Source organism: Xyrauchen texanus, chromosome 12, assembly GCF_025860055.1.
Source record: "Xyrauchen texanus isolate HMW12.3.18 chromosome 12, RBS_HiC_50CHRs, whole genome shotgun sequence".
In the NCBI taxonomy this organism is placed as follows: Eukaryota; Metazoa; Chordata; class Actinopteri; order Cypriniformes; family Catostomidae; genus Xyrauchen; species Xyrauchen texanus.
This window is the reverse complement of record NC_068287.1, coordinates 37,387,190-37,513,069: the sequence shown is the minus strand read 5'-3', so window position 1 is coordinate 37,513,069 and position 125,880 is coordinate 37,387,190. Positions and strand designations below refer to the sequence as shown.

At 38.7% G+C, this 125,880-nt stretch overlaps 1 protein-coding gene across 1 annotated transcript; it reads right to left on the bottom strand.

The window, feature by feature from the left end:
• Positions 1 to 18,643: 18,643 nt before the first annotated feature.
• On the bottom strand, positions 18,644 to 111,478 carry LOC127652249 (serine/threonine-protein kinase WNK4-like). The gene is made up of 20 exons (XM_052138383.1): positions 110,455 to 111,478; positions 72,973 to 73,145; positions 72,210 to 72,430; positions 69,057 to 69,214; positions 49,264 to 49,352; positions 45,813 to 46,032; positions 45,155 to 45,557; positions 40,778 to 40,980; positions 40,310 to 40,383; positions 39,036 to 39,171; positions 38,730 to 38,846; positions 34,923 to 35,096; positions 33,689 to 33,743; positions 33,056 to 33,184; positions 27,729 to 28,657; positions 26,828 to 26,930; positions 25,522 to 26,068; positions 24,443 to 24,648; positions 20,630 to 20,724; positions 18,644 to 20,477 (listed from the first exon to the last, which is right to left on the bottom strand). The coding sequence occupies exons 1-20, from the start codon at positions 111,076 to 111,078 to the stop codon at positions 20,475 to 20,477; spliced, it is 4,659 nt and encodes a 1,552-aa protein (XP_051994343.1). The 5' UTR covers positions 111,079 to 111,478; the 3' UTR covers positions 18,644 to 20,474.
• Positions 111,479 to 125,880: the final 14,402 nt, after the last annotated feature.

Sequence of the window (125,880 nt, the reverse complement as noted above, 5' to 3'; positions counted from 1 at the left end):
CAAGCCTCAGAGAGGGATAAAGGGCAGGCCGACTCGAGACTGCAGTGGGACAGAGAGAGAGATTTACTGGCAGCTGTCCGACACCTTTGTGTGTTTGTCTTTTTGTTTAGTTCTTCATTAAACTATTATTTATATCCTCAACCGGGTTCTTGCCTCCTCCTTTCCATTACTCCCTTTACACTTATGCTGAAATCCAGGAAGGTGGAGGATGCGCCGTAGCAGAGTCCTCACCACTACCATCCACCCCAACGGAGCAGCCGCGGCCATCCGCCGGAGGCCGCCTGGAAGCGGAGGAATGGCCGCTGACCGCGAGGGGAGGAGGGGCTCCGAATCAACAGCCTGGAGTTGTTACCACTGCCAGGGGCGGGGGAGACCCCTACCAAAAACGTGGCGGGGCATTCCGTCCTCCAGGGGCTGGATTTCTGCCTCCGATCCGTCCGGGGAGGTGTGGCTGTCATCCATTAGAGGGTGGAGAAGTGGCCGAGGACCAAGCTATGGCGTATCGGAGAACCGGCTTTATGATATAAATAATAGTTTTTTTTGTTTCCCTCCCCTTGTCCCCTCCCTCATTCTGGTAGACAGGGATGACTTGCCGGCAGATGGGTGGAGGGAAGGGGGGGGGTGTACGTCATGCCGGGGGCTCCGTGGCCTGAAAGAACGAGGGAGGAATGTGAAAGGGCGGAGGGCGGGCTGGGCCGTGATGCTAAACACCCGGCCCCTAATAAGGCTAATCAAGGGATAAAGGCTGGAGACTGCAGTGGGACAGAGAGAGAGATTTATGTGCAGCTGTCTGACACCTTTGTGTGTTTGTCTTTTTGTTTAGTTCTTCATTAAACTATTATTTATGTTGTCAAGGCGGTTCTCGCCTCGTCCTTTCCAATAATCCCTTTACAGTAACACTTACACTATATATATTATGCAAGGGGGGTCAATGAGTCAATGCATCTTACACAAAACTGACAAAACAACACACCACATCAATGCAATATGTGCTGTTTTGTTAGTTTTGTGTTGATGCATTGCATCATTGATCTTATATGACCTTCTGTTGCTCAACTGTACCCATGGGCATCAAAGCCTGCTACCAACCTCTGCATCATTACTAATGTTTTCCACTTTATATGTCACACTTATCAAGTCTTTTTTGTTAAGGATGAAAAGGGAATAAATGGATTGTAGACTAGCCTTTAATTTACAACACTTTAATTAACAAATTCTTAGGACTTAGCACCATAATTGGAAGTTCTTGGTCTTTGAAAAGCATTTTTAAGTTGCTCATTTTTAATAGTCTCTATCACCATGTGCTGAAGTTGAATTAAAAAACATGTTGTTGTCAGCATAAAAGTCTTTTAACACCTAAAACATGTTCATAATGACTGAATGTAGCAGGGTAATGCATAAAATGTGTCTCTGTTTTATTTGAATGTGTGTTCTGGAAATTATATTGATCAAAGGATGAAACAATACAAAAGGAACTCAGTAACTAACAATTCATTTGGATCATCTAAGCGCATCTTTGGAGTTTTTTTAATCAACAAAGATGCCCAAATATGTCCTTTTTGGTAAACAGAGAGCTTGACAAGACCTTACTATTAAAATGTTAATTGTATCCAATGCTAACACAGTTGCCATCTCTGAGGCCAAAAAAGCCACCAGATACAAATAGCCATTCTTTCTGAATGCAATATCCCTCAAAATAATACTCATTTTGGCCTCTGACTCGAAAAAGGGCAAACTGGTGTGTGCTGTGACCTGAGAGAAGAGAACCATACTTATTTATTTAGTTTAGAGTTTTTAATGGTACTGAATCTTCATTCATATTTCAGCAGAACATAACTACTGTGATGGTTGTCTGGTCTAAGCTGGTCTTCACAGGGTTCACTGTGTTTACATACTGTTTACACTCCTGTGTTCAAAATGAAAAGAAAGTACTGGCTGGCTTTGAAAAATACAAAGTTGAAACAAACTCTAGAACATCGAGACGAGGCTGATTTTCGGATGCACTGGACAAAGCATTAACAAAGAAACTGCCTAATGTGAAATAGATTTGATTTCCAGTTGCTTAGTGCCAACACGTAATTGAGTAAAAGTCTAACTGGCCTGATTGAGATGTCATCTGGATGGGATTGCTGGCAGGGCCTCTGAGATGTTACACTCACTGGAATGACCAGTAAATGGAAGCAAATTTAATGCAGCAAACAAAATGTTTCAGATCAGATTTCCCCATTTTGACTGACATAGGCTTTCACTCAAAAAATAGCTCTTTGGCTTTGAACTTAATTCAATCGTGGACAGTTGTTCCACTTGCTTAAAATGAGTTCTCTAAACTTAAATTACTATGTGACCTCAACACAAACACTTTGTGTAGAAAGAACATTGTTGAATTGGGTAAACCCAACAAAAGTAGATGTGTCAATGTAACTCAAATAAATATATTTTATTTCTTTATGTATTATCTAGTGAAAGTGAATGTTATCATGCTAAATACATGCTGGTTGGAAGCACTAAAGAGACTAATATAGTAACTATGCTAGGGTTAGCACAGCAATTGCTCAATGAAGTGAGCAATCAATTTCATATGCAACATTTACTGTATCCGTCCCCATCGGGCTCAAGGTCCACTCTTCACTATAATGGTAACCCTCAAAATTCCAACATAGAATCTTTCTAAATCTTAAAATAACAAAACATTAAACACTATCTAGTCTTCCACTTTACATTCGTCTTGCACAAAAACACATAAAATACCATTTAATTTTAACATTTACTATCCCTATCAAATACCATGCAAAGCATGCTGGGAAATGGACATTCCCTGGCCAGTTTCATCAATGCTACAATAACATTGCAAAAATTATTCATGTTGTCCCAACTTCCAATTAACACATTTAAATAGATAGAACGCATATGAAATCAAGTTATGACAAAATGTTTTACAATCGTGTTGCTTTCGTTCATTTTAATTAAGTAAATTGAACAAGTAGCAAAAATCCGTTTTGAGTGTTGAGCTCTTAAATGTGTATAAGTTTGTGTTATGTTCATGAACACACCTCACCTGAAAGGGTTAAAACACAGTGCTCTGGAGTCATGATAATTTTCAACAAGATGCTGTGCGATAAAGTAGCTTTTTTTCTGTTAAATTAAATGAATGATCATTTCAGAGTGGATTTTTGGTGCTTGGCCATAAACAAAATCTACCATACTATGGTGTTGTGGATGGTTGCCAGGGTGTGGCTCTGCATTGCTAAGGTGTTCTTTAGTGTTTTGCTATGCAATTCTGACTTGGGTCCCTGCTTTTAGTAAATCTATAGTATCTTTTTCATCTGTTTTATAATTCACCAGGTACAATTTATGATTGGTTAGAAAAGTCACAAGACATAGGGGTCTCATACATGTCAATAGCACGAATGGTATGGGGCACATTCTGCACCAAAATGTTATACTAAGGGCTAGGGGTTTATATAAATACCTAACTCAAAGTATGAGCAATACTAATAGTGATGCTTGGCTTAATTTACTCTTGATGGAACCATTAGTTACTTTTGAATTCAAAGTAATAGTCTAAAGCCAAGGCATCTCATCAAAAAATATACTTAAACTCCTTGATTTAGACATATGTCTTCTTAAATACTTGTTTGCTCATAATTTTATGATAGCAGTTTCAAATGTTTTATTGGGTTATACTTTAATAAGAAAATGTTTAAATGTTACTGTCTCTCTTTACGTATTGTGGTATATATGACTATTAAATCAAACAAAAATTCCAAGTCCAATGTAAACCTAATACAAAACTTAGAGCAATATGGACAATATGAGCAATATGGACAAAGACAACGTTTTCTTTTCTAAAATGATCTTTTGTCCCCTCAGTTATACATTTTATTGTTATATCATCCATAAAAAGGAAAGCCTTTCCCTAGAGCATAACGCAGTATTTACATTTAGATTATGATTTATGCAGAACACATCAGGGTTCGTAAGACTATTGAGTGTACTGTGAAAACAGGGAACCTGATATAACTACTACTGATATACAAGTACAGTATAACTAAATTGCCGGAAAAATCCTCCTGTTGCACATAAATATGTCTCCAGGCATTCAAGCACAAAGTGTGCCAAGAACAGTGCAATTATGATGTGCAGGTCCTCCTCACAGGCAAATGCTATAAATGCTGGTAAAGTGCTTTTATGGTGGAAGTGAAACCAGTCTCTACTTCACACTGTATTACCTCCATGATTAGACTGGCCAGAATTTGTAAATAAAACTCAATATTCCCAAGAGGCCCCATCCGCTCAGTCAGAACTATCTGCCAACATCCAGTAGACAGGTGTTCAATCAACATCTGCGGAAATACGTATTAAGTAACCAATGAACCTTTTCCCTTTTATAGAAATCAGGCATTGTGAGGTCACAAAGCTTTACTCTTTAAACAAAATGGCTCCAAACTGATGGATACAGAAACCTAATGATGGATGGATGGATGGATGGATGGATGGATGGATGGATGGATGGATGGATGGATGGATGGATGATTTGAATTGATGGATGGATGGATGGATGGATGGATGGATGGATGGATGGATGGATGGATGGATGGATGAAAGGTTGGATGGATGGATCAATTATTTGAATTGATGGATGGAAGGATGGATGGATGGATGTAAATGATTTGATAGATAGATAGATAGATAGATAGATAGATAGATAGATAGATAGATAGATAGATAGATAGATAGATAGATAGATAGATAGATAGATAGATAGATAGATAGATAGAATGTACTAAATGTGTAATTACATGTTTTTCTGAAAATTCTCACAAGATTCACATTTGCTGCTACTGAGGTAGAGGTTCAATAGGTTTAGAGGAAGGGTTTAGGGTTAGGTTTAGGATTAGCGTTAAGGTTAACTATGTAAATTTGATTAAATGCAGTCACTTTAAATGTAAGTCAACACATATATACATAATACGTACATTGTATCAAACGCTTAAGTACATAGTAGTTGAAGACACCTATATAAAGTGTGTCCTGAACTACCAATGAATGAACTACTGACTGAATGAATCAGCCACTGGTGCCCCCTCAAAAAAGAAAAATGGGTACATGACACCTCTATATGGACACAGCATTTGATGAATGAGACAGATTCTCATAAACCTCCTCAAAGAAATGCTTGTCAGAATGAGATCCCCCATGTTCAGGCTCCACAGAGCTGACTGGACCTGCAGTAATTTGCTTCGCCAATTAAACAAATAACAAGCAAACAAACACAGGGTGTGTCACCGCATTTGTTCTTTTGATCAGCATAGAGATTATAAATTGCAGTCGACCAAGACCCATTGGGCACAGATTATCAAACTTGTTAGGTCTGTGATTTTGGTGCCATTTTTTTGAAGCTCCTCAGTCCCATGGGTGGCGAAAGCAAAGCAGTGCAATAATCTAAATTGAATCTCCTTTACGCAAGGTTGCATGTTGCATGCTACCTCCTCCACCCCTAAATATAACCTCACTGGGTGTCTATCTATTAATCTGACCCTGAGTCTATTGTTCATTTAAAGAACTAACTGTTTTGAGAGGAAGTAAATGAGAACTGGATCCCCTTTTTGGCACCAAAACAGAAGTTAGTTGAGTCTTTCTTTGGTCTCATGGGATCAAGGCAGTCACACCAGAGAGAAGGAATTGTTTTCCAGAAGATGTTTATTTGGTAGGAGTTAAGAACATAAAACCAAGGTTACCTTAAAAGCAATCTAAAAATTAGACCTGTTTTTGGTACTAAGAGCAGTACCTACTCCCCTCCCTAAACTATGGAGGCCAGAGTTTCATTACACTCAAGAAGTGCTAACAACCTTGTCCCATGTGCTCCAAAAACTTGTTATTCATCTTTTTTCCCCTCCTAGTGGCAGCTGGCTTGAATACAAATTATCCACCATTTCCAACTGGAACACACCATTTTGTTCAAATCAAATTAACACTTGCCTTCCCATTCTTAAATACATTATAATTTAATAAATATATGAGACCATGTGATAAAGAGTTAAAGCACCAATATATAGAAAGGATAAAACATTTGCACAATAAAACCCCAATAAATATTGAAAGTTTGAACACCTTAAAATCCAGTGATGGAAACCGACTCACAGGCTCTCCATCACACACCAAAAAAGTTAAATACTTAAACTTTAAACATTTAAATATTGTCCTGTTTATCATCAGTAAGGCAACATTTTTAATTCTGATCACATAGAAATTAATAGTACACCCATCCTTAATACGCCACATGATTCAAGGTTAAAATTAATGTGAGTAGTACAAATGCTTTGGATTGAATTAGACTCTAAAATTTAGGGTTAGGGCTTTGTTTAAATCCCCAAACCAATTTATGAACAATAATAATAATAGTAATGCTTGCCTTAAAACATAGAATTTTGAAGGACTTTGGTTAAAGCTGAAGTGTGCAATATCCACGAAGCTCATTTCGAATGGAATTGCACAAAATAATCATTGTTTTCAAACAGCCTTCTGAATAAAACTGATAGTCCCGTCCCCAAATAACATCATTGGTTGATGTGTGGGTTGGATGAGTCTCTAAAAACAAACAGAGCCAATTTTATAGTGCTGCAGAGACAGTGTTTACAGTTTTTGAGAAAATAATTCTTCAACTGGCTTACCTACAGTTGTCTCTGCATATTAAGCTGGGATAGGGCAAAGTATTTTAACACTTATACACTTCAGTTATAACAGTTATACACTTCGGTTTTAAGATGACTATAGTCTTTGATATTTTCTTCTTTTCCTTGATACAGCATATTTGCTAATTCATCCCCATAATGTAAGACAACCTCAGCTAAAAACAGGTGCATTCTTTTCTTAGCCCGTCTGTTGTTAGTTTCTGCCTTGAATTACAGGATTCCTCTGGGTCTCCTGGTAATAAGTGAAGGTCAAGTGATGAGGGATGCCTGGGACACAAAAATGGGGGGAGAGGAGGATGAGGAAGGGGAAGCTGAGAAATGTCGGCTTCCTCTCTTTATGGGTGCCAGAGATAGGAAGCTTACCAGTTGCTCCAGGCAGCATTGCTCCCACCGGCCCTGCAGCAATGTGCAGTGATTGCACTGCGCCATTGACTCCTCCTTTAATCGCTTTTTCTGGATCTGCCACGATTGCTTACAGCAGTCAGCGAGACTCCCGTCAGTGAGACCCAGAGAGCAATAGAATGAGGGAGATGGATATTACTGAGCATTATTTCATCCTAGGGCAACTTGCAATTCTTTGTTTACTTTGTACAAGTTCGGAGAAGGATGTGTACTTATAAACATCTTTAAAAGACAGAGTTTTCACATATTTAGAGGACTTGACCATTTAATTTATTTGTAAAGAGGTGCTGATTAATTTAATTTAGTTTTATTGTTTTTGGAAGAAAAATTCCAAAATATATTGGACGAGAGAAAAAAATCATAAGACCACATTGCCAACAGGTCTGTCGACCAAGAACAGCCTGGCTGAGATTAGACACCTGGCTGAAACACACACCTCAGGATCACCATTGGTGGATCCGCACAATAATAAAACTGTTTCCAAAAAAAGGCAAAGAAGCGACCAGCTCGTGCACCAGTGTTCTGGAAGGGCTTTAGCATATTTAGGGGTTTCAATGAAAGTTCGCTAACTGTTTAGTTTAGCGACACTGTGTTATGCTATTAGCTTAGCTGTACTGTGTTTACAATATGGTGTCGGCAGGTTGTGCATTTGCAGTAAATTGCCCCGGAAGGGTTTCTTTAGGACTTCCCGTGAACGTTCGTTGCCATAGCAACCAACACCAGTGATTTGTGATCTTGGTCAACACCAATGAAAACAGTTTCATTGATGCAGATGAACATCAGCGCTTTCCACAATGCACAAATAAACAGTAATCAGTTAAAGTGCCCACATTCTCACACCAATATATGTAGCAAAATTGGTATGATAAATGTACAGTGCCCAGATTCTCACGCCAATATATGTAGCAAAATTGGTATGATAAATGTACACTGCACGGGTTAAAGTGTTGTGTACATTACCATTATTTGTAAGGGAAACAGTATGTGTGAGCTAGGAATTAAATTAAACTGTCCTATTTCTACATTACTATGCAAGGAAATGTATAATGGAATCAGCGTTTGACAACCATTGACAAATAAATGACAAATAACTAGATTATAAGAATAACATTCTCCACCATTACAATTTTAATACAACGTCTCGTTGTATCAGTTCACAATTTCTACAGTAGGAAATTAGCTTTAATGAGAGAATTATGATTAATTCTCTTATTGGAGTAATATTATTCTCATGGCTTATTGACAATAATATTACACATATAGGTGTAGCTTTGAAGCGAAATCTTTTAGAAACATGGATGAGATTATTTATCAAAATGTACCACAGTCAAAATATCTTTAAAAGGGAAATATGAATAATTAATCATAACTTGTTATAATTAATTATGAACATTTGGATCGGTTAATATAATTAACTTGATGTAGCTGAATTAATATTCCAATCAATTTATCTGTTCGTCCAGCGAACACTCAGTATTGATCGTCTATCAATTCTCAGAAATTTTTCGTGGCCACACAAAAATAACTCTTCCTTAGCATGGAGCTGAGATCGAATTGTTAAATTTGCATTGATTTACAAGCAGACCAGAATCAGGTTGCAAGAATGTACACAAAAGTTTATTTAACTAAAATGCGAACACATATTTAATCTAAACAAAAACATACACACAAAATCACTCATACATGGGAAAGGGAAAAATTTAAATCAAATTAAGCTGGAACAGAATAGGGGAAACGAAGTTATGAAAAGAGTCACTTAACCATCTGAGGGAACCATCCATTTATTAATTTAAAAGCACCTTTGTTACAAAGGGGTTTTCATCTCTTATACTAAACCTACGTACAGTTAGCTACTGGTACTTGCAATTGCCTTTTGGCTGTTGAGAGAGCACGGATGCAGTCGCAGGAGACATCTTGATGGTTCCTCGAGTCGATGGTGTTCAAGTTAAAGGTAGTTACACATGGCTTGATGTGTTGAGGCCTGCCGGCCTGCAACCTCGTGGTCAGACCGGATTGTCCTGTTCCCACACGAACAGAAGAGAGTCAGGGGAAAGAGAGTGAGTAAGAGGCGGGACGTGTCTTTTAATTTCTGATGAAGGTCCCTCTTCTCGAGTCTGGTTTGACCAATAAGAAAGGTGCAATTTCCAAGCTGGAAATGTTCCTTTGTTTGGAAGCTGACTCATTTGCATGATTGGAGGATAAGCTGTTAATGTGTGTTCCTTTATGCTCTGATTAATATAGCAAGCATACAATGCATGCTATCAGAATTATGTATATTCCACTTTGCAGTGTATCACACAAGGATTCATTTGATAGGAAACATGGCAGAACTAATTGTTCATTATCTGGTAGTTCTGTCATAACAGTATACAGTACAATAATACACTTTACAATACAGTAATAATCCTATGCACAATTTCCTGGGGATATACATGTGAATTTATAGATTGTCTATAAATGAATGAAGACTTCTTTTGGGCTTTATGTCCATTTCCTATGGGGAAATGAGTGAATCAATATTTCTGCAATCTTTGCTCTAGCATGCGGCTAACCTCCCCCCCACTTGGAATGTCACTGGGGGTCCACTATTTGCTGGTCGTGTCAGCAAAGACAGTGTAAAGGCCTGATAATGATCAGTGGGGGAGCAGACATAACGGAGTCTGCTTGGGCCTACTTTGACCTTTGCTTGAGACATCTGATGGCTTATTCATTAAATTATGAATAAGTGTGTGTCTGATTGGTCCAGATGCTACAGCGCCATGATTCAAAGCAAAGATATTCCACTGGAATTTGCATGTAGCAGAAGGTCTATCTCACCAGTTAACCGGCTTTCCAAAACAGCACAGAATAATACTGGGCCAATCTCTCTCTCTCTCGCTGTAGTTTTTTTTCTTTTCTTTTCTTCACTTATTTTCATTATTAATATTATAATTTATTATTATCTTTCTTATTTATTTCTATTAACTTTGTTTTCCTATTTTTTTCCCTTTTTTATCAGATCAATAAACCAAATAAGAACTCTGTATACAGGACACAATAAGATCTTACTTACAATAATTTATATTTTCACACATATTGAGAGGCTGTGGAATCTTTTTACACTGTTTTTTTTTTTTGCACTGATTATTTGTTATTCTTTAGCCTTCTGTAATGCCTGTCACAAAATAATGTTTTATATAATTCCTGTTATGTTATGTTGCAATAAATAAGCAAAAGAAAAAACTTTTCTCCCAAACTGGAATGCCCAATTCCTACTAATTAGTATCTCCTCTTGGTGGCACAGTTACTCACCTCAATACAGGTGGCAGAGGACAAGTCTCCATTGCCTCCGCTTCAGAGACAGTCAATCCACACATCTTATTATGTGGCTCGCTGTGCATGACACCGCGGAGACTCCGCATGTGGAGGCTCATACTACTCTCCGCGATCCACGCACAGCTTACCACAAGCCCCATTGAGAGCGAGAACCACTCATTTCGACCATGAAGAGGTTATCCCATGTAACTCTACCCTCCCTACCAACTGAGCCAATTGATTGCTTAGGAGACTTGGCTGGAGTCACCCAGCACACCCTGGATTTGAACTCGTGACTCTAGGGTTGTGGTCAGCGTCAATACTCTCTGAGCCATCCAGGCCCAGAAAAGTTCATTTCTGATACATACACTCACCTAAAGGATTATTAGGAACACCTGTTCAATTTCTCATTAATGCAATTATCTAATCAACCAATCACATGGCAGTTGCTTCAATGCATTTAGGGGTGTGGTCCTGGTCAAGTCAATCTCCTGAACTCCAAACTGAATGTCAGAATGGGAAAGAAAGGTGATTTAAGCAATTTTGAGCATGGCATGGTTGTTGGTGCCAGACGGGCCGGTCTGAGTATTTCACAATCTGCTCAGTTGCTGGGATTTTCACGCACAACCATTTCTAGGGTTTACAAAGAATGGTGTGAAAAGGGAAAAACATCCAGTATGCGGCAGTCATGTGGGCTAAAATGCCTTGTTGATGCTAGAGGTCAGAGGAGAATGGGCCGATTGATTCAAGCTGATAGAAGAGCAACTTTGACTGAAATAACCACTCGTTACAACCGAGGTATGCAGCAAAGCATTTGTGAAGCCACAACACGCACAACCTTGAGGCGGATAGGCTACAACAGCAGAAGACCCCACCGGGTACCACTCATCTCCACAACAAATAGGAAAAAGATGCTACAATTTGCAAGAGCTCACCAAAATTGGACAGTTGAAGACTGGAAAAATGTTGCCTGGTCTGATGAGTCTCGATTTCTGTTGAGACATTCAGATGGTAGAGTCAGAATTTGGCGTAAACAGAATGAGAACATGGATCCATCATGCCTTGTTACCACTGTGCAGGCTGGTGGTGGTGGTGTAATGGTGTGGGGGATGTTTTCTTGGCACACTTTAGGCCCCTTAGTGCCAATTGGGCATCGTTTAAAATGCCACGCCCTACATGAGCATTGTTTCTGACCATGTCCATCCCTTTATGGCCACCATGTACCCATCCTCTGATGGCTACATCCAGCAGGATAATGCACCATGTCACAAAGCTCGAATCATTTCAAATTGGTTTCCTGAACATGACAATGAGTTCACTGTACTAAAATGGCCCCCACAGTCACCAGATCTCAACCCAATAGAGCATCTTTGGGATGTGGTGGAACGGGAGCTTCGTGCCCTGGATGTGCATCCCACAAATCTCCATCAACTGCAAGATGCTATCCTATCAATATAGGCCAACATCTCTAAAGAATGCTTTCAGCACCTTGTTGAATCAATGCCACGTAGAATTAAGGCAGTTCTGAAGGCGAAAGGGGGTCAAACACAGTATTAGTATGGTGTTCCTAATAATCCTTTAGGTGAGTGTATACAATATATTCATATGAAGATTTACAACTATATATTCAGGATTTGCAACTATATAATTGGATTTACAACTATACATATATTCAGATGTATTACTATATATATATATTCAGATTTACAATTATGTATTAGATGTATAACTGTATATTCTGAGTTACTTATACACTAAAGGCCAAAAGTTTGGAATAATGCACAGATTTTGCTCTTTTGGAAAGAAATTGGTACTTTTATTCACCAAAGTGGCATTCAACTGATCACAATGTATAGTCAGGACATTAATAACGTCAAAAATTACTATTTCAATTTGTGAAAAAAAAATTCATCAAAATATCCTCCACATGCAGCAATGACAGCTTTGCAGATCCTTGGCATTCCAGCTGTCAGTTTGTCCAGATACTCAGGTGACATTTCTCCCCACACTTCCTGTAACACTTGCCATAGATGTGGCTGTCTTGTCGATCACACACCTTACAGTCTAGCTGATCCCACAAAAACTCAATGGGGTTAAGATCCATAACACTCTTTTCCAACTATCTGTTGTCCAATGTCTGTTTCTTTGCCCACTCTAACCTTTTTGTTTTTCTGTTTCAAAAGTTGTTTTTTCTTTGCAATTCTTCCCATAAGGACAGCACCCCTGAGTCTTCTCTTTACTGTTGAACATGAAACTGGTGTTGAGCGGGTAGAATTCAAAGAAGCTGTCAGCTGAGGACATGTGAGGAAACTAGAGATGTACTTATCCTCTTGTTTAGTTGTACATCTGGCCTTCAACATCTCTTTCTGTCCTTGTTAGAGCCAGTCGTCCTTTGTCTTTGAAGACTGTGTGTTCCTTTGTTTGGAAGCTGACATAGGGGAGACAAAATGCAAAAGACTGTAGTGTACACCTTTGTACGAAATCTTCCTGTCCTTGTTTTTTTTGACAATTTCAAACATTGTATAGCCTTCTGTGGCAGGGCGGAGGGTGGGCCGGGTCTTGATTACACACACCCAGCCCCTAATTAGGCTAATCAAGCCTAAAAGAATGATAAAGGCTAACTGGAGGCCACAGTGCGACAGAGAGAGATTTACAGAGTGAGACATTTACGGACAGCTGTCCGACACCTGTTTGTGTGTGTTTGTCTTTTAGGTTGAGTTTTATATTAAACTATTATATTATCAAGTCGATTCTCGCCTCCCTTCCCTGTAACCCCTTTACATCTTCATTCCTCAAAACAGTGATTGACTGACGAGTTTCTAGAGAAAGCAGTTTTTTTTGTGCCATTTATTACATAATATTGACCTTAAGACATGCCAGTCTATGGCATACTGTGGCAAATCAAAAACAAACACAAAGACAATGACAATGCTAAGCTTCATTTAACAAACCAAATAGCTTTCAACTGTAATTTTCTAGTACTAAATTAGTAATTTAGCATGATTACTCAAGAATAATGTGTTGGAGTGATGGCTGCTGGAAATGGGGCCTGTCTAGATTTTATAAATTCAATATTTATATTTACTGTATATATTCAGATTAATAAATTTGTAATCAGATATATAATTATATATTCAGAGTTAAAACTATATATTCAGGATAATTAACTACATAATCAGATTTACAGCTATACATATATTCAGATGTATTACATATCTTCAGTTCAAGTGGGAACCAGATGTTTTAGAAATTTAAGAATCTGTCTTTAAGAAGCTCATATTAATCAACCTGAATATTGTTTTGTCCCCTTCTAGGGTGAGGCAGAAACAATAATTCGGGACACAGAAAAGAAAGATCTTTTACCAATTTTATTTACTATTCATTTATTTACTATTTTTATTTAACTTCAGGGATGAGCCAAGGCCAAAACAACAAACAAGCAACAATCTATCTCCCAGTCCCAATAGAAACTAAATTGCCTTACAAAAGAAACAAAATTAAAATACAGTGAATAAACCTAACTCCCCTAACTAAAAAGAAACAAGAGAAAATGTATATATACAATAGAAATGGCGCCCACCCCCTACAGTTTCCATGTTGCTAGTTATGTACAGTATTATACAAAAAATACACACATTTTACACAAAAAAACACACAACATCTACAATGTCATCAACAGTAACATTGTCAAGCAAACAACAGCAAACAAACAAAAAAAGCACACAGAAAACATTCAAGGACACCAGTGATGTGTCTGAAACTGTGTACTGTCACAGTATGTAATGTATTGGATGAAGGACACAATTATTTTCCAGCAAAAAAGTACATTCTTTTAGGTATGCATGCAAGTAGTATGAATAGATTTCACATACTTCATCCGGGTGTGTGGGAAATTGTCTCCCAAATATATGACATAAAAGCAACAACAGCAAAAATATCCGCTCAGGTTTTGTCAAACAAGCACCATTTAAGCACAGGGAACAATTATCTTGGTATAATTAGCACTTACAGTTGAGAAGAGCCATCTGATTCATGACTCACCACCGTTCTTTTAAATCCAGCATTTTGAAAGTGACGTCACCTCAGCTCCCGAGAGATTATGGGATCTTTAAGTGAGAACATCATAATCTAGGAAATATGCAACACAGTGTTTAGGCAGTTCTGCTTTAGCCATCAATTCAGAAAAACCTTTGGACAATGAAACATCTGCCTGCTGAGCAGCAATGAGGTGTTCTCTTCCAAATTGCAACAGAGGATCATAGTTTGGCATACCTCATTAATCACAGTCTTAGTGGGGTGTATCTTCAATCTCCTTACCAGTATCACACAGAAAAGAATAAGACAGATCAACAACACCATTGAGCTTACAAGCTTTTGCATGTGTCACCACAAAGGCTGTGGAATTGTCTGGGAACTGTTGCACTAACTCTGTGTGTTGCTACCAACTCATGAGCACACAATACAGTGGCTTTCATGGTGTCATGGTCTGCACTCTTTTCTAGAGATAGAGCTGAACTTACAGTACTTTCTGTGCTTTACCAACAAGGTTGCATTGTAGTAGTAAGGACCACATGTTCTTTGGCCAATGTAAAGAGGTGGCAATTTTCTCCAACACTGGTAAGTATGTATCCACCTCACTTTCCCGAGACATCTGCACTAAATTAATATGCCGACTAACAACAAACTCCTCCTTCTGAGGATTATGGGGTGCAACCCGGGGAAAAGGTATAGGGGAAGAGCTACTTACATGCAAAAGTTAAGCAGGAGAGCTGGCCATCGACTTCCGGGGCATTGGAACAGGGACAGAGCTTGCCTACAGCTCCAGCTCTTTCAGCTTAGTCTCCCTTTCCATCTCAAGCTGATATGCTCGGAGCAGTAACTTTTGGTTCTCATACTCCTGCCTGCTTAGCTCTATCTCCAGCTCCTTGAGGCATACTGCCACCAAAGTGTCATGATGAGGAAGAGACAAACGACCGGGATCTATACCAGGAGGCACCTGATATTCAAGGTCATCGGGCAAAACCTCTGCTACCTCAGCTTCTGTGGCAACACCCGAAATCTCATCTCCCTCAGCCATAATACCCTGCCTCACCAAAGCATCAAAACCCCCTTAACCTCCCTTTTAGCTCCATTTCATGGGACTGCTATGTAAAAAATATCGGCAATACAAAGGAAATCATCTATTCTTCAAAATAGCAGGGAAGAAAAACAAACATAGCAGTATGTATCCTAAACTAATGCACAGAATATTCAGAATTACATCACATTACATAACAATATGAAGGGGGGACGAGTCCCCCTCAGTGTCTATGGTGGTTATGATGTCTATGGCCCTGATATACATATATCAAGGATGTAATAAAATGTGCAAGACTGGGCAGCCAAATGTGAAAATTAAATGTAAAAATGTAAACGTTTCTGCCATAGAAAAGCCGTATTGATTGACCAATTGATCTTAAATATTAAAAGGTTAGAAATGGATTTCAACAGGGAATTTATATAATTTTAAACATTTTTCCAGATGAGTACAAGAGGGAATTCTAAATGCACCAGTACAGGTCACCTGCTCATTGACATTTGTGACAATGACCCATCAACTGCTGGTCTTTCAACGTGTCTTTAACAAAACACCCTCCATGAATACCACATGAAGGGTGTGCATATCAGAGAGCATCTGCGGAGCTGATTAGGGAAGATCTCACATGATTCTCCTGATGCAACATGATGCAACAAGGCAGCTTAGCTACTGGTTGTAAGGACCGAATACGAGGGGAGCTCCCCTGAAGAGATTCTGTGCCAAAAAGAAGGAATTACCCCCATGGCAGAGCTATGAAATGCTACTGCTGGGTTACCATGGTTACCACATGGAGTCAATAAAGGATAGAATGAGGCCACATGTGTCTTTTAAGGGTGGCAGATTGTCAGATTCAAGATGTATTCTGTTGTAGAGCAGAATGCTATAAAAGAGACTGGAGTCTGGATTACACCACAACATTTAGTGCCGATATGACAAATGGTGCCATTTTGCCATAAACAGACTTAAAGTGTTAATTCACCCAAAATAAAAATGCCCTAATCATTTACTAACTCTCAAGCCATCTAAGCTATGGATAACTTTCTTTCTTCTGCAGAACACAAACAAAGATTTTTAGAAACATATCTCAGCTCTGTAGGTCCATACAATGAAGGTGAATTGTGATCAGGCCTTTAAAGGTCTAAAAAGCAGATAAAATCTGCATAAAATCCATCGGATTTCAGTGGTTTAATTGATGTCTTCTGAAGCAATCAAGTTGGTTTTGTGTGCGAATAGACCAAAATAAAATTCCTTTTTCACTGTACATATTGACAGCATTCTCCTTGGCGGTCATAATTTCAAGCTTGATTACAATTTCTAGCACCTTTTAGCGCCTAGGTACAACAACAGCAAGATGTTCATTGAAACAGGAGTTATATTTTGGTCTGTTTTTATCCAAAATCAATTGGATCGCTTCAGAAAACATGGATTAAAACACTGGAGTCATATGGATTACTTTTATGCTGACTGTATCTGCTTTTTGGAGCTTCACAGGGGAGATCACCATTCACTTGCATTGTAAGGACCTACAGAGCTGAGATATTCTTCTAAAAACCTTTGCTTGTGTTCAGCAGAAGAAAGAAAGTTATACGCATCTGGAATGGCATGAGGGTGAGTAAACAGTGAATTAATTAGAATTTTTTGGGTGAACTATTCCTATAATTAATTTGAATTTATAACAAATGAGGAAATATGAAAATAATGGATGAAAAAACCCTCTTAAAGTGATAGTTCATATTCAATCAATATTGCTACAAATATTACTTTTTTCATTGTTGAACACAAATAGAGATGTTAAGCATCTGCTTGGACTGAAAGCCTCACCGTTCACTTTATTTTTGCATATTCTTTCATACAATGAAATAACCATATGTAGCAGTAGCCAGCTGATGTGTGAAACCTCAATCTACTGACCTTAAAAGATGCACTAGAGACCAAGTCTAGAAACCATGGCATTCAAATCCCACTCGGGGTTGATCGAGGAGTACTGGTGACATATACATAACTTTTTTATGTATTACTAATAGAATAGTAATGTATATAAAATATGTTGATACACTCTCACTCTTGACCTGCCACCCTAAATGTATGGATGCCAATTATTGCCTTTTAAATTGTACCAAATTATCAAGAGCGTATAAAAAACTAGTTTGCAGAGAAGCTGTATAAAACAGCGTCTGTTTTGGTGTATAATTATTAACAAGTCAGCAAAGACATTGGCCCGAATCACATACTTGTACTATGCACTTAAAATATGTACTTTGCTGGTGAAAGTACAATGAGTAAGTATTATTTTAGTGTGCCAATATTGGGATGCCAATACAACCATGTCATAAAATTGTGTCTAGCAAATAATACATCTGCCCATTCGTGTAAGTGGAGCTGGTAAGAGAGTCTTTACTGACCTCTACTGTAGATTTATTGTTCTGTACACAACCCATTTTTCTGTGCTGACGCCACAATATACTAAAAGGAGCCTTTATTATCCTCAAGCACTCCTTTCTGCTTATTATATAGAAAATGCACACATTTTTCTTCTTTATGGTTGTTCCTTTGGCCAAAATGACTTTTTAACTGATGAAGTCATAATGAAGTTTAAAACCATAAACAGAGGAGCAAGAGTCCTTATTGCCAAACAATGACATATTCAAGACATTACATCATTTTATGGCCTGCATCCCCCCATGCTAATGTCAAAAAGCATGATTAAACATAGAAAGAACAGCAACAATCAACGAGTCCCTGATGTTCTGTCGTTTTTGTGTGGAGGTGCAGATCTTAAGCTTGTCTTGCAAATCTAAATATGTGTAAGCTATTGTATAATTGTATAATACAATACAATGTATTGATGACCCAAATCAACCTGATGCAGGAACAGTAAGTGCTAAAAATATCTCTGTATTCATCACACAAATGGAATGGGGTCAGTACAGATGATGTTTTTGGACATAGTTAAACCTGAGGCTGGGTCCAGGATCTATCTGGGGAATTCAAGAGACTATGAATAACAGCTGCTCAATGCAGAGTAGAACATTCCTGTTCTGTAAAACAAATAATAATAATAATAAACAGCTAGATGCAAATAAATGATATTGGCGAAAGACTGTACTGAATACTGAAAATATGTGGAATACCAACAACCTGGTTTGGATTGTCATTTAAACCTGAAAGTTTGTGTGTGTTAATAATTATTTATTTGTATATTTACAACAATTATATATCATCCAATAATCAAGAGTTAAATGTAAAAAAAAAATGTAAAAAAAAAAGAAGGAAGGAAAAAAGGCACTAACTGCACGGCAGTACAACATTATTTTTTTCTCTCGCATAATATAATACAGCTTTTCTCTTTATCTTAATATATACATGTATAAATCTTCTCTTGGGTATTCAGAAAAACACAACATGCTGTCCCATCAAATGCAAAAACTTTAAGGCAACTATTATTCAAACTTCACAGTTTCTCAGTTGTCACTTATGTTCATTTTTGTCTTAACACATTCACATATGTAACATTGCTGCATTAGCTGAAGTATATGAACTGAGATTTCACATGATGCAATTCATCACTGTTATTATATACAGACCATTTATAGCATCTATGGCAAGTGCCTTGCAAAAAATGCATTGTTGTGCTGTGTCAGTTTTTTTCTTCTTTTAATTAAGCAAACAATTACAAAAGCCAAATTAAAGAATTATTATATTAATTTCACATTTCACTAGGATACAAATAACAGTAGGTGCATTGTTAAGATACATTTAAAAAATGAGGCAGTCAGAAGGTGAAAGGCAATTACATAAAGTGAAATCCCACCTAGTGTTAGATTTTGACATTGGGAGGAAATAGTTAATTAAATTCTATAGTTAAAACTGCTTTAGAACTTCATTTACAATTTAGGGAAAAAAGGAAATATAAATGGCAGTATGGTTGGGTATTTAACAAAATGTAGGCAGGTATATTTCAGTGATTGTCACCTGAATTATTAGTTTTGATAACTCAATTTGTTTAAGATACTTTGAATATATTGTTACCTCTTAATAGGGTCTGATTGCTAAGCAATTTAAATATGCTTATTATTTAAATATGCTCATTATGACGTCATAGCGAAAAAAGTAAACCACTTAGTAACTACATTTAAAAATCAATGAAAGGCTTTGTTGCATCCAGCATTGTTGTTTTTATGATGTGTATACGCACACCGAGTAAATCATTTTAGAAAAAAATTAAGGTATCAGAAATAATAAATGGGGCTAAAATCTGTTACAATACAACAGCTAATGGGAGCCATTTTACAAAACACTTCTGTGCAATATTTGTGTGTGCAAGATATTTAAGATGATTGACATTTTTACAATTTGTCTAAATATACACATGATACTGTTTGAGACATAAAATAATATCCACATTTAAGGCTAAAAGTCAAAACTGATGGACCAATGGTCTATATTCATTGTTTTGCATTGCAATTTCACAACATAACTGCAACATTGTTTGAGTAAAAATGAATTTGTGTTAATGACTGCTTTGAACTTGGAATCATAACTATCAGAAAATTTTAAATGCATCTATTATTGAAGCAAACAGAGAAATTAAAGAGAAAAAAACAACCACATGAACAGCTAAACAGATGAAAACTCAGAAACTCAGATATATAACCACAGGAGGCGCTATATCTGCAAATGAGAGAGCAATTCTCCTTTAAATCTGTGATGAGATCAGCATCATGGTATTTCTAAACATAAAAGCTGGCACTTACAAGCACACTGTCTCTTCAGAAAGTGTACTAGGCAAGCAAGTCCATCTTAGAATACTGAGTAGAGGTATAAAGTTGGTTAATATTACAGAAATATTCACATGGTACACACTCTTCTTTGATAGTGCTAAGACACCTTCACACTCATTGGCTTTTGTGAGCCATTTCATCCATGAGGAAGTGTTGATGTCACTTGAATTCCATGTATTTCCATTAGGAAGGCAGGAAGGGGGCCACAGAGTTTCTTAGCTAAAGAAATCACTGTGGAAAAGATCAAACTAAAGGTCAGAGCATGTGCCATTCCCCTTTAAAGATGAAACAAGTGTAATATGAGATATATATTAGCAAGTGTGGAAAGACTCTGACGGTGCATAAATGAATCAATAAAACTAATAAAGAGAATGTAAACTCACAATTCTGGCATAATCAGAGGCAAATGTTACTCCTTTACTGGTCCTCTCCTGTGAGCCACTGCTGCTGCCACTCACTGAGTTCCTACGCATGATACCTGAGGAACGTTTGAGGAAATTACATTCACCTGAAAGCATTGTCATCATATATGAGTCTGAAACTGTATTTCAACTATTTGTATGTGCTACTTCTACTACTTAATTTGGGCTGTATTTTGTTACCCATTGAAAGCTGTGGACTTTTAACAACTTTTTTTTATCCTTTTATGCAGGGGTGTAGCAGTCATTTGAAAGTGTGTGGGGGGGCACAGTTGTCAGTAGGTTGCTCACACAGACCCAACACTTATAGTGCAGTATTAATATATTACAGTATATATTATTATATAAGTATGATATAAGTATTATGTTAATATATACACTGGTGGTCAAATGTTTGGAATAATGTACAGATTTTGCCGTTTCAGAAGGAAATTGGTATGTTAATTCACCAAATTGGCATTCAACTGATCACAAAGTATAGTCAGGACATTACTGATGTAAAAAACAGCACCATCCCTTTCCATCACCATCACTCCAACACCTTATCCTTGAGTAATCATGCTAAATTGCTAATTTGGTACTAGAAAATCACAGTTGAAAGCTAATTGGTTTGTTAAATGAAGCTTAACATTGTCTTTGTGTTTGTTTTGGAGTTGCCACAGTATTCAATAGACTGGCATGTCTTAAGGTCAATGTTAGGTCAATAGATGGCAAAAAAGAAACAGCTTTCTCTAGAAACTCATCAGTCAATCATTGTTTTGAGGAATGAAGGCTATACAATGCTTGAAATTGCCAAAAAACTGAAGATTTCATACAAAGGTGTACACTACAGTCTATAAAGACAAAGGACAACTGGATGAATCAATGACAGAAAGAGATGTGGAAGGTCAGATGTACAACTAAACAAGAGGATAAGTACATCAAAGTCTCTAGTTTGAGAAATAGTCTCCTCACATATCCTCAGCTGACAGCTTCATTGAATTCTACCCGCTCATCACCAGTTTCATGTACAACAGTAAAGAGAAGATTCAGGGGTTCAGGCCTTATGGGAAGAATTGCAAAGAAAAAGCCACTTTTGAAACAGAAAAACCAAAAGAAAAGGTTAGAGTGGGCAAAGAAACACAGACATTGGACAACAGATAATTGGAAAAGAGTGTTATGGATCTTAACCCCACTGAGTTTTTGTGGGATCAGCTACACTGTAAGGTGCGTGAGAAGTGCTCGACAAGCCACATCTATGGCAAGTGTTACAGGAAGTGTGAGGTTAAATGTCACTTGAGTATCTGAACAAACTGACAGCTAGAATACAAAGGATCTGCAAAGCTGCCATTGCCGCATATGGAGGATTTTTGATGAGAAATCTTTGAATTAGTTTAAGAAATTCTGAATATTTTATTCAAATTGTAATAATAATTTTTCATGTTATTAATGTCCTGACTATACATGTGATCAGTTGAATGCCACTTTGGTGAATAAAAGTACAGTTTTCTTTCCATAAGAGCAAAATATATACATTATTCTAAACCACCAGTGTACGTATTATTTACTTTTAATATTTGTAGTATTTTAAAGATTCAAGTATTGCAAAATAATTGCAAAATTTTGCAAAATTAGCTGGAAAAATGACATCTTGTGAAGCAATTGTGTCTGTTTCACACATGACAATAAAAGACTGAGCACAAGCTGGTCCTGAATACATTTTTATTCAATTACAATAATGACAATTGTGCATGTGCACAATTTTATTTTTACTCTGTGCTTGTGAATTTTGGGATTTAAATGTATCCAAGAGGCTCGAGTGTTTTGACTACATAACACATTCAAATACATTTAATGATTCAGTGTCCATTTCTGGTGATGCCAGAAGGTGGTGAAAAATGAGAGCCAAGTGTGAAATGAGTGAGTCACTGAATCAACGATCAAAATAACATTTAATCTCTTAAAATTTGTATGTCTACAGATCTACACAGAGACATTATTTTAAGCATTATAAGAACAAAGCAAATCTATAATTTCCCTACAGTTCTCTACTTTTTTATCAAAAGACAACAATAATAGTCTTATAATAATTATAGTGAGTTTCAATAATGTCCGTACATTTTCATGTATAAAAAGTGTCAACATATCTATTCACTTCAGTAAAATGTGTTCTAAGAACACAGCAGATCTATCTTTTTTCCTATAGTCTGTCGACTGCACACAACATTGAGGTAAAAAACAGGAGCTGATATTAAAAATGGCTTTACAAATTTTACACAGATCTAGTAATCTACTTAAATTGGCAAAAACAACCGATCAAACTATTACCTCACAAACATAATGTAAAAAGTATAACTTAACAAAGACTCATGCAAAACGCAACGAATACTGTACACAAAGCCACTATTTGGACTCGGTATGTGTTTAGATTTGAAAGGAGTGTGGTGGACATGTCCCCAATGTCTGCTAAACCCTTGCTTTTATGTAGTTATTGGACTGGAGAGAATCAGGACCTGTCTCTGTGACAGCCCAAGGCTTTATATCCAGTGTTAAAGCTGAAGTATGTAACTTTTTCAGTGTTCAGATATTTTCTTCTATACCAGCTTAATATGCAGAGACAACTATAAGCCATTCAAATTATAATTTTCTTGAAAATTGTAAATGCTGTGTCTCTGTGGTGCTATAAAAATTATTTTTTTGTTTGTTTTGAGCATCCAGCTTAGACCCGCCCCAACAATGTTACTCAACCAATGGCATGAGGGTCTATCTGTAGCAGATGAGGGATTTATTCAGAAAGCTGTTTTGCAAACATTGTTTATTTTTGTAATTCCATTTGGTGTTGTTAGTGTCGCAGAAATGTCATACTTCAGCATTAAGCGTTACAGATATGAAAGCGGCCCACAGTTTTGTAGGCGAAACGTCAATTAGAAATGCTTTCTGTCTGTTAATAATTTTTCGGGGAGGAAATGTGGTTGAAGTTAGCCAAATGCTAATAGCTAGTAAAATGGCTAAATTGTGTACAGAGCTATTAAGGTTACTGGTAAGTTATTTCTAAACCTCATCTGCTCAGATTGTATAAATACTGTAATATGTGACTACAGAGACAAAATATGGTTACAGATGTTTGCCGTCAAAGTTCCCTTACAGAAAATGTTTAACATGTGCAACAGTACACCTTGCCCTCACTAACTGTAAAACTTTATTGCAGATTTATAAAGAGCCGTTCAGATTTTTTCAGACACATTTTGAGTCTGTCAACATCTCACTTAAGAGTGTCATGTTTTTCCAATGCCATCTCAAGTTAAAACAAATTGTATAAGACCAAATGTTTGTAATAAAATGTTATTATTTGTTTTTGAATTTTTTGAGATGTAAAGGTCTACCCCCTGGAAAGACATTAGCTATTATGGTGATTTTCTGGAGATTAAAGTTGATTTGCTGGATTTTAAAATTCCTTTGCTGAAGATAAAATGTGATTTGAAGGAGCTTAAAGGAGTAAAAAGGGCATCAATAAATACTCTTGAAAATCATCTGACCTTGGATGTCTCAAGTTGGTACATGTAGCAGGCAGTAAATCCAGATTCTGCTGGCTACTTTGTTCAGATCGAATGCATTTTTGAGTCCATCAGCATCTCGTGCAGGAGTGTTACGTTTTTCTGATGCCATGTCAAGTTTAAATAAATGCAACTTTTACAAACGTGTCTCGAGACCCCTTGATTTCTGTCCATTTGTTGTGCTATGTTAAGCTTTTTTAACACAAGAATACAATCAGTCTGAATCGAATGTCTAATGTGATACCTGTAGAAGGCAGTATATCCAGTCTCTGCAGGCTGTTTCGCCGAGAAGTGGGGTAACCTCCACTCTTAGACAGACGCCGTTGACGACTGGACAACATGGCCGCTGGGGACACTATTCCGGGAGGAGGAACTTTACCTATCCGCTCATAGAGCTCCTCGATCTCTTGCTTCTGAGAGGCCTGTAGAGCCTGAACCTCTGACAAATGTCTGAGAAAGGAGGAGAAAGTTGGTGAGGAACAGGATATTAGGGAGGTTTTCCTTCCCACTGATGCCTTTGGCTTACTCACTTGGGGTTTGTAAAGTACTATTCATTGAAAAGCTCCTTTGGAATTACATGTATATGAAAAATCACTATAGAAATAGAATAAAATTGAACTGAACTGAATTAAATGTATATGAAGTCCACCTTCTTTTGAAAGATGTGGCGTTCTTGTAACTGGAGGAACTAGTGCTAACGACACTAAGGTCATGGGTTCATGTCCCAGTGAACACAAGAATTGATAAAATTAGGTTACATGAAATAAAAATCATTTGCCAAATTTCTAACCATTAATATTTAAGAAAACGTTTCCTTAGTGAAAAAATGCACATGAATGCAAAATGAAAAGTCATAGTCCAGAATCACTCTGAAACAATGCTGGTCATGAAATCGAATCCTTAGATGAGCTCATTCAGCAATCCATGAAAAGATGCATGTTAGGACATGTTAGACACAAAAACAGTTTAGGATTCAAATTAATAATGGAAAACTTTGAATAGAAGTCTGTAACTAGACTTAGTGGTTAACTGCATACCAAGGTTTATGGTCAGACAGACTGCTAGAATTTGACAAACCTCTCCATAAAATGTTCAATAATTTACAGTAATCACCTTAGACATTGAGGGGGATGCACCCCAAAATATTAAAATTAGTGGTCGACTGCATTAGTCCAGCTCTTAATCTGTTACACTTCTACCCCTTAAAACTGAATATGTGGTTTACCATCCTGAATTACATTATCTGTACAGTAATCTGTAAACTGAAATAGTGACATAGGCAGCACAGGTCCAAACAAGCCATTAACCATAATAAAGTCTCACCTCTCTCGGAGCTCCTGTAGTTCCTCATACATGTCCTCATCTTCGCTTTCTGTCTCGTCGCTGCTAGCGTATGACATGCTGCGAGTGTAGCTCATCCACGACTGATTTCGATTGAACTGAGGACTCCCTACTGTACCGTCCAGCAAACTCACACTTATCCTTCTCCGCCTCATTTCAGACTCCTCCTCCTCTTCACCTCCACGCCCCTCCTCTGGTTCTACAAACTTACTGTCTGTCACTTTATTTTCTCCAATCCACATGGGAGTGCTGTCTGAGTTAGGCAAAGTCTCGCTAGGTGGTTTGGTAAGTGGTTCAATCAGAGAGCTGGGGCTGCTTTCAGATTCCGCATGCACATCTGTGATGCTCTCTGATTGGCTGTTGTGTGCAGAGGGTGTGGCTGGGGGAAGCATTATTGGGCAGGTTTGGGTGGGCGTGGATGTCGGGGTAGGAGTGGGTGTGATGCTGGGGGTTGGGCTAGGAATGGAAATGGGAATGTCTTTGCTCGGACTGACTTGGAATCTTCCCACAGTGACAATAGACTTTTTCTCTGTATACAAGGAGACAGGAGAAAGGTTTAGAATATGAGGACAGTGGAAATGTTAAGGCATAAACTAAAATGGCATGACTTTTTGGCATGGTTATCCAATGGATAGAATCAATTCTTTTTCAAATTTTATTTCCAATTATATTCAATTCCCAATTGAATATAATCAACTCAAGTCCAACCCTACATTTTCTTTTCTCATTAAAAATCCTGTTTCACTTGTGAATATGTCACATACAGAATTAAAATGGGTTGTGAATGCCATTTGATGTTAAATTAAACAAAACGATTAATCTTGCCAGAAAAATGTGTTTGCAGTGAGCTCTTTCAGTCAGTAGATGGCAGCTGTGTATTTCTATTCAACTCTTGGCTTTTCAGAGTTTCTCTTTATATCTTTGAATTTCTGGCAACTGATTTGAAGGGACAGAAGAATACTGTTACAAATATTACACTTTTACAATCAGCATTCTATCATAAACAGATATACGATTCCCCAGTATATAATTTACCAGTGATGGTAGAATGATTATATATAGAGGTTGTAAATCATGTAAGACAGTAAAAAGATGATTAGGTTAGGAGTTCAGTGTACGGTGTGTGTACATTAGTGTCTGTTTACATGGAATAACTGGCGTGATTGTGTGTGAAAATACTCGTACTTGGGTGTGTTTCCGTGTATTTGTGTATAAGAGGACATGGGGTGTGAACATGTTAATGGCTGTGTGTATTTTAGAGATGGAGAGAGATAGGCCTATAGCTCACCTTCAGATATAGGTGAGAGTCTGGATTTGGCTGTACTGGCTGTCTCAGTCACTGCAAGAGACATTGTAAGACTGGGGTAGGATCTTGGATTGGGTGAGGACACCTTTAAAACAAGTTGAAAACGATAAAAGTGTCAACCCCAGACATACTTCTAGAGTTGCTTTGAGACATGTAGTGACAGAAAACACCCATGTTCCACTCAGTGATCCAGTGTCAATCAAATATTTAGAACATGCTCAGAAGAGGTTGGACTAAGATAGCCTACTTATTCCTTAGGTGAACGATATGTTCCTACTGATCTGCAGTAGTTAGTGATAGATGGCTTAGTCAGGATGATAAATTGGCAGACATTTGGCCAATTTGTTTTTATTGTATTGGCCATTGAGTCAGAAAATAAATCTGCCACCAAACTTGTGAATGGATAATGCATATTTGACTTTTTTCAAATATTTATAGATTTAAACCATCCTGTCCTTGTAATACCGGCAACAATATCGGCCATTGAAAAATACATATTGCTCGACCACTACTTTCAATATACTATAAGATTTATATTCACAGAATTACTTTGTGTTAAAACTGTAATCATCTTTAGATGAACAGGTTGAGCTTTAAAAGGCTTTCAAGGGTATGATTTTGTTTCTTACGTGTAACACAACAGGAGATTCTAGGCAGAATGTGAGCCTCAGTCACCATTCACTTACAATTAATCTTTTTTCTATGTAATAAAAGTGAAAATAAATTACAATAAACATTCTGCCTAACATCTAATTTTGTGTTCCACAGGATAAAGACATAAAAGTTTGAAACAACCCGAGGGTTAGTAAATGATGACAGAATTTTCTTTTTGGGTAAACTATTCCTTTCAGATAAAGAGTTGTGTATTGTTCTAAGCACTCACTGTGTTTTGCGGACTAGGGGATGTGGAGGAAGCTGGTGAGCTGGTGCTGGATGGCGTGTAGGAGCTCGACGCTGAGCTGTCTGCCCGCTCTCCAAGTTGCCCTGTGGGGCTACATCGTCGGTCCAACAGTGGGCTACTTTGGGAGCCCAGAGAAAAAGAGGTGTTTGTGGGAATGGGCTGTTTAGTCCCAGCGGCCATGTCTGAACTGAGAGAATTCATGCTTGTTTTCATCTCCCCTGGCGGGAGAACATGCCCGGTTGGACCTGTTGTTTGGCTGACCTCCTGGGGTCTGGGAATTGGTGTTAGAATCTGCGTAAGGGCATCAGAATACTGGTACATATCTATATATTGCCCTGCAAGCACCTCCTGTTGGTATGGAGCATCAGGATTGGCCATACCTGCTTGCTGGGGCACATACATAGACCCATAACCTGGTTGAGGGGCCATTTGGGGGTGGAAACCTTGAGGTATGTGGTTCGGCATGGATCCAGCTGGTATAAAGGACTGTGCAAAGTTCATAGCCAGAGAAATAGCATTGGCCAGAGAAATTAAGGGCTGCTGAGAAGGAGGTGGCCACATGCCTGCAGCTTGCTGGCCAGGTTGAACTTCAACTGGAAGGGGAAAAGTGTTGCTTTCTGTCTGAGAAGCCATTTCGACACACTGCTGAACTGGAGAAACAACAGAGGAGGAGGATGAAGAGGAGGAGAAGTTTGGGTTGCTGGGGACATGTGTGAGAGGACTTGGATTGAGGGAGTTCTTGAGGTTGGCTTGATCCATGGAGTAGGGATAGGGGTAGTGGCCACCATGAATGTAATGTGCGAACTGAGGGGGCATGGCAGACATCTGGTTTGGTAGGAGATGTGGTAGAACATCAGGGTGGGAGTATTGTGTGTATTTGGGGGCAGCCGACTGGTAGGTCTGTGAGGAACCTGAAGGAAAGGAGAAAGAAAGGGAGAGAAACACTGTGTTAAGCTAAATACATATGCATTGCAACCATTAAATCGCTGTAGTCAAGTAGATGTACTGTTGGTTGCTAATAGGCATTCCTACACAGCTGGTAGCTGTGTTTTGTAAAATGGTGACTGGTTTTTAGTTAGTCTAAGCTGGTCTAAGCTCATCTAAGTTGGTCTAAAGCTGGGCCAGCATTTCATTTGCTGGTTGAACAGTCAGCATGTTCCAATAACCAACTTGACACCCTAATCCTGGTTCAGTATGGCCTACCAGCTTGGAAAAGCTAATGAATAGCTTCCAACAGCTAGAAACCAGTTACCATGTTCAAACCCTGCTTAAAAACATCTTAAATCAGTCTAAGCTGGTTTGCTAGTTTTTTGATTGGTTTAAGAGTGGTTAGGGGTGCTTGTAAGTTGGTCAGGCTGGGAGACCAGCTTTATAGTTGGTCTAAGGTGGCCATTTGCTTGTCTAAGCTGGCCATTAGCTTGTTGACCAACAACCATGTTCCAAAAACAGCACCTGAAGCTGGTTTGTTGCTGTTCCAAGATGGTCCACTATTTTGGACAAGACAAAGGTCTTAGCTGGTCTCTCATCCTGGTCAAGGCTGATCTTTTGACTGGTCTTTTGGAGTGGTTTTGGCCACCTGTCAGCCAGCAAAGACAAGCAAATCATCTTTAGATGCCATTCAAAGGGAATTTTTTCGGGCCCCCATGAAAGTGGACCTTCTGCCTTCACATGCCCAACTGCACCACACTCGCACCTCAGGCCGGCAGGTGGTGATGAGTCTAGATGTCATCTCTGCAGAACCTCCTCCTCAGTTACCTACCCGCCCCGGGCCAAGTACGCAGAGCAAGGTAAGTGCTTCAAGCTTCTCCTCGGCACAACCACCTCGGGACGAAGCAACGCTCCCCGACGTGACATCACCTGCTCCATGCATCACGAGGCCTCACCTTCAGGTACGTCACACGTGATCGTCCCCTTAGTGCCCCTTGCCCGGAGCTTCGAGGCATGGCTTACGCTTTCCAACCCGTCGCAGTGGCTGGCTACATGAATCAGTTCGCCAGGCACATGCCCCGCTTCAGCGGAATCCGCTTCACCTTGGTGCAGGGTGAAAATGACTCTACCCTGCATGTGGAAATCGCAACCCTTCTGCGCAAGGGTGCGATAGAGCTTGTCCCAGCAGCCGAGATGGAAAAGGGGTTCTACAGCCTCAACTTCATCGTACCAAGAAAGGTGGTGGGTTGCTGCCAATCTTGGACCTGCGAGTTCTGAACCGGAACTTTTACACAGACTCCTGTTCAAGATGCTGATGCAGAAACGTATTCTGACATGCGTCCGGCATCAAGGTACACCTGAAGGATGCATACTTTCACGTCTCAATATTACCCTGTCACAGACCCATTCTACAGTTTGCTTTTGATGGCCAGGTGTATAGTACAAGGTCCTCCCCTTCGGTCTGTCCCTGTCCCCTCGTGTCTTCACGAAAGTCGCAGAGGCAGATCTTGCCTCGTTAAGGGAAGTGGGCATTCGCATACTCAACTACATCGACTGACTAATCCTAGCACACTCTCGACAGTTGACCTGTGCAAACAGGGACCAACTTCAGCTGTTATAAGCATGTGTCAAGACAAGGGTTGTAGCGGTTTACCGGTTTCACGGTATACCACGGTTTGAAAATTGACGGTTATCATACCAGTGTTTCTCAACTGGTCTATTCGGACTGGGTCGCGGACAGCAGGGAAAGAGCAATGCCATGGTTCTCCCATTGAAGATATTTCGGCGGCCGCCCAAGGTATAGACAATTTAGGACTGCCGATGTAGATTTAATGATAATCTCGCAAACAGCTAAAGCAGACATGGGCAACATACGGCCCGCAGGCTGGATTAGGCTCATTTATCGTAAAAGCGTTTTTATTTTTCATTGAATATTTCAGTTAACTTGCATTGGGACCTAACACGTCTCCACAAGCGTATAACATGCTCAAGGTTACCAGTTAAGAGACGAAACACCCCCAGTTTGAGATTTATACTTGCGCAAATTGGAAATATTCTGCCTAATGTTATACTTATTTTGTGCAATCTGGCAACCATGCACATCTCGCTTTCCCCTTTGAACAAACTTAGCGATCTGTAGTGCAATATTCTGCTGAAAGAAAAGTGTTATACGGCTACTCTGTGTCCATTCTTGAGGCTGCTTGTTGTTTGGTTCTACTAATTTTGCAGGTAAACCTTCTCAGTGATTAAATTAAATATAAAAGTAGATCTTGGCATCACTGACATGCGAGCAAAAGCAAGCCAGAGACAAATATGTAATATGTATTTTTTATTTGTGCAATTTACAAACGCTGAAGTCCCTTCACACCTGTATGTTAATCTAACTCTTGCAGTAATCATTTATCATATTCATGCAGTTGTGTGCTGAAAATTAATCCATCGAGGACACCCGCATCATGACTCTTAGCATGTAAACAGGTAAAGTTTCAAGATGTGTTTCAGCTAGTATTTATTTTTCATAAATACATTAATTTATTATTATTATTACTATTATTTAAGACTAGCACACTGACCTAACCATGGTAATGAGGAGCCTTTCCTTCTGTGTAATATGTGTATAAATATGTAATATTAGGTAACAAACGGGATAATAATGGGCTCATATAAGTAAATATGTTCTTCAATTTTTAAAAGGGGAGAGACAACTTCATGTAGATTTTGACATCAACAACAAAAATAATGTCACTTGATGCATGTCCTTGTACTGGAAAACCATGAACTAAGCAACATAAAAGGAAATGCAACCCAGGATACATTAAATACAGGTTATGTTTAATCTATGGCAGGTCTGGCAGTGCTGTCGTGCACCTGCAGTATATGTTAACTGTTAAGAATTATAGGACATTACTTCAAAAGCTCACACAGCTGATGTTATTTTTCATTTAGTAGTTAATTTAACATGCTATGCTAACATGTAAACTGACATGCTTTATTTATATAACATGTTATAGTTACATGATATTTTTTTATCATGTTTATAATTCTGTTTATTATAATTCTGTTAACTTTCTTATTTTTTCTATTTATTTATTTTCAAAAGGGAGACTTTTTTTTACACATATGTACCAAGAGTGGATGCCACATCATTCTTAAAAGTGTAACACATACTTCAATAAAATAAATGGTTTCAAGTTTAAATTATAATAAAATGTTTGCTCAAAAATAAATTAATAAAAAAAAATAACCCTTCTGTTTTCACTAATAATAGTAATTGTGTAATACCGTGAAACCGTGATATTTTCTGAGACGGTTATCATACCGTGAAAATCTCATACCGTTGCAACCCTGTCCCCTCTGTTCTATTTGTTACGCTGCATCTAATTTTTTTAGCACGTTCTGTCTTTACAACCCCTTAGGCTGGTTTCAGCTGGATTTTCCAGCAGGAATAGGAGGCAGATCGTGTGAGCTCTTCACTCCCATTGGTAGTCTCCTCACTGTACGTACACAAGTACGAAATATGGATGCTAAGTACTTCATTGACCAGTCAATGTCAGGCTTAACAAATCTGTGACATGAGAACATTTGAAAAGGCTCCATAAACACAACATTTTGAGCTCTTATCAAACTTCCTGTGCCACTCTTCTACTTCCTGTGCAGCCATGGTAGCAAAATTGATTTGTCACTGTGTGTGTTTTTTTTAAAGAAAAGAAATCAGTGTCTGTTTATCTTTAAATATAGCTTTTATATGGTGTACACAAGCTGTGCAATGCGTCTAGTAGTTTTCTCTCAGGTAATGAAATATACTTTTTATACCAATTTGAATCAGCGGGTGTCAAACGCAAATCCTAAACGCGTCAACAATGTCACTGGTGGCAAAGACTGGTCTCCATAGGGATGGGTGCTTAGAAAACCAATCGCGGTGCTTGTGGAAGTGTACAGTGAGATACGTAAACCAAGTTTGCTCCAGGATTCTTACTCCTAATGGAGAGCATACAAAGATAAATAGACAGGAGAAAAATGCTCTCGGGTCAATGACATCAGCAAATTAAACCGGATAAAAGAGAGAGAAAGAAAGAATGTTCATTATGATGCTACTTAAACACTGAACGTCCCATAAGGGTGCATACTGTGCTGATGTGACAGAACATAGCTTTCATTGCCTGAAGAGACCAAAGCTGATTTGCTTTGACACTGTTAGCGGATGTAACAGTACATTTACTTTATGCACTTTAAAAGTTGGTTTTCAGTCGAACTAAAACAATAATTCTGACTAGAAAAGACTTGTCCATGTGCTAAAATGGACAAATGACTAGATGGGCAGAAATACTGATCTGAAAGTGTTTTGTGATATCTGAGGTTGAAAGAGAAATGAATTACAGTACCTGTGGTGTGAAAGGATTGTGAGCGCAGGGGGCGAACCTGTGGAACAGCATCAGGGTCGACGTAAAAGTCTGCACTGAGTGTAGGAGAGGAACCCCCTGTCAGATGACCTATACTGGCAGCAGTGTAATCTATATGATAAACACACAAATACATTTATAGTCAAATTCAAGACTTTGTATGAAGTCACTAAAAAATACTTTTATTTTTTAGTAACCCAAACAATACATGTTTTTGAAGGTGAAGCTTACAAAAACACTTCCTGATCAAAAAAACAAAACCAAAACACTAAATAAAACAATTTCCATAAAGAAAATGAAGCCTATTTTTAGGACAGTTCAGAAGATTTGTTTAATTGTGACATTATTTTCATGACAATTAAGCACATTTTACCCTCTAATTCTCATTACGTTAATGCAAGAAATCCAAAGAAAATAAAATTAAAAAATTTAAATCCTAATGGTCTATAAAAATATATATATATATATATTTTTTAACCAATAAAATTTAATTCTGTACCATTTCAAACAGCACTTAACATTTGGACTTATCATCCATGGTGAAGAATTTACACAAGTATTATATGATTGGTGTTTATTTGCATGTGTGTTTATGTGCCTGAGTATGCTTGTTACCTGGCAACGAGGAGGAGGAGTGTGTGCGAGCGAGTCCCTGTGTGTGGAGATTGGGCTGTGGGGAAAAACAGAACACATACTGCCATTAACTTTACAATCTACCAGAGTCACAATGTTAAGAATAAATCTAAGACAAAGATAAAAGACAGGAATCAGTATCTACAGACAGTATCTACAATCTCATAGTAAACAATTGATTTTTAACCTGGTGGTTAGCTGACTTGAATTAGATATCATAAAAGATCTACTAATAAGGTAGGACTAAAACCAGCAATGTGAGTCACCAAAACCTCAATAAGATTCAGAGGACATATTTTAGAAACACCCTATATTATTCTTTTAGATCCTAACTTGAAACATGTCAGATCTTGACGTGAGATTATTAAGATCATTAAGCTCGGATGGTGGGTAAGTGAGAAAAAAAATGGTCAAAACATAAAAAAAATCATTTTTGACCACCACAAAACAGGTATCGTTTGAAAGCTTAGAAGTTCTACTTTCCAGTGCAGGCTTTATGACCAAAGCTGAACAAGTGCTTTGAAATTTGCAGACAAATCAGAAGTGTTCCGTTTTGATCATTTATAAAAGAAAAAGAAAGAAAAAAACACTGTAAATGTTATTGCAATCATTAAAAACAGAAAACTCATCAAATAGCCATATGTCATACTCTCAAAGAGCAGAATACAACCAGACTATTTGTTTTACTCAAAATATAGCGAGTAATATCTAAATACATTTCTTTAACATTTTTGTTTCATGTGAACAAGTATTGTTTATATTCCGTGTTTTCGCTTATAACGTGAAGAAAAATAAACAGAACATAAAATATCACATCACATACCTTAGAGAAGGTGATAATCTTTCAAACGGGCCCACACACAAGGTAATCGATCGCATAAATCATTAGATAATCCACACGAAGCACATTGTTACATATGGCCACCAGGAGATGGAGCCAAGAAAATGACAAAGACTTGATGCAGAGTCAAAAGGCACTCATTCTGTGAAATCTCATTACTAAAATCATGCCTGCATACTATGCAACCCTTTTGTCATTGTTGTGTTTGCATGTGTAATTAGTTTTTATGTACAAGTATTATTATGTACAATCATTATACATAAAACAAATGATGTTTTATTTGTTTGGAGATGCTTTTGGAAACAGAGATCAATTATATTTGTATTGCTATAACTTTGTTATTTGTTGTATTGTTTGAGAACAGTGAATATACACCTGTGAGGTGGACAGTGATCCGGTTCCACTCAGGTAGGGCAGTTGAGGGGTGTCTCCTGGACTGAGCGGCTCCAAAGGCTCTCTCCTCATTAGGGCCTCTGCCCGACGAATGATGTCCCTCATGCGGTGAATGAATCCCTCCCTCTCCCCAGGTAGGATAAACTCATTATGTACCTAAAAGGGCACAAAGTGAAAAATAAGCTAATTGGGTTGATTTAATTTTGAGTCCTTTACGTGCTGTAAGATGTGCATAGCAGAGTTCCTAATCAGTTAACCATCCAAGATCTCAATGCTTGACATTAAATTAAATTGATACAGGACAGTGAACAAACAAAAACACTTTATCCCATTGTGCCACAGGCAAACAGTGCTATCTATATTCAAGACTCTGAAATCAAGTCTGACCATTACCAATGACAGACCCATAAAAACAACATTTAGTCCCAGCTAACACAAGGAAGCCAGAGAAAGCAACAAACAAATGCTCTATTAAACAACACCCAAACTGGATTCAATTTTACATAACCACATTAGCTTCACCCTACTGTTTAATTACTATATCTCTTATTTTCATATTAGTAATGACACTATAACAGACCAAATATTATGAGATAAAAATATACCTAAAAAGCTGACAAGCCAGAAGACAGCCATATATACTATAATTGTAAACTCTGTTGATTCTCATAATAAGGGTAGGTGCAACAAAATGTGTTAGATGAACAGGTAAGACAAGCGATGCATTGAGTTTTCACTGAAGGTTGCAAAATTCATGCAAACATAGATGCTGAACCATCAACACATCTCACAAGTACCTGCAGTTCTCATAAGGAGGGCTTATGTTTCATCTTATCTATGTTTCTCTGTCCTATGGAGTTTGACCTCCATAACTTTTATTTTACAGGCCGGTGGGGACAATGGGGACACCTTCAGTGGAGACTCCATATCAGCAATCAACCAAATAGATTTTTTTAAGTGGGACTTTAAGGGCCCTATTTTAAGAGCGCTACGCTTTAAGAGCAGCGCTATGTGATATGCTATATGGGCAAAGTCAGTGGGCATGGCCGTGAAGTTCTGATATTTTAAGGCAAGCATTAGTTAAGTCTAGCTGCAAGGGGGTTCGGAGAAAATAAAACACTAATGGGCTTGGTCACAATATTCAATTTCATGAAATTAAAACAGCACATTCATAAAAATGTTTTTAGTGTATATGGCATATCAATGCGTCCCCTGCACTGTATTGTCGCCTGTGGTGCTCCTGATTGCGATGTATGTGTTGCCCCTCTGGGACTACTGGCTCTCATCCTGCTTGCCAGTGTTTTACCTGCTTGAAATATCCTTTTCTTCTCTCCCATTGTTCATTGGTTTTTCACCATTTTGTTACATGTTTCTCTGTTTAATTATTGTTTCATATCTGTACAGCGTTCTTGAGCTTTGGAAAGGTGCTATACAAAACAAATTGCAAATGCAGGAACTGATTTTAGCATTTGCGCCGAGATTCCATGTGCTTCTACAAGATCTTAGCGCAATGGCTTATTTTTCATGAAAATTGTAAATTGTGCTCAGTAACATAAAATACACCCACAGTTTGCACGCATGCACCAACAGATAGAGCAAAAAATCCCACCTATGCCCACAGCGTGCACTGAAACGTCCCTTTCGTCTGATTGGTCAACCTGACCCATCTTCTGTATGCTACTGCATTAATCCTATCAACCAGGATTAGAGTTGGGATCTATCTAAATGTTATCATAAACATTTGTCTAAATGTTAATCAGATATTGTCCTGCACCACCACTCACTGTAAACTGTGTGCCATATGTAGTAGAAACTTGTTGCTGGGCACATAACTGGTGTTGTCGCGTGGTGCCTCTAATGGACGACACGTTAGAGATCGCAAGCCACATCACTTGGCTATATGCTGATTGGGAGTTGGTCTATTACATATTATTATTTAATAACATTGTATGATTTTGCAGTACCTGTGTATTCATGTCCCATTGACAAATGTAATATAAAAAAGAGTTCCGTCGCTTTGGATAAAAGTGTATGCTAAATGAATGTTTTTGGCATCATGAACATGGTTTGGAGTGGACATAAAATTCTAATAGCTAAGATTATTCGGACACAAGGCGACAATTGTAAATCCGTCGGGACATGGGACACGGCATGTAAAATCAGACTGTCCCTGTTATTGGGATCTGGTCACGCAATCTCCATAAGTGCAACATTAGATTGCTGATAAAGTGTGCTGCCGACGTAATTCGCCTCAGCCTGGATGAACATTTAGTAAATGTATTCTTAAATGTCAAAAATAAAATATTGTGGGCAGATCATATAAACTCATGGGGCTTTTGTAGAATGGAATAATCAATGGAACATGGCACTACAGGCACTACTAAATCATACAATGTTATTTATTTATTTATTTTGATCTCCTTTTCTCCCCAATTTGGAATGCCCAATTCCCACTATTTAGTAGTTTCTCAAGGTGGCACGGTTACTCACCTCAATCCAGGTGGTGCAGGACAAGTCTCAGTTGCCTCTGCTTCTGAGACAGTCAATCCGTGCATCTTATCACATGGCTCATTGTGCATGACATCACGGAGACTCCCAGCATGTGGAGGCTCATGCTACCCTCTGTGATCCATGCTTAACTTACCATGTGCCCTATTGAGAGCGAGAACCACTAATAGTGACCACGAGGAGGTAACCCCATGTGACTCAATCCTCCCTCGCAACCAGGCCAATTTAGTTGTTTAGGAGACCCGGCTGGAGTCACTCAGCACACCCTGGATTTTAACTTGCGACTCCGGGGGTCGTAGTCAACGGCAATACTTGCTGAGCTACCCAGGCCCCCATTCATACAATGTTATTGAATATAAAAAATAATATACAGTATAATAGACCAACTCCCAGTCAGCATATAGCCAAGTGATGTGGCTTGCAATCTCTCACGCATTGTCCATTAGAGACACCTCGCAACAACACCAGTTATGTGCCCAGCAATTACTTAAAGTAAGTTATATTGAATGCACAGTTTACAGTGAGTGGTGGTTTGGGCCAGCGACATCCTCAGTCTACCCCTGAGGATTGATTAAGGCAGTACAGAAGACGGTCAGGTTGACCAATCTGATGAAAGGGGCTTTTCGATGCCACCCACAAGTGTGTATCAAATATTCCAGCCGGAAACTTAATTTTTAAAGAATGAACAAAAACAGAAAGATCGAGCCATTTCCACCTTTCTCTTCATTCCTTTTTAAACCGAAAATGAAATGGTCAACAGATTAATTTGTGTCTGCTAATTCTATTCATAAGTGTTAAAACAAATAAAGAAGAAACTCATTTTTTGGGTTAAAAAAGAAAAACTAATATATGCAAAAGTACATGGACCTTAGCACGTAGTGCTATATAAAGCCATTCGTTTAAAAATGTAACTTAAATTTTTTTTTTATGACATTCCAGTATAATTTTCTTGGAAAAGCACTCATTAAAAATTCCCTATATTTTATTATCTACACTTGGTGTTTACAGTTGCAGGAAAAAAAGTATGAAAAATATTGAACACTTGGATTTACCTGGACTTCTGCATAAACTGGTCATAAAATGTGATCTGACTTTCAACTAAGTCTGCTAACACAGTGTGCTTAAATATGATTAGGGAAAAAAATGCAAAACACTGCTCTGTTTTACACATTGTTTGTGAGTTATTTGTTTAAGAAGACTGAGTTTGTCATCTGTTGAAGAGCATATCAAATTTTAAGACCAATTTATGCAAAAATCCTGGTTCCTTTCGCAGCAGCTCACCATCACTGCAGCAATGTCTTCCGGGTTGTCTCCATCCAGATCGAATTTATACGTCACCATCTTGCTGTTGTGTGTCTGTAGCTGACACTCCACTACCCGGTCCACTTTATCAGACAGCTGCATGAAGAAACACACAGACAGGTTTGAGACATTATATATATTGAAAAGCGCCACACAATAACAACCATCATCTGATTTTTAAAACAGTTCCTCTGCAATCAATATACAGACTTTGTATCAATTGACATAGAGGTTTGGAACCATGGATGGACAGTTAATTAAGATGTTAATCAAATGATGAGTCACCCCAGTGATTCGTAGACGTGAGCGAGCCCTCTTCCTCAGCAGCTTGGTCCCTGTGCGTTTGCTCTGTCCTTTCCCACCCCTCTCTGATAGGCCCTCATTTCCATCACTCAAGCCGGAGGTGACATCAGAGGCGTAGCTGTTCAGAGAGGGAGGAACACATGATGATATGTATAAAGTACATGGGGAGGAATTCACTAAGAATGAATTGTGCCTACTGACAGTGCATGCAATATCTGCGTTGTTTTAGCACCTGAAAGAAATTAAAGATGAAAATAGGAAAAAGACGAAAAGTGGCAAAATTGTTTGGTGAACTGGTAAATTGCTATTTTTGCTATTCTGAACTTCACAGAACTTCCTTTTATTAATTTACCATTAGCAAATAAAGGTTAAGTAATTGAGGATAGATTCTCTAAATCAGGTTGAGCTAATTTAGTGTAATGCAATTGTGTCCTTGTGTACCTATTTGTCCATATGCTACCTTTGCTTTGCCTTCATCAGGCCTCCTAAAGAAATGGCCTTTGTGGTAAATTACTCCCCTGAGCTAAATCATTACCATTAATGCACTTACCACTGAGCTGTGTGTGTAAATGAGTCATACAAGATAGGGAACACTCCACTGGAGCACCGCGGCCACTGTGTGTATACGTGGCACTACGTTGGTCAGTTGGTGAGTAAGATTATAGCTTTCACAGCAGGGCCCATTTCTTGACGTCAAAGCAAAAGCCCATTTCTTACGGAGGACGGATGTAGACCAAGAATTGAAATATTATAAAAAAGTGAAGTGTATACATTTTTAACATTAAAATAACACCCTAGCTTTACTACCTGTAACACGTGGTAACTAAAATTGATTTCCCCTTTGGCTCTGTAGTGCTATCAAAACATTGCTCTTTTTGTTTGAGCATCCCGACCAGCCTGACACAGCAACACTGGCTCAACCTATAGTGTGCGTTTGAGACGGGACCATGCATTTGTTTAACCATTGGAAGACAGTGGGATTGTTCTTGTAAACCCTTTTGAAAACAGATAATTATTTTTACAATTTTGTTTGTTGCCACTAGAGGCACAGAAATTATTGACATTGACTATAAATAATAGTCATTGCACCAAATGTGCAATAATAACTTAACAGGTTAAGATAATAATTCTCCTTTAAAATGACAATTATTGTCAATGGCAAATGTTGCTTTTTACATAACAAAACAATGCCAAACCAAATATTGCAAATCATATGTAGTTATTGTATGTATTCCACAGATCAGTGCTATGATTACCTGTCGACAGGAGAGGAAAATCCACTGGCACTTCCTGACTGGGTCTTGTCTGTATTTTGTGACACAGCAATGCTCTGTAGGAGGACCAATGGCAAAGGGTAACATGCAGCAATAAAAATCATGATTCAAATGAGGTAGACCTCATCCAAATGAGCACAATTCATAATATACACACATATGGTAAATGGTTTGCACTTATATAGTGCTTTTTTTTAACCTTAGAGTTTACAAAAGTGCTTTACACTGTGTCCCAATCACCCATTCACACTCACACTCATACACCAATGGCAGCATTTATGGCTTTGGTGCATTTGCAAAATAGTTTTTCAGTAAAGTAATCTCTGCTGTATAATGGTCTGAAACCCACAAAATTTCCCTTTAACATTATTTTTGCTTTAGTAAATAAAATCAATAATTACTGCTCATCATTTTAGGCATTCCCTGTGCCCTGGCACACTTGGTACCTACCGAGGGGAAACGGAGAGCCGGGATTGGTGCAGCCAGTGAGGGAGGTGCTTCAGTGGGTGGGACTTCAATGGATGGGACTTCTACATGTGGAGTTACACTGGTTGGTTGTGGAGCTGTGGAGGGTTGGCATGCCGCAGGACCATGACCCTCTGAAGGCTCCTGAAGCCCAGAGGCGCTCAGGTAGCCATCTGTCTCACAATCAGCTGCCATGGTTACCACAATTGGACAAAACAAGAAGATTTTGTTAAAGTGCAGCTAACTGATAATAGAGACTTCTTACTTGAACTAACAAGGCTGGAGAGTAACCACCATATATGCTCACAACATAGTTTACACCTAACACATTTTTGTGCCCGTTTGTGCTGGTTTTCATTCATTTTTCTATGTTAACATGCTAGAGTACATCTTTGAATTCTACGATGAGTCATGCTGTTTATTCAACATCTTGCTCTAGAGAGCAGCATTTTTTGGATGCCATGTCAACTGAAAAGAACTTCAATTTGTAAAATGTTTATCAAGACACCTGCATTATGTTCTATTTGTTGCACTATCTTAGCATTTATGTTTACACAAACATTAATTCTGTGAAATGAATAAATTAATATGGTTAGGTTGGACAATACGACCCCTTATGTGCACTCGAGTGCTCAGTAGTGACAGCAATTATTCATCCTGAAAACACATTAATTGCAAGACTTGATCTAGTTCAACTTCAAAACACTGCATAATGATTGAATGCCAGACAGAATATTTACATTTACATTTATGCATTTGGCAGACGCTTTTATCCAAAGCGACTTACAGGGCAATTATTACTAGGACAATCCCCCTGGAACAACCTGGAGTTAAGTGCCTTGCTCAAGGACACAATGGTGGTGGCCGTGGGGTTAGAACCAGTGACCATCTGATTAACAGGTGATTAACAGCCCTGTGCTTTAGCCACTACGCCTTTATTACACTACTTCTTTATTATTTGTTATCAACATTGCATTTGTTAGGCCTATTTGTTACTGTGGCATTTTTGGTTGTACCTTGTGGTCTGATCGGTTAGAACAACTTGCATCAGTGCTATAGCGAAGACTTTAAGTCTGGTGCAGCATTGGCGCACATTCCCTTAAAGAACAGGGTGGGAATAGGTTTACACTTCATGCACAATTATTAAGCTAGTGAATATTCTGAGTGAGTATTATCATTATTTCCATGCAATTTTACCAACTCAGAACCATATAAATGTGAATGTTTATTGGATTTAATCATTTTCAGGTGATATGTACTTATGTAATGAGGGAGGGTGTGGCGAAAGTGAGTAACACCTTATATCAATGAGTGCATAATTATTAGGCAGCTTCATAACCTCAGGTAAAATGGGCCAAAAAAGAGATTCAACTGGAACTGAAAAGTAAAAAAAAATGGTAAAATGCCTTTCAGACGGATGCAAAACTCTTGAAATAGCAAAGCTATTGATTTTGTTGCAAATAGTCAACTGGGGTGCAAAAACTGCATGGAGAAGAAAAGGCACAAATTAACTGCAAATGACTTGAGAATAATTAAATGTGAAGCTACCAGGAACCAACTATCCTCCAGTGCCACCATATTCCAGAACTGCAACCTACCTGGAGTGTCCAGAAGTACAAGGTGTCAAGTGCTCAGAGAGGGTCAAGAAGGCTGAAACACGACCACCACTGAATAAGATTCACAAGTTGAAGCATCAAGATTGGGCAAAGAAATACATAAAGACAGATTTTTCAAAGGTTTTATGGACAGATTTAATGAGAGTGACACTTGATGGACCAGATAGATGGGCCCGTGGCTGGATCACTAATGGACACAGGGCACCACTTCGAGTCAAGGTGGAGGAGGGGTACTGGTGTGGGCTGCTATCATTAAGGATGAGGTAGTTGGACCTTTTCAAGATGAAGATGGACAGACACTCAACTCTCAAACCTACTGCCAGTTTCTAGAATATACTTTCTTCAAGAAGTGGTACAGGAAGAAGTCCTCAGCATTCAAGATGGCCATGATCTTTATGCAGGACAATGCTCCATCACATGCATCCAAGTACTCCACTGCTTAGCTAGCCAGTAAGGGCCTCTAAGATGCCCCAATCATGAATTGGCCCCTACCTCACCTGACTTAAATCCTATTGAGAACTTGTGGGCCCTTCTCAAATGTGAGATTTACAGTGAGAGAAGACAATACACCTCTTTGAACAGCATTTGGGAGGCTGTGGTTGCTGCTTCAGCAAAAGTTGATCGTGAACAGATCAAGAAACTGACAGACTCCATGGATGGAAGGCTCATAACAGTTATTGTTTAGAAGGGTGGATCACTGAATATTTTTGAAAGGCCAAAAATTGTATTTATTTGTCATTTTGTATTATTTATTTGTTGCGCTTACTCTAAAAATTGGGTTGGGATAAATTATTTTTGTAATTTAGTTGCCTAAAAATTGTGCACACTAATAGTTGCCTAATAATTGTGCACACTTACATACTCACCTGAGAAAGACAAAACTCACTTTTCCTTTGTTAAACATTCAGGTTTGAGGATCAATAACATTTGGAGTTAACTGCCAGCATTGTGTTTGTTCAACAATAAAATACAATTTGCCTAATAATTGTGCACGCAGTGTAGTAACCATATTTTAACCTTGATATTCACAGTAAAACCATAGTGACCACAATAATTGCCATGGTTAATCTATATTAAAACCATGGTTACTATATGAATATTATTTCCATGATTACCACAAAATTATGATTTTTATTACCATAATTTTTATTTTCCAGTATTATCCCTATAATTTTACTACGAATATCATGGTTAAAATTTGGTTTCTGTAGTAAAACCATGGTAAATTTATTGCTAGGGAGTGCAAAGCTACACGCAAAACTATTTCAGAAAAACAATTCCCGTATTGTCCTCTAAGGGGCTGCATTCGCAACACTGCATTCTTGCATTAAATACAGTTAGAAGATGCGCAATTGTATGGAGCAGAACACAGAATCCAACTTTTAAAAGTTAAACGTCGTCTTAAAAAAAGGCAACACGCATACTTTAAGGTGCTGAAAAAACAGTGAGCTGCAAAGTAAGTTTAATGTATGTCTACATAGACCCCATTTGATTTTTTTTTTTATTTACGGCGATACTATGCAGTAAATTAGTAGATAACAATACTATTCTCTGCAAATTATTGCCGGAAGTTTGTAGCTCTTCACCGGAAGTTTGAACATGCAGCAAACTTATGTCAACATTGGACAATTTACCACTGCTGGCAAGTACTTCTATTGCAGACATGTGGCAATAATGAAGTGTTTGGTGCAAAGCTAATTTGCATATAAAATAATGACAAATTGTGAATTTGTGACATGTTTGCCACAGGGGTTTGCCAGAACTCTGTTCTGTAATTGTATTTAGATTAATGTAAGAGCCACCACACAAAAATAGCACAAAGGGAACTCGTTTCAACACCCCACCCCAACCCACAGTACTCAAATACTTGGATGATTTACAGTACCATTGTAAAATTGGAGATACACTGACCTATACCAAAAGATGTTGCTTACTGACTTTACCCAACATACCCCCATGTTAGTAAACATACTGTATGTGCACATGGTACAGAAACAAAGGTATGAAGCCATCTTGTTAGCCCACTAATGAATAAATCATTTTGGTTAAAACGTTTTGTTGGTCATGGGAAATGTGACGAACTGGACAAACATGAAACAAACAGTCACTCTTGTGAGAACATGTTTCTGTGCATATAACAGCCACTGTCTTGGGTTTCATTCAGTCATGTTGGCTCTACAGTAATAGGTGTGGGACAAAGTCATGGAAAAAAGGCTTTTAAAATATATGGAGTCAACAGATCAACAGCAGAGAGGATTTCGGAAAATTACAACACAGACTGAAAGATTGATCCACTTAATAAATTAATATGGTTAGGTTGGACAATACACCTTTGAAAATACTTGGACAAAACTCTATGCATAAATATACCAGAGTTGGGGAGTAATAGCAATTATATTAGCTATTAGCGTAACTACATTTGCCTGACCTTTCAGTAAAAGCTACTCTTTATTAACAAGTAGCGGTGTTGTGCAACAAAATGCTACAATGCTAATTTTCATGACACATTGTTTGCATATTACAATCAGATGAGCCGAGGCAATAAACAAATGTACTTTACTATACTGTTTTCTTCCTCAAATTTTGAGATGGAAATTCAGATTAATTTGGTTGAATTGGTTTGTTTAGACAATTCATGCAAATTCAAGTCCCTGAATCTGAACAATTTATTTAATTTCTGCTGTTCATTATGATTTTCGACTATAGTCAAATAAATTAAGGTTATATCTTACACATACAAACTTACATGCTGCTGATGAGTAGCTGGCATGACGTATGTTGAAATGCTGCCGCTGGTCTGCATCTGGCTCTTCGGGTTCAGTGGTAAAGATGGCGTTGAATCCAGAGTCCACAGATTCGTTTACAGGCAGGGAAACAGGGCCAGACACAGTTACGGTTGGTGGAGCTTGAGTGGGTGTGGATATGGGCATCTCGACAGGAGGCTTGGTAGTAGCTGCGTTTGAAACTAAAGATTCGGCTTCAGGAGTGGGTTCTAGTTCCTCCTCAATAACCTCCTCCTGACACCTCTTCTGGGTCTCTTCAGCCTGCCGACGGAGCTTCTCTCGCTGGCGCTTGATGGTGGTGACGCGATCACGGATGGCTTTGGCCACAAGCTTGTAGTCGGCTTCACATACGAAGCCAAGAATTACCTGAAATACATGACATGTAATTTGAATAAGCTTTTAAGGGAACAGTTCACCCGAAAATGAACATTCCAGCCCAACTGGACCAGGCATAACACCATTAGCTCATCAAATGGCATGACTTTGGGCAAGACTACCTCTTTGAACAATAAAAGACCAATAGGGGAGTTTTCATAGTTATGATTATTGCGGTGCTGTTTGGTGCTGTTTTGTTTGGTAGTGCGTACATAAGCGAACATAAATCGAGATCTCAGATCTCACCATTTCCTGAGCCACCTCCTCTGGGACATCCTTGTAGAGTTCAAACAGGAACTCAATGGCATTGTTGTCCTTGTATTTGCCATGGAGCTTCTTGGTGTCATCCATTCGAAGCCACAGTTTAAGGCCAGACTTCACCATGTCATCTTCCTCGGCCAGCTCGACATGGACACCATTATTCTCCTGGAAGAAAGTGTGCTCTAAAAGGTCCTGGATAGTGTACCTAGGAAACCAAGGACAGATAAATTGCATACATCCTCTGTGTTTTAATTGTAAATACAGAATAAATTTAAGCTACTTTAGCAATTTAGATGTTTAGATAGCTATTAATTTTTAGTGAATTTATAGCTATATCTCCTTGTTGTTAAGGCTATATCTACAGCTGCTTAAAAAATCCTAGCACTAAAAATTTACTACACATATCTTAGTGGGATATGGGCTGTCAGGCAACCACTTTGAGATTTGAAATGTGATTCAGAGTCAGAAAATTATCATCTACTATTAGTAGAGTTAATTAAATCAACACTATTAATCATCAGAATAACCTGCCACTGGATGGGGTGAGTCATGATATTGACCAAAAGCCTTATATAATCACCGGATGACATTGAATGGAACCAGGCAGAAATGGATTGTACTGAATCATTACCCCATTGCAAGGATATTTCAGGTAGAATAAAAGAGAAAGGGGTTTTAAAATTATGTTGGAAACTTAAATTAGTAAAGCAAAGTGAAAATCCAAAATTCAGTTTAAGCCCAGCTCTTGCCAGCTATGCTCAGGTGGGCACCCACCCCTTCATGGCAATGGGATTCTCTGATGGCAGTGGCCTCTTTCAGCAGGACATTGCACCCTGCACACCCTGTACACATTTTTCGGGAATGGTTTGAGAAACATGATGAACAGTTCAAGGTGTTGCCCTGGCCTTCAGATTCCCCAGATCTCAATCCGATTGGATTGAGTGGATGTGCTAGGTCAACAAGTCCGATACACAGCGGCTCCACTTCACAAATTACAGGACTTTAAGGATCTGCTGCTAATGTCTTGGTGCCAAATACCACAGGACACTCTTGTAAAGTCCATACCTCGGCAGAACGGCACTGTTTTTGTGGCACGCGAAGGCTCATCAGTGTATATACAACTAAACACACAAAATAAGCCTACAGTATAATAGTTCTGTGAAAGGAAACTGTTGGCATAATTGAAGATGATAAGACCCATTATATCTATATTTTTTACTTATTCCCCATATAAAAATATAGATATATTGAATTAAACAGATGAGCATTATATGGCCATAAGACTAAAGTGGGCCCTGAAAACCTTATTCTTGGTAAACTACCATTACCAAGTGTGAAAGGGTGGAGGGCAGGGCCGGGTTGTGATTGCGAGAGACAGAGAGCATTTACGAGCAGCTGCCCCGTGTGTTTGTGTGTGTGTTTTTTTATTTAAGTTACTAAAAATATCATTTATATTGTCAAGCCGGTTCTCCCCACCTCCTTTCCATTAAGTCCTTTGCACTGGTGCCAAAACCCAGGAAGGAGGAGGGATACACCGTAGTGGATTTCTCGCCACTACCCGTCCACCCCAACTGAGCAGCCGCGGCCATCTGTAAGCGGAGGAACGGCCGCCAGCCGCGAAGGGAGAAGGGGCTCCTAGCCAACCGCCTGGAGTGGTCAGGGTTGCTGCCAGGGGCGGGGGAAACCCCTCCTGTTCCCTGAGAACATGGCGGTGCTTTCCGTCCACCAGGGGCTGGAGGACTGCCTCTGATCCGCCAGGGGAGGCACGGCTGTCATCTGTTAGAGGGTGGAGGAGTGGCCGAGTACCAAGCTACAGCGTATCGGAGATCCGGCGAATAAGTGTTTAATTTTGTCTCTCTCCTCTCTCTCTTCCACTGCCATTCCACGTTGGCCTTTTCCCTCCATTTTATTTTTTCCTATCCCTTACTCTTACAGGAAGTATCCCTTATTTGAATCATTATTGTTTCCTACCCCCTGTCCCCTCCCAGATTCAGGAAGCTGGGGATGACCTGCCGGCAGATGGGGCGTAAGGCCCCCCCGGGAAAGAGGTGGGGGAGTGTACGTTATGCCAGGGTCCCCGGCCTGAGAGAATGAGGGAGGAATGTGACAGGGTGGAGAGTGTGGCCTACACAGATGGTGGCGTGACAGAGAGAGAGCGTTTACGGGCAGCTGTCCGTCATATATGTTTTTGTGTCTTTTTGTTTAATTAAATATTATTAATATTGTCAAGCCGGTTCTCCCCGCCTCCTTTCCATAACTCCCTTTACACCAAACAATACATTACTGCAATACACTTTCAGAGTAATTAGAATTGCAGCCTTTAAGAAAATTACAAATATAAATCATGAATGTGGAGAGAAATGATATCAAAGATGAATATAAGGATGGAGTGGAAGGAAATATATTAGATGGGGAGATCAATAACATATTCGATTAAGAACCTAAAATTTGAACACAGATGGGAACTGCTTAAAGAAGCAATAATATTATTTTAAATGATGATGATTTTTTCCCTCTGCCTTTTCTGATTAATTGCTTTTAATGGAAAGGTATTTTGCAATTATACTGCCCTACATAGGCAAAATGCTAAATTGAGTTATGACTGAAATCTGGTCTCTTAGACTATGATCTGTCCAGTGATAGATGAGTTTCAATTCTATGCTAAAATTCAGAGAAAGCATAATCACCTTTGAAAAAATGCAAGGTTTTATTTAGCCATTCAACCATTGTCCAGTCTACTCTTTAAAAAACAGCAATTTTATCATAGTAAACACCAGCCATAATTAATTCTAAAAGGATTAAGTGTAAAATATGTTGAGGTTAGTGGACAGGAAATCAGTTCATGATGAGCTGTTTCCTCACAAGAGCAGTTTATTCAGCACACTGAAGCATCTCCTACATATAAATCCATTCAAAACAAACAACATTTGGCCTCCTCGCCAGTGTACCACCATAGAATGTCTATGGAACTGCCCCGTTATGCATTTTGTTGCTAACCTTGTAGGCTCCTTGGTATATGGGCTCCAGTGTTTATTTGAAGTCAGGCAGACTAGTGCCCAAGAGGGCAGCGGTGCGTATTCATGACCCGTAACACAGTAACATCTTAAAAGTGTTCGTGTTAGTGTCTTTGGCATTGTTGATTCTGTAACCATGTGTCACCTGATCAAAGCAGGGTGGAACAGAACTATAAACCAGTGCAGCCGGGAAACAAAAATAGTGGCGTGCAGGGCTCTATGTTTAAAGGCCTGCATGGTGTATTGTTTAAACGTCAAAAGCGCTGGAATCTGGGTATTGTTATTTTAATTTGAACACAGTAAAAACCTGTCTGGCAGGTGTTAAAAGATTATGACGGCTGCTGGCACACATACACACCCTCGCAGTTCTTTGGTTACAGATTTTCTTGTTTGTTGAAGGATTTTGTAGACATTAAAGTTACCTTTCGTCTTTGTTCATCCGGATACATCCTTCAATGATCTCTTTCAGTTCTGGGACTTTCACTTTGTAAAAACTGTCTGGCTTCATGCCCTGAAATAAAGAAATAAAAGAGAAATAGTTTTAAAAATCTCTTAAAACTCATTCCAAATGTTTCTAGTTTAACAGACAAAGATCAAACACAGGTGCTACATGGGGAGGACAGTTATCCCTCTGCTGCAGCAAAATTAATTTGTGCTGAACACCCTCAGAAACCAGTAGATGAGTGGCTGGGGGAGAAGAAAGGGTTAAAAGGAGGAAGATTAATTTTAGATACTGGAAATGTCACGTGTCAATCATGAGCGAAAATCAGCCCATTGGCGAGCCATCACTATAATGGTGAAAACAATTCTGGTAATGTTTGTACATGTTTGTAAAGTATGTGTGTGAAGAGCCCTTTGAATAAAAAATAAAAAAAATCCACCCATATTCACACAAAGTTGAAGTTGACATCAAATAATTGACAATGCTACTCCATCTACACAGTACATTTTAACCTAAAAAAAAGTCCATGAACATGTTATGTGTCTACAACCCAAATACAGAGACCATTGTTAGAAATCTGTGTATGTTCAACACAGATGTTACAATGGGCATGACTAACAGATTAGTGGATATAGACCAGAACAGGAAGGGGTCCTCGGTCACCAGAAATGAGGCAGAATCCTGTTAGAAGGGTCTCTCTAATTTAACAAGATTACTGTAGGTATAACAAGTATGAGCAAAATGTCATTTTTGCATTTTTTTAATGTACACAGTGTTCCACTTCCAAAGACTTGAATGAGGATCAATATGTATTGACAAATGAATAAAGTTCAATAATTTTGGCAATTCATTAAACCATTCAAAACAGAATTACAGTATATAAGTGTGTGAGAGCAAATGTTACAGAAAAGGCTATCCGGTTTGACCTTCAGCATTTCATTCATTGTTGTAGACACACCAGACTCTGACTGACTAAATATGGGCTGCATAGAACAAGCGTAATCTTTCAAATAACTTGGCAGGGATGTTGTTACTCATTTCACTTGTTAATCGTTTCACTTGTGAAGAGGTCAGCCAATCAAAACAGATATAATCTACACTATAGATGTCTTAAATATAGAGTAGCACTAACAGTCTGTTCAGATCTAAAAGAGAGGCAGACGAAAGCTACATAAAGCTACATTTCAACTGTTTTGGTGCAAGAAACCTTGACTAACAAAATGTATATATATAAAAAATATATAACGCAAGAAAAGTAAAATATTTAAGCCTTTTAACAGACCTAAACAATTAAAGAATGTTCTAGGATGAGTACAAGGTCTATCGACGGACTGATCTCACTGTGAATTTGGCGACAGTAGGTCAAAAGTTCTGCTGCTAAATTCAGTCTGTGCTTAATAAAAATCGTCCACTATCCCCAGTGGCTGAAGCTGGAAGTGTTGTTGATCGTATTGGCACTGGTGAGTTCCAGTTTCCGGGTGAAATGTCCAAAAAGGGGCGCCAAAAGTAAGTTGTAGAGTTGTATTTTTTGTTATAAATGACGTAATACAGTGAACATTTACATTTATTCATTTGGCAGATGCTTTTATCCAAAGCAACTTACAAAAGAGGAAAAGATAAGCGAATATTCTTGAGGAGACAGTGGTATGAAAAGTGCCCCATTACAAAGTTTCACTAGCATTAGAATAGTATTCAAAACAGATTCACTTTACATTTTCTTTTTTAGTGACTTGTTAAGTGCTCATTGAAAAGATGCGTTTTAAGTCGTTTTTTGAAGACGGGCGGAGTTGGGAAGTTTATTCCACCAACGTGGTATGATGAAACTGAAAGTCCGAGAAAGTGTCTTGGTGCCTCTTTGTGTTGGTACAACAAGGTGATGTTTCTTAGCCGACCGCAGGCTTCTGGTGGGAACGAAGCTCTGCAGAAATGATTTTAGGTATGCTGGAGCAGACCCAGTGACTATTCTGTATGCCAGCATCAAAGCCTTGAATTTGATACGTGCATAAACTGGCAGCCAGTTGAGAGAGACAAAGAGTGGTGTAACATGTGAGTAAAATTTGGTTCATTAAAGACCAGACGTGCTGCTGCATTCTGGATCATTTGCAGAGGTCTAGTTGCATATGCAGGAAGGCCTGCAATGAGAGAGTTAAAACAGTCCAGTCTAGTTATGACAAGTGACTGAACAAGAAGTTGTGTGGCATGTTCAGAGAGTTCGTTTTCGACAGCAGGGTTGGCTGGGAAGACAAGGAGTTCAGTCTTGGCTTGAACAGGAATGGATATTTTATCAACCATATACCCTTACCCTTACCCAAACCCTAAACCTAACTGTCAGTGGAGTAAAATACAACCTTCGAATAACTTCCTGGTTTCCATTCGGTACAAGAAACCACATCTCTGATGTAGCGCCACAAGAAAAGTAAACACACTTAAAATAATGCAAAAATATCTCAGTGGAGAAGGTGACTGTCAGTTATTTTGCAGAATGAGGTTGATGTCAGCAGCATGTCAACTTCCTGTGTGATCATGTTGCTTTAGACAGCATCAAATTATCCCTTGGTGTGTAAAAACAAACTAATTAATGTACTGTTCGTACAATGGAAGCATGGCATTTCACCAGAAAACACAATAAATATAAAAAATTATATAACAATCAATTTTGCCGACACATCATTGAAAAAACAAGCTGGAGGAAGAGAAAACACAGTTTTCAAGAAGCTTGGGAATACACAACTGTATGCTGTTTGTTACAAGGCACACGTTATATTTAGTCAACAGAACACATGATGCCAGAAGTGGATTCAGTCCTTTTGGGTTAAACAGATCATGTTATCTGTGTGATCTGCAGCTAATGATAGGGAGCAGTTGCCATATTATAGAACAACATCAATCACACAGGACATCCTTTGTGGAACACAGTTTGGTTGCCCTTACCAAACTCATATACATTTTATAGGGCTTGTGAGGACACTTTTGTGCAACTACACAAAACATGCATGAATAAACACACGGAAAAGTCTACAAATACAAATGTAAGTTTATAATGGTTAGACAGTCAGTTTAGAAAAAGGACAGCAAGACACAGTCTGCACAGTGCTAATGAATGTTTTCCTAGAGGGACCACTACCATTTCATTTAGATGATAAGAGATACAATTTTGAGATCCAAGAAAACATTGTTTTTACAGTTTTATTGTTTTTTTTAATCTCCCTTAAAGGGATAGTTCACCCCAAAATTAACATTCTCTCTTCATTTACTCACACTCATGCTAGACTTTCTTTATTCTGCAGAACACAAACAAAGATTTTAGAACAATATCATAGCTCTGTAGGTCCATAAAATGCAAGTGAATGGTGACCAAAATGTTGAAGCTCAGAAAAAGCACATAAAGACAGCATGAAAGGAATACATACACCTCCAGTGGTCTAATTCATGTCTTCTGAAGCGATCCAATCAGTTTGAGGCAAGAATAGACCAAAATGTAACTCCTTTTTCACTGTACATCTTGCTATTGCAGTATCTAGGCATGATCCTAGAGTATCTAGGATCATGATTTCAAGCTCTGTTACCCTTCCTAGTGTTTGACAAATGCGCAGAGAGCTGGATGGTGCAAGGAAGAGGAATCAAGCTTAAAATCATGAACCCCAAAGAGACTGAAGATGGCAAGATGTACAGACAAAAAAGAGTCACATTTTGGTCTGTTCTCACACAAACCCGATTGGATCACTTCAAAAGACTTTTTGTTTTGAAGATTAAACCACTGGAGTCTTTTATGCTGTCTTTATGTGCTTTTTGGAGCTTCAAAGTTTCGGTCATCATTCACTTGCATTGTATGGACGTACAGAGCTGAAATCGACACATCTGGGATGGCATGAGGGTGAGTAAATGATGAGAGAATTTTCATTTTTGGGTGAACTATCCCTTTAAGTGGAAAAGCAAAATAAGTCAACGTGAGGCAGTCTAAACTGCGCTGTAAAGCTAAAATGAGGAGGACACCCCAAAATGTAGCTCTAACTTGGAACCTGATGCCAGGGTCATTTTCACAGCATTACAACCACCCCAGAATCGACTAATTCAAAATAAATTTCCTCGCCATATTAATGTTGATATGTTAAACACTTACAATGACTAAAATGTAATCAATTGAAACTGTGTTCTTGGACTAAAATACTAATGGAGGAGAGTTATGATGCAACTTTTGTATTCTTCCAGCCATGACCGATGTACTGCGAAATATAAAATGGACTAGATCCCTGTTGCTTCTGGACAGAACATTTTGTGGCAACGTCAGCCACCTCAATGTTCTGAGCTGCCACAGAAAAATACTGAGAGGAACTTGTTGACGTAACTAGAAGGCTTTGGCATTACCCGTTCAGATAATAGGCCCATTGAAAGGTTGAGATGGAAAAGAAAACAGAAAATACAAAACAGAGGTGCAATTCATCGTAAAGGGGTTGCGGGTGCGCATGAAGTTCTCACCTCGTAAAACTGCTTCAGTTTGTGTCCCATACAAAAATTCAAGTCATATGGTTTTTAATAACATGAGGGTAAATAAATGATTAAAACTTTTTTGTAAACTGTCCCTTTAAGTCTCCTGGATCCAGGCAATCTATGAGAGATACCATATTCACAGATATGAGATTGCTTCTTCTCCAACGGTTGGAGAAAGATATGGTAGTCTTTTTGAGCGGCAACATAAAAATACATGTTGTTTGTGAACAAACGCAATGTACCATCCTGGAAGTTTCACAAACAAACTCATTAATGTCCTCAAGGAGAACATACTAACCAAATAAACGTGTCATCCATGGACACCAGGTATAACAGGTTAGAATAGCGCATGTAGCGTACTAGGTAGTATGGCTAGATCTTCGCTCATTTGACAGCCTAGATTAATTAGAAGGTTTACTCTCACTCTGAGTCAATAAATCGACCTGAAAGATTTTGATTGCAGTGGAAAGGGGGGTCAATTTTCTCCTGCGCCTCAGCTAATTGACCAAACTCATCTCGCTGTGACCAGGCCTTGCGCTTGATGAGAAGGCTTTCATCTCCACTGTGCATTTAACAGGTAAACAGCATTAGTGGGTTAATATACAAAAAGCAAAATATGTTACTTTTGTGCCATCTTCCCAAATTTGAAAGCAGCACAGTAAAAGGTGTTCAGTCTAAATGCGTTCCCAACACAAGCAGTGGAACAGAATGCAGGTGCTTCAACAAGTTTTATAAAAATTAGGCTTCTTAAAAATGGAAGCACTCCAGCATGAGGTGCTGAAACCACAACGAGACAAGGCGCTACGTTTAAAGACATCAGTGCAGCATGTTTGTATTGCAGGAAGAAACTGCACAGATGGATGCAAAAAAAACAAAAAAGTACAGTGTGAACGACTCCTAATAACAAAACAGGTGGTTCAATGTTTGTTGCTTTTCAGCATGAAATCTGTTTCACAGAATCATTCAGCAATATTTGAGTAACTAGAATGGCCTTTAACAGTTAAAACCTGATTTAAAGGGTTAATGTATTGTTAACCCATAATGAAATGATTGTTTGACCAATGGGCAGGTTTGATCTGTAAACAGTAGTAAAGATTACAGAATGCTTTAGGTTCATTCAAACCACTGATGATCTTTTTCTTAATAAGTCACCTTTAAATACAGTACATGTAGTTCAATGTCTTTCTATCATATAATGTAATACTATGGGAGGAAGTGCAGGGAAATATTTAAGGTTTAATGAACAGTCAGCTGGTCATTATTGCTAAATAACCCTGATCAGGACCACTCAGGGGTCTTGTATTTATTTTGTCATATTTACCGGCTGACTGTACATTATCCTACTTATTACATGGCTACTTAAAGAGATAGTTCACCCAAAAATGAAAATGTTCTCATCATTTACTCACCCACATGCCATCGAAGATATGTGTAACTTTCTTTCTTCTGCTGAACAGAAATTAAGATTTTTAGAAACATATATCAGCTCTGTTGGTCCATACAATGAAAGTGAATGGGTACCAACATTTTGAAGCTCCAAAAAGCACATAAAGGCAGCATAAAAACTCTAAAATAATTCTTTAGAAGCAATATAATAGGTGTGGGTGAGACACAGATCAATATTTAAGTCGTTTTTTAATATAAATTCTCCTCCTTGTCCAGCAGGTGGCAATATGCATGCAGAATGCAAATCACCAAAAATAAAAGAAGAATGTGAAAGCAGAAATTGATAGAGATCTGTTTCTCACCCACACTTATCATATTGCTTCTGAAAATATAAATGTATCCACTGGAGTATTATGGACTACTCTTATGCTGCCTTTATGTGATTTTGGAGCTTCAAGGTTTTGGTACCCATTTACTTGCATTGTATGGACCTACAGAGCTGTGAAACTCTAAAAATCTTTGTGTTCAGCAGAAAAAAAGAATGTCATACAAATATGGGGTTGTATGAGGGTGAGTAAATGATGAGAGAATTGTAATTTTTCATTTGAACTATCCCTTTAAAAAATAAGTAAATAAAATTGACCTGAAATAATGATTTCAGTTGAAATTATTATATTATGCGAGAAGAGACCAGAGTAAGACTAGAGACATTAAACAAGCACAGCTGTAGGAAAACAGGGGGACAAAATCATTACATATGCTAAAATATTTGATAAAGAATGACACGATAGACCAATCAGAATCAAGTATTCCAAAAACTGTGTAATACAATATCATCAATAACAATTGTATTTTCATGTCCAAAACATTTTTAAAATAAGTAATTAACACATTAACTATTTTTTTTTTTTTTTTTTTTTGCATGTCTTTTCTTGTATATTAAATATTGAGATGGTAGTTACAGTAGGAAAACTGGTCACTCCAATAGTGATTTGAGTCTGGTTGTTTTAGTAAATAAATACAACACAAATGCGCAGAGAGCTGGATTGCGCAAGGAAGTGGAAACAAGCTTAAAATCACAATCCCCAAAGAGACTTAAGATGTAAAGATTTACAGTCAAAAAAGATTCACATTTTGGTCTATTCTCACACAAACCCGATTGGATCACTTCAGATGCCATTGATTAAAACACTGAAGTCTTTTATGCTGTCTTTATGTGCTTTTTGGAGCTTCAAAGTTTCAGTCATCATTCATTTGCTTTGTATAGACATACAGAGCCGAAATCTACACATCTGGGATGGCATGAGGGTGAGTAAATGATGAAAGAATTTTCATTTTTGGGTGAACTATCCCTTTAAGTGGAAAAGCAAAATAAGTCAATGTGAGGCAGTCTAAACCACGTTGTAAAGCTAAAATGAGGAGGAAACCACAAAATGTAGCTCTAACAAGGAACCTGGTGCCAGGGTAATTTTCACAGCATTACAACCACCCCAGAATCGACTAATTAGAAGTAAATTTGAATGAAAAGAATAGCATGATAGTCCAATCAGAATCAAGTATTCCAAAGATCTGTGTAATAAAATCATATTAATCATCAATAACAATTATATTGTCCAAAACATTTTTAAATTAAGTAATTAACACAATAAATTTAGTAAATAAAATAACAGTGTGTAATGTAACATTTTTGACTTGATCATTTATGCATAATTAATATGCAGTCTCCTTGTAATTGTCTCTCTGTTCTACAGTATGTCACTCAATCCATTGCATGTAAACTGGAGGTCATGCACACAAAAGAAAGCCAAGTCTTACGTACTTTCACAATTAATAAGGTACTGATCACCACTGGTTCCTCTTCCGATTGTTTGAAAAAGCACAATACTCCATGAATGTTTAATATGCTGACATTTCATTAAAGTTATAACTATGCTTGTGCGTAGGCAGATAAGGAGACAGTTTTCATAGCAACCTGTCCATATTCTAATTATAGTCATTTCTGATATGCAGAGGTGTTACACAATTATTTGCCCACCCAATAAGATGTGCATAAGACAGTTGGGTTCTAATGCCTCTACAACCTCCAGAGAACAAATTTGTCCCCATGGCAATGAAGGACACATATTCATTTCTAAGAGAGACTTATTGTATTACAAGTAATTAGTTGGAGCCATGACAACGGCAGCATTGCATTACCAGAACAATCAGAATATACTCTAAATGAATGGAATCGCACTTATCTATTTTTAAAATGCACTTTAAATTTAGAGGAAAGTCAGTCGAGTTAATTGCAAATTGATTGTCCAATTTTCCATACTGATATCTAAAGTGTATATACTGTTTACAGTATAAATAAGACAAACACAAATATAAGCCTGACCAATATATAGGTCAATAGGATAATAATGAAAATTAATATATGAATTAAAAGAATTATTGCAACACCTGAATTGTTGAAAAACAGACTTTGTGAAACATTTTTGTCCTGTGACCAAATTACTTGAAAAATGTGTCACAGGTTGTTCAAACCTGTTTTATTTTTCTCGCTTAAGAAAGAATGACAGTTTAAGAACTAAATAAGAGACTGAGTTGCCATGGTAACCCCAGAATACTGAGAAAAACCTGTGGCATGACAACAAAAGAATGTTAAGTACAGGGCTGTAGTTCATAAAGTTGCGCTCGACGGCCCACCGGCACTTTCCTATCTGAAAAACAAACACAGCAAAATTACAGATTGTGTTTGTGTATGTGTTAATGCACTAAAGTCTATAAATATTAAAACTAAACGTAATGGGAGGCTTCAAACCTCCATAAAATTTGTCTGTTATGTTGTCTGTTATTTATAGGCTGACAAAGTTATTGCATTAAAAGATTTAATTTCAATATGTTTAACGGCAATACATTTCTCAGGGCAGTCGGTTACCACAATCTAGTGGCATGCTTTATGTTTAATTAAGGTGAGTTGTAAAGGTTTAACATTTTATACTATACCGTGTATACAATAGTAAAACTAAGGTCATATAAACCCTACAAAGTTTTTGTTGGAAAAGCATTGATTTCATTACGTTTATGCCTCACTGGAATGGCATTTTCCTTCAACGAAACACTCTCCATTAACGGAAACTTTTCCAAATGTGCCATAAGGAAAATGAAAACAAAACTGATTAGTGTGGATATGGTCTAAAATTATCTTGTGGTTGATAAACCGGTGACAGGGTTTTGGGCGCCCAAGGCTCATTGATGCGTAAGGGCAACTAAGGTTATCCCATCTGATCTGAACTGACAGAAGGTCTACTGTGGGACAAGTCACAGAAAATGTTAATGATTGTTACGGGAGGAATGTGGCACAACACAGTGCATCGCATCCTGCTGCGTATGTGGCTAAGTTGCCACAGACCGGACAGAGAGCCCATGATGACCCCTGTCCACCGCCGAATGCGCCTACAATAGGCACGCGAGCTTCAGAACTGGACCTTGGGGTAATGGAAGAAGGTCACCTGGTCTGATGAGTCCCGTTTTCTTTGGGAAGACAACAAGCCGGTGGAGGGAGTGTGATGCTCTGGGCAAAGTTCTGCTGGGAATTCCTGGGTCCGGCCATTCATATAGACGTCAATTTGATATAGTTGCAGACCAGGTACACCCCTTCATGGCAATGGTATTCCCTGATGGCAGTGGCCTCTATCAGCAGGATAATGCACCCTGCCATACTGCACATATTGCACAGGAATTGTTTGAGGCCTCCAAATTCCCCAGATCTCAATCCGATTAAGCATTGATGGGATGTGCTGGACCAACAAGTCCAATCCACAACAGCTCCACCTCGCAACTTACAGGACTTGAAGGATTGGCTGCTAATATCTTGGTGCCATATCTCACAGAACACCTTCAGGAGTCTTGTAGAGTCCATGCCTTAGCGGGTCAGCGCTGTTTGGTGTCACATGGTGGACCAACAGCATATTAGGTTGGTGGTCATAATGTTTTGACTCATCAGTGTATATATTTTTATTTTCATTTTAGCCTTTGTTAATGATAACAGCACTGTGTCTCTCTGCAAAGTCTTGGATGTGTTCCTTTCGCAAACAGGCACAATTTAACATTCCTTTTATTTTTCTTCTGCAAAAGCTTGTTAAATGCTTTTTCCAGATAATAAAATCCATTCACAGTCTAAACTGAAGACAAAACCATCTACAAACAACAGCGCTATTCTTGCTTACATGAATATGCCAGGGTCAAATGCCACCTCCACAGATCATGACTCATTGCATCCTAAACCCCATGCTCTCTGCCTCTAGTTAGTCTATTTTCATTAACCCAAGCAATAAGAAAGATCTAATACGAATGTGCCTTTCAGACATTCTCAATGCTCAGCTGATATTCAAACGTCTCGGTTACTGATGTAACTTCCGTTCCCTGATGGAGGGAACGAGACGTTGTGTCGATGAGTTGACACTAGGGGTTGCTCCTGCAGGCGGGCTTGTGCCACAGCTGGGCGCGTGGAAGCGGGAGGTCTGGTTCCAGGGCACGGTACCTGCCAAAGAGAACCGGTGGTGATAATGACGGCCAGGGAGACTGGAAATAGAGCCCAGGGGATTTTTAAATGTGGGTACCGCAGCCCGTTGGGTATGCGGCAAAAATAAAATTAATAAAGAAATAAGGATTCTCCACCCAACCCTCCGGCAGGGGAGGGAGTGGTCTGCTTACCAGCTTCCTGAGATCCGGGGTTGCCCGTCTCAGGGGCGCTTTGAAGCCTTATTGGGGTTCTTGGCGGCCGGCCGTGAGGCGGGTGGCGTCGCAGTCCTGCGGGTAGCTCTGCACCGGGGCCGGCCCCAATGGGTGGGCTGTGGCGGAGCTGGTGTCGGTTTTGAGAACCGCAGGGGGACGCCCTGGATGACGAGCAGACGGAGTGCGGGGTCTGTGGCTCCGCCTGGGCAGGATGTGCTGTATGGCCTCCGTCTGCTTCCTCACTGTTGAGAACAGCTGGGCGAAGTCTCCAACGGTGTCGCCAAACAGCCCAACCTGGGAGATGGGGTGTCAAGGAAACGCACCTTGTCAGCCTCTCGCGACTCGACCAGGGTGGACATCGCCTGCCCGAGATCTTCGTTTCCCGGAGGGTGAAGTCGGTCGCCGAGCACAACTCCTGACGCGGGTCAGGACTACCCTTGTGAAGTTCTCTGAGTGCCTTGGCTTGGTGCACCGCGGAGGTGGCGCTGTAGGCCTTAGCCGTCAGGGACGACGTCAACCTACAGGCCCTGGACAGGAGCCTTGGACGGTTCCGCCAGGTGGAGGCGCTTTGCGGGCATAAGTGCACCGCGACTGCTTGATCCACCTGGGGAGTCACCGAGTAGCACCTTGCCACCATCGAGGGTAGTGAGATTGGAGGAGCTCACAGATCGCGTGCGTGCAGTGAAAGGTACCTACCATGCACCTCCGGGAAGAAAGGAATGGGGGCAATACACACACACACATGCAAATAAAAATGTACATATACAATTTTTTTAAAGAAACGGAGGGGAAGTCAAAAAGTCACGCCAAAGTGAGTTGCAGTCCAGCGATTACCTCCGTGACTTAGCTATGTCACAATGTAACACATTTGCATAATGCCTGTCTAAGGACTAATTTAAGATGAAACTCGGTTATGGTAAGGGCTGTTACATTTCTGACACACACTCTAAGCGGTTGACCAATCACAACAGACTGGGCCAGCTGACCAATCAGAGCAGAGTGGGCTTTTTGGCAAGGGGGGCTTTAAAGGGACAGGAGCTAAATCAGAGCATTTCAGACAGAGGGTGAAAAGAGGTGCTGCATGCATGAGAACAAGAATGTCTTCTTTTTTTTTTTACATTAAAGCATCTAAACCCATTTCAGTAGACCCCCAAAATAAAATTATGAACCTGTAAATGTAAATATTGTATATATATGAACTAAGTACTGTTCATTTATTTTACACTGTTTATAATAAAGCAACATATTGAAACATACTGTGTTTAACATATATACTTACTTGTATGTTACTTTGTGCAAAAGTGTTTGGTGTGAACAGCCCCTTAGGCTTTGCATCTTGCTCTCTTCTCAGCGTTTCTCAGATTAAGCTATATGTATTAAAATGCTTTACATGCAACACTGCCTTAGATTTTGGCCAAAATCAGGTACCTTATTTTGGCTGACTTCTGTCTGTCTGACGCATGTCTATGATGCATAAAAATGTTGGCAGCTCACTAGGTTTTGGAAAAGAGCTTCTGCCTCTCTTTTTCCTTATCGCTCAATGCTCTGCAAAATGGAAATGTCCTCCCTGACCAACCATGTCATTTCTGCGTGCCCACATCAAAGGCCGAGCCACACATGCCACACTCTGCACTACCAGGAAGAGCAGCATGAAAGATGACGTCTGTTTGGCATGTCAGAGAGGCGTAGCAACACACAAATGACTGCAAACATCTAAATCACTCTTTCCTTCCTCTTTTCTTATCAGCTGAATCTGATATGGCCTGACCTTGACATAATGCTAATGTATTAGGGAAAACATGAACAAAACACAACCAAAGGATATGCTGATTGAAGAAAGGATAGCTTAAAATTCATAAACAACAGACTGTGATGCAGGACAAGACAATATAATGTCCTTGAATGAGTGAATTGAAGAGGAAATGATTACAGGCCAAAGTATGTGTGAAATTAATGTCTCTCACTTCAGTGTGAGACGCTGAAAAAAAACCATTGAAACAGGCATATGGTGTGAACAGTCCCATAGGTTTATATAATCTGTATTTTATGAAGTCATCTTTATTAACATTTTTGTTGCACTTTATTATTATTAACTTTAAAGTATATATTATTTTATATATAATAAATATATTATACATTTTATTCACAAACAAATATAATATACACATACTGATCAAAACACTTATTCTTTATTATATCCATCTTCAACCGCTTATCCGAAGTCGGGTCACGGGGGCAGCTGCTCCAGCAGGGGGCCCCAAACTTCCCTATCCCGAGCCACATTAACCAGCTCTGACTGGGCGAACCCGAGGCGTTCCCAGGCCAGTGTGGAGATGTAATCTCTCCACCTAGTCCTGGGTCTTCCCGAGGCCTCCTCCCAGCTGGACGTGCCTGAAACACCTCCCTAGGGAGGCGGCCAGGGGCATCCTTACCAGATGCCCAAACCACCTCAACTGACTCCTTTCAACGCAAAGGAGCAGCGGCTCTACTCCGAGCTCCTCACGGATTACTGAGCTCCTCACCCTATCTCTAAGGGAGAAGCCCGCCACCCTTCTGAGGAAGCCCATTTCGGCCGCTTGTACTCGCGACCTAGTTCTTTCGGTCATGACCCAACCTTCATGACCATAGGTGAGGGTAGGAACAAAAATTGACCGGTAGATCGAGAGCTTTGCCTTCGGCTCAGCTCTCTTTTCGTGACAACAGTGCGATAGAGCGAGTGCAATACCGCCCCTGCTGCCCCGATTCTCCGGCCAACCTCCCGCTCCATTGTCCCTCACTCGTGAACAAGACCCCGAGGTACTTGAACTCCTTCACTTGGGGCAAAACCTCATTCCCTACCTGGAGTACGCACTCCATCGGTTTCCTGCTGAGAACCATGGCCTCAGATTTAGAGGTGCTAATCCTCATCCCAGCTGCTTCACACTCGACTGCCAAGCGATCCAGTGAGAGCTGAAGGTCACGGACCGATGATGACATGAAGACAACATCATCTGCAAAAAGCAGCGATGAGATCCCCAGCCCACCGAACCGCACACCTTCCCCACCCCGACTACGCCTCGATATCCTGTCCATGAATATCACAAACAGGATTGGTGACAAAGCGCAGCCTTGGCGGAGACCAACCCCCACATGGAATGAACTCGACTTTGTGCCGAGGACCCGGACACAGCCCTCGCTTTGGACGTACAGGGATTGGATCGCCCTAAGAAGGGACCCCCCCACCCCGTACTCCCGCAGCACCTCCCACAGTCTCTCCCGGGGGACCCGGTCATACGCCTTCTCCAGATCCACAAAACACATGCCTCTCCGGGAACCAGCACCTTATCGTGGTGGAGAGGTTTGTGTGCCCTTATGATCCTGAGGGTTGTGTTGTCTGGAGCCATGTGCTCCTGGTAGGGTCTCCCAAGGCAAAGTGGTCTCAGGTGAGGGGCCAGACTAAGAATGGTTCGAAAATGACTCATGGAAAAAACGGCAAGAGGAGGAGTTACCCTGCCCGGAGGAAGCCCGGGGCCCCTGTCTGGAGCCAGGCCCAGATGGAGGGCTCGTCGGCGGCGCCTGGTGGCCGGGTTTGTCACGGAGCCCGGCCGGGCACAGCCCGAAGAAGCAACGTGGAACCCCCTCTACATCCCTTGGGCCCACCACCCATTGGAGGAACCGCAGGAGTCGGGTGCGCTGCCATATGGGCGGCAGTGAAGGCCGTGGGCCTCGACGGACCAGACCCGGGCAGCAAAGGCTTGCTCTGGGGACGTGGAATGTCACCTCACTGGGGGAAGGAGCCGGAACTAGTGAGGGAGGTGGAGCGTTACCAGTTGGATCTGGTGGGGCTTACATCGACGCTACAGTTTTGGCTCTGGATCCGTACTCCTGGATAGGGGATGGACTCTATTCTTCTCTGGAGTTTCCCAGGGTGTGAGGCTGACGGGCGGTGTGGGGATACTCACGAGTCCCCGGCTGAGCGCCACTACGTTGGAGTTTACCCGGTGGACCGAGAGGGTCGCCTCCCTACGCCTACGGGTTGTGGGGAAAACTCTGACTGTTGTCTGTGCATATGCACCGAACAGCAGTTCAGAGTATTCGGCCTTCTTGGAGACCCTGAATGGAGTCCTGAATAGGGCCCCAGTAGGGGACTCCATAGTGATGCTGGGTGACTTCAACGCACACGTGGGAAATGACAGGGACACCTGGAAAGGCGTGATTGGGAGGAACGGCCTCCCTGATCTGAACTCAAGTGGATGTTTGTTATTAGATTTCTGTGCTAGTCATGGATTATCTATAACAAACACCATGTTCGAACATAAGGATGCTCATAAGTGTACGTGGTACCAGAGCACCCTAGGCCGAAGGTCGATGATCGATTTTGTAATCGTGTCGTCGGATCTGAGGCCATATGTTTTGGACACTCGGGTAAAGAGAGGGGCAGAGCTGTCAACCGATCACCATCTGGTGGTGAGTTGGGTCAGGGGTGGGGAAAGACTCTGGACAGACCTGGGAAGCCCAAGCGAGTAGTGCGGGTGAACTGGGAACGTTTGGAGGAGGTCCCTGTCCGTGAGATCTTCAACTCACACCTCCGGCGGAGCTTTTCAGGCATCCCTGCGGAGGTTGGGGACATTGAACCAGAGTGGGCAATGTTCAAAGCTTCCATTGCCGAAGCCGCGGTGGAGAGCTGCGGCCTCAAGGTTTTAGGTGCCGCAAGGGGTGGTAACCCTCGAACACCGTGGTGGACACTGGTGGTCAGGAAGCCGTCCGACTGAAGAAAGAGGCCTTCCGGGATTTGTTGTCCCGGAGGTCTCCGGAGGCAGTTGCAAGGTACCGACAGGCCCGAAGGGCTGCGGCCTCAGCCGTGAGGGAGGCAAAGCAGTGGGTGTGGGAAAAGTTCGGAGAAGCCATGGAGAAGGACTTTCGGTCCGCACCAAAGTGCTTCTGGAAAACCGTCCGCCACCTTAGGAGGGGAAACGGGGAACCATTCAAGCTGTATACAGCAAAGATGGGACGCTGTTGACCTCAACCGAGGAGGTTATTGGGCGGTGGAAGGAACACTTTGAAGAACTCCTAAATCCCAACACGCCCTCTATGGTAGAGGCAGAGCCGGAGGATGATGGGGATCAGATTCTATTTCCCTGGGGAGGTCACTGAGGTAGTCAAACAACTCCGCAGTGGCAAAGCCCCGGGATTGATGAGATCCGACCAGAAATGCTGAAAGCTCTGGATGTGGAGGGGTGTCATGGATGACACGCCTCTTCAACATTGCGTGGAAATCTGGGACAGTACCTAAGGAGTGGCAGAACGGGGTGGTGGTTCCCCTCTTCAAAAAGGGGGATCAGAGAGTGTGTGCCAACTACAGGGGTATCACACTTCTCAGCCTCCCTGGTAAAGTTTACTCCAAGGTGCTGGAGAGGAGGGTTCGGCCGATTGTCGAACCTCAGATTGAAGAGGAACAATGCAGTTTTCGTCCTGGCTGTGGAACGACGGACCAGATCTTTACTCTCGCAAAGATCCTGGAGGGGGCCTGGGAGTATGCCCATCCGGTCTATTCTTTATTATAATTTATTTTAATTATTTTCACATTTTAGAATAATATTAAAGTCATCAAAACTCTGGAATATAAACTGAACTATGGGAATTATGTTTTGACTAAACAAAATAAATATAAATTATCAATATCTGGGTATTCACCCTTTGCCTAGACTATTCAGACATGTACTCTTGACATTTTCTCAACCAACTTCTTGAGGTATCACCCTGGGATGATTTTTAAACAGTGCCCATCTATGTTGGGCTCTTACTGGCTGCTTTTCTTTGAAGTCATACATTTCAAAAACGTATTTTTTCATTAAATTTTAGTTTTATAATGAAATAAATGAATATGGTAGCGCAATTATATTTTTGTATACAAAACTGATTTCAAGCATTTAAGCATATGCCTTCAGATCAAAATATTTTTAAGATAATGAGAAACATTTCAGTCAAGTGTTTCAAACTTTTGACCAGTAGTGTATGTTTTTTTTTTACACAATTTTATTATTTTAAAGACCCCATGAAATCAAATTTAGAATTGTGTGGCTTTAAAATTATTTTTGGTTTTATACAAGTTAAGATCAATTCACAGCATTCGTGACAATGTTGATTACCACAAAAAATTATTTTGACTCATCCATCCTTTCCTTAAAAACAAAAAATCAAAGTTGCAATGATGCACTTACATTGGAAGTGAACAGGGACCATTTTTGGAGGGTTTTAAGTAAATGTAAAGCTTACAATTTTATAAAAGCTTTTTTTCACAAACATTAATTCTTCTGTTAAAACTTGTGTATTATTTGAGCTGCAAAGTTGTTTAAATAGTCATTTTACAGTCATTTTAGGGTTTGTTGACATTACATTACATAGTCATGGCAACTAATTTGTATAATTAGCTATAACTTTACACAGAAAAAGTAAGTAAGTGATTTTATCACACTAATATAGTATTAACATGCATATTGTTTACATTATGTTTTGTGGATATACTTTTGAAACAGTGAGTATTGTAATGTTTACGGATTGGCCCCATTGACTTCCGCTGTAAGTACCCCACTGGAATCATACATTTTTGTGATAATCAGCAATATGCCACAAATGCTGTCGATTGAGTTTAACTTGTCTGTGTCTGTTAGCTTTAAAGTAATCTACAGTATATATTAGTGTACTCTTATACACTGACAAAATTCCCTAGGTATACACATTTAAAATTTCCAGTTCATACAATGAAAATGAATCAGTGCTAAAATATTGAAGCTCTACAAATCACATAAATCAGCATAAACCACTTTACTTACATTTAATGAACCTACAGAGCAGATATATTCTTCTAAAACCTTAATTTGTGTTCTGAAGAAAGAAAGTCATAGACAGATGGCATGAGGGTGAGTAAATGATGAGAGCATTTTTATTTTTTTGTGAATTATTTCTTTAAGTAGCACATGGGGCCCACATTGTCCACTTTTTGAGATTTTTGTCCACATTGTCCACTTTTTGAGAACATTCCACAGTGATTTATTTATTGTATCTTTTAAGCTCAGAAATAATTGTGTTCTCATTCTAATGCATGATAAACAATTTTATGAAGTTTGTGACTGGTGAAATGTTCTGCTGCAATATTGTTCTGCAAATATTTATACTTTTCTATATTTATAAAGGCTGAGCGTAATTATACATTGTTTTATCATCTCTACTTTCCTGGTAATTAATTATACCAATTAACACTCTACATCAGGGGCCAGTACTATTAAAAAACAAACAATATTTAAAAAAAATTAAAAAAATTAAAATGTCACTGTTTTATTCTATTACATTCATACTTCTATAGCTACTCAAGTTATTCATCCAAAATTAGTGAGTGGTTTTCTTGTTTCCTTGTTAATGTTATTTGATTAATAGCCTTTATATGACATAGCCTACAAGACAGTGCCCAATTTGGATACATGTACACATCAAGTCCAACATTTTGAAGCAAATACGCTTTTTGTCTTATATATAAATATATATAATATATAAACGTATATATAAAGTGTATTTGATCATTTAGGTGCATAACCGCATTAGCGCTCAAACATTAGCCATCTGTCAATCAAACAACACGCAGCTAAAGACATCAGGAAATAAATCTAGATCAACCAACCAGTGGTGCTCTTGCTATCGTAATTGATGTAACGAACGCCCCTGTTCTAGATGTAGAACATAGGCTAAATATAGAAAACTACTCAAAAGTTTGATCGAGGACATCTCTCTTTTTTCCAATAAATATCTAGATCATTTTATTGCCCAGCCCTATTGATAACATTGCAATAATCTTTCACAGCCTCAGCCCAATAATCTCAGTGATAGATTAAAATAGGTTAAATTACAGGCTACGTTATAGACACAGAATCTAGTAAGCAGAAACATGAAATTTACCTCAAAATGTTTCTTCAAATTAGAGGCAGGATTAATGCTGATATCTGGCTTGAGCAAGATAAACTCACATGACACGATCAAGCAATTGGCCTTCCAGGTGTGGCCGAGATGTTCAGCGGTAAACTGTGTTTGAAGCATCCATAACAGATGGCGCCAGATCTGCAGCAGCCTTTCAATTTTTTTACATGTGATTTGATTTGATGGGAGTCACGAGACTCTCTCTAGGCAATCATGTTGATAAATAGCACAGTAAAAGTACAGTTACAGCACATAAAATATACTCAAGTAAAAGTATACAATTTTTAAACTACTTAAAAAAGTAAAATTCTTGGGAAAAAGTAGTTAATTACAGTAACATGAGTATTTGTAATTCGGTACTTTACACCCCTGGTTGTAAAACTAAACAACTAAAAGTGGTAAAAAAATTACCGAGAGCACATTTAATGAAAATCACATTGCAAAACTGTTTTCTCAACATGTGCTGGCCATTAAATGCATCAATGAATGGAACTGAAAAATGTATTCCTTTAGTGTCTGAGGTTAAGAAGAAGAAGAAAAAATGGGAAAACCAGGCCATTTTCCCACTAGAATAATACATCTCCTGAAAGGGCTTCTTCATCCAACAATGGTTCTAGTGTTGTTTTACAAACTGTTTAACTTTGTGGTTTTTTCTTTGTATATTATATTCATCAACACATTGATTGGTTGGACTCTTAAGTAGCCTCCCTAGGGAAAGAGGCATAATGGAAGAGATTATAATCATGCCCAATTCGATGCTCACCCAAGATTGTGCTTAGCATGCATCACACATATAAGTACAATGGAATTAATAACCGATTTCAGCACTGTAATTAGAAATAAGGTTAATTCTGAGCGACTGAGGAGAATGCTGTTTAATGGAATTATAGCTCAAGAGAGACACTTTAATTGTCCCTTTGTCGTGAAATAATGTCACTGAGACATTTCATACAAGCCTCAAGCCTCAGTCATCCACATATACACATATACAGTATATAATAATGTCCATTTGATTTGAGTTAGCTCTAATTTGCAAGTGCAAACTTTTTGATAAATCATGACTTCTGCATGAAAACGTTCACACAGTGGGTTTTTTTTTCACACAAAAATGCATTCCCACGGTTAGTGAATGAGACCCAGGCTTTGTTTTGCCACTAAATAATTGGCATTGTAAGCCAAACCCGGGGCTGTGACATGCATATCACCCTTAGTAATACAAGATTGACTTACACTGGTGACTTTGCGGTAAATCTGCGCAGCATTTTGGCACTCTGAGTAAGGGTACTCTGACGTGGTCATCTCCAGGATGCACATGCCAAAGGCATACACATCCACAGCTTCATCATACTTCTCCTCATACATTTCAGGAGCCATGAACTCTGGGGTACCTGTGTGAGAGCAAAGAGAAATGCCAACAAAATCAGAAAAATCAAAAATGGGTCATTCTGTGTCATTATAACCTTAGAAAGGTGGCAATGTCATTATTAGATTTTTTACACAAGAATAATAAGAAAATCACCTTTGGTGTTTGGACCCCTAATAATACATTCCAGGGCTTTGCAGATGTACAGTACATTTCTCAAATTAAAAAACTACATATAGTAGGTATTGCACTAACTGAAGAGCCACAATATGTTACTTTGTTACACATTGTTCTTTATAATAGTATATTTATGAAGTCTTGAAAAATATTGACGTTATTGTTTTAATGTGAATAAAAGTGGTGCATTTCTAACATAATTTGTACTTCAGATCTTTGTGTTGTTTGGCATAAAAAACTGGCTTAATACCATGGACCAACATTTGGTTTTCGACCATTGAAAATTGGTAAAATTGTAGTATTTACGCATGGAGCCACATTGAGAGCCCCATATCTCTGAGATTTAAGTATCTAGGGCCTTAAAAATGAAAATACAGAAATGAACGTTTGTTCAGAACCAAAATCGAAAAGCATATTAAGATATCTTTAACACTTCTGGGGTTAAAGGCACTCCAATTTTGGAAAAACAGCATAAAATGTTTTTTGTTTTTTGTCAAATTGCCATGTAATGCAACAAGGGGTGCTAGCGTCAACTGTTTTTAGTAATAGACCTACCTATCTCTTTGTAAAAAAAAAAAAATAATGACGCTACGGTTAGTTTTTGAAATGTAGTTTTGCCCCTAATCATAGATGAAAATTGTTGTTTTTATGTTTCCTAACAAATGTTTTACTTCAGGACATGACAAACTAGCTTCATACCATGCAACTTACATTTAGTTTTCAATCAGTAAAAAAATTTTATTTTCACTGTTTACACATGAAGTCACACTAAGATTTAACTATATAGGGCCTTAAAAATTAAGATACAAAGCGGAATGTTCAGAACCAGAATCTAAAATGATATTAAGATATCTTTTAAATTCTGGAGTTATAGGCACTCCAACTTTGGAATAACAGCATAAACATTGAGGGTTTTGTTAAATTTTTGTATATACACCATTGGCAAATAATGCAACATTTATGTGTATCTTTTTAACAAAGTCAAAAACTCTATACTTATACTTTATATCTCTTTACTTTAAAGCTATCTGAATCGAATTATATTTATCCTTAAGCAATTCTAGGAGAAACATCTGAGACAAAGCTGATACTTAAATTAAAGTCATGCACTTGTAGTGGTATAAATACAGTTGACCAAGTAAACTAACAGGCACATAAGCTGATAATATAGGTGGTGCAGGGTTCTGTTTACAGTAACTCTTGTGAAGGTTAAAGAAAATACTTGCTGGTGCAAACATGTATGGGAAATGTTGGGACAATTCAAGTTCTGTAAGAATAGATTATATGCTAATCATTATCTTCTGTAAAGAGAAATCAAGTGTAACATTTGACTGATATTTGGCCATTTTGAGGTTAACCCTTTAAGCCCTGAGGGTGTTTTTAAAGATTTTGTGTTTCAGTGGCACACCCAAAATAAAGACAGCACATCGACAAAAAAACAAAAAGAGTTTGGTATCATTTTAAAGAAAACCATTTTTTTTAATGATATAGATTATGATAAATTCTGAGACTCATCATTCAGATTTCAGCATAATAGAAAAGAAAAAAAACTTGAGCCAAAAATGTACCTTTTTTCCTGCTTATTTTTCTGATTTTACATTATACAGTATATCTCATTTATATATATATCTATAAACAAGGTAGCTCCAAAAAAACTGAATTTGTTTTGTTCCCAGTCATGTCACCATTTAATGTAACTGAGTACAATTTTGTGTTGATACAACAAAGCAATCAAAAGTTAGAGAATTACAAAAATAAGTATCTAAAAGCCTCTTCAAACACATAAAACCTAATAATTGTACATAAGAACTACTTACACATGCAAATACATCAACGACTGATAGATATGCTCTCTCTCCAAAGCATGAATAATTAAGATCTCATTCAGTTCCATTCTGTGTCATTTGAGCCATCATTGAGTCTGTGCCATGTATTTGGCCCCATCTCCTGGTGGCCATAAGTAAATAGAGCGAACAATCCTCTCTGCCCATATTTGGATGACTTCCACCTCTGGTTGCAGCAATTTGAATCCTAATATGATTGGTTTAGAATTCCATGATGCTGGACAACATACTAGATTATTTCCAATAAAGTCATCTCATCCAGGAAAGCTAACGTTTTTAGCCAGATAGCACATTATGTGATGTGTGCACATTGTGCTTCATTTGTATAATCTATTGATCTATGCATCCGATTACGTTGAGTGTGGGCTCGTTTTAAAGATAATCACCTCCTCTAAGTAATGGTATGTGATATATTATATTTTCAGTACATTTTTCATGAAATTTTAAGTGAAAACCTGGCATATAAGCAACATCTGTTTACATGTAACGTGTATGTCAAAGACATTTACTTAGCTATTACTCACTATATTTTTGTCTGTGAGAAAAAAAATAGGCTGGTTGTATTCTTTTATTTAAGAGCTTTCCAATGACATATGGTGCACGGCTATTTGATCCGATTGATGTTTTTACCGGTTACAAAAATATGTGCAGTGCAAAATTATTAATAACATATAAAAACTGAACACTTCTGTTTTGTAAGCAAATTTCAAATCACTTTTTCAGTTTTGGTCATAATGCCTACATGCAATTTGACGTAAAGCTTCAAAGCTTTAAAATGATACCTATTTTGTGTTGGTCAAGGGTGTAGTTATTAATATTTTGACAGTTTTTTCTTGGCGGGCACAAGCTTAAAGGGTTAAAAAGTGTTATGTCATCCTGCTCTCCAGATTTCGGTAGAGGTCATTAAAAAAATTAAACACAATGATTGAGCACTAATTATAATATTAAATTCATACACAAGTAATAATTTGTGGAAATTTTAAGCTGGTTTTAACTCACCTATGACACTCTTAGCGAATGAGGCACTCTTGAGTGTGGCTAGGCCCAAATCACCAATCTTCACAGATCCAGTGGGGCCAGTTATGAAAATATTGTCACACTTGAGATCTCTGTGGATGATGGGAGGTGTACGTGTGTGCAGAAAGTGAAGGCCTTTCAGGATCTGATGACTCCAATGCTGGAGAACCTTCAGTTTCATCTCTTTAAACCTCTTCAGGTACCTATAGGGAAACAGGAAACAAGAAAACCCATGAGCTCAAAACATAGTTGCCCTGAGCCAAATGGCAAACTTAATGTGGACTTGTGGCTTTCGTTTGAGTGTGTCCATAAAAGCCCTTTGTCACCCTTTGGGGAAAACCATATTGGTTGACTTCACATTGGCCAACTAACTACCCAACAATCAACAATGTGAACAAAATCCCCAATCAATGGAGGATTTAGGTAGCATCGTTTGGGATAGGGCGACTGTCACACAAATCATTACATATGACTGGATTTAGTAGAAGATTCATTAGCAGGAATGCAAATTCAAACTATGGCAGATAAAGACCAAGCTTTGTAGGATTTGGATAAGTTGGTAAGAAGTTAGAATTTGAGAATCCAGTTATCAATTAGTTTACAAAGGCAAAGTTTCAGGGAAGGGAGTTAAAAAGGCTGGGTTCATATCTTTTCTGTTCCGATGTCTACTTACTGGCATCTGTAATTCTGTTATGCCCACACCATCTGCAACAATTTGATGGAACTATGCAAGGACTAAACTTACGTCTTCAGCGTCCCTGACGTCATGAGTTCTGTGACGAGGATGATGCACTTGTGCCCTTTATTGGTAGACTTCCAGGAGTCGTAGAAACGGACAATGTTTGGATGCTGGAGACACTTTAGCATCTCCACCTCTTCACTAAAACGCTGCCGCTCGACTTTTGTCAGCCTCCGGGTCTGATGAAGAGACACATAGTTCAAACTAATTGATGGGTTTGTCCATTCATGTCAGTACAGGATGGGACATATGGTAAGTTTTGTACACTTTGTGACTTGTGGGACAGGTCAGGTGTGTTAACATCAACTTTTAAAAATGCAACTGAAGACACCTGCATCTGCAACAACACGTTCAGTCTGAAAATCATCTTATAAACCTATAATGTCCTTCTCGTTTCAGAAGTAGGTTAAAGGGATAGTTCACCCATAAATGAAAATGCTCTCTTCGTTTACATGATCATCTCAACTCTGTCGGTCCTCACGATGCAAGTGATTGGGTACCAACATTTGTATGCCTATTTTTACAAGGCATCATAAAAGTAATCCATGAGACTCCAGTGGTTAAATATATATCTTCAGAAGCTATAAATTCTTCTCCCTGCACAGTAGGTGGCGATATGCACAAAGAATGCGAATAGCCAAAAACAAAAGAGGAAGAATGTGGAAGTGGATATTGTCAGTAAAAAAGGACATAAATATTTATCTGTTTCTCACTCACACTTATCATGTTGTTTCTGAAGATATTTATTTAAACACTGAAGTCAAATGGATTACTTTTATGCTGCCTTTATGTGCTTTTTGAACAATTTTTACCAATTAACTTGCATTGTATGGACCTATTAAGCTGAGATATTCTTCTAAAAATCTTAATTTGTGTTCAGCAGAAGAAAGTCACACACATCTGGATGGCATGAGGGTGAATAAATCATGAGAGAATTGTCATTTTTGGATGAACTATCCCTTTAAGATTAGAGCTAGAGTTAAGGGTAGAGTTAGGGTTAGGGCTTTGACTGTTTAAAAGGAAGGCTGTTCCTCTGCCAACAAAGAATTATGATCTAGGAACTTGTTTTACTTGGTAAATTATGTTGTGTTTACTAATGCTACAGGACAATGAAAAAGTTGTTGCTCCTGTCTGAATTTCTGAGTTTGTGTTAACATTGTATGTTGCCAGATTTTATTGTGCATTGAGGTGTTATTTAGATGTTTAGATAGAGCCTAGTGGTAAAATGGACAAAAAAGTATTTCATTTCTTTGGCTTTCAATGTTTCAATTATGCAAACTGAAAAAGTTACATACATTTATTTAATTTAAGGGGCAATCAGTTTTGTTCAAAAAAAATCTGAAAATCAGACAAGGGACAAACACGTTAGCAATTTAGGAAGTTGAAAGTACATGAAGTCTTCTGTATACTTTCGTTTACCCTAAAGTTCACAGGTCAGTATGGCAACAAAATGCTTGAAAAAAAACTTGATTTTCCCACCATGAAATATACAGACATTATTTTATATCAGTGATAAGACATGTGTGCTTCTCGGCTGAACAAACAAAGCATCCATGGGGCTGTAATGCCACATTCTTACAATCTTTCTAATACATACCAAGGGGCCATTCAGACCGAATGAAGTCGCAAAGCTGCACTGCAAGTACAAAAAACAAAAGCATTCTATGTCAAATCAAAACATGACTCACTAAATCATGTTAGCAGCTTTTCTGTGTCTTTAAAGCATTAGCAAACGAGCGAAGCCAAAATGTGCTAAATCCTTAAGCTGGCACCCTTTCTATAATAAAGAATCTGAGCTACACACATGGAAAAACTGACATTCCCTTCAGCTTTCATTACTCTGATTTGCTGCTTTATGGTTTTAAAGACTCTAAAAGGCTAAACTGCATAATTTTCTACAAAAGTGGTAGGTGTATGACAAAAATGGATGGTCAAAACACATATGGCACCACAGAGTTTGCTTGCATTTCCACAGCTGGCTCTCTAGACAGCCTGATGTGTTCCACACATAACATTATGTCAAACGCGAAGCCAGATGGTGCCAACAACATGGGGGCCTCTATCAGTCTTGGGCCCCTGAGACAGGTGACAGCTTGATTGGACCAATGACTGCCTTGTCCTCAAGGTTGTTAGACTATAATAGCTTTACATCAAAAACACACTCAAATCCTACTTTCCACTTTTTAATAATGTCCAGAATATGTTCAGGTGTGAGTTATGTGTGTTGATGCAAAAAACAAGCCAACAGGGACTACTGTTGGCGTTACAGTTCAAAATGATCAGTGACAAAGCAAATTTCGGGGTTAAGAACTTAATTTAAATTTGGTAGATTGGTAGAACCCTTCTGATAGAAATTAAAAGTTAAAGTTTACCCCAAAATACACATTTATTTCATAATTTACTAACCCTCATGTTTTTAAACAGGATTGGAACAATATGAGAGTGAGTAAATTAATACAGAATTTCGTTTTGGGTGAAATATCCCTTTAAACACACTGTGACACTGAGAATGTGGGGCAAAGACATTTGGTTATGCAACTAATGCAGCTGAGGACAATCCTGACAAGTTTGGATGAAGTTGGAAGAAGTGGAAGATGAAGTGTGCATGAGTGTGTTGAAAGTACTTTAATGTGGTAATAAAAAAGATCAAGTGTCCTGTATGTCAGAGAGAGCTGCTGAGGAATGCTATTGCGTCTCTGACCACACTATTTCAAAACAAACCCCACCAGAGCACTGGAAAAGCAGCTGTTTGAAACTCACCTTCTCCTGGTCTCTTCCATTTTCCTTGCCAAATTAATGTATTAGCATTAGCAATTAGCAAATTCATTATAATCATGACGTACAGCAGGAGTCCACAACCTTTTTGACATGAAGTGCAATTTCCATGCTAATCACTGTGCCATACCTCTTCCCAAAAGACAGACAGATGATGGATGGATGGATGGATGGATGGATGGATAGATAGATAGATGGATAGACTTAGTGCAGTAACCAATTCAAAATAACAGTTTTAATATAATCTTGCACATCAGAAATGTAGATAGTTACAATAAAGCTACTATTTACATGGGCAGGCTTCAAAGTAAATCGCTTTCATGGAATGATTCCCTCATTATAAAAATGTCACACAATAATAGTGTCTGACTGGATAAAGAAGCATATCAGACATTGTTTTCTAATCTGTCCTGACATCCTCTCTAGGATAGAGAATTCTGTTCAATCTTATGATAAATAGTCTCTGGCAAGAGCCAGATGTTGATGGTTGGTGGATCCGTTCTTAGACATAGCAGCCAATTCACCAGCGCAATTTAGCATTGAGCTAACCGCTAATGGAACCACAATCAGAACAACACTCTCCCCCAACATGAGTTTGACTTGCTTAAGTTTGGAAACTGAGCCTCATTGTCTTTTTAGGGCCCTTTAGCAGATACCATGCCCAAATCATTAATAAATTGCACAGACTGAGTTTCAAGGAATTTGTTTTTACTAGAGGGCTCAAGATCTCATAAAAACAGTTCCAGCACAAACAGTTCCAGATCTGCTAGAGGAGTGAGGAGTTTTCCTCAGGAAAAGAAAATGTTCTTACAAGCATTAATTTTAAAGGACCCTAAAAGTAGTGTAGTGCATAATTTGTGCAGAAACAAGCCTGGCCCAGCAACCCTGCAGAAATGACCAGCTTAGATCGGAAGAATTCCCATGCTGGTTTATGCTGGTTAGTGCTAGTTTGCTGCAGGTCAAGCTGGAGGACCATCAATGCTTCACTGGTTGAAAAAACTAATCTTTAATGAGAATTGGTATGCTGGTGTGCCTACTGGGTACATATATAACATACAACATATGGTGATGTCTTTAAGATAAGACCTCATTCACATTTGCAAGAAATTCCCTGATACCATGGTCATGGGTGGAACCACAAGACCCCACTCAACCAGACTGCTATGTGTGTAACTTGTGCTACTCTGTTTATCACTTGCATGATTGGTCGATCACTGGTCCACTAATGTAATTGTTCTAATTGAAAGGACTCAAACTGTTAGATCAATCCTCAAAGGAAACTATGAGCAAAACAAGTGGCTCATGACATTGATTCAATAGTTCTTTGTCCTTTAGCAGGGATTTTCCAAACAAGTTGTTTGTTAAGTTCCTTTTAAGAATCAGTCTTAAAGAGTTGTCCTTGCTAGCTAAATAATCTTATATACACATACAAGTCAAGTCAAGTAAATTTTTATTTAGAGGCTTTCACAACACACATCATTTTAAAGCAGCTTTACAGAAGATCATGCATTAACAGAAGATAAAACTGTAATATCTATAATGTCTTAGAGTCATCATTGTGTAGTTTGATCAAATATGATTGTGAATTGTGTTTAAAAATAAGTAAGTGGCATTTATCTGAATAATTCAAACACACTTTGAAGCAAAGTATGTCACTAAAATAAGTTTTCTTGACGTACAGTACATCACCCAGACATCTATTTGATGTTTGCGTTTATCTCTGGAAGACCATTTGTTTAGGCTGTTTGCTAATCTGCAACACGTCTAAGACGTTTCATCTCAGATGTCATTAGAACATTTAGCAGATGTCTTTGACATTTATTATTTTTTAAAGCCTTTAAATATGATCTTTTCAAGATGTTTAGCAGATTTTAATTAGATTGTGATGCTTTCCAGATGAAATACCCTTAAACAGACATACTGGAGATGTACATGTGCTATCTGGGTTGTTAGTTTCATATTATAAAACAACATTATATTGTAAAAAATTTGGACCATATAATGTATTTCTATGTAAAAAATGTATTTGGACTAGAGCGATTAGTGGATTAAAATATTCTTCTGCTGAAAAGAAGCAACGATTTTTAAAAGAATATTTCAGCTCTCTAGGTCCTCAAAATGCAAGTGAATGGGTACCAAAATTTTGAAGGTCAATAAAGCACATAAAGGCATCATAAAAGTAATCCATGAGACTCCAGTGGTTAAATCCATATATGAAGAAGTGATATGATAGGTGTGGGTGAGAAACAGATAAATATTTAAGTCCTTTTTCACTGTAAATCTTTCTCCATGCCCAGTAGGTGGCAATGTGCATGAAGAATAGGAATCTCCAAAACCAAAAGAAGAAGAATGTGAAAGTGAAAGTGGAGATTTATAGTAAAAATGAACTTAAATATTGATCTGTTTCTAACACACACTTATCATATCACTTCTGAAGAGATGGATTTAACAACTAGAGTCATATGGATTACTTTTATCCTGCCTTAATGTGATTTTTGGAGCTTCAAAATTTTGGTACGCATTCACTTGGAAAACAGCAAAATAGGCAAAAACAGATTTAGTATTTCTTAAACAGCATCAAAACACACTAGAAATATAAACACAGAAGTCACACCAGCGATAATTTAATAATAAACCACATTTTCACAAACATTATAGATTTATTTTGTGTAAAGATCCCACTAGTCTACGCAAAGTCCTCCACTAGTGTTTGTATTTCTATGAATGACACTCTAATTTGGACACTTTCTGGTTGTGCAATATAGTTAATGTGATGAACTACACCTGTGGTTACTCTACTAGGACACATGTTCACCTTCAGTGTTCACTTTCAGGGGAACTTGATACATAAACTGACCTTGTAACCAAATGGTTTAAACTTTAAAGTAATTGCAAAATGGCTAAGAAAAGTCAAGTTAATTCTGATCATCTCTGGGTCTATCATTTGTTTGCAGATTCCACTTGCTTTGCTATTTTGTTTCTAATTGAATTAATATATACTTACAGTAAGTGTGACTTAAGTGTGCAAATATTTTTGTGTCCGCTCTTAATATCATGTCTTCTAAAGCTATTGTGCAATAACATCCTATGAAGTGTGCCAAAAATGTGTGAACTGTGAAAGCAAAGAGGAAATGTGTTAAACTGAACTCTAAACACTTAATTGTAGTTTATGATGGCAGACAGCCGTGGGCTGTGATTGGGGCTTCTGAGAGTGGCCGTGACGTCAGGGTGGACATGTAATCTATTCCAGACATGGGAAACAGCAAAAACGCATGCAGTGTGCATTTACAGAGCAGATCATATACTGGCAAAAATGCAGGAACTGAGAGACAATGATGAAGATGTGTTGTAATAGTGTTTGAGTGTGTGGGTGGGATACACAGGCCTGCTGTTAATCAGGAACAAGCTGTGTCAGCTCTAAGGATACACTGAATTTGAAAAGAGGGGCAGCACAATATGGTGCCTTAATGGCTCCAGTGCTCTTTTTAAGCCCTGTTAACACTGAAGCAATTTTATTGCTGGCGGTCACCAGGTAACTGTATTATTGGTCGGTAGTGGTGCCCCTACTGTTGAATGTGCTAACATATTGGTGGGATGCGCAACTGACCATAGCTTTTGAAAACCTGATCACAAATGATTGCATTGCTGTAAAAATTACATTCGGGAGGGGAAAGCATTTGATTATAAATTGCAGCTGTGCATAATGCATCATATCATGAACAAGATGAACGCATTAAACAAACTCACTAAGAATCCTGACAGTTTCTGGCATGGTTTTCTTGCATTGTTATTTTAAATATCTCTGTATGTGGATAGATATGTAAGCATTTCATTGTCTTTGTTCTCACTGGTAGTCGCCGCAACACAACATTGCTCATTTGCAATTACACACGCAACATGCATCATCGTCGTTGTGCTCACATTAACTGGTGCTCTGTTCAAAAAGCGAGCAGGACAGACTGGCCTAGTGTAGCCTACTTACTATTCCTGAACACCAAAGGGGACCCATCTGAGCTATTTCTAATAAATGTTTTTATACAAACATGCACATTGTCAGTTCTCATGTATCTTGCACTGCTTTTAAAAGATGCGTTGTCAAGTTACAACTCTGAAAAGGAGACCACATTCTGTTTCATTTAAATGCACTGCATCTGTTTTGGCCACAAACGTGTCCTGAACATGTTCTTTCACTCATCTGTGCTATTTTTAATTGTTGGTGGTTGTAAACATTCACTAGATGGATGTCTTTAATGGCTCTGATGCATTTTCGGCGATGTGCACCTCAGTGCAGGATGGTACTGTATGTGTGTGCATCATGTGGATGTGTCTTCAGCATATTTCAACATGTATGTATGATTTTTAAGCTCATATCAGCGTGATATCATATTGCTTGTGAACTAGTCATAATATGATTCAAGCTTTGCAAAGAAACTGTTATTGAAGTATGGGGCAGTTAAAAATATATGGACCCAATCAAACAACAGTAAGTAAACAGTTTAATTCAGGAATATTTCAAATATTTCAAATGTGTGCTGTTGTGCTTAAGTGAACAGTTTAATATATTTGGATGCAATGTGTTGGATGTGTGTTATGTGTAAACCTTGAAATGTAGTTTAATAATGCTGTGGAGCTTGTTCATTCTCTTACGATTGAGTTTCAAATATTGCTGTAATCGAGGGGCTGCATGATGTTAGCAAATCAGAACAGTGGCCGTTAACTGAGCGTTCAGACAGAGGGCCAGAGACAGGGTGGAAAATGAACATATATTACTAAATTATGACTGTTTTGGTGCAAAAAACTTAACTTAACTTTTAAGTGTGAACAGGGCTAAACAGATATACTGTATCAAAAGCCTTACAAAAATTGAGAATTGACTGCAAATGTGCCGCAAAACTTGCCACAAATTCACCAACGATAATTTTCACATAAAAATGATCTTTGCGGGAAACTTGCGACAAATTGTTGCCAAAGGTTTGCCAGAGATTCACCACTACAGGTGAAGAGCTGCAAACTTCCGGCAAACACTTGCAGCGAATCACAAGCTCATTTGACGTAAAAATATCAAATGGCAATTTTTCTGCAAATTTGTGGCTAGGTTAGATTTTTTGTAAGACAAAGCATAATAGGCTTCTGATAAATGTGCTCCTGAAGAGAAATAACATCTAGTAAAACTAAAGAAATAAAAACCCTGCCACAAAAAATGCTCTTGGTAATAGAGTATTATTGTTTAGAAACTTGAATGAATGTAGAATTCCAAAAAGAGGAATATTTCAGATATTTGAGATCATGCCAGAAATCCCAGATAAGACTATGTGCAAGAATTTGAATTGAATCAACTGCAGTCACTGTTTAGACCAGCAGCATTCACCCACTGGTATTGTACTGGCTTCAAGGACAACACCATAGTGAAAAACAGGCACACAGATATTTACAAAAATATGCCTTGACTCAAGAAGTAATTAAAAAATGTTCCTCTAGCGTTTGGTTTGGAAAGAAATCATGAATGAGATCTCTTTAATACCTCAAAAGTTTCTTCAAGACAGGAATGTGGTTATATAGATAGCAAATGTTGACTTTGACTTCAGTCTTCCGTTTCTCATAGAAACAGACCCAAATAATCTCAGTTTCAGGAGAGATCTAAACAATGTTACTATTCTCAGATTTGCCAAAATACCAAAGTCTGCAATCCAAAGTGAAGGATTTCAACATTTAAATTCACACTTTTCTCATCAAAATCTTTTATCAAAAAGACTAAATTATCTGAGATATGCCATCCAAACTAGTTTTATAGCTCTTCACTATTGGGGCCGTTCAGCCCAAATGCATTCTTGCACAAAAAAAAGCTCGACAAAATGCAATGAATAGAACCACAATCTATTTAGCAGTGATGGGACACTTCTATTAAAATGAATGGGAGAAATTGGAATGGCCAACGGCCAACGTATGTAGAAAGGAAGTCCCGACTTATAGCCTTTTAGATCCAGACATCATCTGTCAATCAACTCGAGAAAGTACATGCCCATTAGCTATACAATCTGGGAAAATGTTGTTACTTAGCGTAATCTGAGTTAAAGAAACACAATTTTTGATTCCAGTGTTGTCAGGTTTTACTGCTGATTTAAAATATGTTCTTTGATCATAATCTTGATCAACTGTTTTTGAGATTTCAGTCTTTCCCCATTCAAGTAGATAGGAGCTACACTTGTATGCTGCTTGTGTACATAGATAAATAGCTGCCGAGAGCATTCTAAAGTTGGCACCCAGTGGAATAACTTTCTAAAATGACTTGATAGAACAGAAATAAAAAGTTATTTTTAACTAAATCTGTATTAAAAATGTCTTTAAAAAAAGTGCTCCTGCATGGGACATAGTGGAACAGTCAAAGAAGTCCGTCTAGCACATACTTAAAAAGAAAAACAATTGAAAAACAAGTTCGGTGTGAACGGCCCCTTACAGTACGTTAATAATTGAATCATAACTGAAAACCCAATTACATCTCTTGAGCTTCCAAAAAAAGAGCCATTTTTGTATAATACAATTTTCCTAACGGTTATTGCAGTGGCTATACCCAAGGTTAACACCTTGGCAAAGTTTGCAAGCCAGATTCAAACCTACAACGCTTTTGTGAACATAATAGCTCAAAGTTTTAAACCATGTACACTAACCACAAAGTCAAAGTCAGTAAAGGAGTGGTGGTGGTGGTGTAGTGGTCTAAGCACATAACTTGTAATCAGAAGGTTGCTGGTTCGATCCCCACAGCCACCACCATTGTGTCCTTGAGTAAGGCACTTAACTCCAGGTTGCTCCGGGGGTATTGTCCCTGTAATAATTGCACTGTAAGTCGCTTTGGATAAAAGCGTCTGCCAAATGCATAAATGTAAATGTAAATATGACTCCAATTTTAAAGGCGTTTGAATATCCTTCTCTGTTCTGCGATTTTTGGTTCTTGTTTATTTTTTGATGACTAAAGTCCAGGATATGACAATATCATCTGTTGTGATGACCTAAAAAATGGATAATGCCATGGGGTGCACATTAGATAAGAGGATACATTAAGATAAACTGCAATCTTATAGGCAATGTTTTTCCGCCTACGGTCCATAATGTAATTTAAAGAGATTGCACTATCTTTAGATAGTAAACCATTATTAATCTCAAATATGATTGGCCTTTGACCAAAAGCCAACAGTCTTGGTATAACAACCTACAGTAACATGATGCTGAAACACAGTAGCTGCTAATGTAGGTCAAGATCACAAGATCAACCAAGGTTATGATGAGCTACTGGAAAATTCTCTGGTTCCTCTCTGGCATCTGAGATGATGAGACTGATCTTTAAGTTGTAGCTTTCACTGCCAAGTACTTCTAAAGATATCCATGGTTATTCATATATTTTCTAGGCTCTCATCCACAAGACTGGAGTCAATGGGTTCAAGTACTGTATGTTAGTAACTTGACAAATGGAACATGGGAGATCTCATTGCAATCCAGAGGTCAAAAGAGAAAGTTTGCTTTGTCACAACAGACTCTGGCATTGGTGCATTAAACTGTATAATCTCTCTGACACTGATATTATTCAAGATAGTGTCCTGTAACACAACTGGTAGACCATGGTGCTAGCAATGCCAAAGTCATAGGTTTTATTACAAGGGAACACATATACTGATAAAATGAAAGAACTATGAGTTACAGGATAAAAGTGTCTGCCAAATGAATGTATATGTAGTGTCTAGACACCAGCACATAGGCCTACTGCAGGAACATCAAGGATTTTTTAAAGATATGCCATAGAGCACAAGTTACCCTTGATTGGGGGACCTTATGTGCCTGGATTTCAGGATTTGAGGACAAGAGAGCAATTACATTCAAAGCACAAATTTCCAATGTGCTCAATCCTATATCCCTCCAAAACCCAATCCTAATCGCGAAATCTACCAACTACCCACATCTTCACCAAAAACGTAAAAATGATAAAGCCTAACTTAACCTTCTGCAACGTACTTAACACAATGATCTTTAACAGGTTTCCCACCCTTTCCAGTCATTTGTGATTATTGGATACAGATTTATATAAATGTATTTTAATTCAGACCATTTTGCGAATTAATCCTTCAAACCAATTTGAGAAGAGTGTTTACCTATTTATTGACTTTAACTATTTGCTAATAAATTAGACATCACTATGACTTGTGAGCAAATTTCACTCTACAAAAGAGCAATATCTAGCTGATGATATATATTTACTATAAGTAAGATATTTGAAGATTGATGTCCCTGAAATTTGTAAACACTGTGGCACTTTCCACTTTGCCATTTGTTTGAAAAATTCTGTGGCAAAGCCTTCTGGTCCCGGAGCCTTGCCTATAGGCAAAGTTTCCACAAAGTTTCTAATATCTTCATCAGTAGACGAAGACGTGGAACTATAGAGATCAAGACCCTTATTAATATCAATGGCTGAGGTAAATATTTCACCACCAGCAGATTTCACTGAGGGAATGGTAGAAAAAGACTCTCTCTGTTTTATATATCTAGCCAAAGCTTCCCTGCTTTGTCCCCCGACTCAAAGTATGACTGTCATGCCCTGAATATCCAAAACTCCACCGTTCGTGAGAAAATAGTATTATATCTGTATTTTAATCGGGTCAATTCTCTGAGGCCATTAGATGACATTCTACGCTTCAGCTCTGCCTCGGGACTTTTAATATTCCCTTCCAATTCCACGAGTTTTTGTGCTTTGAATTCTTTGGTGAATGAGGCATACGTAGACTTTATTCCGCCGGCTACGGTTTTCCATGTCCTCCAACTTCTCCCAGACACACTCAAAATCCACCTTGTGGATTAGCAGATAATTCCCTCTCTGATGACTCCAGATAATCAATCCATTTCTCGACATCCCCCACTCTTGTGAACACATCAGTATATTTTGCCGCCATGGCAGTGATTGATCGAGATATTACAGCAAGATCCGACATGTTCAGCATCTCTCGCCGAATTTCCAGGAACTCTCCAAACAAATCGGCTCCCAGTCCCATGCCCTGCTGCTCAGGAGTGTCAGCCTGAGCACGTAAGTGTCTTTTAATGTCTCCAGGGCCAGAGGATTTTGAATTCTTTGACATATTGTCCAACTAGAAAAATTATGGAACAGAGTGTATCGAATCTCATCGGTTTATGTCATTAAAATGTATAAAAACCAGCAAAGTGCACAGAGATCGCCGTTCAACAGCATTCCCACAGCATTTCAATGCACAACTACCAGCATGTTCTTCTATCTGACTTTAAACCTTCTGACAGGCAGCAAAACAGTCTGCATGCTCAAGTGAGCCAGAGAAACGATGGATGATCCCTCCATTACGTAAGACATGGATCAATGAATTTAGAACTTGCATACCCACTAACTCAATGCAAGCTTCCTTATCTCTCTGCGTTACGAAAGCCCAAAATTTATGGATCACCAAAATGCCACAAACAGCTTCTCAGTGTCATAAAAAAGACTTCAGCAGCTAATTGACAAGGTGGCAAATATGATGTGGAAATATCTGCTTATTTAAACAATGCTGGTGTGTATGCTGAAGCTGGTCTGAGCAGTTATAAAACAGAACCAGACCCTGAGAAACCATGTCACTTCCTAACTTAGCAGAAAAGAATAAGACTTATGCATTGATTTGACATCATTCTTCGGCCATAATAACCAAATCATGTTTGAACATTGACAAAGATGTATTACTAGAGCAGGATTGAAGGTAGATGTAAGGTCACGTAAGGAAAAAAAAACAACCTTCAATCCACTCAAATTGACTTAATGTAAATGTATTTGCTGCCTTAAAGCAAAATCAAAGTGGTGGCAATGTTACAAGTTTCAGTAATAAGATTATTGGATTCTATTGAGCACTTTGAAAGTTCACGTACCACTTTGAATTGACTTACTGATGAAGAAAATCAAGTTTAAACACAATGAAATACTTTCTTATGATTTGTTACATTCATATGAGCAGGCAGATTTTGCTTTCACACTGATATGAGTGAAAAGACATGAATATGTCATCATTGAGGAACTTACACTTTAGAAGCTCAATAGAGAGAATCCATAAATGATCAGAAAAAGATGTCCTTGTGTAAACTCTTTGGGGTTCATTGAAGATTGGAGCAGCAGAAATAGTTTACCTTGTATGAATTGTCATGTGAACATTTAGCTTTATGCAAAACTACAATGCTATTTCTAGCCCTTTTACATGCACCCGTTATCAGGCACGATTGTTTCTATGTTTGATCACATTTGGTTTTTTTTCTAGGAAGACCATTGATACTAAGATGCACTGCAAAAATCCTATTCTTGATGAGAATGTTTGTATTGTTTTCCTGTAAAAATATCAAAAAATCTTTGAAATAAGATACATTTACTATATCTTGTTTTAGAAGCAACACTACATTAGATCCTTAGACTTTTTGCAGAGAATATATTTTTAATATGTGTATTTTGTATTACTGTACTGGCATTTGTTTCACTTGTTATTAACTTGTTTAGTCAAAAGAAGTTAATAAAATCTGTGCTGAAGAAGTAATCAAAAGTAGTTAGATTACATTACTGACCTTGAGAAATCTAACAGAATAGTAACAAATCACATTTTTCAGCTACTGTAATCTGTAGTGGAATACATTTTAAGTGAACCTCCCAACCCTTCTTACTGTTTATGTTGGATATATGTAAAAATGCTCATCAAATAACAAACATCCATCCATCCATCCATCTTCTATACCAGCGCTTATCCTATGTAGGATTGCAGGGGAACAAACATATTAAAGGTAAATGTATAATTTTATCAATGTTCAAATCCTTTCTAATATCCCAGTTTATTATGCGATAGTAACAACTATAGTAAATAAGCTGATTTCCCTGAAAACTGTAAACACTGTGGCACTATATTCTGTGTGTTCGAACATACCAACCAGCCCAACACAACACAGCAACATTGGGATAACTTAATTTAATTTTAAATTTATTACCAAGTAGCCCTGGATAACACCAATATGCAGAGCCAATAACAAAAAAGTGTCTTTAGATTAAACCAAATTAAAGAAGCAAGGCCTAAATCTACAAGCTGCGTGATGTTGTGATTTAGGAAGGATGACTTAAAAGCATTTGATCACATGTAACGTAGATTAAACCATTTTGTTCTGTTAACTGCGGGGCTGTTAAAAGTCCTGGCAGGACCAGAAGGGTTTATTGTTTTTCACCAGTAAAAGAGAGCCATTTTAAGAGCTTTCTTATTTCAGTATCTGTTTACTAAAGATGGCTGGTTTAAATGCATCATTCAACACTCAAACTCAACACATTTAATCCCCAATTCAAAACAGTATTGGTAAATACATGTTTTTTTTATTTTTATATTTAAACTTTTATACTAGCCTGAGAACAGAAAGCTTAAAGGTGGGGTATGTGATTTGCAAAACGGCCGGCAGATTTTGAAAATACACAACTCTAAGGTCCTACCTTCTCTCCTCCAACGCTGGCCCTGACTCCACCCATTCGAAAAACATGGACGCGCAATCATGCACGAGCGAAAACTCAGATGCGCAGTGTTCTAGCAGTGTTCTAGACTCACTAGTCAAACAGTGCATTCACCTTTCAGACAATTTTTCAGAGCAAATTGTTGACACAGCAGGAGGAGGGGGTCGCATACCACTCTTGAAAGGTGTAGAGCTGATTTTCTCATAACTGTAAAAAAAAGAACATCGCCAGCCCTGGCGTCTGTACAGCGGCCTTCTATTCAAAACAGGATTCATAGAAATGTGGAACAACCCCACTAGCACTATAAAAGCTCTATTCTCCATACATAAATACAATCGCTTCCTGTTACTGGGTCACGAGCTTTGAGTATGCGCATCGAACGGGACACGCACGCCAGGGTGGTGGGGGAGGGGGCATGGTACGACCGTTTGATTGACACATTTTCTGTCCAATGATTCTAGATGGTCTTGAAAATGATTGGCTGGAGTTTTTCGAGTCCTGCCCGTTCCACAGATGATTAAATTGCTTAATTTTCATTTCAGTGCTTCTAATTTACAGCCAGTAAGTGGGTTAGGAATAGGATTTCAAGTTATTTTGAAAAAATGGTCAAAAAAGAAAATCACATACCCCACCTTTAAGTTGAAAATCTGGATTTTGTTTGTTAGTTTTCAAACTATTATGAAACATGTACTTTAGAAACACCGATGTAGGCCATGTCCACATTAATCTTGATAGATTTGAAAACCGTGTTTTCGAAAAGCTCTCCATCCACAGTGCCGTTTTTAAGCATTCTACAAAAGTTGCTCTTCCACACGGAAACGTATGAAAACTCTTACAGAAAATCCCCTTATTGCACATGCAAAACAAATCGCCATTCCATGTACAGTCTGAAACGCAATTGTCCTCTTGTTCCATCACCAGACATCAATTCCTAGTAATTTTCCAGTTGCCTTTAAAGGAATGCAATGTGAAGGTTGTACAAAGTAACATTTATCTTTAACAACACTAGCAAAGTGAATAGCACAACACCACCACTACAACATAGGTGCCATATTGATAGTTTTAGGTTGAATGGATCACATGTCTGCTTACATGACAAATACGTCATAGTTTTTAGATATCTCTGCTTTCCCTGTGCACACAACAATGCGAAGACAACGTTTTCATATTTAGCAAATTGGGAGACCGTTCTCAAAAAGTTAAATTTTCACTGTTAAAATGCCATCTCAGTGTGGATGGAAGGCCAAAACTTAGAGAAAAAGATGCATCAAACAAAAATGTATTAGTGTGGATGTGGCAGCAGATTTTGAACTGATGAAATCAACATGCTTTATGTACCCTAAAATCAACCCCAATCAGTTACTGACAAGCAGTAACCCCTTTACACATTCATGCATGAATTTAAATTGAATCAGCTTTCCCTCTGGTGGTTATCAGTCCCATTATCAGTTACCAGTAGCACATTGCGTGAGCAACCTCCGAGATATGGGTTCTGGTCCTGAAACCTGAAAAATACCCCTTTTCCACCAGCATGGTTCCTGGGCTGGTGCCTCGGCCGCTGAAAATTCTCTAGTCCTAACCCTGTCCACAGCAAAGGCAGTTCCAGGGCACAATAATTGGTTTCACATCAGCCCCAAAACCTTGCTAGTCTTAAAGCAGACACCGATTACGTCAGGGAGCAGAAGGTGGAATAATATTTGTCACCAGGTAAAGTTTTCCAAACAACAGTTTGGCTAGCTACCTTATGCAGCAAGGAGTACTTCTCTATAATAACAACAACACAAAATGACATTTTTGTGAAAACCACAAAAATGTCAGACATCAAAACCATTTAGTAGTGGTCCACGGTGGAAACAAGCACTCTACTTGTGATATGGTCTTATATGGAGATCAAAGATAAATTAGAGAGCTTGCAAAGGAAAAAGAAGTCTACAATGAGATATGGCAAGAAATGCATTGAATTCAGCAAAAGTTATGCTTGAGATAAACAATGAATAGCCGTTGTCCTCTGACGCTGATCTCGGTAAGTATTTAAATTTGCCAACTTTGTTAGCTTTTTTACACTCTTCTAATCTTATTTGGAGCATTGTTTTTGTTTGTAAAGGGATTTCTGGCCAGCTACTCAATTAGTTAGGAAGATCACGGCTATCTGTTACGGAAACCCTGGCGGAGAACCAGCCGAGGCCAGACTCTGGTACTAGAACTAGTGCCATTTGGGTGGAAAATGGGTAAAAGTAATTGTGGTGATGTAAACAATAGCGAGCACATTTCAGATTAGAGCAATTAACATTTTCACTCTAAAATTGTATTTTTACTACATAGACGGTTAGGTTCAGGGTTGGTGTTTAGGTTAGGCCGTGTGGTGAATAAATTATGCCATTTACAACAAAAAATACAACTTGTTTTGGCGCCACTATGCGGGCGTCTCACCTGATAACTTGAGCTCACACGTGGCCCTTAAATTCAACAACACTTCCAGCACCCAGTGGCTGAATTTCAGAAAGATAGACAGACTTATTTCAGCAGCAGAACTTTGTGACAGCATTTACTCACTATTATGACATTCCAAAACTGTATGACTTTCTATTTTATACAGAAAGAAAAGGAGAGGCTTTGGGTCCGTTTTTAAGCTTTAAAGTGACTGGGGTATTCATTGAAACTTCTCCTTTTGTATTCTGCAAAAGAAAAGAAAGTGGTGGAACAATATAAAGATGGGTGCAGTATGACAGAATTTTTATTTCTGGGGGAACTACTCCTTTAACATTCTTTGCTTGCATTCAAAAATCAATTTTCATAGACCTGTGACTCACTCTCTCTCTCTCTCTCTCTCTCTCTCTCTCTCTCTCTCTCTCTCTCTTCCCAAAGCATCACTTAATAGAGTTTGAATGAGTATCACTACATGCATGGCCTACAGGGGGAATTCCTGGTAATGATATAAATCTGCTATGACAAATGACTCATTCATAAATAATTTTCCATAGTATTGCCCATCCAGACAGAAGGAACCATAACTCAATGTTTTAATATGGAGATATTAAGAGGTTCCATCTCTTGAAATGTTGCCATATGTTCTGTAAATGCAAGATAGCACTAAACCATTTATGACACTTTATCCCTCTTTATAGTTCTCTGTTATGAAGAGTTCACGTTGATGCCAATGATTGGGAAAGTGAACTGTGCAAGAACAAGGTCAGGAATTGTCTCTGTAGACACATTTCTTTTTTTTAAGGAGGAAATATCGTAAACTTGTAGCATTTTATTTATCCCCTTAGAGTCTGTTTAATCTGTTGTAATGTTACACAATTTGTCCCTCATTTATTGAAGAAGAAATAAAATGGTTAGAGTATTGCACAAATGGGGCCAGTCCATAAACATGAAAATACACACAGTTTTAAGATTACAGCCTGAAACCATAAATATTACACGTTAACATAAATGTAACGTAATAAAATCAGCGATTTACCAGCTTTACAGCCTTTACAGGGTTTTCTGGCCTTACTGTATGTCATCATGACAGCAAAATCTAATATTGCATTTAACTTATATAAGATTAGAAAGTGATATTATCACACTAAAATAATTTTAACGCATATACAATTTATGCCTGCTTTACTTCTGAAATGGTGTTTTTAATGTTTATTAAATGGCCTTATATACTTCCATTGTATGTGCATTTTTTGCTATAAAGGAATAAAACATTTTTTAAAAAGGGATTAAATATCGATGTTTCTCACTCATACCTATCATATCGCTTCAGAAGATATGGATTTAACCACTGAGTCGTAAGGATTACATTTATGCTGCCTTTATGTGCTTTTTGGAACTTAAAAATTCTGGCCACCATTCACTTGCATTGCCTACAGATCTAAAAGAAATCTTCTAAAATCTTAATTTGTGTTCAGCAGAAGAAAGTCATACAACTGGGATGGCATGAGGGCAAACAAATGATGAGAGAATTTTCATTTTTGGGTGAACTATCCCTTTAAGTCACTGTTATTCTCCTCTAAACTCTTTGATGCGTAACTTAAATAATCAAGATCAATGAACATAAGCTTGTGGACCATTGTCTTGTCGGAGATGAACAGCATGCATCTGTGTCCTATTACTGTCATTATAAAGCGTCAGAAGTTTCTGGAAGGTAAACATTGTTTCCATATAACTTCAGCTCATTGTGTTGCTATAGCCTACATCAGTGTTTCCCAACCACTGTGCCGCGGCACACTAGTGTGTCGTGAGAGGTTGTCAGGTGTGCCGTGGAAAATTACCAAATTCCACAAAATAAATAAACACACACATTTTTGCTTCACCAATAATGTCTAGAGAGTACTAACCAACAAGAAATATTTAAAAACTCTCCAAAATTGTGAAGTCATTGAATGTCTCATAATTTCTTTTAATTAAATATTACCGTATCATTTACGAATATCAGAGACCCCAGTTATTGAACAAATTTAAATTCACATTTGAAAATGCTTCGACCTAAAAATAAACCAGTCCTTTTAATACTTTCTGCAATCAAAGCCACTGCAAGCTTATTTTCTCTCTTCCAAATACATGTTTTCAGTGTTTATTGTGCACACCTCCCACTTTTGTACGAGACAAACTCGTAAAATCACCTCTCTGTGACGCTTTCTGCAACTCTTGTTATGTGGAGGGCAATGCGCCGCTTGACGCTGGGTTCAGCCTCCAGAGCCAAATTAAAACTGCCACGAGAAGTCTTCTGTCATAGCAGTCGATTTCATGATCTCTTCCTTCCACAATGACAAAAGGAAATGTTTTCCTGAAGCCCCGTGATATGGTTTAAACCAAGTACATGGTCACCGGTGACAGGAAGTAACATAATTAAATTAGGAAACAACATGATGTTATTAACATAAAAGGTCACTTTAAAGCTGAAAGACTTCAGATAATCTGAACTGTCTGAAATGTCACAAATGCAACCAGTATAAATCTATGAACTTTTAAAGGTAAAATGTGTCATTTCTGTGGCACTAGTGGGATTTCAAAAATAATGACACTCCCACTATCTTTCATTGGTTGGACAAACAAACAATTAGCCCCGCCCCAAACGTATGCTACTGGTTGAGCTGTGTCAGGCTTGATGCGATGCTGAATCAAACAGAGCAATGATTTCATAGTGCCAAAATCACAAATCAACCTACAAATAACTTAATTAGCATTGTTTCTGCACATTAAGCTGGGACAGGAGAAAGTACAGTATTTTAACATAGAACAATTTACACATTTTAACTGTATATGCAGTGCCAACACTAAGAGATAAGGATCCCTTTCATGAAGGGTCATAAACTTTGTCGCTTTACAGTTTATCTCTTGAACTGTTTGAAATGTCACAAATGCAAATCAGTATGAATCAAAGCAAATTTTAACTACAGTTGGTTTGATGCACTCAGTGGTCAAATTCACTTCATACTAATTAAGGCCATCAATCAAAATCAATTGGAAGAGCTTTTTAGCAATTAACATTTCACCTGGGATGAAACTAATAGCAGTAATGTTTTAATACCAGACTAATTGCATTGCAGACCGCTATCATAGACTCATATCTTTCTTTTTGATAAGGAAAGACTGAGTCAGATCAGTTCATGTAGTAAAATTATGAGATGATTATCTCACTGAATAGAGCTACCAAAGGAAAGTACATCAGTATGCTGCTCTTGATCATGTGTCATTTTATTTCAATAGGGGAGATGACACACAAAAATCTCTCAAAGCAATACTACAGGGCAGCCTCAATGAAATTGTGTGCAGTCTAATAGGCCTAAGTGGATCTTCAATACATTTCAAAACCCCTTGACATAAAGAGAGACTCCTTTAAAGAGAGCCTACTAGTATTTAAATAGTATGCGTAGTAGTGTGCATTATGCAGCAAGTGGTTTTACATTGCAATTTTAATCACATTTTGGTTAAGGGTTAGGCGCAAAAAGTCATATTACGATATTTTAAGGCTGTTGACAATATTCAAAACATTTCTTGATAATTGTTTATTTGTTCAGAAATTACATAAATGTAATTTTAAATCCTATTTTTAATTCATCCTAACAGCCATTGTAGCCAAGAAGATTCAAAATGTTTAATGAAATAAAAATCAAATGTTTCACTAAATGAACAAAAAGAAGAATGGTATTTAATTTATAATATAATAAATACAATTTGTCTGCACCAATGCAACAATACAATAATAAAAAGAAAATGGTTACCATTTTTTACATAATGTTTACATATACTTTTACAAAAACTAATTTCTAACTGAATTAGTATTATTATTTTAAGGGCTTGTTTTATAAAAGAGTAATATGTTGTATTGACTTCACCTTCACCTGGGGCTTTTATTTTGACAAAAAACTGCAGTGTCAGTATTTCACAGTTTACAATTCCTCACAACCTGGTGAAGCTGTCACCTCCTTCATTTCTGTGATAATGTGTCACGTTTTTAGATTTGTATACTAACTTAAGCGGCTTTACATTTTTGGAAATTGTGAGAATGGGTGAACCCGCAGCACTTTTCCTTACCAATGCACGTGGACCGCTCCTCAACCATTGAAAACAGCGTATCTGCGTGTGAACATCCTTAAGTTCATGGTAAACTTGCGGAAAATTGTCCATTGTTGCCAAAGTTTTGCCAGAAGTTGAGGGCTGAGAGCTGAAAACTTCTGGCAAACATTTGCGGCAAATCAAGAGATAATTTGCACGTGAAAACAAGGAGAGGCAAATTTGCGGCAAGTTTAGATTTTTGGTAAGGGAATCGCTTCACCCCTTGAGTGTTTTGCCATCACACAATCACGTGGTGGTAAACACCGCTACTGTGCAGAGTCAACTAAGTAAACCATTTGTAAGTTGATTTTACCAAAAAGTGTAACACTATAGCTCTGTGGCACTATCAAAACATTCCATTGTTTGTTTGAGCAATCCGTCAAGCCTGACACAGCAACATTGGCTTGACCAATGTTTGGGGCGGGTCTATCTTTCTGTACAACCAATGTAAGACGGGGGGAGTTTTCTGTAATATGTTTGAAAACAGTGATTATTTTTGGAATTCCGTTTGGTGACACTAGTGGCGCAGAAATGACACATTTCAGCTTTAAAAATTTTAAATAAGATTACTTCCGGTTCATTTGTCACACAAGTCAAGCATTTACATTTAGTCATTTAGCAGACGCTTTTATCCAATGCGACTTACAAATGAGGAACATAGCAAAGAATCTGTCATACAAAAGTCAACAACATCTGCAGTATCTCACTGCCAAGTTCTCAGAGTAGCTACTACTCTGTTACAACACCGTACTACTCAGAGTAGCTAACAACTACTGTTGTTGTATAGAAGCTAGCGCAGAAGAGACAGCCAAGGAACAGTTTTATTGTTGTTGTTGTTATTGTTGTAATTGTTAAATAGTAATTGCAATTATTAAATAGTAAAAGTACAATATACAATACTCTAGTTGTACACCGCACACTTTGCTAAATGTAGAATGCAGCTGTGCGGGGGAAGATTTTCAGTAAACAACCACTTAAATGTGTAGTTTACCCAAAAGTGAAAATTCTGTGATCATTTACATGATTTTTCTTCATTTTGTTACAAACCTGTTTGATTTTCAGTCTTCTTTGGAACACAAAAAAGATGTTATCCTCAGTCACCATTCACTTTCATTGTATGGAGTAAAGCTGCATTGAAAGTGAATGGTTACTAAGACTATTACACCTATCACCTTCTTTTGTGTTCCATGGAAAAAAAGAAAGTCATACGGGTTTGGAACAATATGAGGGTGAGTAAGTGCTCACATGCTCATTAAAAACCTTTAAGAAAATGCCCGAAATGACCCAAAAATTGTGTATGTGACAAAGATCTCTGATGATACAGGACTCTGGTGGGTATCAAGATTTGAAGCCTGTGATCACGTGTTTTAATTAAGTAATAGGACTATCACCCTCTATGGAAGACAGCTATTGTCTTATTATACAGAAAGAAAACAGCAGGCAGTCCTGGCAACACAACAGACTGCAGGTTGTGTACAATAGAACAATATTGCAGGGAGACTGCATGTCTAGTGTGTCTTTGTGTGTTTGCATTTGTGGGGTCATGTGTAAATTGTATGTATGTGTCTCAAGGCCAAATTATACAAGTATTGGTTGTCTGAGTTTCTGATCGAAACACACACAGTATGCGTAACCCACATTTCCTCACCAGAACTGTCCGTGTGCGGCACAGATTTTCTCATCACGCGGTGGATGGTCCTTGTCTGTGCGCATGCGTCAAAAGCGTTCGTATTCGCTTGTGGTCAAAAGAGTATAGAGCTGTTCAGCTTGTACTCCAAAAACTCCATGGGTTCCCTCTGGATTTTCCTATGGGTTTTTATAATGGGTTTTTTGAACTTAAGAGTTCAATAAGGTATGTGGTAAACATTACTTGACGGTACATGGACATTTTGTTCCACAACATAAATTACACACAGTCATACCTCAAATGTGAATTTTGAGGCCATATTTTACTTTATTTTTTAAAACACATGCTAGATTCAAAATTCGGATTGTCAAGTACTGTTTACCACAGACCTTTTTTTACACAAAAGTTTAAAATGGAAAATTAGACTTCTGGGTTCACCTACAAATTTACATCATGGTTGAACAGCTCTCTCAGAGTAAAAATATGTAAAAACATAATTCAGGTCATTTGACTCTTACACATCTGAATTTGAACACTTTTTATACTGAAATGCAGAAGTTACTGTAAATGAGGTCTACACCAAATCTGGATCATTTCAAAAGATATGTAGAGGTCATATGGTTATTAACTGCTACATAAAAGTACACAGAGTCACAGACTCAGTGTACAAAAGTTACATAACATATTTCTATCTCCCCTGTCCTGATATTATTTTTGTCTGTGGGGAGGAGGAAGGGAGTGTTAATATATTAATGGCTCTACAACAATGACTGTTTTCACAAGTACAATCACATGGTTTGCGTGGCCTATTTTGCTTTTGTTATCTCACTCATTCAGTATAACATACTGCAGGCCTAATACACTGGCGGCCCGTGGGCCCATTTTAAATTTTTAGTGGCCTGCATGAGGTTGTCAGTTGTCTAGGGTTTTGTGTCTGTTCACGCTGTTTTTCAGTTGTTTTCTTAGGTTAAATTGGGCTAAATAGATGTTGCGCCCTGTCTTGATGTTTTTACCATGTCTCATGCATGTGCACCATGTTTTTAGATGCTTTTAAAGGTTGCACTACAAATAATCATTATCCATAATTTTAACGGAAGGGGAAGATCATGGATGACTGACAAGTGTGAGTTCGGAGCAACAGAAAAGTTCTATTCATTCATTTGGTCAAGAAATTTGAAAAGTCAAAAGTTTTTAGCATCTGTCAGTCAGTTTTTTTTTGTCTCAAGTTACCTGTATTGTTCCCCCAGAATTTCATGTAAATATAAATTTGACAAGAAACATGGTTTTGTTGAGAAAGATGGACACATACCATTTTGTAAATTATTCCAGTTTCTGTCACTGTCACTTTCCCTAAAGCATGAGTGTGCAAGCATCACATAACACAATCTTCCGGAAGAGAGGACAGAACATGAGAGAGTCCTGTACTTCACACTGACCTCCAAGGTGCACTATGGACAAGTGTGAAAAAACACACCACAAGTGCTAGTACAGATCTGCATGTGAGAGTGTCATCAAAGTATGGGTTATTTTTATGACTCCGAAAACAAAGCGGTTTATGCAGAAATATACAGTTTTGCTCATGGAAATCTAGTTGCTACTAGGCAACTCAAATAAAACTCTGAAAGTCTTTCAAAGATGCCACTAATCCCGCCAGGGCAGCCTCGTGACGAAAAAGTCACTGTAACGACTTTTTCCAAGTAATTGTCATGACGTTCTTACCTCAGTTCAAACGATTCTGTTACAGGATTTAACCGCAATCTGTTTCATTATACTTGTAAAAGTGAGTAAAGTTGCAATATACTATCATATTGATATTTAAGAACTTCTTACATAACCCCATTCCTAAACCTAACCACTTATAAACAACATAAAACATGTAGCAAGCATGAAAATGGTCCTTAAAAAGTGCCCGATATAGTCTTCTGCTGTTGTAGCCCATTTGCCACAAGGTTTGACATGTTGTGCATTCTGAGAGGCTATTCTGCTCTCTACAATTGTACAGAGTGGATATCCAAGTTACAGTAGCCTTTCTGTCAGCTCGAACCAGTCTAGCCCTCCGTTGACCTATCTCATCAACAAGGTGTTTCCATCTGCAGAACTGCCACTTGCTAGATGTTTTTTTTTTTCCCCCATTCTGAGTAATCTCTAGTGACTGTTGTGCATGAAAATCTCAGGTGATCAGCAGTTACAGAAATACTCAAAACAGCCCATCAGAATCATGCCACAGTCCAAATCACTGAGATCACATTTTTCCCCATTCTGATGGTTGTTGTGAACATTAACTGAAGCTCCTGACTGTATTTGCAAGATTTTATTCATTGCGCTGCTGCTACACAATTGGCTGATTAGATAATCGCATGAATAAGTAGGTTTACAGGTTTTCCTAATAAAGTGCTCAGTGAGTGCAGATATTTTTGAACACCTACCCCTACCCCAATGCCTAAACCTAACCATGTCCACGATACTTTGCAAACAAATCAGTAAGAGTTTATTTGCAAGAAAGCTTTCATTTACAACCAGTTTTTCAAGCTCTTTAACCTGCAAGACTCATGACTGTTACTGTGTCTGTCTCAAGAATAAACACACCAAGGCTACAAGACCCACCTGTAATATATCAGCTGGTAATTTTAAAGCTCTTGCTTTTATAATTGGCCTTTAAAGTAGTGGTTAGTGATTAAATGTGGAGACCTTTATACAGAATTAATGTCTCAGGAACCATTTTTCCATGTTCCTGTACCTGGTGTCTATTGTACTCAATCTTGTTGTCATTGACTTACAAGGGCAGGGCAAAGCCATGGTTTGTTGAAAGTACAAACAGGTGGAAGGTCTCATGTAACCACTGGGAAAAAGATTTTAAAGCCTTATTTGTACATACAATAGATACAATCTGTAGATATTATGTGTACTCATAAAAGGCCAAGATACAGTCAACACCCTAAGAACTACATTATAAGTTGCAGTACCTTGCATCGTTCTCTATGCTGTGGCAGTCGTCAAGGTTGAGTCTAATTAATCGACCTGATTTCATGAACATTACGTAAACGTGGCAACATTTTTGCAAAACTAAATGACGTGCTTTATTACATGTTTTGCTGAAGTTTCCCAGTGAAATGTCAAGCAGGGGGTGCCAAAAGAGAGTGAAATGGTGTCATACTCAGACAAGGGTTTTGTGTTGAATATTAGATGGAGGTTTTAATAAGTAAAATTAGGTAAAAAAAATCTCCCTAATCTAAAACTTTAACCTAAACCCAACCAATAGTGTACAGAATGAGATGCAAACAAAACAGATATCCTTACCCTAAACCAACACCTAAACCTATCCGATAGTGTCTAAAAGTGCAAATGCGACATGAAAAGCACATTTTCTGAAGCAACCACGTCATTCCGCGTCACTTCTACGACACTTTTGTTTCACGTGTCAGCTTGCGTGCGCTCAAGCCTCAGTCTTCTGAGTCCAAAGTCAAATACTCTATCACGTGAGCTAACGTGCAAGTTAATAGGGAATAGATACCTGCTGATATTCTGAATATAGTGAATCTTGCTATTACCTATATAGTGCCAAATTTACTGTGAGAACGGACAACAATATCACATATGTGTTGACAACAGCAAAACTTAACGCTATTGGCCATAGATGGTTAGCTGCCTTGAATACTTGAATACGTACTTACTTCAATGCACAGTACAAACCTGGAAACAGAATTGCTATTGTTTATACTTAGGCTTAGAGATGGATGTGGCACTACTATACAGTATATCCAAATCAGGGAGCAATGAGCAAAATACAGTCACCCTTTTGCCTGAAAAAACCATATGCTGTGCGATAGGTGCAATGGTAGAACTTAAAGCTGCAGCCTTTGTTCATCATATCTTTTGAATGACAAATAAGGAAGAGTGTCATTCAAGAGCAGAATGTGTGTCAAAGCAGGACAAGATCTCAAACACAAATGATGTGTTGGGACAACAAACCTTCTTGTAACCATCTGTTGTTGCCCCTACGTCCTTTCACAAGTGTTTTTCATGCCTGACTTCTTTACATGTGAAATAAAAGGTGTGAAATGAGCAGGAATGTGCACGTAAAAGAGGTGTACTCAATTCATCAGAACATTAAGACATTTTGTGTTACAGTAGAATTAGCAATGGATCACTGCCATTTTTACCTGCATATTCATCAAAGAGCAAACACTGACATTTAAAAATAAAATCACCCGCTTTTCAAACGCTGGAGAAAATTAATGGCATTGTGTGTTGGTGAAAGCTATGGTGACTATTTGGGTGTAAAACAGCAATTCATGTGGGCTTTCAAGAGAAATTCATTCTCTTGAATTCTCGGTAAAACAGCAATTCAAGTTATTACATAATCAAGAGCCACAGGAGTTGGTATATTCTAGTGCTGCCTGTAGTTTAGAAAGATGATGAATAGTTGGGAGGGAATGGATTTTTCTTTTTTATAAACGGTTTTTATTGTACAGACAAAACAAAAGTGTACATTGAATCATTAAAGAGACAGGCATAAAAGAGAAAACATTGTCTGCACATTTATCTTTTATACATTCCCTAACAACATATAACTAAATAAAGAAAGGAAAAAGAAAAGGAACCACCACCCCGAACCCCTCCCCACCCAAGAAGATTAGAAATATCGGCAGTCTCTACATGCGATTATACTATACAATAAAAAAAATTTACAAAAAAAACAAAAATAATAAAATAAATAAATAAATAATAAAAACAAAAATCTTGTATACCCATGATATATTTAGTCAGAATCTAGTGAGGATACAGAGTCATAAAGATTTAAAATAGGGTTCCATAATTTATAAAACTTATCAGTTGAGCCCCGGGTCAAGTATTTCAACTTTTCAAGTGAAAGGAATGACATCAGATCCTTTAACCAAGATGTAGTTGGAGGGGGGGTTGGACACTTCCAGTGTAACAAAATACACCTTCTAGCAATAAGAGAAGCAAAAGCAATAACCTCTGCTTTCTGTCTCGTGATGGATGAAGAGTGAGACACGCCAAACATGGCGACTAGAGGGCATGGAGATAGAGAAACGTGGAGAGCTCTAGACATGAAGTCAAAAAAAGAAGCCCAATACGAGTCCAGTTTTGGGCAGCTAAAAAATGTGTGGGTGTGATCGGCAGGAGAAAAGGAGCATCTGTTACAGTAGTCCCCTGTTTCTGGAAACAATTTATGAAGTTTAGCCTTGGTAAGATGAATTCGATGAAAGACTTTTAGCTGAATAAGACTCAGCCGAGCACATATAGAAGTAGAATTAACTCTAGCAAGGGCCTCAGACCATAGATCTTCCGATAACTGGATTTGCAGCTCATTTTCCCAAGTCATCTTTAGGCAGGAGAGAGAGGACGTATTAGAAAAAAGTAACATGGAGTAGACAGAGGATATACGACTACCACCTGTAGAAGCTGACAATATGTTCTTAACCAGAGATTTTTCTGGTAATTGAGGGAAACTAGTGAAGTTCGTCTTAACAAACCGCGGAGTTGAAAATACCTAAATAAGCCTGTAGTATTCAGGTTAAATTTGGACAAAAGATTGATGAATGAAGCAAAATAATTATCAATAAAAAGACCGGAAAAACAGGCCATCCCCTTATCTTTCCATCTTTTAAAAGTGTGATCAATAGCTGGTGGAAAAAACAGGTGATTATTGCAAATAGGACTTAAAACAGATAGTGACTCCAACCGAAAATGTTGTCGAAATTGTTTCCAGATTTTTAAAGTTGATAACATAATAGGATTTCTAGTATAATTAGAGGGACGCAGAGACAAAGGAGCAAAGACAAGTGCAGGGAGAGAAGAAGAAAGACAAGTAGCAGCTTCTAGAGTACACCAGTCGACCCCCGGTGCATTACACCACAAGAAAATCTTAGAAATGTTGGCTGACCAGTAATAAAAAAGAAAATTTGGTAAAGCTAGACCTCCATCGCGTTTATGTCGTTGCAGGATAGTTTTATTCACTTTAGGAATTTTACCAGCCCAAATAAATGAGGAGATGGTTTTATCTAGACATTTAAAGAAAGATTTAGGTAGAAAAAGAGGGAGAGAAATAAAAGTCGCGGCAAAACATTCATTTTAATGGTCTCCACTCTCCCAACAAGAGAAAGGGGTAGGCTGTCCCATCGTTTTAAGTCTAGTTTAATTTGATCAACCAAATTTGTAAAGTTATTCTTAAAGATAGAACTGAAAGAATGTGAAATGTTTACACCTAAATATCGAAACCCTGAAGGAGAAAAATTAAAAGGTAGTGTACCTTTAGAAATCTTTTTAGCCACGTCATTTATGGGGAAACATTCACTTTTGGTGAAATTTAATTTGTAACCTGAAAAGGAGGGATTTTTCTGACTTAATCCTTCTTCAAACCTGCAAGCCTGCAGCTTCTTTTTTCTAATATAAGTGCAAATAAATATTATACACTCAGCCATGAATGAGATTTATTAGTGTTGGTGAAAATGCTTTTGAAAAATAAATGGTGGCCAGTAAGCTGTGGACTTTCTTTCCATTTAGATCAACCTAAATGTATCTTAAAAATACATTCACAATAATTACCTGGACAAGAAAAAGCAAAGCAAATCATATTGTATATTTTAGCTTCAAAGCAGCAAACCGTTTATTGGATATTTCAACCAAAAATGAAATTCTCTCATCATTTACTCACCCTCATGCCATCCCAGATGTGTATGACATACCTTTTCTGCTGAACGCAAACAAAGATTTTTAGAAAAATATCTCAGCTGCTCTATGCAAGTCAACAAGGTCCAAAAATTTGAAGCTCAAAAAAGTACATAAAGGCAGCATTAAGGTAACCGTGACTCCAGTGGTTTAATCCATGTCTTTAGAAGTAATATGATAGGTGTGGGTGACAAACAGGATCAATAGTTAAGTCATTTTTTTCTATAAACTATCCTCCATGCCCAGTAGGTGGCAATATGCACAAATAATATGAATAACCAAAAACAAAAGAAGAAGTACTCTTATGAGAGAAGAAACCTTAGGAGGACTGGTTGAAAGTGGAGATTTATACTAAAAAGTACTTAAATATTAATCTATTTCTCACCGACCCCTATCATACTGCTTCTGAAGACATGGATTTAACCACTAGAGTTGCATGGATTACTTTTATGCTGCATGTATGTGCTTTTTGGAGCTTTGACGTTTTGGATATTGTTGACTTGCATTGTATGGACCTACAGTGCTGTAATATTCTAAAAATCTTTGCTTGTGTTCAGAAAAGAAAGATAGTCATAGACATCTGGGTTGACATGAGGGTGAGTAAATGAGATGATTTTCCTTTTTGGTAAACTATCCCTTTCTGTATTTAAAGGGGTATTTCATCCTTTTTTTTTCTTTGGTGGAACATAAAAACAGAATTAAGCAGAATTTTATGCACTGACAGCCTCGGACACCTTTCACTTTCATTGCATCATTTTTCCATATAATTCGGCCTCAACTTCTCCTTTTGTGTTCCACGGAAGAAATAAAATCAGCGAGATATAAAACAAAACGAAAGTGAGTAAATGATGACATAAATGTAATGTTTGGGTAAACTTTCTCTTTAAGCATGAACCTTCATAGATCAAAAGGTTTTTAAGATGGGGCGGCTGTGGCTCGGGTGGTAGAGCGGGTCGGACACTAATTGAAGGGTTGGCAGTTCGATTCCCGGCCCACAGATCTCCACATGCCGAGGTGTCCTTGGGCAAGACACTGAACCCCAAGTTGCTCCCAATGGCAGGCTAGTGCCTTGCATGGCAGCTCTGCCATCATTGGTGTATGAGTGTGCATGTGAATGGGTGAATGAGACGCAGTGTAAAGCATTTTGAAAACCACTATGGTTAAAAAGGCTCTATATATGTGCAGACTATTTACCATCTTATGATTCCTGGCCCACACGACTCGACATGCCGAGGTGTCCTTAGGCAACACACTGAACCAAGTTGCTCCCAATGGAAGGCTAGCACCTTGCATAGCAGCTCTGCCATCATTGGTGTATGAGTGTGTGTGTGAATGGGTGAATGAGACGCAAGTGTAAAGTGCTTTGAATACTGCTAAGGTTAAAAAGGCTCTATATAACTGCAGACCATTTACCATCTTAAGAAACCATTTCAGTCAAGCGTGTCCAGACTCCAGGAAGCAACTCGAATCCATTATTTCATTATTTTTAGCTGTTTAGAAATTCATTTCACAGTAAGATTATAGCCAGCTTTTTGAATATGTTAAGTGAACACACCTAATGGTTTACACTAAGCTTGCTATAAACACACCATGGGCCATCTGTTCCACACTGTGACACACTTGTTACTACCCACCCCCCTTGTTTGGGGCGCAAATGGCCACCTCGCATTCAGCCTGTGTAGTAAATCTTGCCCAACCACCTGATAGACATGTGAGCCCTACCATTTTCACCCCTGTCACCCCCTTCCACAAGGTATACAATATCAGCCCCCACAGCTGGACCACGTGTACCCATGAATTAGACAACAACTGTCTGATATAGCCACAGCACGCTCAGTCTCTAATCAGTGAGCAGCAGAAATGAGGTGGAATGATAGGCATGAATGTAAACATAATCAGACTATGGAAATGTTATAAGTAAATAAGTATAAAAGAAAAGAAAAAAATCATGTTTACATAATCAAACCATGGCCAAGTAAACTACTTAAGTAAACATATTTTTTTCTCCCCTTTTCTCCCCAATTTGGAATGTCAAATTCTCAGTGTGCTTTTTTTTTTTTTTTCTTCACATTTTAGAATAATAGTAAAGTCATCAAAACTATGGAATAACATAAATTTAACTATGGGAATTATGTTGTGACTAAACTAAATCCAAAATAAATCAAAACTATGTTATATTTTAGCATCTTCAAAGTCGTCACCCTTTGCCTAGAATTTTCAGACATGTACTCTTGACATTTTCTCAACCAACTTCTTGAGGTATCACCCTAGGATGATTTGTAAACAGTATTGAAGTAGTTCCCATCTATGTTGGGCACTTATTGGCTGCTTTTCTTTATTATTTGGTCCAAGTCATCAATTTCAAAAACATTTTTTTATTTTTATAAAATGTAAAAATACAATTTTGTAATGAAATAAATGAATATGTTGGCACAATTATATTTTTGTCTACAAAACTTTTTTCAAACATTTAAGCATATACCTTCAGACCAAATGATTTTTAAGATAATGAGAAACATTTCAGTCAAGTGTTTCAAAAGATTTGACCGGTAGTGTATGCCCAAACTAAGAAACTGAGAAAGAAGCCAAAAGAGCATGATGTTCCATCGGTTTCCACTCTTCTTATGCCAATGGATTCTAGAAGGAGTGAATCAGATTTGATAAAGCAAAAATGGTACATTATTGCGATTAAAAAGGTCTCATAAGGCTCTTTCCCAACTACAGTCCTGGTACTTTTCCCTGAGAATCTTTTTAGATGAAAACTATTATATGGAACAAGGAGACTTTTCATCTTTTGCATTCGCATTCACAAAAGTAACCCCCGTAGTGACATCATCTAGTATCAAACTATTTCTTTTCATGCTGTTGGCACACGATATTCAATAGCAACACTGACGAAGGACACCAGGATCATAGCTACACTTTTGATAGGGCTGTTTTATATGACATTTTGGTGCATCCAAAAATGTAGGCAGCTGCCTAAACAGTTAATGGTTTAATTGACATGTTTTTGGATGAATGGCACTCTTAAGGAAATTGGTCTCTGAACAGTTTAAAAAGCACCTTGTTTTTATCCTACCTCTTTTTGCAGCCTCCAAATCAGCATTTTCTCATTTTTGGACGTAGCCTATGTCTTCAGGTTACAGATTTAGATTGGGTGCATGAGCCATGCGTGTGATGCTGCATCCCGAAGCCGTAGTAAAAGGAGAGTGGAGGCGGTTAGACTTCCACGCCGCTTATGCTGAACTCAGCGGACAACGTGTTGAAAATGCACTATAAACCTATATCAACACAATCTTTTACAATAAAGGCTTTAATATCTCAACATAAATGTCTGTACTCAAATACTCATTTACTCAAAAAAACGTTAGCCACGCAGTAACAGGCACGAAACACTTCCCTCATGTAAACTAGATTTCATGACTGTTTAGTTTATAATAGAGTTTAATTAACCACTCTTGATAAACATCTTATTATTTATGTTATCCCAGGACAAATTGTATGTAGTAATCCAGAAATTGCTTTATTTTCTGTTTAGTCACATACAAACAGTACAGATGTGATGAAAACTCAAAGCATGTCACCTGATGAAGACACACACACATATTTGTGAAACATGTGATCCTCTTTGGATACTTTGTTGGTTATATGTTATTTATGTTAAGGGAATTGTAAAATCAGTGCAATCCTCAAAGTAGCAGGCTATCAGCTAAAAGTTTGTTTACAAATGGCAGCTGCGTACTCCTCACATTTCTCAAACTATTTGTGCGTCATAGGATTTTGACCAATCACAGGCTGCAGCACCTCCCAAAGTCCCTCTATGCCCCGAAAGTACCTACCATGGAGTAGGAGCTAAAAATGTCCCTTAAAACGGCAATGAGGAACTATAGTTCCTCAGATGTGAAAGCAACGAAAAGTACTAGCTGTACCTACATTTTTGCTAAATTATTTTTACGTGGCAGTTCCTAGGGAAATCCTGATGAAAACTCTAAAGGTGCTACAAAACAATGACTTTCAACTGCTTTCACACAAATCACAATTAAATTGGCAAATTATCAGTTTATCATAACCTCGTAATTTTTGCCCAGTTCCTCACACAATGCTATATTACGACATATATTTCAATATAGTGCATGAATTGCATTTACATTTATGCATTTGGCAGACACTTTTATCCAAAGTGACTTACAGTGCACTTATTACAGGGACAATCCCCCCAGAGCAACCTGGAGTTAAGTGCCTTGCTCAAGGACACAATGGTGGTGGCTGTGGGGATCGAACCAGCAACCTTCTGATTACCAGTTATGTGCTTTAGCCCATACTATAACAATGGAGTAGCCAATTGTAAGACAATATATTTTAATATTTTCACAAGCTTGTTCGAATGCAATTAAATTACGCAGGTAGCTTAACTTAAAGAGCATTGCACTTGGATGCAAAGGACCAGGGTATGAATTCTGAAGAGTGTGTGAGACGACAAAATTATGTGCTTGCTACAGCAATTGTGCTTTTCATTTCATTTGCTTTTTATGACATTATAGGTTTGGTTTAGGTTTAAGGTTTAGGGTAGGGATGTAGGTTTTCTTTATTTAAAACTTAAAAGAGCATTAACCTTAAAAACCTTGCGTGTTTGGTAGGACATTTAACTCACTTTTAGCACCACACAGTGAACATTTCACCTCTGACCTGTCCCAATACATGTAAGAAGCCACGTGATATCATTTGGCAAAAGTGTTTCCACAGTCACGTAATTTTCATGAGATCAGGCATTAAAACCCCTAGAAAATGGCACCATTTTTCCCCCCTGCGTGTATCTATTTCCTACTGAATCAGGAATTTGGGGACATATCATACTTGTCACTTTTTAAGTAGCCAGTAAACTTTAATCTACATTACAATTATGAACTATAATATGCTACTTGCAACTGGTAGTCGGTGGCAGTCGTTCTCATTCTATAAAGCCTTTTATTGGACTAAAAATGTGTATACGTCCCCTGCGTACAAGATGAGTCATCAATATTTGTGGTCCCATTGCCAAAGAAAAAAAGACCATATTTAATTTTAAATGCGTATATCTGCAAAAATTGTATTTAGTCAACTTTTAGTCACACACTAGCATTTGACTTCAAAGCTAACAGACATGGACTAAAGGCAGCCATTGCCTTCATTTCATGGGGTCCTTAACACAGATAAGAGCTATTTCTAGAAATGTAGTGAATGGGCAGAAATGAAGCCAAGCTCTGTGGGTTAATTAGGTCTTATCCTTGATCAACCCTCACTTCAGCCATCGCTAAAGAGATATTGTTGCGCGAGGCACTATAGTCAATCCCATTAGCTGCACTGAGTCTCAAAGCAAAGCCATCAGTGGTCACGAGCCACAGTCACCATGGCAGCTCTCAACCACCAAATAACCATTTACCAAAAGAATTAAGCAAGGCATACTGGTAGAAACATTTTCAGATCTTTCAAGAGGATTAGCTCAATGAGTTCACAACAGGCGGCGAATGGCACATTCTAAGGAGAGACGAGCTAACGGAAAATGAACTGCAGGATAAAGGATCGCTGAGGAATGCTTTCTCAGATAAAACTGTGTGGGCTAAACATGTCCACAGTGAAAGGCTGGGGTCTGCAGTTCTGGAAAAGACACAAAACCTCTGCTCTGGCCATTCACAGGATTAACAAGCATTCGTTTTACAAAAAAGAAAGACAACATGTCCTGAAAGCACAAAGAGAGATTCCAAGTACTGTTGACAGCACTGTGAGATGTGCCTCCTCAAGCTACATTCACATTACAAGCCTTAATGCTCAGTTCCAATTCCATGCTCAGATTCAATATTTTGCCATATTTGCAAGTAAATCAAGTAAAAAGCAGAAAATTACTGGAAATTTACTCATCTCTAATTTGGACCCCTGCAAATTGTTTTTTCCATGTAAAGTGCTGCTGGCACTGAATGACGACAATAGTGATATGCACCCGCACAGTGATGAATGATAACATAGAAACACATGAAATACAGTCTATCTAGGATTATATATATAAAATTATGCCAAATCGGATTTGGCTCACCCCCAACCCCCCCACCATTATTTATGCCATGATCAGTGTAAACATGGGTTAATGCTTCACACAGCAACCCCCCTAATGTTCAGCCAAATCTACACCCTTGCATGTAGGAACATATGCCACTTCCAACTTGCAGTGTGAACATGGTATATAAGCAGCCATTCAGATCGAACGTATTATTGTATTATTGTAAAAATCTAAACACAGTGCAACTAATAGAATAAAAGGCATGTGTCTCGAGACACATTTTTATAACTTGAAGTTTTTTTTAACTCACACAGTTTCTATAAATTGCAGCGTTCCTGTGCCAGGTGCCGAAAAAGAAAACGTTTTGATACGGCACGATGTTCAAATACATCTGACTCTAGCACATATTTATTTTACTTTACTGAAAAAAGCACAGAATGATGCAAAAACATGTTTGGTATGGATGGCCCCTAACTTTAAGTATGCTGGCATCAATGTTGGGTGTATCTGATTACAAAGTAACATGTTACTGTAATCAAATTCATTTCAAGTGAAAAAAAACTAATGTAACGCATTACATTTTAAATTCTTGTAATCAGATTACAGTTACTGACTTGTGCTAAAGTTATATGTATAATACATAAATAATACATTAAAATATGAATTCACATTCATACGTCTGTTAGCATTTATGTGACAGCTGAAGTGTGTGTGACAATGAATGAGAAGGAAATATCTACATTTTGAATTTGAACGGAAACCACATTTTTTTTAAGAGATTTAGAAAGTAACTTTAAAGTAAATCATTTTTAGGTGACGTAATTAGTCATTTGTAGTGGATTACTTATTTTGAGTAATTTACCCAACATTGGCCGGCATAGAGTTTTTACTTGAAAATGACCCCAGAAATCAGCCTGGTAGCTCACTTTAGAAGCTATATAGTGTGTGATCTTGTTTCAAATGGTAGCCTGGGAGAACGTTTGAACCAGTTAGCATTACTCGGTTTACCGGGGCATTTAAATTCAAAGTTTTGGTGCGCAAAACAGCTATAAAGATAGAACGATGAGGACCCAGATGATCTGAGTGATCTGATCTCTAAGAAAGTTAATTTACTGTGACATTGTAGAGACCTTAAACACACATGTACTGGCAAAAAGTTCAGGCTTTTTTTTTTATTATTGCCTGAGGTGAAAAAAATAGAGTAACCTTCCTATATTTAATAATACATAGAAAAAGAACATAGCTATTACAGGTTTGTGCTTTGCTCCTAAATCACACTATTGACTTCAGATGTGATTGGATGAAATTGTGTGCAAGGTGGAGATTAATGCATTTGCAGTGTGTCATTCTGCAGCATTACATTTACGGCAGACGCTTTTATCCAAAGCGACTTACAGTGCAATTATTACAGGGACAATCCCCCGGAACAACCTGGAGTTAAGTGCCTTGCTCAAGGACACAATGGTGGTGGCTGTGGGGTTAGAACCTCTGACCTTCTGATTAACAGCCCTGTGCTTTAACCACTACACCACCACACCTTGATTCCTACAAATTTTGCTTTGTAAAATAATAAATTACATCAGTGTTACTATCATGAGAATGCATCTGATAACTAATAGTAAAATGATAACTACAATAGTACATTCATCTGTTTATCACTGTGCAATACAAGATCAGTTGGTTGCGTTCACTGCATCCAAGACATACTTATTGACATACATCTTATAGACGTATTGCAGATGAGCAAACAACATACAAAATACATCTTCCAGATGTAATCACACATAGACGTCTGGGTGAAGCACGTGCTATAAGAGGATAATACACTTTACACTGCTTGCAAGCACACTCAAACAATAGCTCTTTGGCTGAACTTGATTGACAGTGGTTCCACGTGTTTCAAATGAGTATTCTTAACTTAAAATTACTATGCTATCTAAGCACAACTCTTTGTGTAGAAAGATCCTTGTTGAATTGGGTAAACCCAACCAAATTATTTATTTGTGTACAAACTAGTGAAAGTTAATGTTAGCATGCTAAATACATGCTGTTTAGGGGATGAAATGGAAATCCCCACCCATTTGTATCAATGCTACAGTACATTAACACCACACAAAGTATGCATGTAGTCCCAACTCAAATTAATTAAGTAAACTTCCATTTTACACATATAAATGAACGCAAAGAAATCAAGTTGTGACTAAATGTTCTAGAATTGTGTTGCTTTCGTTTGTTTTAATTAAGTAAATTGAACAAGCTGCAAAACATCTATGTAACAGGTGTTTTCGCATACTTTTGGCATACCTGCAGTTCACACCAAGCAACCTCCACAGTGGTCTCCGTATCCAAGCCCTTGTAGACGGTCTTAAAGGACCCCCTTCCGATCTCAATGTTGAATTTCAGGAACCTTCCGTCAGGTGAGGTCGCCACAGCTTTCGTCTCAACCTCATCCTTTTCCTCCTGCTCGCGTTTACTCTCAAACAGTGCCCGTGATAAAACAAGCTTCTTCTGCGTGCTTTCATCGGAGGATTCAGAGCTGGCGTCGAGATCCTGAACGCTGGGCTCCTCAGTGGTCCAGGTCTCAGCTGCTTGCGGGTCCGCATTTTGGGTATCAGGTGGGGAACTGGAGACATGTGACACCGAGGGAGAAGAGTCTGTCTTTTTCTCCTCGTTGATACTTTCTGATAAAATGTTATCGGCTGACCACGAGAGAGTTTTTGTGAGAGGGGCGATGCTTTCCTGAGACACTATATCCATGGTGTGGAGTTTGTTCAACCTGTAGGCATGTCTCCTGGAGTTTGCCGAGTGTCTCCTACGTCTCGGAGGCAAGCGCGCTGGGAAGAAGTAGTCCGCGTCGAAACCTGCAGGTATCTTCGGGAAGCCAAGACCAGACATGTCCACGTCAGCCTGTGACATTGTAGTAGACATCTTTGCAGTTTAGATAGCTGGTTATTGCATTACAAATCAGCGTCCCTGTATTCAAGCAGTTCTCCAGAACAGATATCCATGAATATACGTTTTTTATGCTAACATAAAAATATGAAACATAATAACACTCCAGAACGAACTTCTACACGTATAATACGATTAAACAAAAATTCAGCGCGAATAAATGTGGAATAAATTCGATAGCAAGCTATAGTGAATGATTAATCGGTTAATAATAAATCGTCCGCGCGACTATAAAATGAGTTCGTTGTCAGCGTAGCGTAATGTTACGCAAGCGAGTAATCGAACGTTTGAGAATTCGATATTATGACTATCGTCGCTTGACGTTCGAGCGTCTCCACTGAGCGCACGCGGTGCTGCGTTCGCTTTCTCAGCGCAAGTGTCTAGAGCGCTGCTCTGCTTGCTCCTCCCTGTGGATAAACACCTTAGTAAATTACCCGGTCATTACGGTCTACAACCGTGAACTTTAGTGAACTCACAGGTTGTATCTTGGTTCACAACAATGCTATTAGTGCAACCTCTCACGTCTCAAACAAATGCCAGTTATGAGTCACTTTGTGTTTCTTCATAATTACTTTTTTACATGTTGCAAGATCATTACAATGTCACTATAGCACGAGGATCACGAAATCTTTCAAACCATGAAACAGTAGGGAAATTGTAGGCTGCTGCTTTTTGAAACTGAATAGGATCACTATATACAACAAACTGAACAGATTGCATTGTTTCTGAGGGGTGTCTCAAGGACTGATTAAGTCAGAACCCATAATGATATATTAATTATTCATTTACATCAATTTATGATCACACTTTATATTAGTGTTTATGTCACTGTGTAATTACATATCTATAGGCCTACTGATTAATACTGAACCACGTGCACTTATTGTGTAATTAATTTGTGGAGCTGCTAATTATTTACTCATTATTTAAAAATTACAAAAGTGCGAATGTGCAATTGTCACCTTTCAATCACCTAAACTTTCTACTTGATGTAACCTTTAAAAATAGCTTTTGTTGGTGTAACCTAATGTGTTCAGGTTAAATTAGTCATATTAAATATGTTAAATAAATAATAAATAAAACTAAATACAATACAATAATCTTTGACCAGATCATTTAGACGTAACCACATGAAGCACATTATTAGGTAATCTGACAAAAGCATTTTTACGATGCACTTTTATTATTAATACTATAATATATAATAATACTAACATCTAGTAGCCTACTATAGTAACATGTAATACAGACACTGTAAAATTGCTGACACTTTACAAGAAGGTCACCCAAAAATGAAAATTCTCTCATCATTTACTCACCCTCATGCCATCCGAGATGTGTATGACTTTCTTTCTTCTGCTGAACATGAACAAAGAATATCTTAGCTCCGTAGGTCCATACAATACAAGTGAATGGTGATCAGAACTACAAAAGCTCCAAAAAGGAGATAAAGTCAGCATAAAATGGTTTAATCAATTAAGTGGTTTAATCAATGTCTTCTGGAGCGATCCTGTTGGTTTTGTGTAAGAACAGACCACAATTCAACTCCTTTTTTCACTGTACATCTTGACAGCAGTCTACTTGCTGATCATGATTTCATGCTTGATTACTCTTCCTATAGTGCCATCTAGTGCTCTGCACATGCGTCTAGTGCTAGGAAGTGTAATCGAGTTTGAAATTGTGATCGTACCTAGAAATTGCAATGGCAAGGTGTTTACATTTTGGTCTGTTCTCACCCAAATCCAACTGGATCGCTTCAGAAGAGTGATCTTATGGAGTCTTGTGGTTTACAATTACTTTTTAGAGCTTTTGGAGTTCTGGTCAGGAGACTATTGGTATTAGGGTAAGTGTAAAGAACAACTTTTCCTTTTTGTTATTAGGCCTTGTTCATTTAGATTTGTAGTATCTCAGAAATAAAAGAAAGAAAATACCCCATAAAACAACTAAGTAAATTACATCAAATAAAACAAAAGCTTGAAAAACATTGACATACAATGTATATCACTGTAAATATACCCTAAAAGTATAAGAACAATGCATAATAATATTTTGTACAGTTTAAACAACCAAATTTAGTATTCAAAAGTATCGATCCGTGTCAGATGACACTCTCAATCAGAATCAATTCAAAGATAAATAACAAAAGATTTGAGTTCAGTATCAAATGATTCAATACAAGTTCAAAATGGATCAGAGTCAAATATAAAAAGAATTGAAGTTAAGTTTTTAAAGGGTTTAGATACTGATATCAGTTCTTTCCCACTCTGTTCAATTTCTGTATTCAAGATTTAGGCCCATATGAGAGGAACATAGTCTTTGTGACGGAATTCCTTTGACTTTTGCAAAGAAACAGAACACAAGATACTTTCCTTTACTGTGTTATTGAAGCCTCCTCTTTCTTCCCAGAATCCAATTTGGGTTGGCTCGCCATCAAATCAAGAACAAAATCGACTCGGTTACTAGCGTAACCTCGGTTCCCTGAGAGGAGGGAACGAGTACTGCGTAAGTAGCTTACGCTATGGGAAAATTCAGTTTCTCGAGAAATATTGAAGTCTTTATGTAAAACGCATTGCAGCTGCACAGCAGACAGCGATGGGCGAGGCAGCTCGGTCATTGGCTGTGCCGCGGCAACTGCTCGAACCAATGACGGGGCGACTCTGATTGGGCGCGCGACTCGCGTTCGCGCGCTCAGAGCCTGCCGAAATTAGCATAGGCAGGCTATATAATGGGCACCCCGTCATGCGAGTTCCTTTAGGTTCAATCGACTGAAGCGAACTGACCAAGCACAAGCATGGCAGCTTACGCAATACTCGTTCCCTCCTCTCAGGGAACCAAGGTTACGTTAGTAACCGAGTCGTTCCCTATTGAGAGGTCTCTCCTATTGCGTAAGTAGCTTATGCTATGAGAACACCATGTAAAACGCTGTGCGTGCTGACTTCGCTCTATAAAACCAGAGGCAGGTGCCTGAGCTTTAAAGCAAAGTGATTATTCCCCGAGCCGGCCAACGGCGAGCTATATACAGGGATATTACAGAGCGTCCTTGCCAAGGCGAGGCTCTTTGTACAAACACAAGCACACATCTTATGTACTGAGCTTTTTATGTACTGGTACGCATAATAAATCCTCTAAGTCGGTCAGAGACGGACCTTATAAGGGAGGAGGTGATGTCCAGCATACACACACTCTATTCCATTCTATAGTCAGGCTGATAGAATGTTGGAATGCAATGAGGGGACCTGTAGGTTATAAAACCTGATAAATGTCGAGGCGAGGCCCAGCCTGCCGCGCACAAATATCTTCAATGGGTATCCCACTCGACCACGCCCACGAGGAGGCCATGCTCCTCGTGGAGTGAGCTCTGATGCCTAAGGGGCATTGAAGGCCCTTGGCTTCATAAGCCAGCGCTATAGCATCCACTATCCAGCGCGATATTCTTTGCTTTGAGACAGCGAGACCCTTAGTTCGGCCGCCAAAGTATACGAATAATTGTTCCGTCTGTCTGAACAGGGCAGAACGTTCCAAATATACTCTGAGCGCCCTGACCGGGCAGAGTAAATTTGCATCGCTTTCGTCTGCTGGGGACGATAGCGCTGCCAGAGATATCACCTGTGCTCTGAAGGGTGTAGAGAGCACTTTAGGAATATACCCGTGCTTTGGCCTAAGGACAACTCTGCAGTCGTTAGGTCCAAATTCCAGGCAAGCAGCGCTTGATGACAGCGCGTGCAGGTCACCTACAGAAGCAGGGCTCTGAGAGTCAAGGCGACCGCTTTCATTTCCAGACAGTTTATGTGTAGGCGCTTTTCCGGGTTTGACCAAAACCCGGAGACAGGCCTGCCCTCGTAAAGGGCCCCCCATCCTATTTTGGAGGCATCTGTCATGATCATTTTTCTCCGCGTACTCACGCCCAGACTCACGCCGGTTTGATACCAGTTGATGGCTTTCCATTGCGTCAGGGCTTTTATACAGCCGCGATTCGCTCTGATCAAAAAGTGGCCCGAGCGCCACGCGTGAGTGGGGACAAGGCTCTTGAGCCAGCGCTGGAGAGGACGCATGTGCAACAATCCTAGCTGGAGTACAGCTGATGCCGAGGCCATGAGACCGAGCATTCTTTGAAATCGTTTGACGGGGGTGTGCGTGCCTGTTCTGAACGATGTTGCAAGGCGTCGAATAGAGAGTGCGCGCTCTGATGAGAGGCGCGCTGTCATCTGCACTGAGTCTAGCACTATTCCCAGAAAAGAGATATTCTGGCTGGGGGATGGCACGCTCTTTGCAAAATTGATTCTCAGACCCAGGCATTCTAGATGGCTGATAATCCAAGATCTGTGCGTCATTAACTGGTCCTCTGATTGTGCTATGATTAGCCAATCGTCGAGGTAATTCAGTATTCGCACTCCCCGCTGTCTCAGGGGGGAAAGTGCCGCGTCCATACATTTCTTGAATGTACGGGGGCCAATGATAGGCCGAATGGTAGTACTGTGTACTGGTATGACTGTCCCTCGAAAGCGAATCTCAGAAAGGGCCTGTGATGAGGCACTATCGGAATGTGAAAGTAAGCGTCTTTCAAATCCACTGATAGAAACCAGTGGATATGTTTGGTTGTTAACATTCTGAACGAGCGAATCATTAAAGCTTTGTTCAGATGTCTGAGATCCAGGATGGGGCGAAGGCCACCGTCCTTTTTCGGGACGAGAAAATAGCGGCTGTAAAAACCCACCTCGCTCAAAGAGGGAGGAACAGTTTCTATAGCGCCCTTCTCTATCAGTTTGAGTACCTCGGTGCGTAGAACATGTGACACATCTTTTCTCACTTTCGTCTCGACCACCGCTGAAAAGCGGGGTGGTCTGCGAGCGAACAGAATTGAGTATCCGTGTTTTATTATGTTCAAAACCCATTTCGGCATGTCAGGGATTTTTTCCCAGGCTTCTGCTCGCACAAATATGGGCTGAATGCTGGCTGGGGGCGTGTCGCAGTGACGTATGGGCCCCAACGGCAAATCGCTTTGTGCTAACACAGAGTCTACGGCTCTCAGAGGGGCAGGTGCGTGCTGAGCAGCCGTATTGAGTGCCGAGTGCAGGGGTGCGTGTGAGAGTACAGGCACGTGCGCTATCTCCGAGATGCTCACAGCATGAGTCGGAGAGATGCTTGCAACTGTATGAACAGTGTTTTGGGGTGGGGGTGCATACATCATAATAGGCACGCGCGCCACATTCATAAAGCTTTCCGCATTTAGCGGGAAGTTTCTTTGCTCGCGCATTGCATCTGTGATGCTTGCGGCATGAAATAGAGAGCTGTTTGAAACTGTATGGGTAGCTGTGTGTAGGGGTGCGTGCAGTACAGCAGACACGCGCGCTACACTTATAGTATTTCCCGTTTTTACTGGGGAAGTGTTTATAACTGTGGGAACAGTGCTTGTGTGTAGTGGTGCATACATGACAATCCAGCCTGAACTGGGGAGGTATTTGGCACTGTTTGGACAGTATTGATATGTTGGAATGCGCACTTTAGTGTGGACATGTGAACCCTTAGTGACACAGGCAGAAAATGACTCTTTTTGTGATTTCAGTGTGTCGCCGTAAAAACGGCATTTGATTGCAGGTGAGCGAGTTTTATGACTGGCCCATTGACTGCTGTATAGACATTTCCAGCCGCCTGTAAGGGGACTGGGTAATGTTTTAGATGTTTGAGAGAGAGCGGTCCGGCTTTTGCGAGACACATACTCTCTCTTTTTCTTCCTGTTGCTAGGAAGACTTGCGAGGCTCCGTGTTCAGAGTGATTCTGGGCCGAGGACCTCGTTGCTCGTGCGGCTTTCTTCGGCCAGCGGAACGCGAGTGGCGTCGAGCGTCCTTTTCAGGTCTGCTCTTCGGCTGGGAGACGGGCGGCTCTGCCCTGGCTCGCTGCTGCTGCTGGGGCGGTTTCTGAGAGCGAGCTGGAGCGCTTGGGCAGGAAGTGATGCATAGCTTGCGAATCCTTCCGAGCCTCAGTGAAGCGCTCAGTGAATTCTCTCACCGCCGGTCCGAACAGGCCGCTTGGAGTGACAGGCGCGTCAAGAAATGGTGCCTTATCCGCATCCTTCATCTCCGTTAGCGTTAGCCACAGATGGCGCTCAAGGACGGTCAAATTAGCCATGGCCCGGCCGATGGATTGGGCGGTGGCCTTTGTGGCTCGCAGGGCTACGTCCGTAGCGCTGCGCAGGTCCTTGAAAGCCTCAGGTTCGTGTCCAGACTCGTCCATGGTGCGGAGAAGTTTGGCCTGAAAAACTTGTAGGACCGCCATCGAATGCAGCGCTGACGCAGCTTGGTCGGCGGCGGCGTATGCGTGACCGGCGAGAGCTGAGGTGGTTCTGCAGGGCTTCAAGGGGTGAGAAGCTCTGGCCTTCCATCCAGCGGTGGAGGGTGGGCATAGATGGTTGGCCACGGTCTCCTCGATGGGCAGAGTTGGCTCGTAGCCTCTTTCTCTCGCGCCGTCCACTGAGGAGAGCGAGGAAGAAAAAGAAGGCTTTAGGCGAGCAGAGTGCGGGGCTTTCCACGACTTTGTGAGCTCGTCGTGGACCTCAGGGAAGAAAGGAGAGGGTCTCTGTCGGGGGGCCTGCTGGCGCCCCTGCAGGAACCACTCGTCCAGCCGGCTGCGGGCGGGTTCTTCCGGGGAAGACCAGTCGAGCCCGAGATCTTCCACGGCTTTTGACAGGATACGGACGATTTCCGAGTCCATGCTGGTGCCCGGGCTCGTGTCGAACAAGCCCGGCCAGTCGTCGGATGCAGCGTCAAGAGAGAGGCTGTCATCCTTTCCATCGTCGTCCCCTGATGTGCCGAACGAGACGAGACCCACCGCTTTGTTGGAGGGGTGCAGGTCCGCTCTCGTGAAGTGGACTGGCGGCGGGGAGATTTCTGGTAGCGGTGATGTACGCGGGGACTGAGCCGGCGTGACGTCACCGAAGTCGGCGTGCTCTGGCAGCCTCTGTGAGCGGCGCTTTTTCTTGCGCGGCTCGAACGGAGGTGGCAGCACGGTGGAAGCCGGCTCGTTTGCGGTGAAAACGGCAAAGCGAGCGCGCAGCTCGGCGAGGCCCAAGGAGTCGCATTCGGGGCATCCGCCCTGAATGAGTGCAGCTTCTGCGTGGTCCAGACCCAGGCAGCGAGTGCAGATGATGTGCCGATCTCCGTCGTGAAGAGGGCCTCTGCACGAGGCGCAGGCTGAAGGCATTTGAAACAACGCCTTGGAAAATCACTCTTTTACTTTTAAAAGCGTCGCGGGGGCAAGCGCTTGCAGTAAAGGATATGCGATGCGCGCCGGATGGCATAGCAGAAGGCTTCGAAGGCGGCCGGCGTCCTCTTAGCAGTCCCGCTGTAAGCTTGTCAACGGCGGCGAAAGACTCCAACAATCCGGAGGATCCAGCGAAGAGAAGGTCTTTGCTGAAGGAGATTAAATCTAAAGGAACTCGCATGACGGGTTGCCCATTATATAGCCTGCCTATGCTAATTTCGGCAGGCTCTGAGCGCGCGAACGCGAGGCGCGCGCCCATTGGTCGCGTGCTCAGAGTCGCCCTGTCATTGGTTCGAGCAGTTGCCGCGGCACAGCCAATGACCGAGCTGCCTCGCTCATCGCTGTCTGCTGTGCAGCTGCAATGTGTTTTACATAAAGACTTCAATATTTCTCGAGAAACGGAGTTTTCCCATAGCGTAAGCTACTTATGCAATAGGAGAGACCTCTCGATAGGGAACCAGTTGGACAAAAAACCTGACATTGATATCCACATGACTCAAACACGCTACATGAGAAAGACTGTGCTCGAAATAATGAATTTTTTATAGTATAAAACTTCAAAATAAAATGTGCAAATATACATATATTTGCATATATTTTTATACATAAGAAAACAAAATAAACGTATGTTTCTAAAAAAAAAAAAAAAAATGTTATATTCTCTCATTTCAATGTAATTGAGTATACACATGAAACAAACTCACCACGTCCGAATATCCACCATTTGGTTACACAAAGATGTGAAAAACCCAAGTTATAGTTTATCCTACCGAACGATCTGTTAGCTCAACGATTGGGCGAGACTAACCAACACGCATTCTGATTTGTCAGGACATTAACTCACTCAAGAATTGAGACAGAGATAACATTTTATATATATATATATTCTGTAATGTTGTATCATCAACTATTGAATTAAAAATGTAATTCCCCAGGGATTGCATGTGGGTGAGTACATGATGAGAGAATTTAGCTTTTTTGGTTACCTATCCCTTTAACATTAGTTAATGTATTACAGTAGGTATCAAGAAATAACAAAGAACAATATAATTTTACAACATAGTCTTTGTTAATGCTTGTTAATCCAAATAAAATTGTTCATTGTTGGTTCATAGTGCAATAACTAATGTTAACATATACAACTTTTATTAAAAAAATGTATTACTATGTGATGAAATTAACATTAAACAAGATTAATAAATGTTGTAAAATCATGCAAAATTTTCATCGTTAGTTTATGTTAACTGATGTTGTTAACTAATGTTAACAAATGGAACCATATTGTAAACTATTATTATTTTTATTCATTTAGTCAAGCTAAGATGTCATTCCCCAAATTCTTTCCACCTTGAGAATGATTCTGTATTTCTCCTACTTAATTCCATTAATGTGACACCTATGTTACAAAAAGAATGAATAATTCTAGCTATTAGTAGCTGATCAGCTGACAGTGGAATCAGATGAATAGTATTAGAGTTGCATAAACATAGACATGTTATGAAAACCTCTTCACGGCATGTTGCTGTAAGCTCAGAAGTGTGTTTGACCTGGCTACAAGACTCTTTGTAAAACAGAATCTTTCTAGTAAAACATAAATACATAGTCAAGGACTTTTTGCATAATTTGACGATCTGACATTTTCGGCAGGCTGACTATATTATATGGAACATAATAAGCTGTTTCTAATTGGTTCAGGTAATATATCACTTAACAATATTAATATTATGCCATTTGTTATTTGGCTTACTGAGGATCCTTGGAACTCTACAGCTGTACCATTTATTTGTGCAGGCTCACAGAGGTTATTTTGAGTGTTGTCTCTTTTTCAGTGTCTTTGTTTTTATGGTTTAGTTTCCTAGCAATGGGCTGATGCCCAATTAAAAGACATGGACTGATTGTGTTTTCTTACTAGAAACAGTGTGAGGGTCAGTTAGATCTTAACCACACAAGCACAGGTCATCTGTTTTTGGCCTTTTGTGTTTTTGATGAATTGAATCTTTACTGTCTAGTTTGAGTATTTTTGTAACTGCTGATCTCCTGGGATTTTCACACACAACAGTCTCTAGAATTTACTCCGAATGGTGGCAAAAACAAAAAACATCCATTAAGCGGCAGTTCTGTGGACAGAAATGACTTGTTGATGAGAGAGGTCAACAGTTAATGGCCAGACTAGCTCGAACTGGCAAAGTCTACGGTAACTCAGATAACCGCTCTGTACAACTGTGGTGAGAATAATATTATCTCAGAATACTATTCTGAGGTGCGGGTTGGCATTGTTTTGGCAGCACGAGGGGGATCTACACAACAGAATGACACAATTCAGCAACGAGAACCGTTCGGCCTGATGGAGGAATAGTGGCTTTTGAATGGCAATTAAAAAAATTTGCAGCAATAGATTTAGCCTGTCAGTTTCTTCTCGATGTAGGCCTACTGTACTACAGAGTGCAACCTGCCAAGTACTTTAGTCAGTGTGGATACCACATTTAATTTGATGCAAATGAAAGTGAGGTTTTGAGGGATAGAAGTACAGTCTGATGGTGCTTAGCTGACAGTTTCTGGACAAAAATAAGTCAAGAAAACAAGGCTTGTATGACAAGCCCTTTAGGCGTTTACTTGCATGCACATGAATTTTAGATATCTAAAATTCAGTTTTTAACAGTTAAAATGCTAATTCTTTATATCAGGAATGCAATTACAACTGGTGGAAATTATACAACTTTTTATATATAGGCCTTTACATTTGCATTGGTACAAATCTTAATTTTTTATATGAAAAATCACATCATTAATCACGGAAATACCCATTCTAAATATAAAAATATCTTGAATTTCAACTGGTAAAAAACAATGATATCTGTAACTGCATTTTCACTTGTAGAATTTCACAATTATCTGTCATTCACTACTAAAAGGCAAGTACAGATATCTATAATAAATTTCTTACAAGTTACAAATACACATATTACCTATGTACTTTTTACTAGTAAAAAACAATAATTTTTGCATGTCAATATTTGCATTATTACTCATGCAAAAGTTCATTCCTGATTTCAACAATTTAATTACAGGTATTAACTATTAAATACAGATATTTTTGACTTTAGTCATTTGGTTTGCACAAGTGGCAATGTTAATTTCAGATATCTTTAAAGGTGCAATATGTAACATTTTGTTTTTGCCAATATGTGAACGGCTTGTAATGCAACTTAAAAAATGAGCCCTTCTCGGACGTCCTAGGTTGCCTATTAAAGCATGTAGACTGATTTTCATGCGAAGGGAGCGGTCGCTTTTGCCGGGAAAATCCAAAGGATGTGACGTTTATGCTTGCTCCTGAGAGCCTTGCCTCAGACAGTAATAGCTTCTCTTCTGCTATTCAAGGTAACGTTATCTTAGAGATGAAATCCAGCAAACGGCCGGATCCCAGCACAACACCGACTCCTACGCAAACTCCAAGTAAGCCAAAAAAAAACCTGTCTGGTTAATCGGGAATGTGATCGTGGTCGAGCGAAAACTAGAGTGAACATCAGCAGGGCATTTGATTCCTGGACTGCAAAGCATGTGAAATATAGTGCCATAAGGATTGATCTGTGTAATTTTAGCTAACTTGATCTTGCCTGCTAACGCTGACTAATTACAAGCTACCTTGTTTCGTAACTTTCAAATAATTTAAACGATTTTCTCTTTATACTAAATGTTAATTTGAATTATTCAGCAAGGTAAACTACAATAATACATGAAATGAATGCTAGACAATGTTCAAGATAATGCAAAAAGCTCCATTAGTGTAACGTAACTTGGTTAAACAGAAAATATATACATATATCTATTATTATAAAACAATAGCTCATCAATATATAAAAATGACATACTGAATTGTGTCAACATATTTATAATGTACAGTCTAATTTATAAACAGCTACTGTCATCATCCACCAAATTTAGCTAACAGCTATTGATAAAGATGGCTAGCAAGCTAACAGCGACACAGGCTATCGTATAAATGCAGTCAATGTATCACACAAAGACAAGTCATTTCTTCAAACTACAGTCTTGCATATTCAGACCAATATTCACACTTTGTTTTAGCCCTGTTCCAGCACTGGAGAGTCAAACATAATATGCAGTCTCAAAGTTTGTAGAAAAACAATTGTATAATTGTGTCATTTTTTGTAACTGTGTCATTTTAATTATGCTATCTCCTCTGTCAACATGATATCAGTGCACCACATTCAGCCTCTTTGCACATTACATCATTGTTTTGGTCAACGTCGCTCGCTTGCGTCCCTATGGAGTGTGTGCACGAGCACGAGCACGAGCACGAGCAACAGGTAAATGGCTGCAGTTCACTTAACGGCCACAGGTGTCATTAATAACAAGGGTTTCTGAATCTAACATACTGCACCTTTAATGTGACTGTATCTGTTAAAAAGCCTTTAAAGATGTCTTTCATTAGTGATCAATTTATTAATAGCTGAAATGAACATTGCCACTTGTGAATTATTGATATCAATAATGTTTTCTCTAGTGCAAATTTAATTACTGATATCCAAAATTAGCACTTTCACTATTAGTTATTCCATTCCTGATATATAGAATTAGCATTTTAACTAGGGAAAATTAAATTGTTGGTATCTATAATTCATATCCTGCATGTGATTAATGTCAAAAAGGTGTGTGATTGGCTTGTAAGATGTGAGCTAAGACTTTAAAACAGTACAAACTATCAATCAGGCATCTCACCTCCTTTTCATTAAAATGTAAGTTGCTTTGCCTAAAGTTTAATACTGTTCTTCAGTGACACCTGAGCGGATAGGCACAGTTTGTAATGTAAGCTTATCAAAACTCGAACCTGGTAAACAAACAACAAACGAGACTCTCCTGATGTTAACACACTGCTATCTGGCATTTAGTGGAATAAAATAGAATAGATCTAGAGAACAGCACATTTTTTGTAGTAATACATTACATAATCTTGGACTCATTGAAAGATTAATGTCTCTTTGAAGGACTGATCACTAAATATGGTGTTACATAAAAGATTAAATCAAGGGATACTTAAAATAAATACAAATATTGACACCACTCTTTAATGAAACAACATGCTTCTTAATTATAATTTACTATTCAATAATGGCTTTGACATTACCATGTTGTTACCATGTTGACATATTTTAATGATGTTAACTGGTCCTCAGCAAAATCTATGGAGTGGTGGTGGGGTAGTGGTCTAAGCACATAACTGGTAATCTGGTAATCAGAAGGACGTTGGTTCAAGCCCCACAGTCACCACCATTGTGTCCTTGAGCAAGGCACTTAACTCCAGGTTGCTCCAGGGGGATTGTCCCTGTAATAAGTGCACTGTAAGTCGCTTTGGATAAAAGCGTCTGCCAAATGCATAAATGTAAATGTAAATGTAAATCTATTGCAACTCCACTGAATGTGAATAACAGCCAGTCAGGTATCAGTGAATTAGAGGAGGTCTAAGAGTTGGACTAGGAACATGAAAGTGTTCAGCCATGACTTCCTTTTCACGTGGGTATAAATATGAGGTAACACATAGTCCAAATTCTTCCCTCGCAAACTTCACTCCGTCTCATGACTCGGATGTACGTCACTGCTTACGTTGCGCGAGTGTCCACTAGTGGCGGAAGACTGTAGCGAAAACCCAAACCTTGATTATAAAAAAAATAAACATTTTATTGGAAACGTTAACGTCGTAATAGACAAAGTTTCAAATAATTGCATAAGAAATGTAATAAATAATGTTACATATCCCCCCAGCTAGATTTATTTGGTCATCAATATTTGGAGATTTAAATTCGTGTAAGGCTTGGAGATCAGTTGATAAATTCTTTGATAATAATAAGATAATGGAAGTTTCATATAAAATAATGCATAGAATTTATCCTGTGATTTTAAACAATACTGTAATATGTTGTATAAGTGTAAAAATAAAAAAGCTTCCAGGGCTTGTAATATTGTTTGCAAATTCACAATTGATAGATGAATGGCATCTTATCCCTTTGTTTATTTGTTTAATTTTATAATACTCTGGCATTATTATTTTTACGTGTTTAATTTTTCTTTACCTTTTTATTTGAATAACTGAATCCTTTGTACCTGTGATGGAAATTATACAATGTTGATTGGGTGGAATTTTCTCTTGATGTCATGCATGTTAATATGCAGTTTAAATAAAAAATGTATTAATAAAATAATTAATAGTGGTGGAAGACGTGCAAGTGGGTTTAACTAGGGCTGTTCGATCACAGAAATTTAGGAATCGACTCCGATTCTGATTCCTGGTTTTGGAATCAATGAAATTGTTGGAAACAATTGGAAACAATTTTTTCTATTCTTTTTCGATTCAGGAAAAAATAGGGAGGTAAAGTTAAATCTTATAAGAACCAGCTCAATACTAAGCGTTCTTTGCATTACTTATAATATCATGAATGAGTTTACTATTAATTGGTTTATGCAAAATTTAAATCAGGGCCTAGATGCACATACCAAAGCACAATTAGCCTACATACATTCAAGGGAAGTTTGAGTAGATGTGCCTATTTTTCGAAGAACTACCGAAAATAATCTTAAAAGCACCACTGAAAATATCTGTTATCTCTCATGAGTTCTTGTTTAGAAAGAGGTTTATATTAGAATGCACAGTAACTGTCCACTACCATTAATACACTGAAGAAAATGTCCAAACAATACACTTCAGTTTCATGTAACAATCCAGGTTGTTGTGCTGGTTTATTTCAGATTTAAAATATATATATATATATGTATATATACAGTACTGTGCAAAGGTTTTAGGCACTTGTGAGAAATGCTGCACAGTGAGGATGTCTTCAAAAATAATTCCATAAATAGTTTTAGTTTATCACTTAACATCATACAAAGTACAGTAAACATTAAAAAGCTAAAACAATATTTGGTGTGGCTACCTATGCCTTTAAAACAGCCCCAATTCTCCTAGGTACACCTGGACACAGTTGTGTCAGGTTGTTGGCAGATAGAATGTTCCAAGCATCTTGGAGAAGTTGCCAGAGTTCTTCTATATATGTAGGCTGTCTCAATTGCTTCTGTCTCTTCATGTAATCTCAGACTGACACGATGTTCAGTGGGGGTCCCTGTGGTGGCAATGCCATCTCTTGCATAGCTTAAGACAAATGTTTTTGTGAAACATCTTATGTGCCTAAAACTTTTGCACAGTACCGTATATATATTTCATAACGTGTATTAAATATTTTTGTTTTTGAATTGAATTTCATAAAATAATTTTAAAGTAAAATTGTGTAAAAGTTAGGCTAATTAAAATAAATATAAACTGAACAAGTTTCACAGATATGTGACTAACAGAAATGGAATAATGTGTCCCTGAACAAATGGGGGGGTCAAAATCAAAAGTAACAGTCAGTATCTGGCGTGGCCACCAGCTGCATTAATACTTCAGTGCATCTCCTCATGGACGGCACCAGATTTGCTAGTTCTTGCTGTGAGATGTTACCCCACTCTTCC

Coding starts and splice junctions, on each gene's coding strand:
- LOC127652249 (XM_052138383.1), bottom strand. CDS start 111,078: ATGTCTACTACAATGTCACAGGCTGACGTGGACATGTCTGGTCTTGGC. Junction 46,033..49,263: donor CGGATGAACAAAGACGAAAG/GTAACTTTAATG, acceptor TTGGTTTCCTAG/GTACACTATCCAGGACCTTT. Junction 33,185..33,688: donor CTCCTCCTCCTCGTTGCCAG/GTAACAAGCATA, acceptor TTTATCATATAG/ATTACACTGCTGCCAGTATA.